This window comes from Oryzias latipes, chromosome 23, assembly GCF_002234675.1.
Source record: "Oryzias latipes chromosome 23, ASM223467v1".
Lineage (NCBI taxonomy): Eukaryota > Metazoa > Chordata > Actinopteri > Beloniformes > Adrianichthyidae > Oryzias > Oryzias latipes.
In genome coordinates, this window is record NC_019881.2 from 6,945,438 (window position 1) to 7,089,616 (window position 144,179).

Sequence of the window (144,179 nt, forward strand, 5' to 3'; positions counted from 1 at the left end):
TGGAGGTGACTGCGCAATCTACTGCCTTGCCGGAGCTGGCGACTCACGGCGGAGGAAGCCAGACGAATGCGGAGGATGGATGGAGAGTCACTGGAGTTCCCAAACACCGAACTATGGACGGAGCACACAAAGTTTAATTGCAGTAATTTGAATGAACACATAAAATATGATACATTATAAAGAAATATACTATAATTGTCTTGTTGTCAATTTGTATGTGAAAGGAATAAAATAATTGTAAGCGTTCCTGTGAAAAACATCAGCGCTTATTTTCAAACTTCATAAATTAGATAAACTCCAGAAAATGCTGATAAAATAGCCTGTTTTACAAAAAACGGATTAAATTAGCTAAACTTCTGAAACGTCTAAATTAGCTTCTGAAAGCTATAGCGAATTAATTTGAAAAAAAAAATCGTTAAAAACGTAAAAATGCTAGCAAAAACTGTGAATGCCTAATTAGCTAAACACACTTCAGAAACTCTAAAGTGGTCTGAGTATGAAACGTCTTAACCCTTGTGCTATCTTAGATGACCCCCCCCCACCCTTACATTGACGTGTTCTCCCTACCATGACAAAGGTGGAAAGATTCCACGTAATCCATGGACACCAGTGAAGATCACGAATCATTGAAGAGAAAAAAGGTTCAGAGCACTGTCTAGTGGGTCTATATGACCCAACTCCCAACGCTTTGCTTTTGAAAGTTGAAAAGAAGCTAATTGATAAAGAAACTTAAAGAATCTTAACATGACGGCTATATTTCTATTAACCTATAGTCTAATTACTTAACCCTTGTGCTATCCTAGGCACTTTAACGTTAGGAGTTGGGTCATCTAGACCCACTAGACAGTGCTCTGAACCTTTTTTCTTCAATGATTTGTTTTCTTCACTGGTGTCCATGGATTACATGAAATCTTTCCACCTTTGTCCACCTTTGTCATGGTAGGGAGAACACATCAATGTAAGAGTGGGGGGGTCATCTAAGATAGCACAAGGGTTAATTAGAACACCTGAGGTAGTAATATAAATGCTAAATTAGCTGGAAAAAAACTAGAAATTTGAGTTGGCTAAAAACTTGCAAAATTTAGCTTAATTTAGTCAAATTTACAATTCCTTCCGTTTTCTTTCATAATCTAAAATTTTAGATGAAATTTGTATTTTATTTTTTCTATGATTTGTTTGATTGGTTTTACTAATGCAGCATTGGGTTTATGTTATCTTTAAATCAAATTTTAAACAGTTTAGATTTTAAAAATACAAAAAATAAATCTTTTAGAAATATAAAACATAAAAAAAACACTTATTTTAGTAAGAGTAAGTAAATAAGTAAGAATATATTTAGGGACCTGTTTATTCCTGTGATAATTAACAAACAAAAAAACTAAATGTTATATGTTAAAATATCACAAAACCACATTTCTTTTAGTTAGGTGTAGTTTGACGACTCAAAAATTATTTTTTCCTACTATACAAACGTGAATATTCATTAGGTCAACTATGTTATTTAAAATATATATAAATAATGGATGTAAAAAATAGAAGAAAACAAACCTAAAGAAGCAGGTTTTCAACCCTTCTGGTCAGTTTTAATAAATGTAGAATTTTATACTTAAACCAGTTAGAAGCTTGACTTGATAATCAAAAACAGGTTTTCTTCTACATACCTTGACAATAAATAATAAAATGTGGATTCTTCGAGCAAATTAAAAGGTAATTTTTTTTTAAATTAACATAAACTAGGCAGTTTTAGTTTTCAAATCATTTGGAACATTTATTGTTTTTTGTTTTCATTTCTGGATTAGAAACACTAAACATAAACCGCAGTTTTCATTTCTTAAAAGTCCACAAAGAGAAACATGACAAGTTTTCATTTGGACTCCTTAAGATAAGGTTTCGGAATATAAAATGCACATTTCACAATTTTACAAATAGGGAGGTTGCAAGTGAGCACAAAAATCCCCAGAAACGTTCTAATTTTCCCGTTGCTACAGAAAAAAAAAAAATTCCGGCCTCAACAAATTTTCCCATTTTCCATTCCTAAAACCTTGGTAGTTACAACATCCATGATACAGTAAAAGAAGCCAGGGGGATGATGGGAAGAATCTGCACTTCCTGCTTTGTAATAATCCTCTCATGAGACTCATCAACTTACCAAAACAAAGCAAATGTTGTCTGTATCCATGACGGCTGAACCTGAGTTCATGAGCAGCACCAGGGTGGCACCATGGGATGAGAAAATAATCTAGAAACTGGGCTACATTCATCGACGACACAAGCAAACAAAACAAAGATGGATGCACATTCAACAAATGATGTCACTGAAAAATGGGAAACCGTGGGGAAACTTGCCCTCTATGAGTTATTTTTACTTCCATCAAATTTTGTTGTTTTTCTCCATTTCAATTCTGGGTTTTGAAGTTACCTGACAAACCACCCATCAACATACGTGTTTCAAACAGAAGACAAAAAAAAAGTGCAAAGAGAAGCACAAGATTTGGTTTCCTATACATCCATCCCTTCTGTAGCATCACCCGTTAGCTTATATGCTATATGTCTAAACACAACTTCATAATAAATGAATGCATTTTGTTTTTCACATTTACAAAACTGTCACAAGTCTTTTCATACATTACATGAATACAAATTCGGTCCATTAAAAAACAAAACCCATTGAAATCATTGCACGGTTAGCCGTCCTTCACCCTCATTACTGCATGTTTCAACATACAATCATTCGCTGCCACCACACACGCCTTTACTCCCAGCAGAATATTCCGGAGCCTCATGAAGATTATCAGGCATGCAACCTTTTTTCAATTTCTTTGTCCGTTTGATTAAAAATATAAAGGAATATTTTCCTTTGTCTAATCCTTTATTTCTAAGTCCAGCTTTGAAAAGTGATAAGGTAGAAAAACATTGTCTAATTTGGAGTATTTTTTATTTTAATTTTTTTTTTTTTTGCCATTGTTAGAAAACAGAACCATACAACAGAGTATTTGGGCCACCATAAAATACCACCAAAAATAATTACGTTTACGAGACTATAATCGTAAAATATGAGCATAAAGTTGTAATTTTACTAAAATAAAGTCGTAAAATCGTGACAAAAAAGTTGTAATTTTTAGAAAGCAAAGTTGTAACTTCAAAGGAAAAATACATTTAAAAATGTACGAGAATATACAATGTTATACAAAAAGAAAGTAGTAAAATTATGAGAAAACAGTACAAATTTGACAAAAACGAACTGAAACAAAATAAAAATGTATAATTATAACCTTATTTTTGTTCATTTTTATTCTTACTTTTACCCCATAATTTTATGACTTTATTCTCGTAATGTTTAGACTTTTTTCTCAAATGTTACCAAAATATTCTCATAAAGTTAAGAATTTTTTTCTCAATTTTACGACTTTATTCTTGTAACATTTTCACTTTTTTCTCATATTACAAAATTTCTATCTGAAAATCACATTTCTTTTGTAACTTTACGATTTTATCCTAGTAAATGTTTGATGTTTTTATTTTATGACTTTAGAGACCTTTATAACTTCATTCTTGTATAATATATATATATATATATATATATATATATATATATATATATATATATATATATGAATAATTTATTTATTTATGGTGGTGCTAATACATTGTAAGAAAAAAGAATTAAGCCTTCAAAAATTCTTTACTGATCAACAAAAATTTGTGCTTTATTTTTCTTTTTTGCAATATAAATCTCGATATTTCCACGATTTTCCTTAAAGCTACAAAATGTATATTTTAGCTTTCTAATGTCCAAAAATTTAAGTGAAACTTGATTTAAATCCACAACATTTGTAGTCCTTTTGTTTGATCAAATGGCTCGTAATGTAAACACTTTCACTCGCACTTTTTTGCATATCAAATCTTCATCCAAAATCTCTCCATTCCCACTAGTATCTCTTCAAACGAGAGAGAAATAGAAGAACTGAAGTTGATCTTGTTTTTCATTTTTTTTAGCCCCTTCTGGACCTGAACTTTTCTGGAAGCAGTTCAGATGGAATATTCAAAGCCACACTGTGGCAAAACAAAACGAAAAACGAGAAAGAGCAGCTGACCTGTCAGCTTGGTCCGAGTTCGCATGATGAAAAAGGAGGTATTTCTTTAAAACAGACAGTACCACATGAACGAGGCAAGAAGGAAGAGCTGAGCACAATGACGGAGGGGAACAAAAAGCATGGAAAAAACTTTTTTCCCCTTTTCTTTTTATAGTTTTTACAACTATGGAAGTTAAGGATGCAGCATTTTTCGTAAACAGGCCATCCGCAGCATCGCCTCTTGACCTGTTTGCTCTAACGAACTACAGGAGGGACAGGAAAGGTTTCTCCTGACTCATCGTTTCTGCTGAGTCTACAGGCTCTTGGGGTTCTTGAGCTGCGGCGCCTCTGCTCATCAGAGCTGACGGTTGCCGTACATCAAAGGGATGATGAAGACGGAGATGTCGTCTCCAGAGCCCAGACGCTCATTGGTGATCCTCCACCCCCGGTCTCTCAGAATCCCTCGCGCTCGCATCACCAGGTCCTGTGCCGCCATCGTGTACCTGGGCAACAGAAAACAAACATCGTGGAGTTTTCTTGTAAAGTGACTCCAGTGAATGATGGAGGGCATGTATGAAAGAATTTAAGATTCAAACTGAACCTCCCCAATTCCTTTTGGGGTCACGGGGTTGCTGGAGCCTATCCTAGTGACTGTTGGGCGAAGACGGGGTACACTCTGGACAGGATGCCAGTCAGTGATGCATTATAACAAACAGTGTTATTGCGCCCAAAAAAGAAAAGTTGAAGCCAACGCTTTGATCTATGGCGATGTGTAGCATGAAAATGAGTAGATCAAAGGGCGGCAGCTCTTTCGTGTTTGCTCCTCACTGAACACAACCCAGTAGGAGCCGCAAACTCTCACATCACTCCTTAAAAAAATACAGCTTTGTATTTATGTTATTGTCACTTGTATGACAATAAATATAATTAAACTTTTGTTTTTGTGCATGAATTAGAAAGGAAAATATAAAGAGAAAATAGTTTTTTTCTTTATATGAAATAGTTTTTTTTCATGGTATGACTTCCTTTTAGAATTAAGGACGTCTTGGTTGGGTCAGAATTCCTTCACTAATCATTAAATAGTGCTTTAGCCATTTTGTAAAGCCCTCCGCATCTTCATTTCCAAAATTGAGTGCCATAGAAATTTCCCAGAAGTCTCTGGGAAAAACCAGTGAAAAACCAATGGGCATTGATGCTCACTACATTGGCGAAGACAAACCATAATGCATTGCGCTAGAACAAATTTAGTGAAAAAATAAGGATTTTAATGTCTTTTCTTTCATAAACCATCCCATTTTTCCTCATCTGAACACAGTGGAATCATTAATAGTCTTCGTAAAATATTCGTATTTATCAGGTTGTTTCTTTGCGACATCGGTGACGTCATATTTGTGGGGGGAAATTAATGAGCATGGTGTCCAAATTGCTTTAGGAATCCAGGGCACTAGCTAGTCTTGAAATAGTTCTTTAGTAGTGAGGAAGTAGGGAGGGAATTCGGATATATATTTAACAATGAAATAAATCATATATATATATTGTGAAAAATTCAGTTATTTGATCATTTTCTAAATGTCTCCACATTAATTTCTTTATGATTTTTAATGTTAAAACATTTACATTTTCTCAGTATTTTAATTTATGTTATATTTTAATTGTTTTTATGTTTTGCTTTTTGTTTTGTGGTTTTGATTTTATGTATTTGTCTCGTATGTTCCTCTCTAGGCCTTCGTCTTTTCGCAATGAGTGGAAACCAACACCATCCAAAATTTAAGGCAGACAAATGTTTAAATATGAAATCTGTGGACGACTCCTGCTGAAGCGTGTGATTCAATGAAAAAAGGAAACAGCTGAGCGACCAATCTTATGTTTATTCACATTGATGTTTAATTATGCAAGTAAAACAAGAGGAAATAGGAGTCACGGTCAGGTCTGTACAATATGTTTTTATTTTCAAAAAACAGAGTACCTAATAAATTATCCTAAAGAGTACATTTCAACCCACTGAAAGATATTTTTAATAAAAAATAAATTAATGAAAATTCAGTCCACCGTGCTGCTGCTGGACATCCTGTTTCGGCCTGTCAACCACTTCCAGACTCCTGATCTCTCCTATTAAGCAAAAGCTGCTCTTCCTTGTAGGCTTGAAAATAAAAAGGTAAAAGGTTAAATGAGTTTGTCTTGGAAAAACATTTCAGTATTTACTTCTCTTTGGATCGTCAGTCACGTGTAACGTCTTCAGATCTGTGCCAACATACATCACATTTTGGGTTCTATTCCCAGAGTAGTTCATTCTTTATCTATCACTGTTATGATGCATTGTTTAAAAATGTATATATAAAGGCTAAACCCGATATGATATTTTGATACAACATATAAGGACCACCGAAATAACATTTTCGAACTTGTTATAAGTGAGAAGGGGCTGTTCTTAAAAGCATGTAATGCGGGGAAATGTCTTTTTTTTGTTGTCTAAAGTAGAACTGCTGTACTTTAAAAGCTTCACGTAGTATGTGTAAAACACCAAGTACTTACCGATACAGATTCATGATGTAAAGTTTAGTCCACCACTGCGTTGCCTTGCTGGAGACCTTGGCTAAAGCAGTTGGCGTTAGCATGGAGGGACTAGCCGGCAGACCGACATGTACCGTGGGCGTGGACAAAAACAAAAGAGCAAAAAATCGACTTCATTCGGTCCTGCCTCTTTTCCCCATATTTGGAACGTCCCAGTTAGGCGGAGTTACCTGCAGCCAATATGGCGGCGCCCGTGAGCTGACGATTTAGGCTTCAAGTAGAGGGTTGTAGAAGCAATGAGTTATATCGCTAGAAGAGACATCACATGTTAACTCATGGGAGCAGAGCACCGCCATCTTGGTGAGGTCAAGTCGCTGCTGCATCGCATGTGAACACATTTTTTGCAAATCCCAGTTCATTGTGCGGGTTTCAACTGCCAAAATCGGAGAAATGAGTCCACGAAGGAGGAAGGGAGAACATTTAACAGGTAAGTACTATTATTCTTTTCTTTTAATGCTGCATGGGCTTCATTAATTATGTTAATCATGTTGAGATGCATGATGCTGAAGGGCTTTTATCAACATGCTGCATGATGTACGTATAATTTGCTGTTGACATAAATGTAAACTTTGTTTTGTTAAACCCATATTCAGTATACTAGGACTAGAGTATAATTGTAATATACATTTTTGACTCAGTGACTGAACTTTTCTTGCAGGTTTCCAATGGATTCAGACTTAAGGTAAAAGTGGGCATTAGCAATAGAAAGAGCTAACCCAGATGGATCACTGTGGTTACCAACTAGCAATACACTCTGGCTATGTTCAAAAAATTTTGTGGAAACAGATTTTGATAGAGATTTTGTTCGCTTGAAACCGGGCACCATACCATCTGTGTTACACATATTGATCACTCACATGAATCAGTAGGGTAAATCTATGGTTTTTCTTTGTTTTTTTCTATCTATTGTGAACTTTTGGACTTATTGGTGATTTATTATTATTATTAGTATTATTATTATTTATTGACTTTATTTATTAATTATCATTCATTCATTCATTTTCTACCGTTTTATCCCTTTTGGGGTCACGGGGCTGCCGGAGCCTATCCCGGTGTGACAATTCCAGTTGCATAGGAAACATATTTGCTAGTTACTTTAGCATAAATCCTTTTAAATTTGATTCTGTCAGGTTAGGTTATATGGACAGTGTTTAAGTTCTAATGTATAGTTCTCCAATCTGATATTTCAAGTCTGATTCCCCCTAGATACGAATGAATACGCACCAATTCTTCCTCCCACCATCCAAAAACATGCTTCATAGGTTAATTGGCAACTCTAAATTGTCCATAGGTGTGAGAGTTAATGGGTGTGTGATTGTGAGCAGCCCCGTGACCCCGAAAGGGACTAAACAGAATACACAATGAATGAATGAATGAAATATATGACTATGGCAGAAACCCTCGACGGACGCAAGAAAACGCATGAATTACGTATATCACACATGTATCATGAAATACCTCAATTTCATAGGTGTACGTAGTGGCTGTGTGACAGTGGTGTAATGGGGGACAGTTATGAGGAATTCTCCCACCTGTGCAGGTCGTCAGGGTCGCAGTTGGCAAGAAAGGAGGTGACGGCTTCTGCTACTTCCTCATTGGATAAGACGTCCCAGAGGCCGTCGGTTCCCATCACCAGAACGTCGTCCGTGCCGTGCTCGTACTCCACCAGACTGTACACCTTCACCTGTTTGATCCAGGATAGGATTTATTCATTTTCTCCACTATTCTATTGATTTCTTACCTGATCCTATCAAAACCAATATGTGACATTTAAAAATTAAGCAGAAAAAACTCTTATTTTTTGGATAATTAAAAAGCAACAACAGCAGCAAAGGAATGCAGAGTCTGAACACTCGGAATTCCTGCAAATATTTTCTACAAACTCCCGAACCTTCTGTGAACCGAGTGAACCCGCTCCAAGTTCCTGAGGAAGAGAAATCTATACCGGCCTCTCCTTCACATGAAATGCAGTCGCGTATATTCATAAACGAATGAATTTTATGCAATCCTTACAGACAGCTCCCAGAGAAAACCCACGAGAAAGTGGAGACGTGAGAGGCAAAGAAGTCTTGGGATGAACTCGCCGTGAACCCCGACGATCATGAAATAAAGATCAGAGCGGGGAGCTCTGGGGAGGAAGCCTGGGAAACTATAAAACAAACTGGCCTATATCAGGAGATGAAAGCGCTTTGAAAGCAGGGCCCAGACTTCAGACAGGTGAGCGCCGGTTTCTCCTGCAGACGGAGAGGCAGCGCGGAAGCTGCTGCCGCGGATATTTGAAAGGAATGAAGGCGGGGTGACGGTTGGCTTTCATGTAGGACTCACAAACCAGAGAAGATGCCCTTTTTCGTGTACAGAAAGTAGATCTATACCTGCTAGACAAGCAGATCTTCTGCTTTTTAGATTCTGTAGGAGCGCATTTTCTTTACTGGTAGAGCGCTGTCGGGTTGACAGCACAGATGTTCTTACCTCAGGGCAACAGGAGAGGAAGGGCTTGATGTAAATGTTGGAGTCGTGAACTTTGAGGTCGTGGTCGCCGAGGCCACGCGTCACACCGATCGTGGCCAGAACTCGAGCCTGGAACACATTAATGATTGACTTTAAGGGTTTCCACCAGAGACCTTTACATTACAATAGTCACCTGAGACTGACACCGTTATGCTATGGCCATTGTACGATGGGGAGGCATAGGCAGAAGCTTCAAGGGTAGCTGCCACCGCCCGATTTAAAAAAAAAATCATTGGCATGGTCATGAATGCAGACGGCTCAACTCGGTCAGGTGAGGATGACGCCTTCATGAAATCGGGCGACAGCTGAGCTCTAGGAGTCGGATCGCTGGCCAGCAGAAGCTCTGATTGGATGGCATCCGTCCATATCAAGTGCCACCGCCTGCCCGCCATTCGTCAGCCCAGCTTGCCATTCTGCACCACTGGTCACTCGCAACTCAGATTTTGAGCTCACATTCAAATCTTTTCAATTTACAAATTTGTAAACCACACGCATACAAGAAAGGACAGTGTTCTGTCTTCTTCATATTATCCACCTATTCATCAAGACGCAGGTCTGGGGGTTGCTGGGGGGCTATCGCCGCCACGAGTTAGGTGCAGCATCAATGCCCTCTTCCCATTTAGGCGGCCAGGATCGCCAGACAGACGTCAGGTCATTTGCGGGCCCCCAGCCCAAGTCAACAGCCATCGCCGATAGCCCGCACTACTACTGTACATTTTCTAACAATTGGATGGCGGCAGTGGGACGGCAGCACAGGGGCAGGGGGGTGGCAGTCTGAAATTGGCCAATCAGATGGATGATTTTGGGGTCCTTGGAGACCCTCCTATCAGTCAATTATCACAGTGCTGCCTACCTGCAATGCGCCTGTCACTGGACTGCCACCGCGCGACCTCCAAATGGGCCCGGGTGTCAAAAATGCCGCTGTGCGACGCCCTGCCAGATTAGCTGAAAAACCTGGATTAAGGTCGCCACACTGTGGCATTTTGGGATATGTGACCATAGTTTTAGACATTTAGTATTCCATTCGATGCCATAAAGACTCACTCCTATCATGTTTTGATCTGTTTTCAAAGCCTTATCCACTGACTTTTAATTATGATGATGTCTATTTTAGCCAACATCTAAAAAATCGTGTTGTTTTCCAGGACACAGTTTCTGCACAGCGATATTGTTAACTAGAAATTCACCTCCCCATTTACTGAGAGCTCTCTATTTACACGCTTTCCCGCAAGCGTACAGCCCCTCACACCACCAACCTAACATTAGCAGTGGAACAAAAATGGCGAGCAATATCGGAGCTACTCAGCCGTACAGTTTTAAGCCAGAGGCCACGTCTTTTTTTTTTAAATAGCATTTTTTGGTCTGCTCCTGATTCACAACTATTTGAATAAAGAAATACTCAGAAATGCAACTATAAGCTCAATTTTCTTTATAGATGTCATCCATTATTAGAAAAAAATTATGTTAAAAACACCAAAAACACTATTTTCATTGGACTAAGAAAAAAGTGCCTCTGCAAAAAATAAAAATAAAAATCTCACTGTGATCACTAATGTCAGCTTTTATGTTGATACGCTGTAAGAAAACTCCCAGAAAGCATTGCCAGAGGCTTTCTTTTCTAAAATATATGATCATGGAACAGCATGTCTGATTGAAAGGGTTTTTAAACTTTAAAAGGTTTTGGGAATCTTTTTTTTTTTCCTTGTAGGATTTTTATGGAAGACCTTCATTTGTCACAGTACATAAATATGAGACCGTCAAAAGTGTACATTCTGTTGAAACGTGTCTCCGGTCTTTCATCTGAGAGAGTATTTTCTGTTTCTCTGAGAAGAAGCTGCTTTTGATCTGCCTCTTTGCATAAAGCTGCTTTAGAAATTGCAATTAAATTCTATGACCTGAATAAGCCAAAGAAAGCGTAACACCGATATAAAAAGATTCATATTTATGAAGCTGTGTTAACTGCTAAGGGTACTCAGATAAACATTTACTGCTAAATTAGCTAAGAAAAGACCAATTTAGAGCCTAAATAAAAGATATAGCGACTGCGTCCCGTGAAATAAACATTGTTTCTTTGTATTAAAGGATTTTCAGTTCTCCCTTTTGTTGCAAGTAAAAGTCAAAATGTATTTATTCATCTCTGTACTGAGGATCCATAACTTAGAGAGGCATTTATTTAACTTATGGCCAAAAACCATTTGCCCTTTCAGATCAACGCACTTCAAATTAAAAAGTGCACCATGATAACGACAAACAATATCTGCAGTTTGGCTCATACATATATGTATACTTTTGAAAAAAAATAAAATGGTTTTATTTTACAACAATCTTTCTTTTTTAACTCATATTAAAAAACAAGTCTTAAATAACTCATTTTATGCTCACTAAAATAGATTAAATAGCTGAAAAGACGCTAAAAGTGTCCCAAAACTGACAATGAAAATCTTCATTTAAAAATGTAGTAGTTGGTTTAATGGTTTAATTTGAGAAAAGGCCAATGGTTTTTGGGGGCTGCAGGTTTTCATCTTTGCAGAAAAATGGGAGAGAGATGCTACACATTCTTATGTAACAGGCAAACACAAAGACACACATTCATAGTTTCCACATCAGACAACCGGGTTTGAAACAGGTTATTTCTTTCCACTGCAGGTTTTTTTTATTGCTCTGAAAGTGGCTCATGCTTACCTTTTTCCCTTCACCGTATATGAGAGGAAACTTCAGATCTTCATCCTCTATGGTCTTGTACGCCCTGAAAGGAAAAGAAAAACAGAATTCCAATCTCTTGGCAAGGGAATACCATTGGAATAGTGTTTAGTTGCTGACTTTATGTCAAAGTGGTTTTGAGGACTCGATGGGAATGTCTTTACAGCGGCTTCAGCCGGGGCATGACTCTAGAGTGAGCTCTCAATGTGTACAGATATGTAGGAAGACATCCAGAGAGTTTATGAGGATCATGTTTAAGCATAAAGACAATAAGCATAAAATTGTTGACTTAGTTTGGGCTTATTTTCTGTCGGTCCTGGCTGAATCCAAACCGTATGTGTTCCCCTTGTTTATCACAGAGTCACGTTCTAAATATAACCAGTTGTATGTGAAATCTGCGAAGAAGTGATAGTTTTTTTTTTATTTCTTTTTGTTATTATAATAGATGTTTCTTGGGCTGGGTTGATTCATCGATCTGAATTTACATCATGCAGATCAAATCTTTTTTGTTGTTCTAAGAGTTAAAAAAGAAATCGGAAAATATTCATTTAATTACAAGGCACCCTCTGACTGGAACAATCTTCCTCCATCCATTCGCTCTTTAACCTCATTCTTTGCATTTAAAAATGCCTGTTTAGTACATCTCCAACACTCATGTAACTGTTTTTGATTTAATTTGATTTCTTTTCTGCTTTTTATTTATTATTTTTGTTTCCTTACCTCAAACTAATTGCTAGTAGGTGCATTAAATGTCAATGTTTGTGTGTGTGTGTGTGTGGGTGTGTGTGTGTGCCTGCTTGTTGTCTTGTAAATTTTAAGTTTTTCTTGACATATGTAAAGTTGGCTCAATGTATTAAGCTTGAATGAATTCAAGCTTAATACATCAATAATCAATCCATAAAAGTAAAGATCGATCTTTTATGCCTTTCCATGTCCGTTGACCAACTGCATAACGGCCGTAAAGCCTAATTAAGTTAGCTTGATGCCAACAAATAATGGAATTTCTCATAGAACGGCTAATGCTAACTCTTGGTTGACCCCAAACATAAACTGCTTTATGTACTCACAGGCAGGAATTTCCCAAACTATTTCAAGGAAAGATCTTTTAAAAGTAACCATTTGTGGTCGTTTGAAGCACAGTTTTTTGCTCAAATCTTCTGGAATGAAGTGTAACGCTGTAGCGAGAGCTCCACCTAGTGGCCAAACTGAAATGCAGGTTTCTTAATCTGCACATTTTTGATGGAGCTTCTCCTTTTTTACAATTTGACAGTATGTGAACTGTATCTGATTAATATGGATATCTTCAAAACATATATCATTATTACTTTATTTCTATACAAATATGTCTGAATGTGCGAACCACGTAAATTCAAAACCAAAAGGAATCAAGTAGATCCAAAGTATCGTGAATCTTAGGATCTGGTGAATCGAATCAAATCAATTCTGGAAATTATTGGTGATACCCAGTCTTAGATGTATTAAGGCTGTTAAACTCATTACTTCACACTTTCTACACTTCTCTCAGACAGACCTGAACATTTTCACACATTTCTCTCTTATTTTAAAGAGAAAAATGAAAAATCAGTCCAGGATTATCAAACGAAAGCAAAGATCGCAATTAAAGACCTATGTCAGTTTGTCAAGCAGAACGCAATCTGATGCAGCACAGAGATACACTGACAAGGCCAACAGCCAAATGCGCTGTAAAAAAACAAAAACCAAAAAAACAACAACTGCGAAACGGCGAGATTGCAAACGGTCTACCGCGAAAGAAAGAAGGGCCACTGTATAGTCTAAGAGTTGATGTTTTTGTTACATCCTAGTTGCATTACAAAGAGTGTGCAACAACAAAAAAACATGTGTGAATAACTTAAATGTGGGACCCAAGAAAATATTAAAAATACTTGACTGCGTGAATTTGTTTGCTGCCCCCCAGTGGACATCAAGCGTACTACATCACATGTACAGTCGTGACCAAAAGTTTTGAGAATTACATAAATATTGGTAAAGTCAAAGAGTTGCTGCTAAATTGTTTATAATAACGATTTGCTTATACTAATACCTGTGTCAGGCTCAAAACTTTTATTTTAACCCTCCAAGCTGGTGTGTAGTATGTTCTTTGACAGCCTACTTAATACTGTAACTCTTTAACTGAGAACATGGAGCGTTTCTCTCCATCAAAATTTGTTGGAATTAGATCATTTTCAGAAATGATTGAAAAGTTCCAGAGTGTGCGTTATTTGCTTTTACCAGTGACAGCTCCACTATTAAAGGGTTAAAGCATTTTTTTCAATATTTATTACGAAGAACAGCTAATTATCACTATAAATACCTGACTAAGAAAAGAAAGCTTTTTAGAGAAAATACAAGCAGAAAAGGCGCTTTAAAATCAAACGTATTATCGATTGATATTTAGTGTTTTTCTAAATCTTCTTTGTTTAACTTGCTTCAGTGCCTCGTCCTTCACAAACATCACCTAAATCTATTCCGTGTTGCAGAAAAATGAAAAGAAAAAAGCAAAGATTTTTGTGTGTGATTTACTTCACACACAAAAAAGGTTCAAGAATGGAGAAAAAAAAAAAAAAGAGCGAGACAGTTAAAAAAAATCTGGAAAGTGGAGCTTTGATGTCAGACTTGAAGGCTTCGCAGATGACGGTGAGGAGCCTAAACTAGCTAGATTAGACTTGGCATCAGCGACTTCAAACGGCTTCATATGGGACCAGGTTTTGACTCCGTCTGTCAGCCCGCGTTTCTACCGCTGCCTCAGAAGCGGGTCGTGAACTTTTTCTGACCCAAATATAACTTTTCCTTTGACAGTTAAAGCTAAAGAAGTCGAACAACAACTTATTTATGCTTATGGAGCTTAGCACTTGTTACAGCGAGGAGCCTGTTTTCTGCTCTGACAGCTGTTATTTTTTTTATTTTTTTTATCAGAAGGCCGTAAAAGTGTCACCAGTGCAGTTGAACCTGGAAATTTTCAAATTAAAAGTAAAGGTTTTTGCCCAACAGATAAGAAGTCATTCTAAAAAAAATACAGTTTTATTTTTAAAACAATAATCTGATTGAATTCAACTTTACCATTACTCACAGTGCAGCAAATGACTTTAGCACATTTTTTTTTATATTATTGTTTATTTTATTTTATATTATTTTCTCTGGTGTTTACTGCTATGGTAACGCACACATTTCCCACGTGTGGGATCAGAATTATTCTGATTCTGAATGGAAGCTTTCATCGACGCTTCCAGAGATTTCCAGAACCTTTGAGCAGTTCTAAAGATGAGGACGTACCAGCCGTTCATGGTGAAGTCTCTGTACAGCATCCTTTTGCCCACCTCCTTCCTCTGAACTCTGCGGGGGAATTCCAGGTGCGTGAACTCGTTCCCCAACAGGTGAGGCTGCATGTAACCCTGCAGGACGGACACACCAGCGCTCCACGTCAGAGAGGCGCCCATTTCCGTTTGCTGCATTGGAGTTTTGTTCATCGGAGCTTCTTTTTGGACTAGTCATGTGATTAATGACCTGTAATTAATTTCTCCAATTTATTTAAAATGAATAATTGCTGTAAGGAGTCTCATTTTGATAATTTTTCATTTAAATTAATTGACAGTGAAAATGTATTTAAAAGCTGGCTTTGTGACGTTTTCCTAATATGACAGACACGAGAACCAAACTTCCTTTAATTTAACAATCTAATAAAAATATAAAATTCTTATACAAATCTGATCTCATTCTAATTAGTCCCATAATACATGTTGACATGCCTTACTCCACAGTTACCCTCCGCTCCGATCAGGCCTCCATGTACCCCAATAATTTGGGGGTTAATGGCCGACGAAGTGTACATTATCAGAAATGAACGCACGCCGTGGAGGACGGTTGCCTCCGCAGCCATTAACCCGCTTACAAAAGAAATACATATTCAATCAGTTTTTAGTACTTTGTTCTTGGTATTTGTTCGGTATGGATTGCTTTTTTCTTTGACAAAAAGCGGACTATTTGTTGCGTGGAGCGGCCCCCGGATCTTGGTTAAATAAAGCATCAGTTCAGAGAGAAAGTTCATCTCTTAACGCTTGATTTTGTCCAAATGATGAAGCTAAAGGTTGTTTTAAAGAAGCCGGCGCAGTGATACGGAACATTTAAGCTATGTGACCAGAACTTCTTTTTTTAGGCGTGCATTAAACGTGTAAGGTATGTGAAAAAACACAACCGTGTCTAAGATGTCCTGCCTAAGATGTCAAGTTGAACCTTTGTTTTTTTCGTACTGAGAACAAGACAGTAGTTATAGATTAAACATGCAATTAGATAAATGTATAACGCGCTAATTTGTCTGTAATTAATTAATCACGATGAACTCGATGACCTGACCCCCCTGATTTTAGCAAAGAGCACAAACACAATAACTTTGAACCGCTTAAGCTTGTAGATGATGGAGCTATTACAAAGAGTAGAAAGTTACAAACAGTAAAATGATGAAAGATGATAAAACTGCACAAAAAACCCAAAAGTAACGATCACACTCGCGTTGAAACAGCCACTTCCAATGAATCGTCTATGTAAACTCACAATGGCGCGTTTTTTCATTTTGTTTTTAATGTAAAGGACTTTGTGTTATGCTTTCATAGAAAAAGTGATTTATAAATAAAGTTTGATTTGATTTGACGACTTTTTACTATAAAGGTCTACTGGAAATGGTTTCTTTGTGGTTTATTCAGGAACTACATGTGTAGTTTCTCTCTGAAACCAGCCTCTGGTGGTTGTTTGAGGAACTGCATGTTGAAGTGAAGCATAAAAGCTCTCCCAAAAAAAAAATATGTCTAAAGTTGGACTTTTTAACATGTATAGGAAATTATTACTTCCAGAGATCAACCCCTGCTGGTCATTTAAGGAAATGTACCATAAAATCCCTAAAAAAGTAGCTTCAAAGAGGAAATAAACTTTAAGTTACTTTAAAAATGCTAATTTTTTGACAGAAGTGACTTGCTGAACAATTATCTTAACTTGAGTCAAAAGGAAATTGTTTCTGTCTAAGACCAGCCTCTGGTGATCATTTAACCCTTGTGCTATCTTAGATGACCCCACCCTTACATTGACGTGTTCTCCCTACCATGACAAAGGTGGATAAAGGTGGAAAGATTTCATGTAGTCCATGGACACCAGTGAAGATCACAAATCATTGAAGAAAAAAGGTTCAGAGCACTGTCTAGTGGGTCTAGATGACCCAACTCCCAATGTTAAAGTGCCTAGGATAGCACAAGGGTTAAGGAACTGTATCATTAAAATGAAAAGTCAAAGCTCTCTGATTCAAAACATTAAAAACCTATAACATTTGTGTACAAACGTTTTTTTGTATAAGGTTGGACTTTTTAGCATAGAAATCAATAGGAAAATATTTTTATTTCTGAGACCCTGCTGGTCATTTGAGGAACTGCACCATGAATGTTGCCCTAAAAAGTAGCTTTAAATAAAGGAGATAAAACTACAAGGAACATTGAAATACTTGCTGAGTCATTGTTTGCAGTATGAACTGAAAAAAAAAAAATCACACCCACTTTCCGTTTACTCACGTTTTGTCAAAAAATAAATAAATACATAAAATAAAAGCTAAATCTAAGCGACAAGTTAAGCGTAGGAAATATAGATGTCTAACATTTTTAATAAATTAACTTTGCAAAGTATTTTGCCATTAAGATATTACATAGTAAATAGTATCAGGCAGTGGGGGTGGCTACTCAATTATTTTACATTGGAAGTTCAATCAAGATAAATAAATTAATAATAATAATGAAAATAATAATAATAATGATTATAGTACTTCATTGAATCAGTGCAAAGGACTTAAGACTTCTCACCAGGAACTGAAGTCGCCGTCGTTCTGATTCTGGCGTGAACTCTGTCGACACGGAAATGATCTCATTGCTTCTGATGATGATGGCTCTGCAGACATATGAAGACTCTTTAGAAAGCCTTAAATCAATACTTGCATTTGTTGTAATGTCCAATTTTCTAGCTCTGCATCACACCTGCTGTCCCCCGCGTTGGCGACGAAAAGCTTTCCCTGCAGGTAAACCACAGTGAGTGCTGTACATCCTCCGCTGATGTTATAGACCTGCTTCTCTCGCTCGATCTGGGCGTCCTGCAAAGAGACAACTCCGTTTATTCTAAATAAAAGTTGATGGAACCTTGAAACCAAGAAAAACATTAAACATATATTTTATTTTATAAAAATATTTCTCAGACCCCTATCTCGTTAGGATGACCCAAAGCTTCCTCAAAAACCCTGTTGTGTAGAACTTGGTGCATGTTTTCTGTCCTGCAGTTCATCATCATTCCACTAGGAGCAGTAAAAAAGGATTTTCTTGTCATTTCAAAATGGCTGCCTCCTTGAGACTTTTGGCGGGAAAAACCTTTAGTCGATTTTCAAAACTATTTGGAGAGAATAACTCATGTATTGTTATCATTTATGTAAATAACTATGTGCTGTATTGAAAACATGCAACATTTGTTGATAATTAATTCTTTATTTTACATTTAAGTCTTGTCAAAAATGTGTGGATCAAATTTGAAAGAGTGGGTAAAAAGGCTATTTTCCCCCCAAAACACTCATGTTAATATTGTTATATCTTATACTTACATTTCTATAATAATTTATGCTATGTTTTGCTCATAAACAAAATAATATTGTACATATTTTATGGGGATTTTATCAAGGGATTTAAAAAACTCTTCTGTCAATTTTTTGATGTGGAGGGCTTTAATTATGCATGAATAAAAAGAAAATTACATATTTAAATAAAAATAGGAATATGAATGACATTATTCTTAAATTCTTAAAAGTTATTTTTTATTTTTAACCTGTAAATTTTCTGCCATTTTTATTGTTTAACCTTTAATCCTTTTAAATGTTTGGGTTTACTCTGGTATTAGGGTCAAAATGACCCCTCCACCATATCTTCGGAAACAGTAGTATATTATAGTATTTCTGTAGCAAAAATGTATTTCTTGCATTGTGAAGGACTTTCTGCAAGTTATTTGTTTTTTATTGCAAAATACAGTTTATAGTCCTACTCCTGAATTATGCTTTTTCTTTTTGTCAGCAGAGGAATTTGTTGTTGTTTTTTTGCATTGCCCTCTGCTGCCCTCTAGTGGTAAAAACATATTCTTCCACTCTGGCTATTTTTTTTTTCAAGTCATAACCATCCTCTTTTTTTCAAATTTTTTTTTCTATTTAGCCAAAAAAAATTCTGATGCAGCATCCCAGAAATATTTTATCGTGGACCATTGCATAATATTGATTGATCCATTTCCTATTTTTTGACTAAGTTACTTTATATTAGACGCTTTCCACAATAAACTTTTCAGTCAGATGGTTAAAAATAAATAAATACAATTTAAAAAAAAGTAAGAATTGTTTCCAGAATTTACTAAAAGAAAACAAACTCTTTTAAAAGCTTTTCTTTATTCCGAAAACTTTCAAAACTATAGTAAATATTAACATTTAAGTATCTCAGTAAATCTTTACAAGGTCCTGGAAAATTTACGGTTTGTAAATTTTGTAGTGTAGGTAAATAAATCAAATAAAAACATCCAATTAAATTAAAAAAAGATTCTACCAAATTAAAGACTTACCATTTCTTTGAAGGCGTTCTCTATGGCTCCGACCACCAGGCTCTCGTGTTGGATCTTCTTCTCAGTGAAGAAGCGTGGGGGAGGTGGGGTATTGCACGGGGAGCTGGGGGCCCCTGCCGCCCCGCGCAGGGAGGCGGCCCGATTCAGCGACCTGTGCGGCCCCGGGGTGCTTCCCTGGAGGTACGGGTTACTGTCCGGCTCCTCCCCAATCACAGTCGGGGGCAGAGAGTGCAGGTCCCGCAGGATCTCTATGACGGCCTGCAGCTGGCAGGCGATGTGGTGCTGCAGCAGGCGGGAGGCCATGACCGCCACACCCGAGCCGGCGTGCCCGTCGAACAGAGCCCAGTAGTGAAAAATGAGGCCTTCACTGTCCTGCAGAAAAGCAGAAAATCATACTTGTTTTATTTGCAAGAGTCCACGTTTTTGGTCAGTTATTGAATTACTTCCTGCCAGATCTTTATTGGGATGTTAACAGATTCACCAAAAAATAAAAAAAATAAAAAAGAGGATCCAGAAATTCCGACATAAAGTCAGTAAAGACCAAACTGACCCGTTTGAAAACAGGTGAGAGAAAAAAATAGGGGGAGTTGAGAAAGGAGCAAACAGGAGACGTGTACAACAATCTGATGATGCATTAACATCCCTAACGTTCAGTTAAACCCTAATATTGTGTTCGGTTCACAATTGACCCATTTTCAAACGGGTCAATTTTGACCAGAACACAATATTAGGGTTAAAACATCTCAATTCTGGGGGCGCTATGGAGCAGGCAAAGGAGTAGGCAGCATAGAGGGCGAGATCTGCTAAAAACAAATTAAAGTCATTTTTCAGACACTTTATGCCAGAAAAAACACCAGAACTCTACTTGTCGTCATCTTAATCTCAAAGAATATTGTATATTGACGAGTTAAAACCGAAAAAAGGGCCAATAATCTTCGAAAATTCAAATACAAATACGCCAACTACGGGACCCAAAACATCGACCTGTGAGGGTTTACCACCCAAAGCTACCACATCACAACCTGGAGACCAAATGGACCCGTTGGTTCTGAAGGCCGAAATTCTCTCCTCCCTAAAAAAAGCAGACATTGCGGCAATGTTCAGGAAGGAACTAAAGGCCGCGCTCATAGAGGACTTTGAAGCCATCAAAACGGAGCTGTTAGCTCTGAAGACCGAGTTGGCCAGCAGCACCGCAGCAGTCCGCTCAGAGGTGGAAATGAGGAAAGCAACGATGACACACATGGAACACGCGCTTTCATCTCAGTCAGATGACAACCTGCGAGGGAAATGTCTGGACATGGAGGGGCGAATGAGGCGCTCCAACATCCGCATACTGAATGTCCCAGAGACCGGCAGCTCCAGCTCGCCGACAGCAGTGTCCAAACTTCTTAAAGAAGTCCAAGCGTGGTGCAGGCTCGTTCAGCCTTCGGCGAGGTGTGGCAGCTCCTCTCCGGATCACGCATAACGGGACTGAAAAGTGGGTCCCAAACTCAGAGGAAGACTTGGGTTATGTGAAAACCAAGATCCTACCCGGAACATCAAATGACTGACTGTTGGTCTGAGTAATAAGAGCTGGAGATAGAATGCGAATAGGGTTAAATTTGTTACAGACGCATTTCTCTCAGTTATTACTAGCAAACAGTTAAAAACTGTTCCCTCCGTTGTTGATCCTTTAACTGGAAAAATATTTCTCAAAAAGCTCTTTTATGTTCTCCCAGGGTCAGATTTGTGAACCAGTTGCAATCTGGGGTGGAAGTGATATGTTCTTATTAATACCTTACTCTTTTTTGAAATGGCATGAGGTACCTGATAATTAATAATTTAATAATATTGCAGATATCTGGCAGTAGGAGTTACATTGCCCTTTTTTAAGCACTTAGATGTGCAGTTATTTTTTTAGGGTTGTCACTGTGTTCTGATCAGTGAAGGTTTGGGTTTTATTGTACAATGTTTTTATATTGTATTTGTTGATGTTTTGGTTTTCAATTTAATTTTTTTTGATGGTCATCCTAATTTCCATTTGAGCATTTATATAAGTGACAGACCAATACCTCACTTTCCAATTAAATATCACCACAACTAAAGTAGATATCCTAAACAAACCAGCTGGGTGTGACGTAAATTTTATAAGTTGGAATGTAAAATCTTTGAACACCCCAGTCAAACGTAAAAAAGTAATGAACCATTTAAACAAATTAAAAGCAAGAATAGTTTTTCGTCGAGAGACTCATCTCCGAAACTCTGATCGCTTTCGGCTTAGGGGAGGATGGATTGGACAAGCATTTCACTCTAACTTTCACTCTAAATGTAGAGGTGTGGCTATTCTTATTAATAGAAACATCCTATTTGTAATGTCCAGAGTTGAAACTGACACCTCTGGGCGCTACTTGATTATCACAGGCAAACTATACAATACACCACCAGTTATCCTAGTTTATGTCTATGCACCACACTGGGACGACAGCTCTTTCTTCCTACATTTTTTTGCCAAAATCTCAAGCATGAACACTCATCACTAAATATTTGGAGGAGATATAAACTGTGTACTGTCACCTAGTTTAGATCGTAGTTCATCACGATCTGCATCCCTGTCCAGTTCAGCTCTTCAGTTACAACGCTTTCTTAATACAAATGCCGTTGTTGACACATGGCGATTCTTAAACCCACGGCTCCTCTCCCGGGTTAAAAAATGTGAATATCAAGCTGTAGTTATCTCAGATCATGGCCCTCTAATACTCACACTATGCATACCAGTCTCATGCAATAATTACCGCCCCTAGCGGCTTAATAATGCATTACTTTCCGATGAAAACTTTACTAAATTTATATCTTTGGAGATATCTTTCTTCTGGAAATATAACCAAACCCCTAGAATGTCTTTCTCTACAGTGTGGGAATCGATGAAAACATATCTTAGGGGACAAGTTATATCATACGTTAAACGAAAATATCACAGTTTTAGACCAGACAAATTAACCAATGAGATCCTTACACACGGCACTTGCAGTTAGCCCATCTGATGACATGTTCAAATTAAGATTGAATCTTCAAACAGAATTCAATTTGCTGTCAACCAGACATGTTGAAAACCCAATTCACAAGACACAAAGTAAAATCTATGAACATGGTGAAAAAAATCAGAAAACTTTTAGCCCAACCACTCCATCAAAAAAATGCTAGCAGATCTATTATTGAAATAAATGATCACTTGGGTGTTAAGCACAGAGATCATTTAGAAATAAATTTGTGCTTTAATAAGTACTATTCAACATTATATAGAACAGAATCTCACAGTGATAGAACTTTATTTGATACATATTTTAGGAAAATAAATTACCCCTTAATAGAAGATAAAATATCGTCAGAGCTGGACAAACCCTTCTCTGCCCAGGAGCTCATAGATGCAATTAAATCTCTGAAAAATGGGAAGAGCCCTGGACCTGATGGATTTTCAGTTGAATTTTTTAAAAACTTTGCAGACCAGGATGCTGTAGTATCGCGAGACCCAGCGAGACGAGTGTGGTGAGTCGACTTGGCGGCGCGTAAGCATTTGAACAAACATTTTCGATCTTGTTTCATTTTTCCGCCATATTAAAATATTTCCTGCTAACTAACATAACCTGTTAAGAGTATTAAGCTTCTGTCAGCCTGGAGGACCTGGAGAATTTCATTGACGAGTGTTTTAATACCTGCAACATGGTGAAACCCAGAACCGCCACCACCACCCCCTCCGCCAAGCGAGAACGGCCTGAGGACTCTCCCGGGGCTGTGTCCTCTCCAGGCAGCGGAGTGAGCGATATCCTGGATTCGATTGACAAAAAGCTCTCCAGCTTTGATTGCTGCCTCAATTTGCTGGAGATCCTCCATAGAGAATTTCAAGGTCTGCGGGAGTCTCTGGAATTCAGCCAGCAGCAGGTGCGGGAGCTCGCAGCGGAGAACCAGGCCCTCAGAGAGACCGTGAAGACCCTGAGCAATGACACCGCCCGTCTCTCCGAGGAGAACCGATCCATCAAGGAAACCCTCCTGGATCTTCAGTCGAGGAGCATGAGGGACAATCTAGTGGTCGCGGGGGTTCCAGAGGAGGCAGGAGAAGACCCTGAGGCCACCGTGAGATCCTTTTTAGAGGTCCACCTGAAGCTCCCCAAGGAGGAGGTGCAGAAGATCTCCTTCCACAGGGTTCACCGCCTCGGAGGAAGAAGGTCCGACCACCAGCGCCGGCGTCCTATTGTGGCTAAATTCGAACATTTCAAACAGAAGGAGTTGGTGAAGGGCCGCGGACGGGAACTGAGAGGCAAGCATTACAGCGTTAATGACCAGTTCCCAGCAGAAATCCTCCGTAGAAGGAAGATCCTGTTCCCGCTGAGGAGGAAGCATCTTGCTGCTGGTTCGAGAGCGATTGTGGCCGTTGACAAACTTTACGTGGACGGCAGGCTGTTCCGGGACCCGGAGATCACCCCCTGGCTGTGCTGAAGGCTTTCAGATCTGCGCTGAGAACATCTGCGCTGCCCAGAAGAAACCCGCTAAACTTACTTCAATGAATGGAAAACCGGATCATCAATAATCCACACCTCGATCTCAGGAAAACAGTTGTTGTTTTGTTGTTGTTTTCGTTTTCCCTTCTATCTTTTTTTTTCTTTCCTTTACTCTCCCCCCCCTCTCCCCCCTCATCATATGTAAATCACCTGGAAGCAACTCATCCTCGGTAAGTATTTATTTATGCACGGAACGGGCGCGCGCACACACAAGCGCACACAGGGGCGTGCACATGCGATCCCGCACACACACGCCGACATACTGCAATCACCTCACACAGGCTCTCATAGGACGCACGCGACACGCAGCTCACATAGCCAGAAAACGTTCACGCGCACAGCGCTTCTCAATGCGGGCACGCGCACACGGACTGGCACACAAGCACTACTTAGCTCTACACCTTTTCAGTCAGAGCAGTTATGAACAGTCTTAACATCGTTAGCTGGAATGTGCGTGGACTTGGCTCTGAGCCAAAGAGACTGAAAGTGTTAAATCACCTGGATGGTCTAAAAGCAGATATAGCTCTACTGCAAGGAGACCCATTTATCGAATTCTTTGAATCACCTTATGTGCTGCTTACAATTTCCAGTTATATACTCTGCCAGTTAGAACTCCAAACAACGAGGAGTTGCTGTTTTAATTAATAAAAATCTTAATTTTACTCATAAGGATACAGTTACTGACCCAGAAAGCAGATTTGTAATCATTAATATATCCATTCAGAATAAGGACTTTTGTATAGTGAGTATTTATGGTCCTAATGTTGACGACTCTTCCTTCTTTCACAGATTCTTCACCTCACTCTCAGTTCACTCTGACTCCACAATCATTATAGGAGGAGACTTCAACCTTGTTTTGGACCCTGAACTTGACAGACACAGCACAGCAGCAAATCAGCGTACATGGCGATCTGCAAGTATTCTAAAGCAGTACATGAATGATCTGGGTTTCTGCGACGCGTGGCGCTCATGTCACCCAAACACTAAAGGGTTCACCTTTTTTTCTCCAGTTCACCATTCACACTCCCGTTTAGACTATTTATTAATCAGTAACTCTCTTTTAAAAAATATTCAAAGCTCCAATATCCATCCAATTATTATCAGTGATCATGCACCAGTCTCTGTAAACATTTCTAGGGAAAAATCCACACCCTCTGGTACAACCTGGAGGTTTAATACGTCTCTGTTAAAGGACCAGGAATTTCTTGAATTCTTTAAAAAAGAGTGGGCAACCTTCTTAGACTTCAACAATACTCCAGACATCCCACCGTGCATTCTTTGGGAAACAGCAAAGGCAGTCATGAGAGGGAAAATCATTTCTTATTCAACGCACAAAAAACGCAAAGAGAAAGCAGATTTATTAGAATTAGAAAATAAAATCAAAACCCTGGAGACTGCTTATGCTGCTTCAGCACAGGAACGCATTCTGGGAGATCTGAAAAATTTAAAGCTGCAGTTAAATGACATCATTAATAAACGAACACAATTTCAAATACAAAGGCTACGACTTGAAAGATTTGAAAACTCTAATAAATCTGGCAAATTTCTGGCTAATCAGCTTAAAATTAACAGAGAAAAATCATCAATCACCTCTATTATGGACCAAACAGGAAATGTCCCTCATGACCCGGTCAAAATTAATAACGCATTTGAAAACTTTTATAAAAACTTGTACACACCGCAGATCAATCCGTCAGAGCAAAGTATTGACTCCTTTCTTAATAATGTAAACCTACCCAGGCTAAATGAGGATCAAATCACAAACTTAGATTCTCCGCTCTCGCTGTCTGAACTTCATGAAGCTCTGTTACTTATGCCCAATGGTAAAGCACCAGGGCCTGACGGCTTTCCTGCTGAGTTTTATAAAGAATTCTGGGAACAACTGGCACCAACATTTTATAAAACGGTCACATCTATTAATGAGAGCCAATCAATGCCACCTAACATGAACTCAGCCAACATAATTCTTCTTCTAAAACCAGACAAAGATCCCACTAGTCCTTCAAGCTATCGCCCTATTTCTTTAATCAATGCAGATGTAAAAATTATCTGCAAAGCACTAGCACAGAGAATAGAAATAATATTCTAATATAATATAGAAATAATCACTCCTCACATAATTCACTTCGACCAGACTGGATTCATCAAAGGCAGACACTCGGATGATAATGTCCGTAGACTAGTTAATATAATAGACTTTGCCACCATTGAAAACCAGGAAATGACGGTACTATCGCTGGATGCTGAAAAAGCCTTTGACAGAGTAAATTGGAAGTTCCTTATTGCTGCCCTCCATAAGTTTGGTTTTGGAAAAGCATTCATCAATTGGATCAAAATATTATATCACAACCCCAATGCATCAGTTAGAACTAATAAACAGACTTCAAACAGGTTTTTTCTTGGAAGAGGAACCAGACAGGGCTGCCCACTCTCTCCTTCTCTTTTTGCTATATTCATTGAGCCTTTAGCTGCAGCAATAAGACAGAATGAGAGCATTATAGGAATAAAAACCAAACACAGCCATCATAAAATTAGTCTTTATGCGGATGACATATTACTGTTTTTAAGGAATTTACATTCTGTAAATGAAACAGCAATGATCATAAATGAATTCTCCTCCATATCAGACTCTTCCATTAATTGGAATAAGTCTGTTTTATTACCACTCAACAGGAATATGGAACAAAGACTCACAATTCCAGTTAAAACAGGAAATATCAAATATCTGGGTATCTACTTTTCCCCCAAACTATCAGAACTGGTGCAGCTAAACCACACCCCATTACTGAAAAGCATACAGGACGATCTAACACGCTGGACCAACCTGCCTCTGTCCCTTATGGGCAAGGTAGCCACGGTTAAAATGAAAATCTTACCCAAGGTTAATTATCTCTTCTCAATGATTCCCACACAACCGCCATTAAAATGGTTCAAAACATTAGACTCATCCATATCAAGCTTTCTATGGAACAACATAACCTGCAAGAATTAGTCTAAAAACCTTAAAATCTGCAAAAAGCTGTGGAGGATTAGAATTACCTAACTTCCACAAATACTTTCTTGCAAATAGATTACAATATATCTTAAAATGGTTAAAAAATAATCCAGAAACCAACTCATGGTTAGACTTGGAACAGGCGTTATGTGGAAAGATCAACCTGTCACAGCTACCATTTATTAGTCAAACAGTTAAAAAACAGGATTGTTTCAAAAGTATTAATATAAATGCCACTTTAACAGCCTGGTGGGAATTTCTCAAAATATCAAAATCATCAATTCAACCGTGCAAAATGACACCCATCTGGAACAACCCGGACATCCTTATTAACAAAAAAATGATTCACTTCCCAGCTTGGCAAGCAGGGGGCATAAAACAACTAGAGCACGTAATTATTGATAGAAGATTCATAACTCCCCAGGAACTTCAAGACAAATATGGAATAAATAACTTCTTGGAATATCAGCAACTTAAATAAAGTATTACTAAAAAGTATAAATTTAAACAGCAAGCAGTGGCCCCCCTCCTATGGTTGCCGTATGGAGTGGGCCCCCCCTCTTTCGGTTTTATTTGCACCTTAGACACGTAGGGTCCTTGGTAGGGGGGGTGCTTGGACATCACTGCAAGCAAGCAGCAGATGTCCTCCTGGCACCCTACCCGCCAATTTTAACCGCACCTTAGACATTTAGGGCCCCTTGGTGTGGAGGGTGAGGGGACATCACTGTGAGTAATCAGGAGATGTCCCCTTAGTGCCCTACTCGCCAATTTTAACTGCACCCCCCTTAGTACACACACCCCTCCCCCTTCAATATATACATTCAAACATAAACACACACACATGCACACAAACACCCTCTCAAACACCCATACACGCACACACATTTTACAAGGAAGGTGGGACCTGGGTCCATCTGTCCCCTACCCCGTCCCTGGTGGGGGGTGCGGGCCTCTTGGCGATGGCGGCCGTGTCCCTTGGGTGCCGGCTCCCTGGGCCCGGCGGTGCTCTCTCCGCGCGGTGGGGGGGTTCATATTACACCTGAGCCGGGGGTGTTCGTGTCCCTGGGGGGTGGGTCCTGGTCCTTGCCCCTGGGCGCTGGGCCCCGCCAAACTTCCAACATGGCCGAGCCTGGTCGGGCCATATTTATAACATCCCTTATGGGCCGCCCTTTTTTTCCCCGGGGTTCCCCCCTCCTGGGCGGGGGCGGCGGGCCCCTGCCTTGCTCCTACCTGGACCAACCGTGGGCCGGGTGGGTGGCTGCCTGGAGTGCGGAGCGGGTCTCCCTTGGGGGGTCCTGGCTCGTACCTGGGGTCGGGGCGGGGGGATGCCCGGAACTCCTGGGTGGTGGTGGGGTGCTCGTCTGGGGCTGTGGGCGTCCCTCTCCGGTGGGGCCCTGCGTTGGGCTCTTCCGGCGCGGCGGGGGGCTGCTTTCCTGGCTGGGCTGGGGCGGCGCTCTCTTTCCCTCTGCGCCTCCCTGCTCTCTGGCTCTGGGGGCCTCGCGGCGGTCCTGCTGGCCCTGGCCTGGGTGGCGGTCTTGGTCGCCCGGGGGGCGGTTGTTCCCTGCCTGTTCCCGGTGGCGCTGGGGGAATTCCGGCTGCCGCTGCTGCTGCGGCGGGGGTATGGGTGTGGGGGTGGCTGGGCGCTCCTCCTCCTTCTTTTCACATTCCACCATCCATTTTAGAAGAACATAAACACTCACCTGAGCACAGGTGTTAGCTCACCTTTGCACTAATAGTTTGCATGATTGAATGAATGAAAGATTTCACACTAGTTGGTTTAAAGGCATAGGTATGCGTTCGTGAACACTATCTGTTTTGTGTGCATGTTGACATGTGGACATTTCTGCGGCTAGCAGGTGTGTTGATAATATTTGAGTGTGTGTGAACAGGCCCCGCCCTTTTTGTACTACATTTGAACCGTACCGTAACGATAAACAACCAGTAAACCTGTCTGCTCTATGCTGCTTCATGGTCTTACCCCCCTTCCCCTCCTATTATCACCCTCCTACCCCCCCCTTTCTCTAACGTCCCTCTCTCTTCTTCCCCTCTTTCCTTTTCCGTCCGGTCCAACACCAAAGATTTTCAAACATGATTGAAATTAATAAAGTTTGGCCTCAATTACAAAAGGGGTTTATTCAGACATACCTTTGGTTTGTCTGAAGATGAATAACCCCTCTTGTTAGAATAAAATATGTCCAACACAAGAGGCCCTCAGCTCTCATCTGTTTGCCTAGCTGTTGGACAGGACAAGTTAAAAAAAAAAAAAAAAAAAAAAAAAAAAAAAAAAAAAAAAAAAAAAAAAAGGAAGTTCCTTATTGCTGCCCTCCATAAGTTTGGTTTTGGAAAAGCATTCATCAATTGGATCAAAATATTATATCACAACCCCAATGCATCAGTTAGAACTAATAAACAGACTTCAAACAGGTTTTTTCTTGGAAGAGGAACCAGACAGGGCTGCCCACTCTCTCCTTCTCTTTTTGCTATATTCATTGAGCCTTTAGCTGCAGCAATAAGACAGAATGAGAGCATTATAGGAATAAAAACCAAACACAGCCATCATAAAATTAGTCTTTATGCGGATGACATATTACTGTTTTTAAGGAATTTACATTCTGTAAATGAAACAGCAATGATCATAAATGAATTCTCCTCCATATCAGACTATTCCATTAATTGGAATAAGTCTGTTTTATTACCACTCAACAGGAATATGGAACAAAGACTCACAATTCCAGTTAAAACAGGAAATATCAAATATCTGGGTATCTACTTTTCCCCCAAACTATCAGAACTGGTGCAGCTAAACCACACCCCATTACTGAAAAGCATACAGGACGATCTAACACGCTGGACCAACCTGCCTCTGTCCCTTATGGGCAAGGTAGCCACGGTTAAAATGAAAATCTTACCCAAGGTTAATTATCTCTTCTCAATGATTCCCACACAACCGCCATTAAAATGGTTCAAAACATTAGACTCATCCATATCAAGCTTTCTATGGAACAACATAACCTGCAAGAATTAGTCTAAAAACCTTAAAATCTGCAAAAAGCTGTGGAGGATTAGAATTACCTAACTTCCACAAATACTTTCTTGCAAATAGATTACAATATATCTTAAAATGGTTAAAAAATAATCCAGAAACCAACTCATGGTTAGACTTGGAACAGGCGTTATGTGGAAAGATCAACCTGTCACAGCTACCATTTATTAGTCAAACAGTTAAAAAACAGGATTGTTTCAAAAGTATTAATATAAATGCCACTTTAACAGCCTGGTGGGAATTTCTCAAAATATCAAAATCATCAATTCAACCGTGCAAAATGACACCCATCTGGAACAACCCGGACATCCTTATTAACAAAAAAATGATTCACTTCCCAGCTTGGCAAGCAGGGGGCATAAAACAACTAGAGCACGTAATTATTGATAGAAGATTCATAACTCCCCAGGAACTTCAAGACAAATATGGAATAAATAACTTCTTGGAATATCAGCAACTTAAATAAAGTATTACTAAAAAGTATAAATTTAAAGACGACGCTTTTAAGCTACCAGATGTAGTTACCACTCTGATTAATTTTTCAATGAATAGAACTCTCTCCAAAATATACAAACTTTTATGTAATTTAGATAACAATATTGCCCTTCCAACAAAAAAATGGGATGCAGATTTGAGCATCAGCACAGATGAAAGCTTCTGGTCAGAACTCTGTCTAAACACCTTTAAACTGACAAAAAGTCCAAATCTGCAGCTAATCCATCTCAAAACTCTTCACAGAATTTACTACACTGGACAGAGGATGTTCAAGATGGGTCTCAGTAACTCAGACATTTGCGAGCACTGTGATAATAATCTACCCGACAGCTACATGCACGCACTGTGGTTCTGCACTCCTGTCCAGGCTCTCTGGCAGCAGGTATGTGCCGATTTATCAGTCTGGCTTAAGGTTTCAATCACTGCCTCACCGTCACTTTGTGTGCTTGGTGACATGAGTGCCATCGATATAGAAGAAGGATTAGCATCTATCATTTTCATAACTCTTTGTATTGCCAAAAAAAACTATTTTAATAAATTGGAAAAACAAGAAAAATATAAACATAAGTCAACACAGAAATCTGCTGTTTGATCATATCAGCTTGGAAAAAATGTCAGCCCAAAGCTCAAGTAACTTTGAAAGAATTCAGTCTCTCTGGTCTCCTGTGGTTGACTCCATGACTTAGGGGGTGGGGGGCTTGGTCGTCGCTGCTCCTTGCCCTTCTGCCGTGGTTTGGGGTGGGGGTCGGGGCTTCCGGTGCCTGGCGGGGGCAGTGGGGGGCTCCGTTGGTCGGGTCCGGTGCCTGGGTGGGGCAGGCTGGGGCGCTGCGTGGTCCTCTGGGCTTGGGTGTGGGGGTGCGTGGTGGGGTGGTGGTCTGGCTTGGCTTGGGGGGGTGGTCCCTTTGCCTGTGCTGGGGGGGGTTGGCGGGGGGCCCTGCTCGGGGGGGGGGGGGGGGCAGCGGCGCCGGATGGGCTGCCCATCTGCACCTGGGGCTGGGATCGGCCCTTCCCTGGCTCTGGGACGGGACCCTGTGGGGGGGGCGTTCTGGGGGGGAGGGGGGGCCCATTATTGGTACGGGTCGGGGGGGGCTAACGGGTCGGGGGCCTCCGCTGAGGCAATCAGTGGTTGCCTCGGCCGGTTGGCCTCCTCGGTCCCGTCGAGGCCTGACCAGAGCTCCTCTAGGGCCGGCGTCTGGGGGTGGGGGCCTGGGCTTGCTCCGGGGGGGGGGACGCTTTCTGGCTCCTCTCTCTCTGTGTGGGGTGGGTGGTGCCGGGCCTGGGGTGTCTGCGCCTCCGGGGGTGGGGCCCCTGGGCTGGGTGGCCCTGGCCCCTTTGCTGGGGGGGGGCTGGGGGACGGCTGTTTGACCACCGGGGGACAGTCTACCAGCTGTCCCCAACTTACCCCCTTCCTCATATAACCTCATATTAGGGTGAGGGGGTGGGGGGTCTAGCCTGCGATGCGCCTTGGGGGGGGGGGGGCTACTTGGCAGTGGCCCCCCTCCTCTGGTTGCCGTATGGAGTGGGCCCCCCCTCTTTCGGTTTTATTTGCACCTTAGACATGTAGGGTCCTTGGTAGGGGGGGGTGCTTGGACATCACTGCAAGCAAGCAGCAGATGTCCTCCTGGCACCCTACCCGCCAATTTTAACCGCACCTTAGACATTTAGGGCCCCTTGGTGTGGAGGGTGAGGGGACATCACTGTGAGTAATCAGGAGATGTCCCCTTAGTGCCCTACTCGCCAATTTTAACTGCACCCCCCTTAGTACACACACCCCTCCCCCTTCAATATATACATTCAAACATAAACACACACACATGCACACAAACACCCTCTCAAACACCCATACACGCACACACATTTTACAAGGAAGGTGGGACCTGGGTCCATCTGTCCCCTACCCCTTCCCTGGTGGGTGGTGCGGGCCCCTTGGCGATGGCGGCCGTGTCCCTTGGGTGCCGGCTCCCTGGGCCCGGCGGTGCTCTCTCCGCACGGTGGGGTGGTTCATATTACACCTGAGCCGGGGGTGTTCGTGTCCCTGGGGGGTGGGTCCTGGTCCTTGCCCCTGGGCGCTGGGCCCCGCCAAACTTCCAACATGGCCGAGCCTGGTCGGGCCATATTTATAACACCCCTTGTGGGCCGCCCTTTTTTCCCCAGGGTTCCCCCCTCCTGGGCGGGGCAGCGGGCCCCTGCCTTGCTCCTACCTGGACCAACCGTGGGCCGGGTGGGTGGCTGCCTGGAGTGCGGAGCGGGTCTCCCTTGGGGGGTCCTGGCTCGTACCTGGGGTCGGTGCGGGGGGATGCCCGGAACTCCTGGGTGGTGGTGGGGTGCTCGTCTGGGGCTGTGGGCGTCCCTCTCCGGTGGGGCCCTGCGTTGGGCTCTTCCGGCGCGGCAGGGGGGCTGCTTTCCTGGCTGGGCTGGGGCGGCGCTCTCTTTCCCTCCGCGCCTCCCTGCTCTCTGGCTCTGGGGGCCTCGCGGCGGTCCTGCTGGCCCTGGCCTGGGTGGCGGTCTTGGTCGCCCGGGGGGCGGTTGTTCCCTGCCTGTTCCCGTATGGCGTTGGGGGAATTCCGGCTGCCGCTGCTGCTGCAGCGGGGGTCTGGGTGTGGGGGTGGCTGAGCGCTCCTCCTCCTTCTTTTCACATTCCACCATCCATTTTAGAAGAACATAAACACTCACTTGAGCACAGGTGTTAGCTCACCTTTGCACTAATAGTTTGCATGATTGAATGAATGAAAGATTTCACACTAGTTGGTTTAAAGGTATGCGTTCGTGAACACTATCTGTTTTGTGTACATGTTGACATGTGGACATTCTTGCAGCTAGCAGGTGTGTTGATAATATTTGAGTGTGTGTGAACAGGCCCCGCCCTTTTTGTACTACATTTGAACCGTACCATAATGATTAACAACCAGTAAACTTGTTGCTTTATGCTGCTTCATGGTCTTACCCCCCTTCCCCTCCTATTATCACCCTCCTACCCCCCCCCTCTCTCTAACGTCCCTCTCTCTTCTTCCCCTCTTTCCTTTTCCGTCCGGTCCAACACCAAAGATTTTCAAACATGATTGAAATTAATAAAGTTTGGCCTCAATTACAAAAGGGGTTTATTCAGACATACCTTTGGTTTGTCTGAAGATTAATAACCCCTCTTGTTAAAGTAAAATATGTCCAACACAAGAGGCCCTCAGCTCTCATCTGTTTGCCTAGCTGTTGGACAGGACAAGTTTAAAAAAAAACAAAAAAACAAAAAAAAAAAACTTTGCAGACCAGCTCTCCCCAATCTTACTTTTAGCTTTTGAGGAGTCAATTACTACAGGCTGCCTCCCCCTGACTATGCGACAAGCAGTCATCTCTCATATCCCCAAACAGAATAAAAACCCTCTCGAATGTGGCTCATATCGTCCTATTTCCCTTTTAAATGTGGACAACAACATTTTTTCAAAAATACTAGCAAGCCGCTTAGAACTGGCTTTGCCTTCGATAATAGCGGCTGATTAAACTGGTTTCATTAAAGGCCGCTAATCATTTTATAATATTAGGCCCCTATTCAATATTCTTTATGGTCCCACTTCACCCGATATTCAAGCAATATTGTTGTCTTTAGACGCCGAGAAAGCCTTTGATCGAGTGGAGTGGGACTATATGTTTTACACTCTAAAGCAATTCGGTTTTGGCGAAAAAATTATCTCTTGCATTAAAGTTTTGTACTCATCGCCTCTGGCAGCTATCTGCTCTAACGATAACCTCTCTCCTTACTTTCCCCTTCAATGCGGCACTCGACAAGGTTGTCCTTTATCCCCTCTTATATTTGCCATATTGATTGAGCCACCGGCTATAGCAATACGTCATGAAATCCACATAATAGGAATACAAAGATATGATACTGGGAATAAAGTATCCCTGTACGCAGACGACATGCTTTTATTCCTATCCAAACATTTAAAAAGCTTACCAGTCACTTTAAATCTTTTACATATCCTGATATTTGGTAAAATATCAGGATACAAAGTTAATTTTCACAAATGTGAAATTATGCCAGTGAATCCAGAAGCTAAAAGAATAAATTTGGACCTATTTCCATTTAAAGTCAGTCCACAAATATGTAAATACTTAGGTATTTGGATTACACAGTCATTTAAAGATATTTTGAAGGCTAACTACATCCCATTATTAACTCAGCTCAAGAAAGATCTGGAATGATGGTGTCTATTACCCTTTTCACTGGGAGGGAGAATTAACACAATCAAAATGAACGTGCTCCCAAAATTTATTTCAATTCATCCCTTTACATTTATCTAAATCCTTTTTTACAAATGTGGATAAACTAATATCAGGTTTTTTGTGGAATAAAGGAAAACCTAGAATAAGAAAAAATATCTTCAAGGTCAACAAGGTGGATTATCCCTTCCTAATTTTCAATATTACTACTGGGCTGCCAACATTAGAACCGTGTTATATTGGAAAAACTTACAATTTAACAAAAATACAAACCCAAAATGGTTATATATGGAGGGGGCTTCTTGTCCATAACTCTTTACAATCATTGCTTTGTTCAGAATGACTTTTTCTGAACCTATATCGCATTACACCTCAAATCCCATAGTTTTGAGGCAAGTATTTACCCTCAAAAGCCACTCAAAATGTCCACCCAACAAATAAAAATCATAGGTTTATACCTTCGACTACAGACAAAGCTTTTTGGGAATGGAGCAGACGAGGCATTGTTTCATTTGAGAATCTATTCATTGATGGTATATTTGCATCCTATGAGCAACTTGTAATTAAATACAATATTCCCTGTTCCCTTTTCTTTAGATACCTTCAACTTTGACGCTTTATTTCAACTTTATTCCCTCATTTCCCATCCTGCCCACCTGACTCACTTCTAGAATCCATCTTGAAACTTAAAATAAGCATCAGGGGAACAATTGGGAACAGTTACTACATGCTAAACACATACAATGCAAAACAAAAGCCACCTCTAATATCGCTAAAAAACCCAGTGGGAAGAGGACTTAGGCTTAAATCACTGAGAAGATATGGGAGAAAGCTCTAGACAGAATATACTCTTCCTCAATTTGCTCACATCACAGGATTACTCAATTTAAAATTGTACATGGACTCCATTGGTCTAAAGCAGATATTAATCCAGTTTGTGATCGATGTAAACAATCAATGGCCACCACTTCACATATGTTTTGGTCCTGTGTAAAATTAAGTTGCTTTTGGCAGTCAATATTTAAAGTATTTTCAGATGTTTTACAAAAGCCTATAAAAAATTCTGTAATTTCTGCAATATTTGGTGTAATCCCACAGGATCTTAATCTAAACCACAAAGCACAAAACATAATTATATTTGGGAATTTGATTGCTAGGAGACTTATTCTTCTCAAATGGAAGGATCAATTTCCTCCAACTTTAAAGATGTGGATAAATGATCTCTTACATTTTTTGGTTTTGGATAAAATTTGCTTCTCTGCTAGAGGTTGTACACAAGATTTTTATACCACTTGGAATCCCTTCTTAAATTATATGAAGAATTTAGATATCACTGCTGTTAAAACGTTTATTTTGGAAATGTGCAATTGAGAGGTAAATGTTCTTTTGAAAATGTATATTTTAAAAAATATTTGTAGTTTGAAAGAGTGGTGCAGTAAGGGGAGGGTGTGTGGGGATATGTAATCAGTTTTGTATACTTTGTCATACTTGAATCCTTGTACCGTCTGTTTAAATTTAAAATACCAATAAAAAGACTTGGTGTAAAAAAACCATCTCAATTCTTCCCTTTTTTCCCTCACCTAGTTTCAAATGGATCAGTTTTGACCTGGATATATATATATATATAAAAATGGACCAGTTTTCAAATGTGTCCATTTTTTAATGTGTACCTATAAATACAAATATAACACAGATTGTCGAATGCAAAGACACATTTAGTACAAATTTCAACTAAATTAATCAGATTCATGTTAAATTTCGAAGCTGTCTTTGATAAAATAAACTCCATCCACTGCTGCCTGCATGAAATATTCTTTGGGAATGATTTTCACTCTTCACAACCAAAAAAAACTTCTAAATCATCGAAATGGTAAAAGGTGTATACTTATATAGTGCTTTTTTCTCTTTTTTTTATCTTACTGTAAAGTCTAAGCTCTTTATAGTCACAGTCCCATCAATGCAGACACATTTAATCATTGATGGCGGCTCTGCTGCCAAACGCTGTCGCCAACCTATCACCACCAGAGGCAATGTGAGGTTCGATGACTTGCTCAGGGACACTTTAATACATGGTTTGGCAAGGTGGCATCTGAACCAACCACTCTATCTCTACACCATGGGATGTCTTTTCTAAGCAGCACAGGAGACGCATTTCCATGTTTCACCCTTTGAAATCAAAGACAGCCAAACTCACTGACTTCTGTTGTATTAGAAAGTGAAGCTAGGTTACTTTATAACATTGTTTTTTTTTTTTGTTAAAATCATATATAAAATGTTATTTTTCTTCATCCAATCCACAAATGTATTTTGAAGTGATTTCTTATGTTTGTCAGGCAGGAAAACAACTTTTTTTTGTTTGGTTCTTCCTTCTTTCTAACTTTGTTGAATTTGATTGACTAGTTAGTTGTTTTTAATGACCAAAGTTGTTTTTTTTTTTTTTGGGGGGGGGGGGGGGGGGGGGGGGTTAAACAGAAAACTAACAAACAAATCAACAACAAAACAAATGTTCAACTAAAAATGAAATCAAACTAAATCAAAAATGTAATCAGTGCTGTAATCTGACAGAAATATGAGGAGTATTTCTTCATAAGTAAATTTAGAATAACAATTGTATTAACAAATAATAAAATTCCAAAGTTGAATCCAAATGGAGCAACAACAAAGAAAAAGTTACTCAAAAAGATTTAAAAAAAAATCGAAGTCTAAAAATATTCCAAGGAGAGGACTACACTCGACTGTCACACTGACTCTATGTTAACGTCAGTTTTGTAAAACTATCTGACAGGGAGGGGGGAAAACATGATGACTAATGCTGCTGCCGTGGCAACGAGTCGTGACGTTGACGCCACTGGAAAGATGAGAAGAAACCGTCATGACTCATGTTGTCCTGCGGAGCGCGGGCGCCGCAGAGGTCAGGCCTCCGTTCACACTCAGCTTTATAGGAAAGCTGTGGGCGAGTCGGCTTCTATCTTTCATTTGACTTCACAAAGCAATAACGTGTAAAAAAAAAAAGTGTCGAGTTACACGGTGGTGTAGTGGTTAGCACTCTAGCTTCACTGATTCGAATCCCGGCTGGATTCTTTTTGTGTGTGGAGTTTGCATGTTCTCCTCATACAGGTGTGGATTTACTCCGGGCTTCCTCCCACAGTCCACAAACATGCAGGTTGAACCCTGCGTTTCACCTAACAGTGGCTGGGATAGGCTCCAGCAACCCAGGACCCCAAAAGGGGATTCAGAAGTACGGATGGATGGATGCTCTAAAGCAGAAATCACCAATCACTAACAAGGCTTAAGAATAGCATGGTGTAGGCCCTTTAAAATCTGTACGATGTGCCTACGTCTCACCTACTTTACTCTTGCGTGCTGTATAAGTGTTCTAATGACCTTTCACCTGCAACATATCTGTAGAAAAAATCTGCATGAACATTTCTACTCAATGACCTCATTAAATGGTCAACGATTTAGATATTTCCATTAGGTTAACTGCGTTTTTTTTGTAGAGATTTGCCCATTTTTCACCCATTACTCGCTTGTAAGGGCAGCTGTGACTAAAGTCTAACTAGTCTCTTAACTATAGAGTAATTTAGTTAATACTTTTTGAACCAAATAATGAGTTACTATAACTAATTATTTTTTAAAAGTAGCCTACCCAACCCTTCTTACCTCTCCCATCCTGCTGTGCTCCATCCGAAGCCCCAGGCCTTCTCCGTTGGGCAGAGAGTTCCTCCTCTTGGCGGTGGGGGTCTTGCTGGGGGTGGAGGGTGGACAGTAACTCATGGGTCTCCTCCTCGCCACAACCACCTCACAGCAGGCTTGGTCTTCGTTCAGTGCACTCTTCCCGGCATTGATCACCCTAAAGCATCAAAAAGGGTTGTTCGTGGGACTCTCAAATGAGCGAATAGACCATAAAGTCAGTAAGGCATGCACTGCTTTAGCCTTTTAGTTTTTTTGTTGATTTTATTTGTAACATATTTGTTGTCTTTGTGCTTTTATTGTCTATATTTCTGTACATGGCTTTGAATTGCATGAACCGGAATATATAACCAAAACTACCTACCCTTGAAAATCCCTTAGTTTATATTGGTTAATAATAGGAGAACAGAGCTGTGGTTTTTTTAGATAAGGTAATTGTCTGCTGTAAATGAGAACATGAGGGGTTTTAATTACAAAGAAGCTCTGGGATCTGAGACGAACCTCTGATCCACACCAATCCACTGGAGACATTCGAGTCAGAAATAATGTGTGAAATGGCAGAAAGGAGGAGGCTGTGGCGCTGAAACGCACCGACACATCGGTTTTACTTTACACTTAACACGATAAACAATATTCTACAAAAAGGCAGCTGGACTATGAATATTTTATTTTGGTCTACATATTTAGTAGCACTGAAATATTTCAAAAAGGAGGTTTTTTAACTGCTCTTATAATCATTATCACAAAGTTTTAACCCTTTCTCAGCATTTTATGTTTTTTATATAATTAATAATGTGTCTAACCCTTGCGCTGTCTTATGGGGTCAAAATGACCCCACCCTTACAATGACGTGTTCTCCCTACCATGACAAAGGTGGATAAAGGTGGAAATATTTCATGTAATCCATGGAGACCAGTGAAGATCACAAATCATTGAAGAAAAAATGTTCAGTGCACTGTTTAGTGGGTCTAGATGACCCCACAAGATAGCACAAGGGTTAAGTTTGACATGAACATCAGTGCTGTTCCTCAAACATTACAGGACGGTTAAAAGCCTGCTTAATGTACAATTTTTAATCACTCTTTGAGAAGTTTTTACTTTTTATTGTCTTTTTTTCTATTTTCAAACCATTTTTTGTGTGGTGTTTGTTATGGACCCTTTGGGCCAAGTAAGTCGTCCTAATAAAACACATATAAATCTCGGTGGGTTTACACAAGAGTTAAGATCAACGACCCACGAACATCAGTGCTGTTCCTCACAAGCTAACCTAAAATGAGGGTTAAAACCCTGTTTAATGTATAATTTGTATTTTTTAAAGAGTTTGACTTTTCATTCTGTTTTAACTGTTTTGGTTTTCATGACGTAAGCTGCAGACCCTTTCAGCCAGGGGGCGCCCACACTTTTTCGGCATGTAAGCGAGTCAAAAATACTATGTTTATGTACTAATAACTTAACACTACACAGTAAGAGCACACAGATACTTGTGAGGAGATAGTTCTATCTCTTGTATTAATATTATTTTGTAGTAATACAGAATTACAATAGATAAGGCATTTTATTATGAATACAAGCAGCGATGGTTTCGTGCTGTGAACTGTGTTATGGCGGCAGCGTGAAATTTCTACAGCGCTGAGCAAACAGTGCGTGCCTGCCTCTGGACAACACTGCTGCCTGAGTGGGCTCACATCCCTGGAGCAGGGAAACGCGGACACGGCAGCAGGCGCTGTGGCAGGAAGGCTGGGTCAGACATCTCAGACTCTTTAACCCCTGTGCTATCCAAGACACTTTAACATTGGGAGTTGGGTCATCTAGACCCACTAGACAGTGCTCTAAACCTTTTTTCTTCACTGATTTGTGATCTTCACTGGTGTCCATGGATTACATGAAATCTTTCCACCTTTATCCACCTTTGTCATGGTAGGGAGAACACGTCAATGTAAGGGTGGGGTCATTTTGACCCCACAAGATAACACAAGGGGTACTGGGCCTAAAAAAAAAACAGCTTGTATGGGCCATAGTGTAAATGGCTCCCCTGGAAACCCAGTGCGCAGGGAGATGAAAGAAAGATAGAAAAAAAGTGCGCTGAGTGTAGTTAAACACAGTGACGTATGACTCAGAGGATGTTCTATTGGCTGTTCTGCATGTCAATTAAGTAACTTATTACACAGTGTGGATGATGATTTGCTGACAGCTTTTTAAAAAAATATCTTTTTACATTTTTTTTATTTATTTATCTTTGATGACCCGTGATCTACCGTCACATCCTTCGAGGTAATAAGCACCCCTGCTTTAAGCCAAGTCACCCTTGAAAAGGAGATCTTGATGCCAGTGAATGCACACCGGGGAACATTTGACCCGCGAATGTCACTGCTGGTCCTCACAAGCGAACATTACAGGAAGATTATCAGCCTCTTTAAAGTAAGTTATTTTTGTAATTTTTGAATCGTTTTACTTTTTATAGTCTTTTTATCTATTATCAATTATTATCTATATTTTTTATTTATTACGTTTGTTGCGACGCCTTTGGAACAAGTCATCCTTGAAAAAGAGATTCTAAACTTAATGGGTTTATAATCTGGCTTAAAAATAAAACCAAAATAAGTGTACACTAGAGTTTAGATTAAACATGCCAATTTGACCCATGAACATCAGTGCAGCTCCTCACAAACTAACATTACAGGTGGTTAAAAGCTTGTTTTATGTATAAATGTATTTTTGCTCCTTGACACCCTTGGCGGTACCAAGTTGTTGCTCACAAACTAACATTAGAAGCATTAAAAGCCTGTTATGTACAATTTGTATTTTTTAAAATAGTTTTACTTCATATTTTCCTTCCCTATATGTCTAACTGTTATTGTAGTCACCCTTTGCTCAAAGTTGCCCTTGAAAACGAGATCCTGATCACAGTTAAAGAAAAATAAGTGTACTTTAAAAAAGTAAATCAACAATTATTATGTATTTTCGGGAATAACTGAAAGAAAACAAATCCAAGATTAAAGTCAGATTGCATTTTATGGACTTACTGAAAAAAGCACTGAGCTTTAATAGAAGCACTACGCATGCGTACTGTGCAGCTGTGACACAGATGGTCTTCTATGGAGCAGTAAGGAAAAACGCGGGGAGGGGGGGCAGTAAAGTTGCAGCATCTGAGGGCAAATCGATGCTTGTGGAAGCAGCTGCGTGACTTTGCGTCAGTCTGACGGTCAGCCAGACTCTAAACTGGGCGCAGTTGGTGCGTTAACTCCGTCGTTGCGCACGTGCAAGGTGCGTGAAAATCAGCTCGCGGCTCGGATAGAGTGGACGCAAGACGTCACACCAACTCAGGTGGACGACAGGTTTGTGCTGACTCAACAGCGCGTGCGCAGTTTAGATGACGACGAATAAATGAATGGAATCGCGGTTTCTCGATTGCACCGGGAGCCGCGGAGGTGCTTACTCAGCGTATCCGGTGGCCCACGGTAATCTCCTGGTCTCCTTCAGGATGAGGATGGGCCGCGCGACGTGGTCCGCGGAGCACTCGATCTCGTCCGTGGACAGTCCGAGGAAGTCCGGCCGCATGTAGGGGAATTTCAGCGGCATGTCCGCGCCGGCGTGGCCGCCGCCCCCCGCGGAGCCGCCCCCGGCCACGATGCCGCCCATGAAGCCGGCCACGGCGGTCTTGACCCGGCTCAGCATGTTGCCGCCGTTGGCGCGTCGTGGTGCGGCGTCCGCGGGCCGGTGCGCGCCGGCGCGGCTCCCTTTGCCCGGATGCCCCCCCACAACGGCCGCCGCTGATCCACTCGATGGAGAATCAGATGGAGGAGGTGAAGAAGGAGGAGAGCATCGGGTTACGCGGTGTGCAGAGCGGGAGGGCGGGCGGATGCGGCTGGAGGAGCAGGAGGAGGAGATCCTCCATGGGGAGTCATTGATGAGGAGCTCGTCACGCGGAAATACGCGCAGGATTAGCGGGTCACGTGACGCTAGAAAATAAACAAATAAATAAATGGATACGAGGGCAGGCTGCTGGATGACGCAGTTGCAACATTTATTTGATTCTATCCTTTTGTTTTGATATTCAAATCAAATATATAAAAGCCGCACTAAATCAGGCTGAAAGGCCTCGTGCTTAAGGCGGACTGACGGATCAGTTCATTCAGAGGCTGAGCAGCTTAGTGCGCTGGGCTGACGGTAAGTCAGGAAAAGCCCACCATGGATTCCCTCTGAGAAACCAAACCACAACCGAGCCTCTGTTTACTGTTTAAGTCTCAATGTAGACAAAGAAAATGAAGAAAAAGGAATCCACGAAATCCCACTGGTTGATTTAAAAAATATTTGTATGATGGAGCAGAATTTGGTCAAGTTCACCTTAATATTTTGTAATGTAACTCTGGTTATTAAGTACGGAGCCCGTTTCCTGACATTAAAAAAATAAAATATATCTCGTTCCCACAGATTAATATCTTATTCGCACGAAATACTATTCCATTCTCACAAGATACTATTGCATTCCCTCGAAATACTATTTCGTTCCCTCGAAATGATTAACTCGTGCAAACGCAACAATTAATTTGTTCAAACGCAATAATTATTCACGTCATGAGTCATTCATAAACACGGATATGCTCTCCGTCCGGCCGCAAAAGCCACTTTTAGCGGTAACTTCCGTGTCTCTGTCACCCACATTCATTCGTTCAAGAAAGGAAATAGAAAAACAAGAGTGATCAATTTATTATTGTCTCAATGAATATAAGAAAAATATAAGATTTATGATGCCTAAGCTTGGTGGTTTGCCATACGATTCACCGGACATAGCTCCGCCGCGGAGCTCTTTCCTTGTCATGCCGGCATTTGGGCAGCTGGCTGGCCAGTAGACTGACAGCCAGCTGATATTGTAGTTTAGGGGGGAATATAGGAATAATAATATTCTGGACTTGCCCTTTATTAACACACTCTTTAGCAGTGGCTTTACATTTGAAGGCTAGCGGGCTACATGCTACTAACTAGCCCAGGGGTCGGGAACCTATGGCTCGCGTGATGGTCACGTGTGGCTCACAGAAAAATCTTTAATTCTTTAATTATACTTTTTTTTTCCCATTAGACCAGTCCATCTCGGGTGCGATGCGATGCGCAGTGGTAGCGGTGCTTGGAGAAAAAAAATCTACAACGCATGTCAGTTTACTATGATCTATAATTTCACAGAGTTTACAACAGCCTGAAACTTGCGAACCGCCGTCCCTTCAACTGCGCGCTCCCGTCTCTGAGAAAGTGCCCACGGTTGCAGCGGGATGTGTGAGGAAGAAAGGGGGGGTTTGTGGGCGCGGGCTGCAAGGTGAATCCCACAGGGATTGTCAAAACTTAAAACACGCTGCTGTCACATACTGCAGCGTGTGAGTATATGTTTGGCTCCACGTCTGCATGTGAGCAGTCTTTCTCACATCTGAAGAACATTCAGACCAGCCTACAATCACGTTTAACAGATGGAAGTCTCAACGCCTGCATGAAGCTGAAACTCACCACGTATCAACCAGACTAGTCCCTCAGCAAAACCATGCAGCACCAGAAGAAATACTCATCATTTATTAGCAACAGCATAACAATGTTGTTCAAAAGAATCCACAGACTTATTGTACTTAAAAAGTGTTGAAATTACATCAAATGCACACATTCACTCGTATATTTAGTTTTAAACATATTGTTGTGGACTGAGTTGGACTGGGGGGCTGTTGTTGGGTCGCGTTCTAAATTTTGGAGTTCATTGAACGCATCAAGCAGAGCTGCTGATTGGCCCTCAGTTCTGTCGCTTAGCCTGTTGTTAGGTAGTTTGGACCAATGGGGTTCAGCCATGGGCCGAATAAGGAAATAGGAGAGCTGATGCGGCAGTGAGCGAATAAGGAGTTGGGTGAAGCGCCCTCGTCTCAGCGGGGGAGAGACTGAGGAGTTGCTGAATTAATTGTACGGTGTTGGTTACGGTCTGCAGTAACCAGAATAAAGAACCTTAAAAGAGGTTAAGTCTCCGTGCCTCAGTTTGGGAAAGGGACACAACATTATTGTATGGCTCTTTCGAAATTACATTTAAAAATATGTGGCGTTTATGGCTCTCTCGGCCAAAAAGGTTCCCGACCCCAGAACTAGCCGATCATTTCTCCTGTTATTCCCGTCATAGATTTACAGCAGATAACCTCACATTTCTGTCTGTGTGTGTCTCATTACATTGCATTGAAGACACAGAGGATGTTTAGAGATCAGATTTATTTATTTTAAAAAGCACAAAAGCACGGTAATCACGTTCATTCACATGATCCTGCACTCTCTGTCCATCTTGCTGCAAAAGCCGCTTTCTGCCGCTACTTCCGTGTCTCTGTGAGCATTCAATAGTGGTAAAATAAAAGCAAGAATGATCGATCTATTATTGTCTCGATGAAAATCAGAAAAATACCATAAGATAAACCTGGCTGCTTCACACATTTCATGCATCACCATGTCCCTGTAAGGTGTAACAACAAGACCAATGATTGGCTGATCGAAATGCGGTTGGGTAAGCGTGATGCATGATGGGACATTGGTCACAGCCATGTTTGTAATGCTAGGAGCTAAAAGCTACGTCCGGTAGGCGAAGTGTTATCTCAGTTTTGAGTTAATTGAGTGAATGCAGAATGATAATCTAATTTTTGGAGACATTGAACTTTCCTGTAATCATTGCAATGGCCAGAAAAACAATCTGGAAATATTCTAATACCGATGTAAAGATGCTCTATAATAGACAGGTTTCACTTTAACCTTTGTGCTATCTTGAGGGGTCCAGATGAACCCACTCCCAACGTTAATGTGCCTTGGAGGCATGTTAATGTTGGGAGTGGGGTCATCTGGACCCCACAAGATAGCACAAGGGTTAAGAATTAACATTGATATTTTTTCTCAGAGGTTTGTAGTCAGATGTACCTGTGCAAAAAGAGGGTATCCACTAGATGGAGCTATTGCACAAAGGTGGGATCAATGACCAACCGTGTTGCCAGATTGGGTGGTTTTGATTCTTAATTTTCATCCATCCATCTTCAGAACCCGCTGGATGCCTCTCTGGGGTTGCTGGAGCCTATCCCAGCTACCTTTGGGCGAAGGTCGGCAGCCTGTTGTACGACCACAAAACCACACACACATGCACACCAAGGATGAAGCATGTTTTCTGGACTGTAGGAGAAAAGCAGCATACCCAGAATAAATCCACACATGCACCAGGAGAACACTCAAACTCCACACAGAAGGAAAGCAGCCAGGACTCGAACCTTAAAGCTATGGATACTAACATTAAAAAATGACAAAAGCAACACTATAACTGAAAATTTTGCAGTTTGGACAAGCAGATAGATCTGAATGGGCCAGAGGAGGGAGTTTGTGCCCCGCCCAGAGTATTTTCGATGTCACAAATAAGATTTTTTTTTAATATTTGTCCTACATGAGAAAAATGGCACAAGAAGATTTAAAAAAAAAACAACAAAACAATTTTCCTCTGACTGGTCTAAGACCTTAAGGACCACGCAGAAACCAGAATTTTGATGACCAGAAAGTCTACAGTCCAACATATGACACATGAATTGATGCAGTGGATGACCTGTCTGGCATTCTGCAGGATGAGGGTGGAGCCGTCAACAAGCTGCTGGAGAAAAGTGGTGAAGATCTTCAGGGACAGACCCCACCCGGCCCACGCACTGATCCACTGTGTGGACTCAACAATGAACAACAATTCTATTCATATCACAATTTATGGCTGACGATAGGATTCATAGTCGATATTGCTTCAGTTTGAACGATCTGATGCACTAAGCTGAAATTAATCCAGGAAAGCTTTAAACCCAAATTCAAACATAACTGGCCTCAGACAGATCCGTCTCAATGCATCGTAGGAATTTAAAATTGACTGATCTTGTTCAGCGCACTGTCACGTTAACTTTGGGAATGATAGCACAAGGGATAAACTGTAGTCGACCAGTTGAGACAACACATGAAATAATGTAGAAGTTGTGGTACTGATTTGCAAAATTTTTTCAATTTGCTATTTATTATTTAATAAACTAAATGTCTGGCTATGATTAAAAGCAATTTTCTAACCTTTAAATTGTGTTTGGGTCAAATTTGACCCATTTTCAATAGTCAATAACATTTTGATCAAAACACAATAAAAGAGTTCAGTCATTGTTTTTCTTGTCAGTCATTGGCAAAACTTGTGTTTTTAACATGTACAAATGGCAAACTTGTGTTCCTGATACTTTTCCACCTTGCCCATCTTCCCCTTTGATTGTAGATGGAGTTACCATGGAGATCCCATATTTACGGTGGCCCTGAAGGCCAAAGCGCAGCAACAAATTACTCAACGCAATCACAAGTTAAAGATCAAAGCGACACTCAAAAAAGCACAAAAAAACAACTAGCATTTTAGAATTTAAAACAGAATTTCAGAAACCAAAACATAAAAAAAATATTTTTGATTTCTGGAATCTAAATAAAATGTTAAAATCTGAAACAAAATGAGCAATCATAGGAAAAGGTAGGTACTATGGATTGGAGGAGTTTTAGTTTGAAAAAGAGGGAAAGCACAAGGATGATTTAACCCAATTGTGGCAAATCCTGCGATTAAGCAATCACAGCATTTTTGCGCTGGGTGTGGCCAAGGAATTTAATAATATCATCCATCAAAAGATATCGCCATGCCAAAAACAACTTCCTTCTGAAAAAAGGTGAACAAACGTCGTCATCCAGTCAGTGATGTCCTTCATTACTTACATTTTACCATTTCTTATCGTGTTTTCAGCATTTTATTTTGATTTCTGGAATTTTCTTTTTTCCTAAATGTCCCCTTTTTGTTTTTATTCTTTCTTTCTTTCTTTGGATTTGTATGTGTGTGTGTTTTTTTTATTCCGTTTTAGTACCTGCAATTGTTTTGTTTTCTAAAATATAATGTTTTTTTTTATTTCTTGTTTTGTTTTTTTTTCCTTTTAACGCGTTTTTGCATTGAGTGATTTGTTGATGTGATTTGCCCTTCAGGGCCACCGTACACTTTCGCCAAAAAATATATTTTTTGCAGGAGCAAACAAGTTGAGGATTTACGGCAGTCCAAAGTGCGCTAGCGCAAACGTGTCACCGCAGTAAAGATCTACAACACTTTCCACTCATTCAAGCTAATTGATTGCTGATTAACTTCTCTGACTTTAACTTTTTTTTAGCTGTCGAAAAACAATGTCTCTATCTGGCAAAACAGCCAAGGAGGCTCTCTTGGGGAGAGGGAGACAGTTTTTTCCGGTAAATCATCCTCCAAAGTTTTTCCTTGAAACAGAGCAGGAAAATCAGTTTGGAAAAGAATGACAGCTCTTAACAAACAGACCGCCCCCTTAGAAAAACAACAGACTTCAGTCGACTTCTGCATCTCCAGTTCTGCAGCTAATTTTTTTTCTTTGCTTAGATGTCGTGGCTTTTTGCCTAACTCATCATGACTTCATTCTTTTCTCACCTCTCTGGAATGACTTAAATTGTTTTTCCCCCCTCGTGGGTAAGTACTATTGCAACGTTTCTACGTCTTTGAATGGAAGCAATCAGTTGTACCGGTTAGTGTTTATCAAGATGTGATCTGTTGTGTTGTTGCACAATGTGGCCTTTAGATGAGGCCCTGCTTCTTCCAGTAAAGAGCAGGTGAAGCTCTGTCAACACTTTTGACCTACATGAAGCTTGTGTGTATATAATCACTTGCATTTGTGTGTTTACTTTAGAGAAACATTGCAGCTGCTTTGCATGCACAAAAAGGATCTTCAGTGGGGAAATGTAATTTTACTGTGTAGATTTAGGGGGCAAGTTTTATTTTGGTAGGGGGAAAAAACAAGGAAAAAGAGTGTCAAAAAGTTGTTTTCTTGTTATTTCACGATAAAGTTACCGGTACATGTTTTTTATTTTATTTTGTATTCTTTTTCAAATGTGAAGTTGATTTTTGACCAACAGTGAAATATGACTTTACAAGTGTGACTCAACAGTATGTGTTTTATTTCAGTAGTAAACAACGCCATGAGGAAGTATGCACTATCTGTAAATGTAAGCTGTAGCTCCAGGGAGTAAAAATATGTTTAAAAAATCACTTGATCTCTTTATGACAGTGCCCTTCTGTCTCCTGCATTTTTCTTTTTTTTTCTGCCAGTAATTCCTCTTTTTTTGTTTAATTGCACAACCTTTCCCCATGGCTCTGAAGGAGCTATCAGGACTTAGATGTTCAGAGTAGAGTTTCAAAACATATCTGTGAAAGGATTTACCGGACAGGAAAAAGTACAGTCTTTTAAAAATAAAAGGTGTTTCACGAAATATATACGAGAGATAAATATGTACGGAGAAATGAAAACTTGTTGGGTATAGTCATTTCAACTTAAGCCCCGCCTTTTTTTTACACTCACTTTAAAACCATCCAACTAGCTATCAGCCTCTCTTTCGAGGCTCTTCTGGTGCTTTGACAACTGACCCAGCAGAGGGGAGATGGTGGGACACAGCAGCAGAGGAAGAAAACGTGTGTGGATGATGATGGTCCTGTGGATTTCTTTCCTGACTCTTCTCTGCTGTTGCTTTACTGAAGCAGAAAACACAGAGCTGGACAGGATTGAGAGGTGTCAAACAAAATGTTCTCAGGTAATTTTTTTTTTTAGCAACAATTTCACAAGAAAATTCTGCACGAACACATTTGAAAAAAGATGAGGATTCTGCTGCATGATGACATTGTCTTTTGTTAAGATTGTTACCTTCTTTTAGTGACAATTTCCCACATAAATCTGCACCAATGCATTCTAATTAAAAGATGATGATCCTACTATATGTTGATGATGGTGTTGTCTTATGTTAAGATTTGTATTTTAAGGGTGTTACCTATCAAACCAGTGTGATACCATTCCTCATGTGTCTGCTCCCTTTGATCTTTATGTAGTCGCACATGGATTTTGATTTGTTTGTTTGTTCCACTTCCATTTTTTTTGTAGAAAAAATCTTTTGTGGTTTTCTTTAAGCCCAAAAATACATCAACTAGCAAAGTAACAGTTATGAGTTAAAAATCAGTAGACTGGTCACCTTGATGGTGGCATCTTTTGCTGCGCTGATGTTAATTTATGATATATAGCCTCTTTTATACCTTTTTAGTCACTTCAGAACATTAAATATGCTCTTTATGCTGAGTTTTATTACTTTATGTCGTTTTCTATCAAAGGGGCTATAGGAACTCAATTTAGAACTTGAACTAGGTCTAGAGCAGGGGTTGTCAACTTTTACCACTCAAAGAGACATTTGGATCAGTTTTTTACAAAAAAATAAAACACAGTGAGCTGCAACACCCTTTGGCTTGCCAACCGTAGCCGTCAGCACAGGGAGCCGCTCCAGGGACGAGCAGTTCACCTGATTCCGACCCGCTCCTGGATCAGACCTGCTCACAAAAATACAACAGCTGGTGGACAGATGACCCAGAGAGGCTCTGCATGATGAGGCTTTTAATCACTCCTCATTCATCATGTACTGTCTTTGTAGAAGAACTCTCCATCCCATAACAGACTGCGTTTACAGCTGCAGACACACCCCTCTGCGTGTTCACGCTGCTCTCCTCCTTCTGCCCGCTCGCACATCCAGACGGTGCTATAGGCACCATGACAATCTGAGAACATGATAGTTATTTTACAGAACCACAGAGAGCCGCAGGTTGCCTACCCCTGGTCTAGAACTTGAGGAGCTAAGTCTAGAACTTGAGGAACTAAGTCTACAACTTCATGAGCCAAGTCTACAACTTCATGAGCCAAGTCTAAACCTTAAGGAGCTAAGTCTAGAATTTGATGAACTTAGTCTAGAACTTGATGAACTTAGTCTGGAACTTGATGAACTTAGTCTAGAACCTGAGGAGCTAAGTCTAGAACTTGATGAACTTAGTCTAGAACTTGATGAACTTAGTCTGGAACTTGATGAACTTAGTCTAGAACCTGAGGAGCTAAGTCTAAAACTTCATGAGCTTAGTCTAGAACTTCATGTGCTAGGTCTAGAACTTCATGAACTTAGTCAAGAACTTGAGGAGCTAAGTCTAAAACTTGATGAACTTACTCTAGAACCTGAGGAGCTAAGTCTAGAACTTCATTAGCAAAGTCTAGAACTTCATGAGCTTAGTCTAGAACTTGATGAACTTAGTTTAGAAGTTGATGAACTTAGTCTAGAACCTGAGGAGCTAAGTCTAGAACTTCATTAGCAAATTCTAGAACTTCATGAGGTTAGTTTAGAACCTGAGGAGCTAAGTCTAGAACTTCATTAGCAAAGTCTATAACTTCATGAACTTAGTCTAGAACTTTATGAGCTTAGTCTAGAACTTGATGAGCTAAGTCTACAGCTTCAAGCCACTGAGGTGTGGGATGCCAGATTGACAAGACGCTAGGTGGACTAAAATGTAATTTTCCTGTATGGCAAGCAAAAAGAATACATTTTTTGCACTCTGATCCAAGTTGCAGATAATTGTATTTACATTGTTGATATCCAATCTACTCTCAGTTATCCAGTACTTACTGCAACAGTGGTCAAAGACCTTTTGCCCTTTCGTCCGAGACACACCTGTTTATTTGTTTGCTTATATGTTTGTTATTTAGTAGGGGGTGTGACGATATGCTAAAATCTTAATTCGGTTCGATTCAGAATTTCATAGGGCTCGGTTCGGTACATTTTGGTTCGGTACTGCTGCGTAACAAATCTGCCTGATATGAACTGCTATTTTATGAACTCTTATTTTATTGTTATTTATTGTTTGAGTTTGCGTGTGTTTTGCTGCCAGACACCTGAATTTCTCCCTTGGAAGATAAATAAAGTTTTTATCTATCTATCTATCTGTCTGTCCTTTCGTCCATCCATCTAGTCGGTGATCTGCTTAGTAAAATAAGAAAAACTATTAGCTGCCAGGAACCAAAAACTTTGTATAATTACTGTAACACTGGCCTGAAAAAAAAAAATTTTTTTACTTGCACATTTTTTTCTTGTAGACCTGATTGTTACAGTCGGGTGATGCTGTTTTAAGTTTGTTAACAGATTAGATGTGTTACTGTGGCATACGCTATCTTTGTGTAACAATGTCAACACACAGCCTTCCACTTATCCATTTGTCTTTTCCCTTCGTGGATGCTCACAACAAAGTCAAAGTGTTCCCACACAGGAGAGCGTAAGGAGATGGGGGGGTCCTCATCTCTGGACTCGCATCTGCATTAGCCGTATGTTGTCATGCTTTCTGTCCGTCACCTAATAATGTCTCGGAGGAAACTCACGGCTAACATTAATTCTGCCTCGGTGCAAAGTTTATACAGTGGCGACCAGGGAGTTAGCCCCGCCTATAGCCACTAAGACTCATGGGAAATGTGAAATCTTGTGTGTTGAATCCTTAACCATGACTGAGAGAGCTATGAAGAGAAGTGAGGTTCATGTTGTTACGCTGTTTGTGTGTGTTCATAATAAATGAGTTTAAATGCCGGAAAGGAGATTGAGCAATCTATTTCTCTGTCTACTCTCTCTCTCTCTGAGACTGTTTGAGTGCGAGTGGAGCATGGGCAGGGCAGTCAACGCAGCTAGTTAATTAGCAGCTTGACACTTGTTTCCCCGTTAGAAGTGACAAAGCAGCTGGGTCGTTACAATGCATATGTGGGGAAAAAAAGAAAAAAACGTACCGAAACGGTGCAGAAGTGAACCGAACCGAAGCTGCCGAACCAAAACGGTTCGATTCAACTACGTGTATCAATATACCCCTATTATTTAGCTGTTGTAAGTAATGAAAATGAGGTAACGGAAATTTGCTCAACAATGTGGATGTTGTAAATCAGAAATGGCATGCAGATGACTTTTAATGACATTAGTAAGTTCCTTGTCATGTTTGCTTTAGCATTTTTTCCTTATTAGTCATTGTTCAGGGTGATTCTGGAGGTGTGAATCTGACAGCCAATGAGATTACCTAGAAGCTCTGTGGTTTCTTTTTGTCTTTTCTTGCCTTATTTTTATTATTATGGGTGTGATCTTCCTGTTATTGCAGGTTTTTTTTAAATAAAATTAGAACACCTGTACTTTGCATCTCTGTGAGGAAATAGTTTGCAATTTCACAAAATGTTTTCCTCTTCCTTAAAAAAAAAAGTTTAACTGAGCCCATTCAAACGTGTTACAGCATCATAACTATTTCAAACTAACTATACAAATCATCAAAACGCAGCACGGATGTTTTTATGTCCTGGTTGCATTCAAACTAGAGTAGCAATAAGGATGTAAAAAGCTCTGGTGTGGGAATCCCCAGTCTGGTTCGGGGAGCTACCTTTGTTCTCAATAAGAGTCACTTTGTTCTTCTTACTCTCACTTGTTCACAACAAGCTGTTTTGCTTGAGTGCATTTCATCTCTTTTCTTCCTGTAGGGGCTCAGCTGCAGGACGAAAGCAGATTGTGAGTATGGGTGCAGATCGCACACATGGGTTCTTATATTTTTACATCAAGTGAAAATCTGAAAGCATGTCAGGCCTGTAACATGGTGTGAAAAATTTTAATTGTGATAAAATTGAAACCAAAGGCCTTTTGACTAGGCAAACAGGATTAAACAAACATAATTTCTTTAACAAAAGCAGCACAAAAACATTGTGTCGTTTTTTTTTTTGGTTATAAGCTAAACAGGTTGTTGTAATGAGATCTATATGTTTTAAAACTTCTCCTGTCATGTGCAGATTGGTTTCCTCCTGCATGCCTGGAACACCTGGATCACCTGAACACTTCCGTGTTCCACAACGTCAGTGTTTCGCCGGTGATGACATGCGCGGGGAAGCAGAAGTGCAAGCTGAACCTTCGGGTCAAAGCAGTGTTAGAGCTATCGGGTGAGTTAAATGGATACACACAGAGGTGTAAAAAGTACTCAAAAATTTTACTCAAGTGAAAGTACAAGTACTTAGGGAAAATTTTACTCAATTAAAAGTAAAAGTATCTGGCTAGAATCTTACTTGAGTAAAAGTAAAAAAGTACTCCATTAAAATTGTACTTGAGTATTAAGGAAGTAAAAGTAAAAGCAAGAAAGAAAACTAGAGATTCTTGTTTAAGCTTTTAATCTCAAAAAACATTAAATGAAATGCATACAAGGTTTTATCCTGCTTTAGAACTGTTTGTATTTAATTATCAAACTATAAGACAGACAATCTAATGCCAGTACACGCTACTCAAAGTTGTAAAACCTCAGATTTAACTTCAGTAGAAGCTGATTCTCAAAATTGTTAGTGTCAAGCCTAGCTCTTTTGGGGCTGAAAAGCAATCCTGCAGTGCTGAAAAGCCTCTCACAGGCAGCCGATGCGGGAAGAGGTGTATTAGTCTTGATAGAGAGGCTGCAAATAGCAGGAAACGTGAGCAGAGACTCCCTGGTGTCTGAAACACAGGCCAGATATCCATCCAACTCTTTGCTGGCTTCATGTGTTGTCGGTTTCAAAGAAGCGAAAAAATCTTCATCATCAGATGAACTGTTGGCCAATTCCTTCTTGTGGTCCAAAGGCTCCAGATGCACTCTGATGTAGTCCATGCCTACAAGCACAGTGAGCAGACACAAAGAAAAGTTTGGTTGAGGGGCTTCTGACTGGGAACAAATTTTATGGATTTTGTCATTAACTACATTTACGTGCAGTCATCTACATCTAAAATCATGCAAATCCCTTATTTTAGCATAAAATCTAACTGCATTTCCAAACCACATATGATACATATGAGTTTGGTTTCAAGAAACACTGAGGGATAACTACAACCTGCTGCAAGAATACTTTACATCAATATTCATATTGAGATCACAGCCAAAGATGGGATATAACATTCCTAAAAAGTGCAAAAATAAATAAATAAAAGAATAATTTTGGTATGGCTCAAAGGTTGCCCAGATTAGAATTCGTCAAGTGTATGTTGCTTGCATTCATTTACCTCGTTTTATGATGGTTTCATCATTTGTCCAAGAGGTCCGAAATTTAGGGAGAAGGATGGCAGCTGCTATGATCTCAGGATCTTCAAACATATGCTTGAATCGTGTTTGGATTCCTTGTTGTAGGGCATCCACAAGTGGGTCACAGTACCTGAGAGAATGGTGGAGTCGCTGAAGTTTCAAGCTTAACTGATGGACACTAGGCAGCAGCCACCCCAGCTGTGTATTCGTTTCCGCTTGCAAGATGTCGAGTACTTTTGCAACTGGACGCATTGTGTTGGCCCACTCTGTCAAGAACAGCATTTCTGCTGGATTAAACCTACAGGAGAAATCAGCATAATCAAAGAGTATTAAACAAAAACAACCCACATTTGTTTACATCGATAGAGGGGAAAAACACTTACATTGGAACCTCAAGAGAGGTGCATATATTCCGAAGTGCGCCTTCTCCTGCTTCTTTGCAAATTTGAAGAATTCTGTCAACAGCCATAAAAGTTGAATTCCACCGCGTTTGGTTTGGCCTTAAAAGCTGAAGCCGGCTTTCTGATTCAACAGCTTCAGCTGCTAGAGCCGATCGGCTGCTTTTATTCCATAAAGCTTGGCATTTGCCAAAGACAGATCTGTAGAGTTTCTTGTAGTGTTCATTTGAGAGAGCTTTTTGGGCATCAACGCTTGAGACTAGGTTAAGTAAGTGACAGGCACACTTTTGATGTTTTGGTAGCTGGAATTCGAAGCCATCGTCTTGGTCCAGGACTCGTGAGGCATCTTGGAATTCCACACCATCACTTCCCTCACCACAGCCTTCAGAATCAGTGTCATCACTTTCACACCTTCTTGCCTCAGTCTCGATATCATTGTTTTCCACACCAAAAACTCTGAAAGCCTTCATAAAGTTGGAACCACTGTCTGTGGTTGTGCAAACAACCTTGTCACGTATTTCATACTCTGAGTGGATATCATTCATGGCACTGGCCAGTACCTCAAAAGTATGAGAGCCCATTAATCTTTTGCAGGCAAGTGCAGCGGAATGTCTTTCAAGACTTCCAGGGTTGATCCAGTGAGCAGTTACACCAATGAATGACTTTCTACGTGCAGTCCAACAATCCGTTGTGGTTGCAATCCATTCAACTTCACTCATGGCAGCAGTCACTTTCTGTTTCATGATCAGAGCAGCTTCAGCTATCTTGGAGCGTAAAGTAGGCCTTGTAATGACAGAAATGCCAGGCTGCAGTGTACTAATCAGCTCTTTAAATGATGGCAGATCAACAGTGCTGAAAGGATGAAGTCCTTGAATGATGTACCTTAATATAGCTTTGTTCACAGTGACTGGAGACACATGTTTGACTGGGAAAACTGAGTCAACTTTCAGTTGCTTACTGCTGGAAGCATGGGTGGAGGTCCCGATCTTTCTCTTCTGTGCTGTCAATTTAGAGTAGTTTTTGAGGTAATTTGGGTGCATTCTCTGTAAAAACAACAAATAAATATTTATATTGTATGCAATAAATGTAACAATTACACATACACTCTCTGATTACAGCATTAAAGGGTTAGTTCACCCAAAAATGAAAAGATGTCATTAATGACTCACCCTCATGTCGTTCCAAGCCCGTAACACCTCCGTTCATCTTCGGAACACAGTTTAAGATATTTTAGATTTAGTCCGAGAGCTTTCTGTCCCTCCACTGAAAATGTATGTACGGTATACTGTCCATGTCCAGAAAGGTAATAAAAACATCAAAGTAGTCCATGTGACATCAGTGGGTTAGGTAGAATTATTTGAAGCATCGAAAATACATTTTGGTCCAAAAATAACAAAACCTACGACTTTATTCAGCATTGTAGCGTCACTGCGAAGTCGTGAACGCGGATTGACAACAGACCCGGAAGAGAATACAATGCCGAATAAAGTCGTAGGTTTTGTTATTTTTGGACCAAAATGTATTCGATGCTTCAAAAAATTCTAACTAACCCACTGATGTCACATGGACTACTTTGATGTTTTTATTACCTTTCTGGACATGGACAGTATACCGTACATACATTCTCAATGGAGGCACAGAAAGCTCTCGGACTAAATCTAAAATATCTTAAACTGTGTTCTGAAGATGAACGGAGGTCTTACGGGCTTGGAACGACATGAGGGCGAGTCATTAATGACATTATTTTCATTTTTAGGTGAACTAACCCTTTAATAAAACTGACATTTGCAGCCAATTGCACACTTTATAATGTTAAATACTTGTTGATTTTAGAAATACAGTAGCATTTAGTGACAATCAAACATTAATTTTATTTCTGATTATATTGACAAAAACACAGGACTGTAAGGCTGACATGACAGGGTGAATTGATTTCATTACATTAGTTTTGATGGTAACACTTTTACAATAAGGTTCGTTAGTTAACTACATTAGTTAACATGAACTAATAATGAACTGCACGTATACATGTTAATTTCAACATTTACTAATACTTTATATCTTGTTAACATTAGTTAATGCACTGTGAACTAACATGAACAAACAATGAACATCTGTATTTCTATTAACTAACGTTAACAAAGATTAACAGATACAGTAACAAATGTATTGCTCATGGTTATTTAATGTTAGTTAATACATGAACTAATCAACCTCATTGTAAAGTGTTACCGTTTTGACAATACAACATGTTTGGAAAAAAATTTCTCGCTTGGTTTTCTTGTGTTTTGCATGAATTCAAACACAATGAGAGCACGGAATGATAATGATTATTCAAAGCTGCAATAGGCGCCAAATTTCCCGTGGACCTAACGTTACCAATTACAAATGCATTTTAGCATTTTATTACGTGAGCCTTATATTGTCAATCGCATGCATTAGTGAAAATAGGCCTACTACACATATAAAAGGCGCGCCATCAACGTCAAAACATGCACACCCAAAAAAAAAAAAAAAAAAAAAAAAAAAAAAAAAACTATCAGTAAAACAAAATACTTAATGTACTTACCTCAATATGCTTCCTTAGGTTTGATGGCGAACTTTTGAAGGCCGATATTTCTTTATTAAGCGGGAGACAGAGGACACATTTCATCTTGAATGAATCTTTATTTACACCACTTAAAGAAAAGAATTCGCGAAGATACGGCCACGGGTGCTCTTGATCCTGTGGCTGATTTTGGACTGTGCTGCTCGCAGCTGCTGATGAATCACATACTTCCTCCATTTTCTTCCACTGATTGACTGTTATAATTTCCCTAATTTCCAGGTCAAGGTGCTGTGCATTGTGGTAATAGATGTGACATGACGTCACTTCCAAAGGACCAATGAACATGTCTGACCAATTTCATATAATGTGAAAACGATTTTCATAGGCAGAATAAATAACATTTAAATTAAACTGGGCATCAGCGCAATTCAATTGGTTTGGTAATAGCAAGGGAAAATAGAATGAAGTGATCTCCAAAAAATAAGTACTTTTTGACTGTAAATAAAATTGTAAGGAGTAAAAAGTACTTTTTTTTCTAAAAAAATGTAATTAAGTAAAAGTAAAAGTATTGATTTTTAATTGTACTCAAGTAAAGTAAAAATCCCCAAAAATAATACTTAAGTACAGTAATCAAGTAAAATTACTCAAGTACTTTACACCTCTGGATACACAACAGTGCAGAGTTGTGCTCTGCTGGGAAACAGACTTAAAAAGTTCAATAGCCCACAGTAGACATTACACTGCTCATTTCGATGACTTTTTTAGGACTACAGAACACATTCCTAAACACTCATTGCTTGTTTTCAGTAAAGGATGGAGCCATGCTCTACTCAAGTTAGCCAAAAATGTATCGCACTGTGTGAGCGTTTAGATACGACTAAGCAATTAGATAATCTTTGACTCTTAAGTAACACATTTTCATTTTTTATTTTATTTAGTAATAACATTTATTTGCAGAAGTAGGGGATGAAACCATGCTCTACTCAAGTTAGGCAAAGTGTTTATCCTATGTACACACTGGGCATGTGTGGTGCCCAGTGTGTACGAAGCATATATACACACTGGTTACCACACATGTCCAGTGTGTGTACACAGCATGTCCGGCATTTGTGGTATGCTAAGTACAAACAGGGGATATGTGGTGGGTTCAAGAACATGCTAAGCATGGGATCTTGAGCATGCTTTTAGCATATGGTGTTCATATGCTAATCCTATATATGAAAGACTTGGTGTCATAAATTTCCATGTGGGTACAAACCACAATCATTAATTTCTCCTCCTTGTTTAATTTTCAAACAGTTGGAACTTCCATGTTTTATAAAGGACACTACCCATAATTCACTGCCAAATCCGAGTTCCTAAATGGTCAAAGTTCAACTGGTTTAACTGAAAGCGTGCGTTCAGTTGCAAACCTGTTTTGAACGTAGAACCCAAAAACGGACTTAGAAACTTGGGTAGTGATGTGTGAATGTGAGACTTTTGAAAGCGTAAGCCAGTAAAACAAATATGCGCACTTTTAGATAAACTCGGTGTGAAGATAACATTAGTGCACTGTTTGGCCGATTACAACCTAGGCTTTTATAGTTTGTTTGTTTTTATCCCACGTAAACATATTTAGTGTTTGTTTGTAGAAATAGGGTATGAGTAATGCTCTGTTAAAGTTAGCCTAAAAGTTAGCGTGCTATGTTGGTGCACACATGTACATGCTTCAAAGCAACCAAGTTTGTTTTCAGCTTTCTTAATTAACTAAGGTTTTTCTCTACCAAGTAAACACAGTCATTGTTTGTTTTCAGATGCTCAAGTCAAGTTAGCCAAAATGTTGGCGCACTTTTTGAGTGTTTATTAGCAACTAGTTATTTTACCCATGGCTTTCCTAAGGGACCTTTTTTGTTGTTCTGGTTAACACACCTAGTGTTTATTTTACAAATAGAACGGATAAAACCATGCTCTACTCAAGTTGGCCAAAAAGTTAGCGTGCTGTGTGGGATTTCAAGTGTACATGCTCAAAAGTGACCAGGTTATTTACTTACTGCTTTCCTCAATCTAGTCAACACATTAAGTAAAAAAAATTGCACAAGTAGGGGATAGAGCACACTAAGTGGGCGTTTAGATGCTACTACATATTTCATTAACCCTTGACTCTCTAAGCAAATCTAGTAAACACTTCCAGTAGTTGCTATACTCAAGTTAGCCAAAAAAGTCACACCCAGTTGATATGCACGTGCTTCGAATCAGCAAGTTTGTTTTCACCTTCCTGAAGGAACTTTAGTTATTTTTAGCCAAGTAAACAAATGGATGGATCCATGTTAGCTAGCCACTCCCTACTAAAATGAATAAAAAGATGTCACACTGTGTTGGCATTTGCATGTGCTCAAGCTAATAACGCTCAGTTTTCTGGAGTCATGTCCTATAAACCTGAAAATGTGGTTGCCATAACGACAGCAAAGGCTTAGGCCAGGCTAATTTTCCACAGTAGGTTTCTTTTAGATATTTCAGATATCTCCATAGGCACATTAGTTTGACAAAGGTAACAGCTTCACAAAAAACAAACAACAAACAGCTTAGCTAGAAATAACTTGTTTGTGCTGTTGACCTTCACACACACAACGACTTTTTTCAGTCGTGTTAAGCAAGATGCACTCAGGATTCTGTCAAAGAAATGCAAACAAGCTGGAAAGAGAAGAGAGCACTTAATACAGAAAGACTGTTTGAAGCTCACGTCCTTGCAAACCGTGGCCAAGAGGCATCATAATGAATCAAATTCCTGTCAAACCACCTTTTTAAAGGCAACACCCATTCATTACGCATCAACCTAACAGCCGAAACAGTGACAGTTTTTTAAGGTGGGACGTCTTATCTTCTCATTTCATCTTTGTAAAGCAAAACACTTGTGATAAGGTTTCTAGCAGTTATACTTTTTAAAAAAAAGTGCAATTCACTTTTTTATTTTGTTGTGGATAATAAATATAAACGGAACAACCTTTAATTAGTCTGCACTTTTTTATATTTAGCCACAATCTTTGAAGTGGTATGAAAAATTATATTCTATGTTTTTAAATTGTTCAATAAGACCGTGTTTATTTGCACGTTTACAAAAATTAGCAATTCAAGCATGGTGGAAGTCGCATTTAAATTTTTTACCAAGATCAGACTTCTGCCTATTATCTTGTACAAAAGTTTGGACACACCTTCCCATTCATTTGAATGGGAAGGTGTGTCCAAACTTTTTGTCTGCACAGTATATGTAATTTCCGGTTTCTGATTCTGCTTCCTTCCCTATGAAATCTGATGTGACCCAGACAAAAAAAAAAAGTGTTGCAGACATACATCATTATTTAACATCCGTTCAACAGCGGAGACATTCCTCACGTTCTTTGATAAAATAGAAAAATACGTACAAACATTTCTTTCTTTTTTTTTTTTTGTAGAGTTCATTCATGGTTTGTCCATTTGCACCGTCAGTGCGGGGATGATGAGAAACTGCCAGAAGATCGTCTTCACGAAGACATCAAGAACAAAACTGTCTGGACTGCTGGTACGAGACTGGGCAGATGATCTATAACATCCCAATAATCCAGGAATCCCAACTATGTGTTTAGTTTGTTTGTTGCGTCACTTCCAAATGAATTTTTCTTTTGAACATCTCGGTGTTTATTCTAGCCGCTGTGATTTCAATTTGCCTGGAAGGCTGGGAGGTGTTAGACACGGCTGCCACGCCAACACTGACACTTTGACTGTTCTGATTGCCTGTGTTTTTTTAATGTATTCCCTTCAGGTGAGAGTTGACAATGATTGCACTGAGATCTCTCCAAGCCAACAAGTGCAAGTAACGATAAAAACCATACCTGACTACTGTGGCACACAGTGGACCAGCAACTATCACCCTTTAGGTACTAGGGATACACTCTTGGTTTCTTCATTTATTTAAAAAAATACAAAAGCTTTATGCGGGTTTGCAATTGAATGTTAATTAAAACTAGCCAAGGTAAGTGAACAGTGCTTTGTAACTTATCAAGTGTTTTCTTAACCCTTGTGTTATCTTGTGGGGTCAAAGTGACCCCACCCTTACATTGACGTGTTACACCTACCATGACAAAGGTGGAGAGGATTTCATGTAATCTATGGACACCAGTGAAGATCATATATCATTGAAGAAAAAAGGTTCAGCGCACTTTCTTGTGGGGTCCAAATGACCCTACTCCCAATTTTAAGTGCCTTGGATACCACAAGGGTTAATAAGTATTGTCACATTAAAGGTTACATCATGTGGGTAACATTTTTAAAGAGAGATTTTACTTTTCCTCAGGATGCATGATGGAAGATTTGAGAAGAAACGTCCCAGAATGCATTAGTAAGTGCATGCTTTCGCATCAATATTTCGGAGTTTTGTTTTGCTTGTCTTGGAAGTCAATAATTCAACGCATAGGTTTCTGCGCGGTCTAAAGCTTTATCGAGGTATTGCAACCAAATAATTCTCCCATTACACCTATTCACTCCACTAGTTTTGTTTAAAAAAGATCCAATAGACGGGACTATGGCCCGTGGTATTTTAGCAATTTATTTTTCGGGGATTGTAAATAGAATAGAATATTGTAAATAGAATGCAAGCGCTTCAAGCATTAACATAGTTAGAATAATTAGCATTTTTTGACCATCTGGTTTTCTGAGATAGTCAATGATGCTAAACGCATTGTAGCACTTTTGGTAACATTAGCATAGTTAGCATGATTGGCATTTCTAGCTGTGTTTTTCTGAGATGAATAGTATTGCAACACTAGCTCATTTAGCAACATTGGCAGTTAGCATGATTAGCATTTTGAATTATGTGTTTTTCTGAGGTAGCTGACAATGCTGAACACAATGTTAGCACTTTTAGCAATATTACCATAGTTAGCATCGTTAGCGATATATTTTTAGGAGATCGTTGAGGATGCTGATCGCAATGCTAGCACATTTAGCAGCATTAGCATAGTTAGCAGGATTAGCATTTTTAGTTCTGTGTTTTTCTGAGGTAGTTGATGATGCTGAACACAATATTAGCATCTTTAATGATATATTTTCTCTAGCACTTTTAACATGGGCTAATCACATTTCGACCATCCTACCTTTGAACTACGGCGGCTCATAATGTATTTTATTTTGTTTTAGTCTCTTTAACTTTTCTATTGGTGCTTCTAAAGCATTATGTTTATCTCCACCATAAACTTTTATTAGGTCTCGTGAAGTGCGTATTGTGTTTTTTAAGACACCAGTGTTTCCAAAATATGTCCAAAAATAAACATACAATGTTTTTCTTCTTCAAAAATATAATTCAGAGAATAAAAAATAACTAGCTTGCTCTTTCTCCTGCAGCAAGATCTGAGATCAGAATGTAGAAAAAGGCTAACCTTTATATATCTAAGCTCTGTTTAATGTGAAAGGCTTGCATGCACAACCACACACTTGGAATGCACAATGCTCCCATTTTAGTAAATCTTGTTCAATTCTAGTCACAAAACTTTTTATTTTATATATTTATTCAATATAGGGACAGCACATATTAATCAACATTTCTGTCAATATGCCAGAGTTGGCCAAAGGGCTATTAACTGGAACATATTTTTAAACCCAAAAAATCTTGAACGTTTGAGGCCCCAACAGAACTGACCATTAAGATGGAAATCTATTGCATAACGTTCTGGTTGTGTGCCTCATCCTCTGATAGTTTTTTGTTTTTTTTCCAGCTGGTAGGCTGTCTTACAACACGAACCTGGAGAAGAACGAGCTGCAAATTAATGTGTCAGACATGCTTGAGGATCACACCTACCACCTCCGGCTGTGCCATAAGGATGATTACATTTGTGCTGGGACAGGAGACAGCACACAGGTCAGAACCTTCATTTAACAGGACTTTTTACTTGAATTTCCATCTCTTTAATGTCAGTGCATTCTCAGACACCAAACTAGGACAGTTCATTGGGTTTACACGTGTTCTGACTTTTAAAAAAACCTTAATAAAGGGTCTGGGCAGTTTGTTTTCCTTGGAGGTAATTTGGAGCCTGTTCTTAATCTTAGTGATCACGCTACAGCATGACATCAAAGGTCTGACCTTATAAAAAATAAACAGTAATTGCAAACTGGTGCAAACTGTTGTTTTCAAGTTTCCATTCAATAACAAAAAAAAGAAGTTAAAAACGTTTGAATTAGAATTTAAGATACTAAAATGAGCTAAAATCCAGTTTTTTTTCTGTGTTCTGTCAGTCTTTATTTGAAAAAGGAAAGTATGCCCCCTCCCAGAATTATTAATAATTTAAGTAAAGAAAACTTAACAATCACAAATAAAAAAACAATTTTTTTCATCTTCTGAAAGTGGATGTTTTTTTCTAATTTACGGCAACAAAAGAAAAGTAATCAACTGTCAATTTTTAAATTCATTTCTAAATGTCCGACAAGTGACAAGGTAAAAAAAAAAACAGCGTTACCCGAGTCCAGGTTGGTCACCATGGTTACAAGCTAAAAAACTTCGTTTTTTTTTCACAAATTCAGTAAACTGCATTTTTTTTGGTTTGTTTTTTGCAGACAAATAAAATGAAACAAACAAAATGATTTTTTTCTTTTAAATTCCTTTTTGAAAAATTGATAATCAAATAAACTAATAACATTTTAAACATTTTTGCATTTTTTCAAAGGAAACTTGAAATGCTAAAAAGCACACGTAACTTCCAGTTTGAATCGCATTTAAATAAAACAATAAAGTTCAATCAGGCCTGCCGGAAGAATACTGTAGCTAAATCCTTTAACTTTTTTGCCATTCTAATCACCTCCTTTTGGGTCACCCCTCTATCCCTCATGATGGGACAGCCTGCTCATAATTTGACAATATCTGTGCATCATTTCAAGATTAAACATAAATGAAATAAAAACAGAATAGTTGTTAGGAGAAGTAAATCTAACAGTATAGATTAAAATTGGGAATACAACTATGTGACATAAAATTGAATGAGGGCTTCTTTGCCAACGAACCCCCAAACTTTTCACTTTCACTTCCAAAAAAATAGTGTTTCTAACATGTTTCTCTGACATTTTTCATATTTTAAGAAGAATGGATTTCTGAGCCATTTTTGTTGCACTGGTGATGTTAGGTTGGGGATGTGAGGAGCTGTAAACTAGCAGGAGAGAGTGTAAACAGAGAACTTTCAGCAACAGGGAGGGAGAGGGAATTGTGCTCTGCACCAATGGTCTCGCCCACAACTCAGAGGCGAATTTCTAGTAAACTACTGCCGCTCTGTAGAAACTATGTCCTAGAAAATGACACAAGTACCAATACGTGCTCCTTAACCCTTGTGCTTTCTTAGATGACCCCACCCTTACATTGACGTGTTCTCCCTACCATGACAAAGGTGGATAAAGGTGGAAAGATTTCATGTAATCCATGGACACCAGTGAAGATCACAATTCATTGAAGAAAAATTGTTCAGAGCACTGTCTAGTGGGTCTAGATGACCCAAGTGCCAAGGATATCACAAGGGTTAAGCATTGCAAAAAAAACAAATGCAATAATTTTTAGCTGAAGACTTGAGCCCCATAAATTGTGTATTTAATGTTATTTTTTTTACATATACATATTTTTGATGATTTTTTTGGAACGGCTTTCCACTCTGCTGTTGTCATTTGCCACTCTTGCAAAATCTTTTGCCCCCATTCCCGCTAGGAGTGTGGAGAAAAATCGCTGTATCGCGATAATTCATTTGACGATACTTGCACCGATTTACAATGCTGACAAGATGATATTTATTTATTATTTATGACAGTCCTTCAGCGTCTGACTCTTGTTTTCCACTTAAACCTCCAACCGCTAGTTGGCAGCACCGCACACTGAGCCTCTTTAAGCATCCCTACACAGCACCAAAACAACAAGATCTAGTGAGAATCAGCTTTGTTGTTATGAGACATGTAATACTTAGTTTTTGTGTGGGTACCGATACGAAACTCTTTGCCATGTTGCTGCCAGGACCATATAAAAAAACACAGATTGTGGTGCTTTGTCGTGGGGTCCAGATTAGAACCAGTGACAACTGAGATGTATCGCGATACGATACATATAGCCAAACTCTTGCCAATACACATACCCCTACTTTCCGCCCCCCAAATAAAATGTTCTAGCTCCGCCCCTGCTGCCATATGAAAGCTTTTGTTTTGGTAACACATTTTCAGAGTCCGGGACCCGAGTCAAGTGTCTGTTTGACCACTAAATGAACTTTTAATGCACCCAGTGTGACTCAAAGTCAACTTTTAAGGAAGCAAAGAAGGAATTTTTGTTCCATTTTACCGCTGTCATGCACTAATAGATGTCTAAATTTATAGAGCTGATGAAAGAATGTGTTTAGGCCTCTAGAAAACCCCATAAATTAACTTTATTGTTGAGAAGAAAAAGGTGAAGAAATCTTAAAAGTCTTTATTTGTGCTGTAGATAGAGAAGGAACAACCCGTAAAGAGTGCCGTCCTCCGCTACACTCGACCTTTGCCCTGCCTTTGCATTGAGGTGACAATCTCCCAGATCCTCCAGGTTCATAATCTACTCTTTAAAAGTGAAGTAACCATCTCACACTCGTTGGTCACTCTCTGCAGGGTTGGTCGGCTGTGGTAGATGCACCCAGGGTGCGAGTGTGTCCTTTCCAAGACCGTAAGTTACAGGGGACGCATCTTTGTGAAGGGAAACTGATAAGACCGTGTAAGGATTGGTGCCTTCATCCAGGTTTGGAGGAACTGTGGTTGGGGATCACCTTTGACCCGCTGGAGGAAGCTCTGCTGTGGGAGCCTGCCTGCCCCGTGAACGCCGTGGCCGCACTGTGCGAAAAGAAGGTGGATGGGACCTGTGTTGATCTGCCGGAGGCCTCCCAGAATGTCAGCAGGGGAAAGGTATGTTGAAGGTCACGCAATTAGAATCCCAGTGGGCGTGGCATCACTTCTAGAGTACTGTGGCGGTTCACAAACCAGCTTGTCCGGTAGTTATCTCAGAGGTTAGTCATCTTTGCTACCTCCAGGCCAAAAACTGGTAAAGGTGAGATATCCAATTTTTATGTAAAGTCATGTCAAGAGTTTTGTTAAACGATTTTTAGATTCTCCCGGAGGCCAACAGCTTGATTTGTTTTTGACACATGGCTTTGTTGTTTGATTATGTTTTTCAGTTGAAATTCGCTAAAGTGGATCCACGCCCACAACTGTGCATGAAGGTAAGGGTTATTTTTTGGATCTCCTGCTACTGTAACTCTGTATTCTTGCGTGCGTCTGTATGTTGGACCACGTCCATCAAGCTTGGCTCAAGGGCACATTTGGGAGCTTTCTTTGCGGATTCTCCAGGTCAAAAAGTTTGAAACGAACACAAAAGGATGATAAAACTACAACTTTTTGGCATGTTTTTATATGGAGAATGTTGTATTTGTCCTAACCCCATAAAGTCCCACTCCAATCATCTTTTGCTCTATTTTTAAAGCCTTCCCAGTGGTCTTTTAGCAAGAATTCTGCTGTTTTTAGACAAAATCAAAGAACCTGTGTTGTTTTCCAGGACATAGTCTCTGCAAAGCGGCAGGACTTCATTAGAAATTCACCTCTGAGTTGACCATTGGCGTGGAGGAAAACCCCCCACCACCTCTTCCCATCACCCATATTTGGGAGATCTCTATTTCATGGTTTCCCACAAGCTTCCAGCCCCTCACAACCCTAACCTCACAACCCTAACATTACTGGTGCAACAAAAATGGCGAGCAGTATTGGAGTATCCAGCTGGTTGTAAATGTAAAGTACAGACCAAAAGTTTGGACAACCCTCATTCAAATAAATGGGATGGTGTCTCCAAACTTTTGGTCTGTACTGTACATATATACACATACATGTATGTATGTATATGTATGTATATATATATATATATATATATATATATATATATATATATATATATATACACACACACACATACATACTACCAAACATACACACTCACACAGATATATATATATATATATATATATATATATATATATATATTATTTTGAGTATAAAATACAATGGTTATGTTCTAAAAACTCAAGAAACGACATAGTAAGAGTACTGAATTCTTTGTGTGCCTCGTCGTGTGCATGAATATTATTTGTGTAGCAATACATAAATAGAATAGATAAGGCATTTTATGATGAAAACAGGAAGTAGGGACAACTGCATTTCATATAAATAGTGTTATGGGGGGACTAGAACATTTCTAAAGCGCTGCCGTGGCTGAGCTAACGGCGGCCCCTCTAGAAGCACGTGCTTCAGGACACTGTTGCCTTATTAGTGGGCTCGGATCCCCCGAGCGGGAACCACGGACCAAGCAGCAGCAGTCCACTTTGCATCGTGGAGGCGCGCCTGGGCTACTTGGGCCTCAATAAACACTTGTGTAGGCAGATGCGGTAGAGGCATTCCATTGGCAGAAAATGCATGTGCAGTGGTGCATGTATCAGAGGATATTTGATAGGCTGTTCTACATATCAACCAAGTCACGTACTTCTCAGTGGGGAAGATGATTAGTTCACAGATTTTGTAAAAATATAGTTGATTTTTTGGGGTTATTTATATTTAATGGCCCGTGACACGTCCACATGTCGACGTAATGAGCACTCCTCATATACATAGATCTGTTTGCCTCCAAGTGGATGCATCAGAATGGATAGAGGGAGAGCGTGTAAACAAAGAGCTGTCATCAACGGGAACGTAATTGGGGGCCGGCTTGCACTGCGCCACAACTCAGAGGTGAATTTCTATTTAAGTATTGCCGCAATGGAAAATTTATGTTGTAGAAAACGACACAGGTTGTTTAGATCTTTACTAAAAAACTGCATAATCATTATTAAATGGACCACAAAGAACTATTTTACACACAAAAAAAATAAATCAAAAAATGTTTAGAGTTGGTCTTTAACCCTTGTGCTATCTTAGATGACCACACCCTTACATTGACGTGTTCTCCCTACCATGACAAAGGTGGTTAAAGGTGGAAAGATTTCATGTAATTCATGGACACCAGTGAAGATCACAAACCATTGAAGAAAAAAGGTTCAGCGCACTGTCTAGTGGGTCTAGATGACCCAACTCCTAACGTTAAAGTGCCTAGGATAGCACAAGGGTTCCAAGGTTAAACAGAACATGCTGGTTATCAGTAAAAAACCGTTTCATTCTGTGGTCAAAGTTGTACAACCACACATAGAGGGAAAAGCCAACAGTTATTGTGAAACTGCTCTCAAAACTGAACCAAAAGTGGAACAAAAACCAGCCACTGGGAAAATGTGGCTTTTTCCCGATACTCTGTCCCCGAAAGTCTGGTGTATCTCCACCTTCTCAGCGGCTCTTTTGTTGTCTCCTCCATAAAGGCAATAAATCCTCATTGTTCCTGAGCCGTGCCGAGGACTTGGCAGGCAAGCCCAAACACGAGCCCTCATTATCAACTCTCCCCTTTAATTTCCTCTTAAAGCATGTCTTCTGATCTCTATTATTATGGCAATGCGTGTGGTTAAGACTTAAAATGACATAAAGTCTGGTGAAGTTGAAAATAAAATCACAATGAGCAGACATTAACAGGAACCCCTTTGGGTTTTTTTGCTTTGGATGGCTTCCCTGAAAACAATGCAGAAGTGGCATTGGGCGCTGCAGCCGCATTAAAGGCGCTCCTTTACCCTGATTGAAAAAAGTTATTTTTCTTTGACCAGTTCACCATCGGCTCTCAGTCCTGGGTTCGGTGCCCCTTCAGAGATGGGATCAAAGGTGACACATTTTTCCTTATTTCTTGTCCTTCTTATTACATAAAGTATCAGAATGAAACCTCATAAAATGAGTTATTTCTGTTTACCCCTCTCCAATTGCCTTTCATTGCCCAGCTTGGGACTTTGTCGTGACAAACAAACAAGGGCACCGGGATGTCCAGCTAGTGTCGCAGATACCCGCCACCTTTTCTGTGGGGTTCTGTGGGAGGTCTGCAAACTCCACATGCCAGGACAACGCACGCAGCTCTGTGCAAGTGGTGAGTGTGCGGTCATAAATTCCCCCCCCCCCGCCTGGTTTCTGGAGTGCTGCAGAATATTACCCTAGGTGGACTAACTCCAGAGAAGGTGGATGACTCACGCTCTGTTTACGCCATGATGCAACCAGGCTGCTTTTCAACTGAACATCCAAGTTGCTACAAGGTTAAAAAATATGCCTTTTTTATTTAGGAGAAAAAAAGGATCATAATTAAAAATAATTTTTTAAATTGCAGCTCAGAGACAAAACTTTGCCTGCAGATTCACTGAAAAGGAGCTAAAATTGCTGCCCAGAAGCATAAATTTAGTCTAATACAGGATATGCTGGTGCTTGCTACCTACCTTTTGTTAAATATTTTCTTTTATTTGCCAGAATTCAAACATGTACTCAATACATTTCTAACCTCAAGCTGCTCGTTGTTATCAGTGCAATGAAAGGCTTTCTTCATCCCACACATCCCGTCTACTTTCAGAGATTAGTCACAGGCATAGACTAACCCTTTTTTTTTCTTTCTTTCTTTCATGAAAGCTCAAGGCTAACAACCCAACACTGATTGGAAAAGCATGCAACTCTTGTCTTCAGGTATGTTTTTATAGAAGATGTCTCTTTTGGGAGAACCCATTCATCAAGCCAAGACTTTACTGTCTTTGTGCTTGTACAGGTGAAGAGGCAGGATGTGAAGTACGCCGCCAATGTCGTCCACTGTTTTGATTATTGCAGTAAGTATGAGATGTTGTTACAGCAAAGTGTCCTAAGAGGGACTTCTGCACTATAAGCCACACCTAAAAGCCAAAATTGTATTCCAAAAAAGGACTGTGAGCCCTATAATTCAGAGCGCAATAAATATGGATTCATTCTAGTTGTATTTAATGACGTGGAATGGATTTTGAGAGGTACATCCGCTCTGTCAACATTTTTTTTTACAATTCGGGAATAAGGTTGAGTGTTATCGTGAACATACCAGCATGGTTAATGTGTAGATGTGTCACACAATGGTTAAGTCCGAATTCCTTCTCTACTCACCATATAGTGCGTTCGCCATTTTGTAGTGCTGTTCAAATCTACAATTCCGAAATCGAGTGCCTTAGAAATTTCCCAGAACTCTCGGCGAAAAACCAGTGCTCACTAGATTGACAAATATAGACCAGTGCATTGGGTTTGAACAATTTTTGCAAAGCATATGTATTAAAATATAAAATATCAACGTTTTCATCTTCAAGAAGACAGTGAATTCATGATTGGTTGTCGCGAGTGAGATTTTCACTTTGTGAAGTCAATGGACTTTAAAAAAAGCATGGTGTCTGAATTGCTTTTAAAATAGCACTACATAGTCCCACACTATATAGTTTTTTAGTATTTAGGGAGTAGGGTGGGATTTCGGACACAGCTTTTGTCTTTTTTCTTTAACGTGTTACCAACAAGGTTGGGAGTTAGCGTAATCGCTGGAACGTTTGTTTTAATAGTATACGTGTTTTTTTTACGTCTTCCAAAAAACGTTGGGAGTTACAAGTATTGCGAATACGCTAATCCAGCTAACATATAGTGATGCTAGACTGTTTTTTTTTTTTTTTACGTGTTACCAACAAGGTTAGGAGTTATCATAGTCAGAGTAACGTCTGTTTTAGTGGAATCAGTCTGTTTTTTACGCTTTGAAAACAAGGTTAAGTGTTAAGAATATGCTAATGTGGCCAGCGTGTAGCTGTGTTGGACACTGTTTTTTACAAGTCACTAACAAGGTTGGAAGTTTGCATAGTCACAGTTGTTTGCACAGATATAAAACACATTACTAACATAATATGTTAATGGTGCAAAGACACTTTTCTTTGCCACGTAAACTACTGGAATTACTTTAATTGTGTAAATGGTTGAAGAGTTACAATGGTCAAAAGGAGGTAAACACTGGAGCTAAAGCCCAGTTGTTACAGGGTTAAAGATGTATGATTGTACAAAGAGACGTAGGGGTAGCCTAGCATCATTCCAGGAAAAGAAATAAAAAAATAACCAACAAGAGTAAATTCACTCTTTCCAATGTCTCTTTCAGTTCAGAGTCTGAAAAACACAAACACAACACAAACTTTTGTACTGAGATGTGGAGATGATGCAACGCCGTAAGCTAGGCTAACGTTATTGTAGAAAAAACAAATATGAACACCCCAAAACAAGTGAATCCTCTCTTTTTTTCCAATGTTTATTTTACAGGTCAAGAGTCTCGGGACTTGACCTGGATTGTTCTTCCAGCAGCGGTTTGCCTTACCGGGATCATAATTGTTAACCTGGTGCTGCATTTGCTGCTAACTGGTAGGAAATAGGCTTAATGCTGATGGAAATGAGCATTAAGCTAACAGTAAAAAACCTTCAAATTTTATTCAGTTTTGTAATAAAGTATTCAAAAGTAACTTCATTAAATACTTACCTACGTTGCTGTTGCACAGTGTTCTCTTGCTGCATTGGATGCTAACTTCGACTTTTATCTTTTAAATTTACGACTTTGAATCTGATTACTTTTTTTTCACTTGCTGCATTGCATGCTCACTTCAACTTTATCTCATAAATTTACGACTGTAAATCTCATAAATGTACGAGATAAACGTTGTAAATTTATTACTTTAAATCTTGTAATATTACTTTTTTTCTCAAAACAAATTTCTTTTTTTTTCACTTGTTGCATTGCATGCTCACTTCGACTTTTATCTCGTACGTTTGCGAGATAAATATCGTAAATTTACAATTTTAAATCTGATATATTTACTAGATAATAGTCGTGAAAATACGACTCTAAATCTCATAATATTACTTTTTTTAAACTTTTCTTTACTTTCGTTTTTTTTTCACTTGTTGCATTGCATGCTCACTTCGACTTTATCTCGTAAATTTACACGATTCATTCATTCATTCATTCATTCATCTTCCATTTGTCCCTTTTGGGGTCACGGGGCTGCCGGAGCCTATCCACTAGCCACTTATTGGCCAAGGCACGGGACACCCTGGACAGGTCGCCAGTCTGTCGCAGGGTCATTTACAAGATAAAAGTCGTAAATTTATATTACTTTGTACTTTATATTACTTCTTTTTTTGGTGGCCCTAAAACTCAGCCGTAAGAACCAATTTCCAAACTTTTTTTTTTTTTTTAAATTACAGTGTAACACACTGGTGGATGCTTTAGCTCTCATTTTTAAGGCTTTTTCTTCTCAGAAACTGCAACAATCTTAAACAGTGCTACAATAAATCCTTTACAATGTATTTGTAATAGCTTTGTAATTTGTACATTGTTTATTTTTGTTCCATCCATGTGTAGTTGACGTAGCTCATATGAATATCACAAACTACATAGAGGTTACTTAAAATTTTAATGACAGTTGCCTCATGCTATGACTTTAATTCCCTGTATTGATCCAGAACACACTGGTTGCTTTGACACATGTAAACAGACTTTTTTAGAACAGAGTCTGTTTTCAAACTGTGGCATCCTTGTTCACAGAGACACTATATTATATTCACCTGCTTTTCCATCTAAAATTCCAATGTCAAAGAAAACAATAGCAGTTAAGCTATAAATGTTGTTTTGCTTTCTACTTGTAACGTGTTTTAATTAGAGCCTGATATATCCTTGGCAGTTAAATAGAAACAGCAGATAATTAAGTCATGAATGAGATTCAAAAAGCAGATAAGTAAACATACTTCCTCTTTATATTTACGCTACTCTTTCCTGTGTATTTTAGTTTATCAAAGGAGGAAAAAGGAAAGAGAACGGAAGCAAACAGGTGGGATGGTCCCTAATTTCATCATTCTGTAAGATGCATGCTTCGAACAGATTCTTCCTGAAACATTAGCATATTCATAAAAAAACAAAAACAAACGTTTGTTTTGTCCTTGTGGCTCCAGATTCCAAGGTCAACTGCGTGGCCTCCACAATGCCAACTGTCAGGGGCAGCCTTTTCATAACGGACCCCCCTCAATGCAGAATCAACGAGAGAGCCAACTTGATTTCCAAGTAATCGCAGAATAAGGCTCCAGTCCAAAACATGGAAACATCATGAAAGGATGTTACACAATTACATAAGTTCTCTTTCAAGTTTTTTTTAAAAAAGTTGTTCAGACAAGCATTTCAGTTGTTAGAAGCCTTGCTGTAGATATGTTAGTATGGATGCTTGTTCGTAGTGTAGTTCACCAAAGAGCTATATAGACATGTATAAATATATATATAGTGGTCCCTCGCTATAACGCAGTTTACCTTTTTTATAATCTTGCTATTTTGTGGAGTTTTCTGTGTAATTTTTCTTTAAGGGAAGTGTGTTCTGCTGTCTGATTGGCTCGTCAATCAATCTCCTCCGTCCTGCGCCTCCTGTACAGAATACATTGAGTTAGACAAATTGAAATATATCTTCAATCGCAAGCAGATCTTTTTCGTTGTTTAACTTTCAACGGTTTTTTTTGTCTATAAAGGTTTCAACTTTGAAACGTAGAAAAGAGCGAAAATGAGGGACCACTGTATGTGTAATATTTTAGGAGGTGTGCGTCTGGCTGAAAGTTAGTTGTTTACCAATGTTTGTATTCATGTTGCAGCTAAATATGTATCATCTTTATTTAAAAGTTCTATTTTCAATAGTAAATGGAAAGTATTTTACCAAAAAGAGCTCTTGTTTCAAAATTGTGTTGTCAATAAAGTTTGTGTTGATTTTTCATTCCTGGACAAACCCCTGAACCTGAATACAATAAGCTGAGCAACCTGCTGAGCTGCCTCAAAAGCACAACAGTGGCCCGTTTCTTGCAACCCCATCATTTTGATCCTCCTCCTTTAACCTCAGTTACAGCGGCCCGTACAGGTGTGAACAACCTCTCTGCCAATGTCAGTGTGTGTGTAGGTAGGAAGCAGGGATGTTGAACTAATTTACATTTTTGCAATGCTCTGAATTCTGTGAATTATGCAAGGGAACCGTGAGTGCGGGTCATTAGCACGTGTTCCTTGTGTGCTGGCTGGCCGGCAAACAGACATCTACTGCGGTATGGGGAAGCAGTGAGCACGGGCCTCCTAAATCTTATATTTTTCTTATTTTCATTGAGACGATAATAAATAGATGCCCTAGTTTGATTCTTGTTTTTTCCCCCCCTTGAATTAATGTGGGTAACAGAGACACGGAAGCAGGGGCGGAATGCGACTTTTGCAGCAGGACGGAGTGTGTACCAGGGATGTGATTGGAGATGTGATTATCAATGCTTTTCTAGAGCTTTTTAAGATAAATAAATACATCCGATCTCTAAACATCCTCCGTGTCTTCCATGCATTGCAATGTGTCACGCTCCTGAGTGTGAAGATCTGGCAGGGGCTCCAAGCCAGCTTTTGTTTGAGACCATGTAACCACTGCACATATTTCAGGTTTAATTTGTGTGATCAGATCACGGAGAAATGGCAAATCTCTTCCCAAAATACAGTCTACAGACATATTGTCAATAACCCCCACCTGTAACAAAAATGCCTGCCCGTCAACAGCTATAGTAACCTCTGCTGTAGGAGACAATCTCTGATCCCCATGAACACGCTTAATGTTGGTTTTGTTTCTATAATCAATAACACCATTTGACAAACAACACTTCCTAACAGGTGACACAGAACTACCGCTGTCTAATAAAGCAGACACATGTTTTACATTACATAATTGAACAGGATAAAATGAGGATAAGTGCGAGGTACTTTGTCTAAATGAGCCATCATTACCGGGAACATAGCAGTAACCTGAAAGTTTGGGCTTTGTAATCCTTGTCCTATCTTAGATGACCCCACCCCTCTACATTGACGTGTTTTCCCTACCATGACAAAGGTGGATAAAGGTGGAAAGAGTTCATGTAATCCATGGACACCAGTGAAGATCACAAATCATTGAAGAAAAAAGGTTCAGCACACTGTCTGGTGCAGGGGTGTCAAACTCATTTTCACTGAGGGCCACATCAGCGTAGTGGTTGTCCTCAAGGGGCCAGATATAACTTATACATCTAAGTAAAAGTAATGAAAAATAAATGTAACTACTCCTTAATGTTAAATTACTCATTATTCATTTATCATAACTTTTTAAATTGATAATTACAGTTGCATGGAAAACATATGTTTGCTTGTTGCTCTAACATAAATCCTCCTAAATTTGATTCTGTCAGGTTAGGTTATATTGACAGTGTTTAATTCCTAATGTATAGTTGTCCAATCAGATATTTAAAGTCCAATTAGCCCTAGATATGAATAAATACACACCAATCTTTTATTTTAAGAAATTTAAAACTTTTATGCTCCCGCGGGCCACATAAAATGAAATGGAGGGCTACATTTGGCCCCCGGGCCTTGAGTTTGACACATGTGGTCTAGTGGGTCTAGATGACCCAACTCCTAATGTTAAAGCGCCTAGGATAGCACAAGGGTTAAGGGGAGAGTCAGAGGCCTTGTGACCAGGTTGCTGACAGTAGTAGCAGATAGGGTGTAAGAAAAAAATTGATTCAGCAATATATCGCAATAGTTCATTTGGCAATACTTGTATAGATTCAAAATGCTGCCAGGACGATATTTATTTAATTATTTCTGAGTGTCCTTTAGCGACTGACTCTTGTTGTCCACTTCGCCCTCCGACCGCTAGTTGGCAGCAGAGAACACGGAGCCTCTTTGAGCAGCTCTACTCTGCACAAAACAGGAAGACTGCAGCCAGAGGCAACTTGTTCTGTTGTTATGAGACATGAACTACTTAGTTTTTACTTGGAATGGATACCAGACAGAAACTCTGTGCCATGTTGCTGCCAGTAAGGTATAAAAACGTGGATTGCTGTGCTTTTTAGCGGCTCAGATAAATACGAGTGAAGCACGGCACGGGCTAATACGCTTAGCATCTGTCAAAATGCTATCGGCAAAGCGGGCCAAAGTTCTGCAGAACCTCCCAGATGATTAACAGTGATTAACAGTAGCCTGCTGCTCCACCCTTGTAGCCCATACATTCACAGATGTCCAATGCTTTTTGAACCTCTGAACTTCTAGCCAGCTGTCCTCATGTCCCCTATGTAACCGCTGTGAAGTCCTGGTCACCTGGGGCCGTCGGGCGTTGACATATTGTGTTGCATATTTTGCTGCCTCCAAGCCGGTGGTGGGTTCCTGCTCCTTAATCCACGTACGAACGTTGGGTGGAAACATCCTCAACAGCTGCTCAAGTACGATGACCTCCCAGATGTCCTCCACGCTGCACTGGTCTGGATTAATCCAACGTTGATACAAACCCTTTAGGCGCTGGTAGGTCTCAGTGGGCGTCTGTCCCTGATGTACAGCTGTGCTCCTGAAACGCTGGCGATAGGTCTTAGCAGAAATGTCAAATATGGCCAAGAGGGCTTGCTTTAGATCTGAATATAAGTCAGAAAGGCCCTCATCCATGGCAGAATAGGCCTCCAATACCTTCCCCGTCAGTAAAGGAACCCAAGGAGAGTCCTGTAGGAGAGGCAGCAACCTCCACATTGGAAAGAGATGGCAACCCCCTGCCAGCCTCCATTGCCGTCCGCAAACCTTGGAGGTCCTCAAGCAGCATCTCTTCTCTGCTTCTCTGGTCACAGATGAACTCCCACAGCAGTGCAACCATCTTCTGCTCTGAGGACACGGCCCGTGGTGGCTGGAAGGAAGGACCCTCATCATTATCGTCGGTTGCCCAGTCTTTACCTTCCACTTCAGGTTCAGCAGACTCTGGCTCCATCAAATATTTGGCTGCCTTGCTACTTGTCTTCTGGGTCACTATCCCACTTCTGACACCAAATGTCATGCTCAGGTTTGGAGTGCGACCAACAGATCCAAGGCAAAAACAATAAAAACCACTCCAGAGGTTTGTGTGAATGAAAACTGCTTGTGATTTTAGTTTTCACAGGAGAGACTTCAGCACAAGCTCTAAAACACAGACCCTCTCTGAACATCTAAAACCACATTGCACATGACATTTTATAGGACATGGCCCCTCCCCTGGGCCAGGTGGTTCCACTTTAACCTAATGATTTAATTTTGGTCAGGGCCTACAAAAGCTTACCAAACCCAGAGTTTGGTTCCTTTGACCCAGGAAGTGAAACTTAAAAAAGGTAAGCAAAACAGTCAGCAAAACATACTAACATATACATAAACTTACACCCAGAGGGTGTAAAACCCAGACAGATATGCAGATGCCTATTGGATACATTCCCATTAAGCACGAGGATAGGCTAAGAATTTCCCTGTTGATCTAAGCTGCCAAGGCATCAGTGACATCTCTATAATGCTGCACTGAAAAAATGAAACAAGATGCCTCAAGAATCTTCTTATCACTTCAGACAAGACAGAAAACCAAAAAACATAGCAGCTAGCAAGTGGAACAGCTGTGCCAGAGACTATATCAAGGATGTGAATCATTTCCGGCGCCACTGTACCTACTAAAGTCACCAGGGTAAAAATTAACTTGCAAATAAAGTCCAATTTTCTTGTTTGAGGTTTTGCATAATATTGACTGTAAAAGTCGTTGAATGATAGCGCAGCGCTCAAAAAGAAGAACAAAACCTTTAATCAATGTCAGCCAACGCAAAAGGCCAAGTTACTTATTTTTAGTGAAGTAATTTACATAGTTCATGGTTCAATAAGCAGGAGGTGTGTTGGGATGGCAGTAGCTTTATGTTTTGCTTTTGCCCTCATGGTCTTTTTGAGACACGATAGGAGTGCCATTTCCATTTAGCTAAATTTCCGGGAATTTAATCTAGATGCTAACTCACTTGAACCATTGTTTCCCTTAAAAAAACATATTTGTGGCTTGACGCGAAATGTTTTACTAACCAAATTGTTTATTAATTTGTATTTAGTTGTTACGTATGAGGCTCTTTAGTGAGTCATTACACAGCTTGTGGGAAGCTAGTAAGTACATCCTAGCATTATAGCATGATACTAGAAGCATTTTTTTTTAAGTTTACATAATCGTGCGGTAATTTAAATGTTGGAAAACATATTTAATTGGTTTTATTTGCTTGGTAAACCCTTGTGCTATCCTAGGCACTTTAACATTGGGAGTTGGGTCATCTAGACCCACTAGACAGTGCGCTGAACCTTTTTTCTTCAATGATTTGTGATCTTCACTGGTGTCCATGGATTACATGAAATCTTTCCACCTTTATCCACCTTTGTCGTGGTAGGAATAACACGTCAAAGTAAGGGTGTGGTCATCTAAGATAGCACAAGGGTTAAAGACCAACTCTAAACATTTTTTGATTTATTTAAAAAAAAAGAAAAAAAAAGAAAAAGACCAACAGAAATGTAGGACAAAAGTTTAATGTTCACATCAGTGCATAAAAAGAGGAAAACGTCTTCTGTGTTGCTGTCAGTTACTAACACTGAAACACACACCCTTTAACCCCTGTGCTATCCTATGGGGTCCAGATGACCCGATCCTTACATTGACGTGTTCTCCCTACCATGACAAAGGGGGATAAAGGCGGAGAGGATTTCATGTATTCCATTTACACCAGTGAAGATCCCATATCATTGAAGAAAAAAGGTTTAGCGCACTGTCTAGTGGGTCTAGATGACCCAACTCCCAATCTGTTTAAGTGCCTTGGATACTACAAGGGCTAGTGGTTGTTGCTATTTATCTAAAGAAGAAGATCACAAATTATGAAAAGTTCACAACAGGCACATGATGCCCATTCAAGAACACACTAAAAGCTCATTCTTGAACACGTGTTTAGCATATGGTTGTGAAGGAAATTGTTTTATTATTATCATTGTTTAAATGTATTTGTTTAAACGTGTCTTTAAATGTTAACTCAGATTGACCTTTTTACCTCTTCTGAAAACAGTTGTGTGTTTGTTCATCTGCTTCTCATCTCCCACCCAGGATGAGGGGTTTACGACACACTGTCCTGAGCTGATAAGGGATACTGTTTAAAGTTAGAATCCAACCAAATGGGTCATTATACGACACCCCCTAATGAACTTTTCCTCTTTGTCTTGAAAATGTTACCTCCTTCTTGTGTTCTTAATAAAAGGTGCACGAGGAGAGGCAGACCTTTGAGAAGAGAAACGTGGTGGACCTTTTCCAACACATTTGCTCCTCTCCCTCGTGCATGAGAAACTTGATTCTTGTTGTGGTTTGTTGTTTATAATTGTGTTTTTCTTTAATGTCTAGATGCATTTATCTGACATTCTTTGGTCCTTCGAGCCGGAAGACAACATATCTGCGTCCTTGGGGGAGGACCATGCCGATTGAAGTCTGTGCACAGCCCGTGAGACTAGGTCTCCGGAAGAAAGTCCGTCGTAGTGAATTCTACGCCGGCCAATCGCCTGGTCTGATCCCTGGGTCCGGATTGACGTTATTCGTTAACCAGTCAGACCACAACGACAAGGCAAGTACAGCGCTTTTTCAGGGGTTCAAGTCCCCGAAGTGGCCCAGAATTCTGAGGGACAGGTTCAAGTCCTGTTGCCTAAAACACGTGTGGGTTTGGAGTCCCGGAAAAGTCCAGAATTCTAAATAAAGGTGTAGGTTCGAGTCCTGCAGCCTAAAACGCGTAAGAGGGTTCAAGTCCCTAAAAGGCCTAGAATGACAACAAAAATAAAATAAAAAAAGTTTTTTTTTGGTGTGAATGTGTGTGCATGTGTGAAAGGAGTGAACTTGTTCGAAGCAGTGAGCAGCTGGAAACCTTGCGGTGTTAACACAAGGCTGCTTGTTGGAGTAGAACAAGATTTCATCTCATTAGGCTTTAGGTGAAAAGAACCCAGAGTCTAAAACGTGTTTTGCTCCTGGGAGGACCCTAAACGTGTGACCGGATCAGACAATAGGTCTGATCTAGAAGCTTGTTGCACGGGGAGTGAAATTCGGTCCTGAGAGAAATTCTCTGTTGGTTCTGATCACGCTCTGTGACTAACGTAATAAAACAAAAAAATTAAAACATGGGGGAATTCAAATAGAAAAGTTGAATTAACATGAGATTAAAAATATATGGAAAGAGGTTCATCCAGGTTCAACTACATTCTTGATAAAATGGGATAAAAACTAGGATTTTAAGGGGACTGTACTGAATTAGTTCAAAGGTTACAAATTAAAAACAAAAGAAAAAATACAAAAGAAACAAAAAAATAGTGAAGAACAAATTTGTGCAAAACTGTGCTTAAATGAAGCAACGAAAAATAAAGAATGGCATTCAGAAAAGTAAAACTAGAGAAGCATGTCTGATTGCTAAAAAAAGGAGGATAAATCAGTTGTGAGACTCAGACCCCTGCAACAGCTGGCTGCAGCAGGCTGCAGACCGAGCAGGAGCAGGATGAAAGGGGGGGAGAGCAGAAACCAGCTGATTTCTCACCTCCTCCCTACCAGGGGACAAATGCTCCTCTGTTGACGGGTTTTTACCCACCAGTGACTGATTTAAATAAACCAGAAAAAGAAAAAATAATGTTAGGAGGAAAAGGGAAAAAACTTGAATGGAGAAAAAACTATGGGTGTTGGTTTGGAAGAAGCTGGAGAGTCATCTGAACCCAATGATTGAAGTGTCCAATCCCAGAGCTGGAGAAGATGGCCAGAGGCCTACACTTCTTTTGTTTAGCACCTGGACATTAGAGGATGTTAGGAAGGCAGTGAGGGGAGTTATCTCTCACGGGCAAATGATGAAAGTTCAGAGAGCTTATCATCTGAATGGCATTAAATGTCAGAAAGCATGTATGACTGCTATGAAAGCAGACTGGGCAAAAGTAAAGGAATCCTATGAATGATGACAATCCACCCAGACCTTTTCCGCATAACAGTCTAAGAGTTAATTCAAAGTCTTACACCTTTAGGACAAAGAATTAGAGAAGCCTTTCCAATGAGACCTGATTATGGAAAGATTGGTCAAACTAAGCAAAAAGATGGAGAGTTAGTGTTTGATTTTAGAGTCAGATTTGAAGAAGTTTTAAAGCTAATAGTGGACTCAGAGATGATGATAATGATGATGATCCCTATAGACAGCAGCTGAAACAAGCTTTACTGCAAGCTATGAGACCAGAGATTGCAGACTAGATAAGGAAACTTTACGTTGATCTACCAACAGGAGCACTACAACAGTTTGTGAATTTTGCTGTTCATGCAGAAAAAGTGATGGTGAATAAAAAGAAATTTAGGAATCTAAGTGTAGATACATTTTGGCAGGAGGAAAGTAGTGATGTGTTTTTTGGAAGGAATGTGAACAGAGGAAGAAATCGTGGTCGTGGGAAAGGAAATTTTAGAGGAAGGTCTAGAGGAAGTAGCAACAGAGGGTCAGAGCAGGTTGATGAGGGATGTTGGATTTGTGGACAGAGAGATCATTGGCTGAGAGATTGTCCTGAAAGGAAGAAATCAGATTGACTAGATGGTAAGAGAAATGACAAGATAAAAGATGAATCAGAACCAGAAATTCAACCAATTAGTGATGAATTTTTAGATCTCACTGAAAGAGAAACAGTTTTTGTTGATGGGTCAGCAAAGAAAGATGAAACAGGCAGAAACAAAGTGGGTTTTGCTGTTGTAGCTCAAGACAAGGTTCTGAAGGTAGGACCCCTGTGTGGAAATTACTCAGCACAATCAGCAGAGTTGACAGCTTTAACTGAAGCATGCAAACTGTTTAAAGATAAGCCAGTTACAATCTACTGATAGCCAATATGCGTTTGCTACAGTGCATTGGTTTTGTCAACAGTGGAAGAACTGAGGGTTTAAAACATCAACAGGAAAACCAGTAACGCATGTAGACTTACTGAAAGAATTATTGACTGCTGTAATGTTACCATCTAAAGTGGCAATATGTAAATGTGAGGGACACACACAAAGAACAGATCATATTTCTAAAGGGAATGCCTTTGCAGATGCAACAGCAAAGCAAGCTGCAACAAAAGATGTAGAAAAATGCACAAATGAGGATGTGACTGCAGATGCAACCGCTGATGTTTTAAAAGAAATGCAACACAGCGCACTACAACAAGAAAAAGATTTGTGTTTCAAAAAGGGAGCAAAGTTAGAACAAGGTCTTTATATCAGCACAGAAGGAAAACCTATTTTACCAAAATCCATGTACAAATGGGTAGCAATTTTGAGTCATGGGCTTTGCCATGATTCAACAGGGGGGAGGATGAATTAGGATGAACTTATTAGAGAAATATTAAACAACTTATGGATTTATGCTCTATAAACTCTATAAAAAAAGTTTTTGTAAACAATGTGTTAAATGTATGCATCATAATCCCCAAGGCAATGTTAAATTTAAGAGAGGAAGATTTTCTGAACCACCTTTTCCTTTCCATACAATCCATATGGATTTTATTTAATTGAATAAAAGTAAAGGATTGAAATATTGTTTAGTGATTATTAATGCATTTTCCAAATGGGTTGAAATTTTTCCATGTGCAACACAAGATGCTATTACAGTAGCTAAAGCTATTTGTAAAAGAATAATCCCAACTTTTGGCATACCACAAGTGATAAGAAGTGATAATGGTACACATTTTGTAAATCAAGTGATAGACAAAATGGCTCAACATCTTTGTATTGATTTAAAGAGACATTGTAGTTATCACCCACAGAGTGCAGGATTAGTTGAGAGAACTAATGGCACTATCAAATCAAAGTTAAAGAAATGCATGGAAGAGACAAACAGACAGTGGCCTGACTGCATAGACTTAGTTCAGCTAAGCATGCGTATCACACGCACAGCAGGTCAACCTTTAACGCCTTTTGAAATGTTGTATGGACGTTCTTATAGGTTACCAGACCTTGATCCTACACAGCAACATTCTCCAGATGATGATGCAAATTTAGTGGATTATTTGAGAAAAATGTTTACCACTAAAGATGTGCAAAGGACAAATCAAGTGCCAGATTCCTTCTTATCTCCACAGGACACTTCACCAGTGCAGGTTGGTGACTGGGTGTTTGTGGAGGCCATAAAAAGGAAGTGTTGGTCCAGCCCACGGCGGGAAGGCCCATTCCAAGTCCTGCTGACTACACCAACAGCTGTAAAGATTGCTGAAAGGACGTCTTGGATCCACCTGTCACACTGCAAGAAAAAGCATCTGGGTGAGGCTAATTCCAACTGCTAGGTGGGGAAGTCTGACTACAAAGGGAGGCAGCCGTATAGAAGCTGCTTGTCTCAACGTCAGCGAAGCCGAGACATCCACCTAGTCTTAGGGAAGAAAGCACACCAGAACTCTTTTGCACTACACGGATCCTACACTGTTAGAGGACTTGAGGAGGTGATGTGCTAGTAACCTCTCCCTCCCGAAGATAGGTACATATCCACCATGGCGTGTCCAACTGGGCTAAGAGACAGTTTATTTTGTTTACTGTTCCTGCTATTCCTGACAGGAGCAACCACATGGATTTGGTTCTTTTGGAATCATTATCCACCTGCAAGAAGAACCACCAACAAGGAAAAAAACATTTCTCGATGGCTGAGTATTGATGAACATGATGTTTTGAATAGTCCAAAAATGAACATAACTCACCTGTATGTGACAAATTCTTGGTATAGGTATGTTATGTTACTGGCTAAGGAAAAGAATAGATCGGATTGCTATGTTTGTTCTGTAATTGAAGCTTCATCCCTACATCCTAATTTGCAGGCAAAGCAATTTTCTGAGTGGAAAAGCGACTGTGTTATTGAATATAGTACCAGAGGGTATATTAGTACTGGAGCTGTCACCACTTCAAATGGTACTCTTGTAAGACCGAGTTGCAAGAGTTTGTATCAGTTTAAAAAACTGAAATTGACAAAATCATTAGCTCCATATGCTTGTGTGGACCCAGGAACTGTGTTTCCACATTGCGTAACTAACAATGGCACAGAGTTTTTAGGAACTTTGCCGACAAAGATGTGTCATGAACTTCTTGTTCCCTTCACAGTCCAGATAATCAATGACAGAGTTTTCCATGGTTATGCTGTTCCCTGCCCCAGAGGACGTTGTGTTGAATCTAATCCAGATTTAATTCCAGGTAACAATGGTACTTATGTGGTTCATCAAATGTTTTGGTTATGTGGGCAGGCCCTCTACCTCAGTCTGCCTAGAGACTGGAGTGGGATTTGTGCTTCTGTAAAGGTCACAGGTCACACTTTCATAGTTTCTGCAGTCCATGAGCCTCACCTGCGCCAAAGACGTAACCTTATTGATGTCAAGCCACATGATTCCATTTGGGGATCAGATGTTCCTGAAGACCATAAACACTGGAATACTGGGGAAAAGGTAACTATGGCATTGTTTCCCTAGGTGGGAAATGCTAAAAACACTCTCAGAATTGAGACCATTGATTATAGATTAGGTTTATTTTTGAACGCTACAATCAAAGCATTTAAAGCCTATAATGAAGAAATGTCAAGCATGAGACTTATGGTTCTACAGAACAGATTGGTTTTGGACTTATTGGTTGCTCAGGAGGGAGGTGTTTGTAAAATGTTAAATGATACTTGTTGTACATTTATTCCTGACAACACAGATGAAGGTCACAGCATCACTGAAGCATTACATCAACTTGAAAAGGTTCAGCAGGCAATGCAGGATGACAGGAAACCCCAATCTTGGGATTTCTTCTCCTGGTTTGCTTTTGGTTCCTGGTAGCAACTTTTGTTAAAAATAGTGACACCTATTCTTATGGTACTGATCATATGTTGTGTGTTCACTATGTGCATTTTTCCTTGTATTCAATCTATGATTTCTAGAGCAGTGAATGGTTGAGTACAAAGTGTTCTTATGAGTCAAGAATACAACTTGTTATTAAAGGGAGACCAAGATGACTGTAATGATTTTGAAACTGAAATGACTTGAAAAAAAAAAAAAAGAACTTCTCATCTGAGTGTAAATTGAAAGTGTTGTGAAAATGAAGATGTCACAGAAAACTGAAAAGAGATGTGATATTGGATGTGAGATTTTAATATTTATCAATGATAAAAAGGAGGGAGTATGTGAAGGAAATTGTTTTATTATTATCATTGTTTAAATGTATTTGTTTAAACGTGTCTTTAAATGTTAACTCAGATTGACCTTTTTACCTCTTCTGAAAACAGTTGTGTGTTTGTTCATCTGCTTCTCATCTCCCACCCAGGATGAGGGGTTTACGACACACTGTCCTGAGCTGATAAGGGATACTGTTTGAAGTTAGAATCCAACCAAATGGGTCATTATACGACACCCCCTAATGAACTTTTCCTCTTTGTCTTGAAAATGTTACCTCCTTCTTGTGTTCTTAATAAAAGGTGCACGAGGAGAGGCAGACCTTTGAGAAGAGAAACGTGGTGGACCTTTTCCAACACATTTGCTCCTCTCCCTCGTGCATGAGAAACTTGATTCTTGTTGTGGTTTGTTGTTTATAATTGTGTTTTTCTTTAATGTCTAGATGCATTTATCTGACAATGGTGTTCACACTGGACTGTCGCTACCTGATACTAACGCATGTACCTACAGTTGGAAGAGCCTTTGTGCAAAATGCTGCAACGGTGCAAATTTAAAAGCTCTTTTCTGATATACGAAGGACTTTGTTACAAATTATTCCGACCGGTCCCAAAATGAAATGATTAATTGCTGCTCCATGATCACTTTTCAAAGGGTTGGCACTTTAGTGAACTAAAGGGGAGCCCATCCAGGTTACCATGGCGCCACGTTTGTGGCAGCTTATCTGGGCAGCTCTACCCTTTTGTGTTCCTTACTTTGCGTTTTTTAATATTGTCTTCCACTTTATTTGTGTTTTTTGTATTTTTCAACAACTAATACGAAGTTCTGCGACAAAGGACAGGAACATCATTACTTTTGCTTTTTGTTTTTTTTATTTTTTCTCAACTTTTTGAACCGGCCTCGGGGGATCCGTTAGGATGCAGCTCCATTGTTTACACTCGAGATCAGCTGTTAGCTCTTGGCCGAGCTGAGATTCTCCTCGCTGGAAAGCCAGATATTCCAGCTGAAATACGGAGGAAACTGCTGCCTCACTCTGAATCAAGTTAAGGAGAACAAAGGCCAGGAAGGCAACAGGCCCTGACAACATCACCTCCAGGCTCCTCAGGGAGTGTGCAGACCAGCTCTGTGAGGTGATGATGTTCATATTTAAAATGAGCCTCAGACTGGAGAAGGTACCAGTCCTCTGGAGGACTTCCTGCCTGGTTCCGGTTCCAAAGGTACCTGGTCCTATGGAACCGAACCACTTCAGACCTGTCGCCTTAACCTCCCACCTGATGAAGACTATGGAGAGGATCATCCTCAGCCATCTCCGCACCCAGGTGAGCTCAGTACTGGACCCACTGCAGTTTGCATATCGACCAGGCATCGGGGTGGATGACGCCATCATCTACCTGCAGCATCGGGCCCTGTCTCACCTGGAGGCCCCTGGGAGCACTGTGAGAGTCATGTTTTTTTATTTTATCCAGTGCTTTCAACACAATTTAGCCATCACTGCTGAGGAGGAAGCTGGAGGTTGCAGGTGTGGACCAACATCTGGTTGCTTGGACCATCAACTACTTCACAGACAGGCCACAGTTTGTGAGGCTGCGTGACTGTGTGTCTGATGTGGTGGTCTGCAGCACGGGGGCACCTCAAGTGACTGTGCTCTCCCCATTCCTGTTTACCCTGTACACATCGGACTTCACCTACGACTCCCACCACTGTCATCTGCAGAAGTCCTCAGATGCCATTGTGGGCTGTGCATCAGGGGGGGATGAGCAGGAGTACAGGGGGGTCGTCTCTGACTTTGTTGGCTGGTGTGAAGTTAACCACCTGCTGCTTAACACCAGCAAGACAAAGGAGCTGGTCCTGGACTTCAGGAGGTCCTCACCACCACAGTCACTGGTGAACATCCAGGGTTCAGACATTGAGGTCGTGGACATATTTAAATATCTGGGTGTTCACCTGAACAACAGACTGGACTGGTCCAACAACACGGATGCTCTGTACAGGAGGGGCCAGAGTCGCCTTCACCTGCTGAGGAGACTGAGGTCGTTCGGCGTGTGCAGACAGCTGCTGAGGACCTTTTACGACACTGTGGTGGCCTCAGTGGTCCTTTATGGAGTTGTGTGCTGGGCGGGGGGCAGTACAGGCAGAGATATGAGGAGGCTTAACAAACTGGTTAGGAAGGCCGGCTCTGTCCTGGGCTGCACACTTGAGTCCATCATGGATACCCCCTCCCACCCCCTGCACCAAACTGTAGAGGTGCTGACCAGCTCCTTCAGCACAAGACTGTTGCACCCACAGTGCAAGAAGGAGATCATTCCTCCCCACAGCCATCAGACTGTACAACACTGTGTTAAAGTGACACTCCACGGTCCCAGGATTTTTTTTTCATTCACTCATTTATTTATTTTTCTTTTGTTGTAGTTCTGGTTTTTCAATTTTCAGTTGTTTTTGTTTCTGAACAGTTGTTTGTTTTTGGTGTGAACTTCATTACTTATTTCTGTATTTGAAAAAAAAAAAACCTTTTACATGTGTTTTTACAGTTCAGTTGAACACATGTTTTGCAGACCACATGTTTTTTATACTTTTACAGCTGTATTTATTTAATATTTAATATTTATTTATTTATTTAATAAGAATCTCATTTTTGATAATAATTTTAATAATAATTTTTAATTATTTAATATGAATGTCATTTGTGATGTCCTTTTTTGATGTTATATTCTATAGATTATTTCTGAATGTCGTTTTTGCTGCCACAGAGAAATGAAATTTCCCCATTGTGGAATTAATAAAGTCATCTATCTATCTATCTATCTATCTATCTATCTATCTATCTATCTATCTATCTATCTATCTATCTATCTATCTATCTATCTATCTATCTATCTATCTATCTATCTATCTATCTATCTATCTATCTATCTATCTATCTATCTATCTATCTATCTATCTATCTATCTATCCATCTATCCATCTATCCATCTATCTATCACTAAATAATCAGAGTCCCTGATTGGTCAAGGTTTGAAATGGTTAAACTTGTAATGTGGGTTTTGTGTGTAGAGCCCAAAAACAGTCAAAGAAACGTGGGTAGCTACAAGATAGCTACAAGCCACCACCAGTGTGTGAATGTGTGAGTGAATGTGTGTGTGACTGGGTGAATGGGTCTGTGACTGTAAAGCGCTTTGTCCTTGTAGGAAGAAAGGCGCTATATAAGTATACGCCATTTACCATTTACAAGATCACGTGAAAGTTTCCACTACGCGTTTATACGCATCTACATCGACTTTTTAATGAAAGTGGTCATTTGAACACATGTTGGCGAGGGCGGTGTGAACGTACAGTACCTTCAATCACACCTGAGTATGAGTCGCACCCCCAGTGTTCTAATGCAAATTCCCCACTAATTTCAAACCCCAAAGCGGAACTTTTAATTTGTTGACGCATTTATGAGTTTCCCTCTAAAAACCTGCGCTCTGAGCACCAGCCTCTCCCAATCCCCAAAAACGAGTAGGATCTGACACCGGAACGTCAAAAAGTGAGGAACCGCCCTTTCCAGGAAGAGTTTGCGCTGCCAGCTAACACACACGTCCACTTTCTTCGTGGGGCTAGCGGTGATCGGTTAAACACTTTTATTTTTCATGCAAAATATGCACATCTACCTTTGCAAAAGTTTGGATGTTGTTGTTTTTCCTGGGTGAAATGCAGACGCTAGGTTGACGTAGTTATCAGGGACAGCTATGAATGGACATCATTTACTTGGATACACACGTCTTTGTTGGTTCTGAGAAGACTTTAGACTTGTTTATACCGTGTAGGCAAATGAGAATGCATAAAATTTGGCTTGGTAGAACAGAAGCATCTCTTTTTCAGTATAGGGACAGATGGTCTGCAGGCATACAACAGCTTGCAATCTACCATCAACACCATGCAGGAAATTGGTTCCCGTAAAATTTCAAATGGGTCAGTATTTTATTTAAGGCAGGCCGAAACATTTCCTTGTTTAAGACTTATTGAAACATGCAAGCAAGCTATTTTTACCCCACAGTTGAAAGCCACTCTTGTTCTACACGGAGAAGTTTAAGAGCTGCTTCCTCTAACCTGATTATTAAGAATTTAATTCAGTGTCTCGAGAAAACGTGACTCACCTTTTTTCCACCATTCATTTCTGTCACGTGAAGGAAGTAATCAGGGTGCTTTTTCATAGTGACTAAGATAAACAGAACTGAGGTCACAAGGGTTTGATTATCTTGATGCTTCTGAGAAGTCCAACATTTTCCTAAAACACAAATTAAAAGCATTTCCACGAGACAAAATGTGTCATACAGTCTAAGGCACATGTGTCAAACTCAAGGTTTGGGGGCCAAATGTGGCCCGCCATGTCATTTTATGTGGCCCACGAGAGCAGAAAAGTTGTTAATTTTTTAAAATATTCTTTTTTTGTAGTTGATGACATAATATTTATGTGTGTATGCAGACAAATTGTTGTCATCAAACCATCAGTTGGATGCAAGGCTGTGTGCAGCCTTTTTTTGTAAAATGTTACACTATAATATACGTTCTTTCTAGCTCAGTTTTATGTTATTTTTCTTTATTCACTTGGACAGCTTGATAATTAATAGAGTTATGTGGGATTTAATAAGTGGAAAAATTGAAGAGGATTTATGCTAAAGAAACAAGTACATATGTTTTCTATGCAACTTTAACTGTCACTTTAAAAAGTTAGACTAAATAAATGAGTCATTTAACATTAAGGAGTAGTTACATTTATTTTTTATAACATTTAGTTACATGTATAAGTTATATCTGGCCCTTTGAGGACAGCCACTATGCTGATGTGGCCCTCAGTGAAAATGAGTTTGACACCCCTGGTCTAAGGTGTTTAAAAAAAAAAAAGAAGTAAAATTTTATTGTTTTAGATCCAATCCAATCTATTTCTTCAAAGTACATTGTGAATTTCATCAAAAGTTGTCAATTAATTTGTAGAGGCAGCTGTCTCCTTCAGTTGAGGTAGACCCCTTCTCTGTTTCCAGTTAAAACCTTGGTCACATATTCCGAAATGTCACTACATGGCAACATTAATGCAAGTTTATGCATGTCAAATGCAAAGGCTGTTAACATGGGCCGGCTAACCGGCAATGACCAGACATCAATCTGGCAATCCTGGTCCTGCATTTGCATATGTTGCTGGACCGCTTGGACCTTCATTTCTTTTGTGCGCTGGGGCTTTGCCCTCTCAGGGTATCTTGGGAGGGATGTTATAAAAAAAAAGGATTATAGGGCGCAGTTTTAGTTATGGGTGCTTTTCCTGTATTTAACATGTACAAAAGGCGCACCGGGTTTTAAGGCATGGGCACGTTAAAACCGGTAAAGCATACATGCTAATGTGTGTTTTAAAAAAAGCAGTGGGAGCAAAACTGAGTTGGTTGTGTTATATTTTTAAAAATGTTTTCAGTCATCAATCCCCATCAAAAAATCCATCAAAGTCCTCATCTTCTGTATCTGAAATGAACAGCTGGGCTAAATTTCTATCAAACACACCGGGTTCCCTGGCATTTGCTCCGCCACCGTGGTCCTTGCCTGGATGGAAAGATGACGGCGTTTCACAAAACGAAAGCACCAAGACGGACTTCCTTGAAAATGTTCATTTCCTCTGCAAGCGTTACTGCCTTCAGTCGAATGGTGACGGTAGAGGCGCTTCTCCCAGCTGTTCTCTGATCGTTAATCCATCGCTCGAGTCGTTCTTCCAACTCAGACCTCCTCGCCTTGTTTCCGCTGCAACTCAGCTGCGTCTTCTTGACTTGTCGGAGATCGTTTTCCAGCTTCCTCCACTTGCGAACCATGGATTCATTAATCTTGAATTCTCTTGCATAGATGATAGCTTCCAGTCTAAACTTGGCTTCATAAGCGTGTTAGGCACCAGCAGCTAACCTTGAAGATTCTGCCAAAGCCTCCCCATTGCGCGGTGGCAGTTCGTGACCATAGCCTAAGTCAGAGCCGACCACCTGGCTTAACAATTTTGAACTATTTTAATAACATTAAATGCAAAATAACTATTTAGCACTGTACAGTCCAGTACATCAAATAAATTGACACAAAATTCACAAAATCTAATACCATTTGATAAAATCCACAAAAAAATGTAGCAATATAAATTTCTTAGAAATGTGATATAGTTTTCATTATGATATTTTGGATGATTTCATACGTTATCGTTCACAGCAACGTCAGTTTAAGATGCAAAAATATTGACATGAGTGGAAAAAAAGCATGTTATTTATCCACCGTCTCAAATGTGATCCACACATTCTTAACATGATGTAGCTGTATTATTAAGAATCAATTATCAGCAAATTTCTCATTCTTTCAAAACAGCAAGTACCAGTAGTCATTTTAAAAGGGAACAACAATAGTTTAGGTATTTTCAGCACAAAGTTTAGAAAATTAGCTAAATGTTTTCCTGCCAAAAGTATTTTTGCGATTTTATGGAAGCAGACATTTTCTGATGAGCAGGAAAAGCCCTTCTACTGCCTCTAGTGGATTGATAATGAAGTGCAGGACAGAAAACACAAACCAAGTTGTAAATAATGGGTTTTATAAGGAATGTTTGGATCATGCTAATGAGGTAATGTCTCAGAAATATGTGGATCAAATATTATACAATTGGTTACTGAACATTTTATTGCAATAGCATATTGTCATTTCCTCACAAAGAAAACAAATCGATGGCATGTTTTTTTCTGGTAGTCCTTCTTGATATTGAACTCTTTAAAAACAGCCATATCCTTGATTTAAGGAAAGGCGCCTGCGGCTTGGTGAAAATTTGAATGCGGGCCACATTTTGCCCAAGGCCCAGACTTTGGACATGCCTGAGTTCAGTACTGAACTCAGTACTGAAACTCACGGTTCTTGACCTTTAAATTAATCTAAACTTTTTAAAGCTCTCTCCTGCACAGGATTGGACGTGAGTCATGCATATAAATGGTCATGAAAGACTTCACTCACATTGTCAGTGACTGGTGATGTAGGACGCGAAATTCAGGAGACCAGGTTTATGGTGGAAATTTAAGACAAAACCATAAAACAAAGGGAGCAACAAAATGGGTGACAGAGCAGATGACATGAGATGAAAAAACCCAAAACTAAAACATACAGAGGATGATTAAATGTAATGAAGACAGTGGTAGATGATTGACCACTGTATTATTGACTCCTAATCTGGTTTGACTGACTCACCAGATTAAGTGTCAGTCACACGAGGAGGGAACCTGAAACCTGCTTTTAGGGTTTTCAGGGGGAAATACCCGAAACCAGAATGTGACAAGAAGACCCAAGGAAACAACAGTAGAAACAAAAAGGATAATCCTCACATTACTTCATCTGCAAAAGGGCAGATTAAAGATGCCCCAACACATGACAGTTAGGAGGAAGGGATTTGGAGGAGAGCTAGAACAAAAGAAAAACCAGATAACACTTCAGGTGCCTGCAGTCAAACAGAGAGGAAGGATGTCATGGAAAACTCCCTCCTTAGAAACAAAAGGAAGATAAGCAGCCCTCACAACTTTGCCCATGAATAGCAAACACTATTAAGGGAAAAGGAGACCCTCCTCAGGGACAAGTCACATGATTAAGGGGTAGGACTGACAACCATCGTCTGGGACAGGACATATGAAAGGGCACGGCCTTTGCAAGGATCAGGACATATAAAGAGGAGTGGCCCAGAAACCCTCCTCAAACAGGACACAGCGAGAAGAGCGGTCCTGGCAACTGTCCCCAGAGACATGACACATAAAGAGGAGGAGCCCCTGCAACCCTTCTCAGGCAGGACACATAAAGTGGAGCAGCCCCGGTGACCCCACCCATGGACACATGCAGAGGAGCGGCCCTGACAAGTCTCTGATGGGACACAGGAAGGGGAGCGACTCTCTTTAGAGGCAGAACATAGCTTGTCAAGTGTGGTTCTGGCCTTCCCCTTCAAGAACAGGTAGATACATGGATTTGTGTGACATGGCATCACTTGAAGAGAGCTGCAGGAAAACCTGCCATGGCGTGATATGGTGTGGACAATCTCCTGCTGGGTTTAGGTTGGTCAGGTCATTCTTTCAGGTGAAGGACCTAAAATGTCTGATAATATATTTCATTATGCGCACTAAAGAACATTATTTTTATAATATATTAGTTTTTTGTCTCAGCTCTTTTTCCTTCCTGGAAGTAAGACCACTTGATCTCCGAGGCACCGCCTTTTGCTCCTTGTGGGTGCCTCACATTTCATGACTTCAACCTAGAGCCGGCCTTCAACATCATGTCTGCATTTCGCCCATGAAAAATAAAAAAAAACCACAACAAAATTCAAACTCTTGAAAAGATGGATGTGCATGTTGTGGGGACTTACATAAGCGTTTAGCCGATCATTGCTAGCTCTGTGAAGAAAGTGTTTGTTAGCCTGGGGGCGGAGCTAGCAGTGCAGACTCTTACTGGAAGGGGCTGTTCTCACTATTCTAAATCAAAGTGTGAGAGAACCTGCTCACTTTGGTGGATTGGGAGGTTTTTAGAGGAATGCTCAGAGATGTGTTAATGGATCAAAATACTTCTTTAGGGTTGTTTAATGTGAAGACAGAACATTATTATACACTTCGATTTTTCATCATTTGGGTCCTTTGAATAAATTCAAACATGACAAAACCATAAAACAAAATGATAGATGGACAGATGACATGACCAGGATAACCTAAAAAACAGACACTTTAATATACTGAGGATTAACTGGAATAAAGACAGTTGCTGATACTTGACTATTATAGTAAAATGAAAAAATAATGCACTGTTTATTAGTTGCAAGTTTACTAGCAGTAAATTGTTTTTTTAATGAATGAATGATGATCAAAGAGCACTTTAAATTTCTTTGTACTATGACAAATAAAAGTATCTGTCAGTCTGTCCATCTACCCATCCATCTAAAACGTTCTCACAATTTGTCTGTCTCTGTTACAACTTGCACTCACAACCCAACCATACTGATTTTGGGATGCAGGAACAGATTCTTTGTTGCTTGATACAATGGGGTTAAATGTATTTTAAAAATACCATATTCATGTCTCATAAATATGTATATTCAATGCATCCTCAATCATCTGGATGAAGAACTACATGATAGACACACCACAGTTTGTAGGACCAAAGGGTTGTAAAGTCTGACTGGAAGATTAGTACAGGAGTACCACAGGGGGCTGTACCTGCACCCTTCTTTTTCCTCTGACTTTTGGTAGAAAGTCAAAAACCCTTCGATCAGCAGAGAGGTCATCTGATACTGATGTGATTAGGACAACAGAGTTGGTTGTGGCTTTTAGGAGGTGCATCAGACTGTCCAACCCTGTGTCCTGCATAGGAGAAGAACTGAAGGTACCTTGATGCTATTGGATGATTACCTGGATCGGAAAAACTGGATGGAAAATAAGAGGCAGATTGTCCAAAGAAGGACAAATGAAAAGCATTATGGGAAACCTTGAGCATTCTCTCCTACTCAACAACGCAGTGTCTTCAGTTGGTCCTGCTCACCTCCAATGACTTTCTGATAAATGCCAAGCAACTAAAACTTCTAATTTCAGAATTCTTAAACTAAATATACAACACAACGAACAGTAACAAGCCTCTACTGGTCACTTTCTGAAATAATCTGGCTCCAATTACTTTTGCTTTTTAACCAGGCTTCCACCTGGAAGTCAAAGGGTTGTCCCCTTTGAGATCAGACCTTCTTGTATTCACCGAGATGACCATATTTATGTAAAAATGTCTTACAAATTCGTTTTTTTTCTATGGGAAAGAAGCGATAGTAAACATTCTTATATCAGTTACATGTTGTAAAAGTACGTAAACAAAGCACCTCAGTGACTTTATCTCAGATCTTAGAGGTGGTGTGATGGTGCAGATATCGGTTTTCCATGCAGGTTTCTTCCTTTCTCTTCTTTTTTGAGTTTGGTGAGTCATTGGCGGGTCATTGTCTCGGTTATCTCGAGAGCCTGAAAGAGCTTCAAGCTTCAGCCGGTGGACTTTTTGTTCTTGGTTTCATGGTATGACGACATGGGCAGCCTTTTCTTTCTCTGTTGATTTGTGTTTTCAGCTGCAGCTGGAGATCCAGAGCACGTGAAAAAATACAGAGAAATTTGAATTTCAAGCATCAAGAAATTGAGATTTGGAATGTGACAGATTAGAGGAACATCATGTGTTAAATCCATGAACCAGCTCTGGGTTCAGTCACATCCAACTGCAGCTGCACTGCAGATTTTTAGCCTGCAGGCTTTTTTACATGGTTTATGATTGTCAGGAGGCGGGTTTGGTGGGTGTTTTCTCACTTCCGGTTTTGGGCTTTTATTTTGTTACTTCCTTTCAGGGCCCCTTTTGTTTCACTAGGTAACTTCACCAGTCATCACCGGCACCTGTCTGCTCACCTGTTTGTCATTCCCATTTGTGTATTTAAACCCTGGTCTGTTTGTTTCTTGTCACTGGGTCGTTCTGTAAGTTTGCTTCAGTCATTTCAAGTACCAAGTGTGATTAAACCTTGTTTGCTTTTGAAGCTCTTTCGCTGTCCTGCGTTTGTGTCCTGTCTCAACCGTGACAATGATAATGTAAATAGAAATTGCGTTGCCTGAGCTTGTAATGTTTTAATTGTGATAGTCCTCTTCAAACCTCTGAGCCTTCATTGTTTTGGCTTTGAAAGTAAAAGTCCAATTGACAGACTTTTGACATACTGACAAATCCACTTGAGCATGTGAAAATATGAACGCATTTGGCCCACGGGCTGGACTTTGGACATACCTGCCCTAATCCTATTTTATGTTTTTTTTTTAAATAAACATATAATTTGTTCTTTTTATTTAAAAAATCACAAACATACATGCACAAATTGGCAGCCCAGTAATAGTAGCAAAAATTGGGAAGACCTAGACCACCTTCCTGCTTTGGTTTAATCAAATGTTCGTTTTTTTTTTTTTTTAACTTGTCCTGTCCAACAGCTTGGCAGGCAGATGAGAGCTGAGGGCCTCTTGTGTTGGACATATTTTACTTTAACAAGAGGGGTTATTAATCTTCAGACAAACAAAAGGTGTGACTGAATAAACCCCTTTTGTAATTGAGGCCAAACTTTATTCATTTCAACCATGATTGAAAATCTTTGGTGTTGGACCGGACGGAAAAGGAAAGAAGGGAAGAAGAGGGAGGGATGTCGGGGGGGGTGATAGTGAGAGGGGGGGTAAGAACATGAAGCAGCATAGAGCAGACAGGTTTACTGGTTGTTTATCATTACGGTACGGTTCAAATGTCGTACAAAAAGGGCGGCGCCTGTTCACACACACTCAAATACTATCAACACACCTGCTAGCTGCAAAAAATGTTCACATGTCAACATGTACACAAAACAGATAGTGTTCACGAACGCATACCTATGCCTTTAAACCAACTAGTGTGAAATCTTTCATTCATTCAATCATGCAAACTATTAGTGCAAAGGTGAGCTAACACCTGTGCTCAGGTGAGTGTTTATGTTCTTCTAAAAGGGATGGTGGAATGTGAAAAGAAGGAGGAGGAGCGCCCAGCCACCCCCACACCCAGACCCCCGCCGCAGCGGCAGCCGGAATTCCCCCAACACCACACGGGAACAGGCAGGGAACAACCGTCCCCCGGGCAACCAAGACCGCCACCCAGGCCAGGGCCAGCAGGACCGCCGCGAGGCCCCCAGAGCCAGAGAGCAGGGAGGCGCGGAGGGAAAGAGAGCGCCGCCCCAGCCCAGGAAAAGCAGCCCCCCCGCCGCGCCGGAAGAGCCCAACGCAGGGCCCCACCGGAGAAGGACGCCCACAGCACCAGACGAGCACCCCACCACCACCCAGGAGTTCCAGGCATCCCCCCGCCCCAACCCCAGGTACGAGCCAGGACCCCCCAAGGGAGACCCGCTCCGCACTCCAGGCAGCCACCCACCCGGCCCACGGTTGGTCCAGGGAGGAGCAAGGCAGGGGCCCGCCGCCCCCGCCCAGGAGGGGGGAACCCCGGGGAAAAAAAGGGCGGCCCACAAGGGGTGTTATAAATATGGCCCGACCAGGCTCGGCCATGTTGGAAGTTTGGCGGGGCCCAGCGCTCAGGGGCAAGGACCAGGACCCACCCCCCAGGGACACGAACACCCCCGGCTCAGGTGTAATATGAACCCTCCCACCGTGCGGAGAGAGCACCGCCGGGCCCAGGGAGCCGGCACCCAAGGGACACGGCCGCTATCGCCAAGGGGCGATGTTCTTTATGTAAACGTGCCTTTTAACCGTTCTGTTGTATGTTTTTGGTCATGTTTAACGAGTTAACTATGGAGTCCCACAGGGCTCAGTTTTAGGACCCATCCAGTTTATGGTTTATATGCTACACCTAGGAAACATAAACAGGAAAATCAGCATTCATCTTCATTGTTATGCCGATGATACGCAGTTTTATTTATCTATGAAACCTGACTAGAATGACAATATAGAGAAACTGAATACCAGCATCAGAGACATCAAGACCTGGATGACAATTAATTACCTCCTCTTGAACCCAGAAAAATCTGAGGTCATTATACTAGGTCCTAAAAACCCCAGAGATGCTCTGTCTGCACAGATAGTCTCCCTGGATGGCATAAGTATAGCCCCTAATTCAAAATATAATGCAACCCAAAGCAAATATAAACTGTAAACTGTAATGAAGAGTGCCGAAACAATTGTGCAAAAACTCATCCCCCCTGGGAATGAGTCCGACCACCGTGGTGTCGTCTGCAAACTTGATGATGCAGTTGTTGTTGTGGGCTGGGCTGCAGTCATAGGTGTATAGGCAGTACAGCAGGGGGCTTAGCACACAGCCCTGTGGGGCGCAGAATGCTCAGTGTGTATGTGGAGGAGCGGTGGGTGCCAAGTCTCACAGTCTGTGTTCGGTTTGTGAGGAAGTTGTTAATCCAATTGCATGTGAGGGGTGGGAGGCCAAGAGTGAGCAGTTTATTGCAGAGTCTGTCCGGGATTATTGTGTTAAAAGCAGAACTGTAATCCACAAAGAGCATTCGGACGTAGCCCTGCTGCTGCTCCAGGTGGTTCAGCGCGGAATGGAGAACCACGGCTACGGAGTCCTCTGTGGATCTGTTCTTGCGGTATGCGAACTGGTGGGTGTCCAAGTCAGTGGGGAGGTGGTCTCTGATGTGCGGGAGCATCAGCCTTTCCAAGCACTTCATTATGACTGGCGTGAGGGCCACTGGGCGATAGTCATTGAGGCTGGTGGTAGGGGACGTCTTCGGCACAGGGATTATGGTTGCCGATTTCAGGGATTACTGCCTGGGCCAGGGAGAGGTTAAACATGTTGGTAAAGGTGGGGGCGAGCTGGAGGGCGCACGCCCTGAGCACTTTGCCCGGTACTCCGTCAGGGCTGACGTCACGCTCCTGTACAGTTAGTGGAGGTGTGCTGGGGCCGGTGGGGGTTGGGGGTGGGTCCGGGGTGGAGGGGTGGTGTTGGGTGGTTTCATGGTGAGCAAAGAAGCAGGTAAGCTCTTCTGCCCGTGTAGCATCTGGAGCTGCTGTGGACACATCACAGCCCCTGAAGTTGGTGATGTCTTGGATGCCTCGCCAAACTTCTCGCGGGTTATTGCTGGACCTGTGGGCCTCCATGCGCATCCTGTGGTCTGCCTTGGCTGCTTTTACTCCTCTTTTCAAGTCAGCTCGGGCAGCACTGTATAGTGCCATAGTGCACTGTATAAGACCCATCTAAGACCCGTTTTAAGCCTCCCATCTTAAGGAGGTTCTCACTCAAGATTTGATGGTTCATGGCTCCGCCCATCCACCTATCCACACGGTGACGTAGCAGAAAAACACCCCCAAACCATAATGCTTCCATCTCAATGCTTGGGGGTGGTGTTATTGGGGTCATAGGCATCTGTTCCCTTCCTCCAAACACGACGGGTTGAGTTGGTGCCAAAGAGCTCTCCCTGGTCTGTGTGAATCAGGACTCCAAATGGTTACTAGGGGTTCAAGTACTCATTTCCTGCACTGTAGGTTCACTTCCTTATAAATATTGTATTTCTTCTTTTGCAAACTGGAAAATTGAAAGAACAAAACTCAAATGATCTTGAAGTTACCAGGCAGCAATTAAAGATTAAAAGCGTGTGATTTACCCCATTTTAACGGACAATCGTTAAAAACTGATTTGATATGAAATTTTAGGGATTTTAAGAATAAATAACACTGATATCTGAGGAAAATTTCTTCACGCGGGCAAAAACATCAGAAGGTTTTGTAGGCACAATTCTTTGTTCGTTGAAAACTCCTCCACATTTTCTCTATAAGCAGCTTGATGAATGATGTTTTTCAAGGTCAGGAAAGGCGTCTCACTGAAGAAGAAAAGAAAAGCCGCGTTTTTCATTTTGAAGTTCACGACATCGCCCTGGTGGAACCCCACCTTCAAGAGATAAAAACATAATTTCAATCAACATAATCTGCAGGACAAAAAGGGAAAGGCTGAAAAAAGCTGATGCCATTGTTCCTGTTGTTAAACTAAATAGACACTGAGTTCTTCTATCTGAAAGGAGGAAGCTTGTTGGAACCTGCCACCATGAAAAGACACCAGACTATCATACAGTATAAAAACAAAACCAAAAAAAGCTGCAGAAAAGGTTTCAATGAATAGAATGCAATTATGAAATACAGATTTAATCTAAGGTTAAAAGGTGAAATCCACCACCCCCCAAAAAATAATTTATATTTTTTATACATTTTATTTATTTTACTTTAACTTTTTGTTTTTAAATCCATGTTTTTTTCTTTTGTTTTATATGAAAAAAGTTTCTAATGGTCTATGTTTTTTTTCTTGTTGCCTGTTTACATTATGTTTTGGCATTTTTTTACCAAAACATATAATTGATTTAAGTTTAGAAAATTGGTATTTAACAGACTTTTATTTGGAATAACCAAGAAAATTGTTTTTTTTTAAAAGATAGACAGATACTAGCCCTGCACCTCAGCTTAAATGGGAAATAAATCCAAATGTCAGGAATAAGGAGTAAATATAGCAGTCCGCTGTGACCTGACTGTGTGGGAAACACTGCCCCCTACAGGTTCCACACTTCTATTATCAAGAATGATGTACATAAAATGTTTATAGTAAGAAAATCTCTGCTTTGTTTCAATTTTGCACAAATCATCAAAGAAATTGATCATTTAAGGTCACTAATTTTGTCATCTTATGAAATGCTTCCCAGTTAAAACTGTTTCATGTTGTTTGCTGATTCTGTTGTTCTACTGGCACACGATGTTTTCCAGAAACTCCAATTCAAAAGTTTCTATCCATGTTGTGCAACAACAAAAAAAGAAATAAATCATTTTACATAAAATGAATAAAAAAACTAATATTTTTTATGGAATAAAATAAAATAAAAAATACAATTAATGATAATAAAATAACCTCAGATAATTACTTTAAAAGTTACTTTTATTTTTTACGGAGATAGAACAATTTGTTTTTAGACTTTTTCTTTAAAATATATCCAAAATTTAACTAAAATGTACAGAAATGTGTTCATATGATAAGGCTATAATTTGCAATATTTAGGACTTAATGTTAAAAAATAGTTCCAAGATATTCCCTAATAAGTTGTCATTTTGACAAATTTAATGTTTTATGCAGACCAACTATGGAGATCATACCATTAAGATTAAAGTTAAAAAATAAAGTAAAATAAATAATCTTTAAGCTAAATATAAAAATAAACATTTTGAAAAATCATTGGAAACAAGTTTTTCTGACAAAAGGAAACTGGAAACTAAAGTATTGGATCAAAATAAAACTTTGGTCACATTAAATTCATATGCTATATATGTGAATTTAAAGTGACCAAAGTCAATTATAGATTCAACATTATAGTTGACAACTTATACAGTGTTTTCAGTCTAAAATGCTATTTTTATTATGGCTGTGTATCAGTAAGAGTCTGGCGATACAATGCCTATCCCAAAATTGTACCTGAACACATTTTCTTTTTTAAGTGTATGACTTAGAAAAAACTTTACCTGAATATTAATTCAGTTTATTTAATCATCACAATGTGAAGCACTGCAACTGTATCTCATACATAAGTTGCTTTTGCCCAAGCAAATTCATAGTGCTTTTATTTTGGTAACTTCAAATATATTTGTTCTTAAAGGAAACAGTCAACATCGTCTGATTTTTACAAAAAAACATTTTTCAGTATAGGAGAAAACAAAATCAACTAGAAGGAAATGCATTTCCAGAGGGTTGAATGCTGTACTGCTGAATGAAAATAAAACTTAACGGGGAACAATAGGCAAAAACAATAAATAAATAAATAAATGATCAAAGTTGACCATAAAGTAACCCTTGTGCTATCCTTGGCACTTTAACATTGGGAGTTGGGTCATCTAGACCCACTAGACAGTGCTCTGAACCTTTTTTCTTCAATGATTTGTTTTCTTCACTGGTGTCCATGGATTACATGAAATCTTTCCACCTTTATCCACCTTTGTCATGGTAGGAATAACACGTCAATGTAAGGGTGGGGTCATCTAAGATAGCACAAGGGTCAAGTGAAAACAGCACAATAACAAAAAGATGTTATTGTGAAACTTGCCGGTATCGAACCAGCGAGCTTCTGCACCAAGGATTCCCTGTGTTTTTCAATGGAGGCAAAAATCCTGGAATATCTTGAAAACTTCAAGGATTTGAAGGACGAAAAGTCATAGCTGGATAAAGCTGAAAGAGCTGAACATTTGAATAGTTGAGTGGTTAAAATAGCGGAAAAACTGTAGAACAAGTGAAGCGGCAAAAAATGGCAGAAGATACCATCATGAAGACAGAAAGAGATACAGGAAAGCAATGGATTGAAGGCTTTAAATGTGCCTTAACCAACAAGGTTCTAAAAGTATGATTGAGTAAATAAAGTTCTGTTTATTTTCAACCCTGCAAAATGTATCCTCTCCAGGACTTCTAAACGGTTCAGGAGCCTGAAGGGTGCTCAAAAAATAAAGGGAAAAAAACTCCAAACAATTCTTTCCAGAAACAGCAAAGTGTGATGATGAGGCAACATGACAGGATGAAGGAGAGCACTTTAATGTCCTAAGATGCTTTAGTAACATGACAGACTGCACTGTTTTGGTTGGTACCCATCCCATACAGTGAACCCTGAGCAGTGCATGTCTCAAGACAACAAAACAAGCTGCTTCTCTGAGATCTGGTAGTAGTTTGGTGCAGAGCTGCTCAAAAAGGATCAATTAGCAGTCAGAGTAGAAAAAACTTTATGAGGAGGTCGCTTTGTTTTGTCTATTAGTATAATTTTTGTTGTAATACATAATTAGAACAGACAAGGCGTTTTATTATGAATACAAAAAGCAGCGACAATTGAGTTTCATGATCAGCTGTAAACCGTGTGTTGGTGTGTGTGTGTGTGTGTATTTATAATAATACCCAAAACTCGTAAGAAAAACAGAGAAGCACTTTGACAGTATGCTTTTCAAAATCAGTAAACGTGTACAAGATGCTCCAAACTATGAGGCGCACTGTCGTTTTTATGAAAAAAAAAAAAAAAAAAAAATATATATATATATATATATATATATATATTAATTAATAAATACACCGCCTCATAGTGCAGTAAACATCAGGTTATTGATTTTCATCCTGTACATTTGTTCAGGATGAAGTATAAATTCAAACTAAGTGACTTTGTTGTTTCATTTAAAGCTTCAAATCTTTCTAGAGAATAACATGCAGAGGAAATTTGGAAACACAGCATCAGGGGTGGGGTGGGGGTGGAGGTGGGGGGTTGCTTTAACAGTGGGTGCTGTTGTCGGCCCCTCCCACATCCTGCGTCGTCTTTTCTCATCCTCTGTAACACTGTCCTCACACTTCACCGCTTACAGTTGTTTTTCAGGAGTACGCCCCGTCACCTATTGCTACCCAGAGGTGAGCATGAACATTATAAACAAAAAGTTATAGATCGTGCAGAAAAGAAAAGAGAAGAACAAAGTCAAGCAACAATATTTTTTTTCTAGTTATTTAGCTTAATATGAGATCTAGGAAATGTTTTTTTTTAATCGCATCTTCAAACATTTTTGATGCCAGTATACAGTCACCCTGCTGAATTTAAACGAAAATCATAATTTAAAACATTACTACTGGCTAATGTTCTTATTAGGATAAGTGGTTAAAACTATTTTGATGCCTAAGGGGAATATAGTACTGAGTACATACTGTAAGAATTTTAAAAAAGACATTAATTTAGTATGAATTAGTGTTTTAATAACGTTTTTTTCTTCTTTATTAATAAATGAAAAACTTTTGTCAAGTTGTCTTTAAAAATCTTATTTTTTTACGTTTCACGTCAGTGACCACAAGGTGGCAGCATTCACCAGGGTTTAATCACAGAACCGGGGTCATTCAGCAACAGTTGAACAGCTTTTATGCTGTGGTGGTAAAAAGAGCCATTTTCCCTGAGATAAAGTAGGAAAGTCGGATAGGAATTTTATTATTATTGAATGAAATTTATGACGCTAACAAAGAAGCAAAAAGTAGGAATAAATAAGTAAAATCTACATAACAAATGTTTAAGCAACAACACACAGGAAGTGATGGACCTCAGTGTTTGTCTCATGTTATTTTTGACACACTTTAAAGCATAGCTACAATATTTACTTATTTTTGTCAATTGAAATCTAATTTCTAAATGGCAGTAGGAATTATGAAAAAAATACAACAATCAGTTTTACTAATTGATTGTATGCCTAAAACAGCAGGGGTCATTCGGGGTCACCGAATTTCAGATCCTGACATAACCTTTCATCTGTGCTCCTGAAATCTTTTTGGTTGCAGACCTTTTTGAATACATTGTGAGGAAGAGGAGTTTGCGTGTCCTCTTCGTGTATTTGTGGGTTTTCTTTGGGCTTCTTCTGGGTGTCTCTAAATTGTCCCTAGGTGTGTGTGGTGTGTGTGTGTGTGCGGTCCTTCAACTGACGGGTAACCTGGTTAGGGTGAACCCAGCCTTCACCTAACATTAGCTGGGATAGGCTCCAGCAACCCCAAAAGGGATTCAGCAGCTTCTGACGAACCCTGTGTCGCCTGTGAACACACACAATCTTTAAATCACGATAACTTTTCAACTTTTTACGCAACAACAGGGGCGTGGTGATTCATTTTAACAACAATTCGATATTTGGGGTTTGTGATTCACTTTTGAATTTGGCTCATTTTCAAATGATCCGATATTTCTTAAGAGATAATGAAGTGTAAATGATTAATTGTGTTCAAACAACAAGACCTTGTGACAAATCCATTCACATTTGAGACCCGCTGTTGATTTTCCACAATCAAAATAATCCATCATAGAACATTCTAGCACACTGTCTGGTCACATGCTTTAGCTAAAGTGTTTCCACACATTGGACTGCAATGATGGACTGACCAGTGTGTTGTCCACTGTCATGTCACATGGTCATTTTTACGTTAAAGTACAACAAATTTCAATCCAAATGGTATTTTCCAATATCAAATTAATTAGTGATTTCTCTCATCTTAAAACAAATTTTCAATGGTGTCGATCAATTCGATTCAATTGAGCCTCAGACAGATCAATCTGGTTTGATCCTAGGAATTAAAATGGATTCATGGATATTAATGTGAATCCATCAGATGTGCAGATACAGCACTTAAACACTTCACTACTGTAAAGTGTTGCATATCAGCACAAAGCTACTTTTCTCACCTTCAGAACGTCAACATTGGAGCTAAAGTTCTGGTGTTGAACATGCATCTGATTCTTTTTTGATCTATCATGAAAGTCTTCCCACTGGTCTATTTATTATGATTATTAGTCAAAATCGTATATCCTGTGTTGTTTTCTAGGACATAGTTTCTGCAGAGCGACAGTGGTTCGTTAGAAAGTTGTGGGTGGGACTGTTGGTGCAGAGCGACCCCACCCACCCTTTCCCGCCTCTTTCTTGAGAGCTCGGAGCGGGACGCTTGTCAAAACTAGGATCTTTTTTTCAAGCTGCATTTTTTCATCTACTCCTGATTCCCAACGATGTGAAGGAAGAAGTTCTTAGAAATGCTATTTTAATCGTAATTTTCTTCAAAAATGTGTTTTTCTGATAAATGCATCATCAGAAAAATGCCACAAGGACATGTTAAAAACACCAAAAACACTATTTATTTACAGAGAGCGGGTTTAAAAAGTACAATTGATTTTTTAAAGCACAAAAAGTTTTTCAAAAGAGACAAAATTCTCATTTAAGTTCTTCAGAATTTTTTGTTTTTGCTTTTAGTTTCTCAGTTTTCTGATCTGACATTTTTTCTTTTTTCTTCTCGGCACAAATTCGGTTGGCGACTTCTATTAATCAAAAGTTCAAGTAATGTTCAAATTATTCATTATCTGTAAATCCAGTAAATCTGATTTACTTTACAAACCAGCTACAATCCAAGCAAAGAGTGAAACTTAAAAAATTAGAGACCAGTAACCTTCTATCCTGACTCTCCCACAGGTATGAACGGCAAACGGTAGATAGAAACCTTTTTGGCGTGCAGCTGATGACATCATCACCACCAGCTCAGAGTAAACAGGCGTAGCTCATTTCAGGCAAGAAAACAGATTATGTGATGATGGGCTTTTACTAGAAATGCAAATACTAAGATGTTGTCAACAAGAAGTCGCATTCAAGACACACGATTTTTGAATGGTCCAATGGAAAGTGTGATGCTGGGCTTTCAGAATAAAAGTTTTAAACATTTTTTTATTGTTGCTGTCTGTGTTCACATGAAAATTGAATTTCTGGTGCCATATCCTTAGTTTTGAGGTATTGTTGTGATAATTTAGCTTTTATAAACGCTTCAATACACAGAGTATTATGTATAAACATACAGTGGGGCAAGAAAGTATTTAGTCAGCCACCAATTGTGCAAGTTCACCCATTTAAAAAGATGAGCGAGGTCTGTAATTTTCCTCAGAGGTGTACCTAAACTATGGGAAATAAAATGAGAACATTGTCTGATTTTTAAAGAATTTAATTGTAAATTATGGTGGAAAATAAGTATTTAGTTATCTACAAACAAGCCAGATTTCTGGCTCTCACAGACCTGTAACTTCTTCAGTAAGAGGATCCTCTGTCCTCCACGTGTTACCTGTATTAATGGCACCTGTTTGAACTGGTTATCTATTGAAAAGACCCATGTTCACAACCTCAAATAGTCACTCCCCGCAAAATCTCACCCTGTGGGGTCAAAATGATCATACGAACAGTGAGTAAAAATCCCAGAACCACACAGGGGACCTAGTGAATGACCTACAGAGAGCCAGGACCAAAGTAACAAAGGCTACCATCAGTATAAACTACAGTGCCAGGGACATACCTCCCTGTTAAAGTTACATGTGAGCCCGTCTAAAGTTTGCTAGAGAGCATTTGGATGATCCATAAGAGGATTGGGAGAATGTCCTATGGGTCAGATGAAACCAAAATAGAACTTTTGGTAAGAACTGTACTGGTTGTGTTTGGAGGAGAAAGAATACTGAGTTGCATCCAAAGAACACCATACCCAATGGAAAGCATGGGGGTGGAATTCTCATGGTTTGGGGCTGTTTTCAACAAAGGGACCAGGAAGACTGATCTGTGTAAAGGAAATAATGAATGAGGCTGTGTATTGTCAGATTTTGAGTGAAAACCTCCTTCAATCAGCAGGGGCATTGAAGATAAATGTGGCTGAGTCTTTCATCATGACAACAATCCCAAACACACTGTCCGGGTAACATGGAGTGGCTTCATAAGAAGCATTCCAAGGTCCTGGTGTGGCCTAGCCAGACTCCAGATCTCAACCCCATAGAAAATCTTTGGAGGGAGTTGAAAGTCTGTCTTTCCCAGCGACAGCCCCAAAACATCACTGTTCTAGAGGAGATCTGTATGGAGGAATGGGCCAAAATACCAGCAACAGTTTGTGAAAATCTTGTGAAGAGTCACAGAAAACAATTGACTGCTGCCATTGACACAAGTGATGTGGTCCATGCGCTCCATCTCTTCCCTATGAATGAGGGGAGGGGTATGTACCACCGTCTTGGACCTTCTGAAGTCCACAATAACCTCCTTGATCTTGGAGGTGTTCAGGACAAGGTTGTCATCGGTACACCATCCTGTTAGGTGCTGGATCTCCTCTCCGTAGTGAGTCTCGTCGTTGTTCGATAAGAGGCCTACTACAGTGTTGTCATCTGCAAACGTTACAACCACGTTTGTGAGATGGATAGCAGAGCAGTCATGGGTGGACAGAGTGAAAAGGGCCAGGTTGAGGACACACCCTTGTGGTGTTCCTGTACTCAGGATCAGGATGGATGTTTTATGTGGATGATGTTGAGTCCCCGATTCTCACCACTTGAGGCCTGTTGGTGAGAAAGTCCCTGACCCAGAAGTACAGAGAGACAGGCTGTGAAGTCCAGGTTGTGAAGTTTCTTGTCCGGGATCACAGTGTTAACGGCTGAACTGAAGTCTACAAACAACATCCTGACAGAGGTGTTACTATGCTCCAGGTGGAACGGGGCCACATGTAGGGCTAGTGAGACTGCATCTTCTGTTAATTGGTTCTCCCTGTAGGAAAACTGATGACTGTCCATAGTAGCAGGGATGATGTCCTGGATTTGGCTCAGGAAAATCCTCTCAAAGCACTTCATGTGCACCGGTGTCAGAGCGACAGGGCGGTAATCACCGAGGCAAGAGACAGATGATTTTTTTGAGCACAGGTACAATGATGGAGGGCTTGAGGCACACAGGAACTGGGGCAAGCTGCAGGGACCGGTTGAAGATGTCCAGAAAAACTCCCGCCAGTTGATGTGCACATAACTTCAGAAAACGACCTGACACCTTATCTGGTCCTGCGGCTTGCCTGGTGTTAATCTTCCTTAGGGTGGAGTTAATTTGATGTAGCTGCCGGGAGAAAGACTGTTCTTCCAGCTGTAAAAGATGACCAGTGTCTCTGCTGCCAGGCACGTCAATGCCGGCAAAGAAGGTGTTTAAAACCCTTGTGCTATCTTGTGGGGCCCAGATGACTCCACTCCCAACATTAACGTTAATGATTTGTGATCTTCACTGGTGTCCATGGATTACATGAAATCTTTCCACCTTTATCCACCTTTGTATGGTAGGAATAACACGTCAATGTAAGGGTGGGGTCATCTGGACCCCACAAGATAGCACAAGGGTTAAGGTGTCAGGTAGAGTGGGGTTGTACAGCTTGTTCATGTCCCATGTTTGTAAAGAGAAGAGCAAAAGTGCTGCTTTTCCGTTGGACTTTCGCTTGGATCTTCTGGTACCTAAAGTGTAACGGGGTCACGCATACCGTGTTGATCAGGTGTTTGGCAAAACCGTGCAGTGACAGCTTTTGCAGTCTTACTTCCAAACTGAAGGTCATGGGTCAACAGAATCCTCGCCGTCTGCTGTAGATGAGAGAAGAGGCCGGGTCAAGGAGCATCTTAAATAAAACACAAGTGCGTCTTGGAGTGCCCATCGAGACGACTATTGTTGTGAATTTGGGCTATACAAATAAAATTGAATTGAATTGAATTGCCCCTGAGCATGTTGAAATTTGAACGTATGGTTGTCATGTTTGAGTCATGCTTAGTATCGTTATTGACAAAGATTCAAAGATTGAGAAATCATCAATGCAAACTTTTGTAAGCATTAGAAACAGCAGCTCAGCTAAAGGAACTGCTGATTTAACATCAATGACAATAATTAAACTGCTTTCTTTTTGTGCCCTCCCACTTTGCTGTTTCCCTTTGCCACCTTTTTAAAGTCTTCTGCCCCCCCCCAGAAAGATGTAACTAATTCTTAAAATAATAAAAGAATCTGCCAATAGGGTAAGAAAAATGGACCAACCATGAAGTATTATTTCGGGAAAAACAATTAGAGTCTAAGAATCTAGTCACTGAAATATTTTATTACCTAAGAATATTTTGCTATTAAAAAAACTTTAGTATGATTTTTTTTTTCCTAAACAGAAAAAAACAAGGGTTGCTTACTTTCTTAAGATTCTGCGTTTGCAGTGTAGCTTCGCTTCTGGAAGGTTTGTTTTAACGAGATATTTGGTTGGTAGAGGATCTGAAACAGAAAGGGATTCTGGTTGATCTCTTTGTCGTAGCAACACCAAAAGAAGCTGTTTGTGTGTTGCAGAATAACTTTGATCTAATAATTATCGAGTCTGGTTGTTTGTCTGGACACTCCCATCTGCAATTTTGAAGTTTTATTTATCACACAACTCATCTGTTATACGGAGGATTTGTGAGGTTTAGACTTTATGGATCTAAATGCATTTAAAGCTTAATTTTCTTTTATACATGTACTCCATCATGAGAAAAATGTCACAAGAACTTGTTAAAAACCCCATTTTCATCAGAGTGGGTCTTTAATAAAAAGTTACTGCGAAGTTAGTTTGTTAGCGTGTTTTTCTTAATTTCGCAGATTTATCAATTCCTACATCATCAGAACTAATGCCATAAAAATCGGAGTCCCCGTTTTTCGTGCAGCACAGTTTCACAGAAGTTTGGGAAGCAACTGGAAGTTGCATTACAACGAAAATAGTTGTCCATCTTAAATCAATTATTCAATTCCAAGGTTTTCAGATGATTGCTTTTTCCAAAAACCCTTTTCCAATCCATTTTCTTAACCCGCTATGTCCCTTTCGGGGTCACTGGGGTTGCCGGAGCATGTCCCAGACACTGCTTGGCAAGGCCGGGGTGCACCCCGGACAGGTCGCCTGTCTGTTGCAGGGCCACACACTCACACATGCACAACTAGGGACACCTAGAGTAACCAATGAACCTATGAAGCATGTTTTTATACTGTGGAAGGAAGCTGAAGCGCCCGGAGAAAACCCGTGCATTCACAGGGAGAACATACAAACTCCACACAGAAAGGTCCCAGCTGGGATTTGAACCAACCAAGACTTTTCGCTAGCCCCTGTGCAGCCACATTCCATGAACAATGATTATATTTGTGATAACTCCCAGTTTATCCGATTTTTGTTGAGGCGTAAACAGAAAAGTAAAGTTATAGGGAAAGGAACTTCTGTTTTGGTAGAAACAGTTTGTCATGGAATTTCTACCTAAAACCTCTAAAAAGTTTTGCCAGAGAAGGAGTATTTTTGAACAGAGTTTCTATTAACATCAACTCACAGGATCAAGCCTTTTGTCGTTCATTTCTGCCTCCTAATCCCTGCGTGATGAAAGAATTGAAAACAGCGGAGCACGCAGACAACAGACAGGGATGAGCTAATCCTCGTGGTGTAAAAATTCCAGACATTCCCGTGTGGTGTTGGCGGAGGCGGGAGGATGAACCAGAGAGCACAGCCTGAGCAAACAGTTTTTACCTTTTTTTTTTTTTGGGAGTTTGGAAGCCTTCATATTGGCGCGGCAGGTAGATACACACGGCGAGATAAAAACCCGCCCAACATGGAAACGGAGCTGGGAAAGTGGGGTAAAGGTGAAAGGTTCAAGAGTCAGAATAGGACGGATGGGTGGGGGGGGATGGTGAACGGCTGCCATTGTTCGTCAGCACCAGACGCCGGAGGGTCACTGGCGTGTTGTGGAGTGATATGAAGTGAACGTGACCCATAACGGCGATCTGTGTGCTGTCTTTGTGCACTTTTGCAGATCAGATCTGCAATCTTTGGGGTTCCCATTGCTCAGGGGTCAAGCTGAATGCTGTTTATGGCTTTAAAGAGAGGCTCTTTCACTTAAAGATTACTTTATGAAGACGTGCTTTGTCCCAGTCTCACCATGGGGTCACCATGGAGGCGGTTTGAACTGGAGCCAGGTCGGTTCACAGAGTAACCCCTAGATGGCTTTGTTACATAGGCAGGTCAGTCCTTGCATACACAAAGTTGTAAAAAAAACAACAACACATACATAGAAAGGTATGTTCATAGTATCTGAGTGTGTGATAAACATCTATGCCTAAAAGCCATTATAACAAACCTCAAACAACTTTGTTTGTCCTCCCGACCCCTCCTGAGTATTTCTTTAATCATCCTCCAACTACTTTATCGCCTTTATTTCCTTTTCTTGCAGTTACCTACCGCATCAATATGCTACCATCCCTCTGTCTTCTCACGTCCATCTGGTCCAAAAGGAAATGTATGCAACCATAATAACAATAAAGTTTAACATCAAATACAGAAGGGATTTATACAAATATACTCCTTCTGTATCTAAGACTACATATCACCCTATTGGAACAGTAATATGTGTCCAACACAGGAGGCTTTCAGCTCTTATTATCTAAAAAAGGGAAAAAAATGGACACCCATCTCATCACTCATAGGAAGAATTCTTAACGGTAAGGCAGGCACCACATATTTTTATTATTGAGGCACTTGATTGGTCAGTTTAACTTTAATAACTTGCACTACATAAATAAAATATTATAAAGACATTTGGTTTACTCATGTTCTACTACCGTTAAAAAATGGTATCAGAGCAAGAATGGTTATTCAGATAAATCGAATGACTGAATAAATCAGTTAATTTCTCAACAGTTGTCTGGGATGTCGGCTACTTGAAACCAGCGGCTACTTCCTGTTTGGAACGCCGAGGGGTGGATCACTCAGTCCAGTTTTCATATACTGCCAATGAATTCAACTTAATGTTACGAGGTATTGTCATAAAGGTTGACTTATTTGTTGTGTTGAACTCTCTGTAAAGACTGATTATTGATGATAAAAGAGGCAAACATGAAGAACAACAAAGTTTACTAGAAAACTTCCCATCAATCCCTCTGACAAAGTTGGCTTCACTAGGCATTCTGGGCAGTGTAGTCATCAGACATTAAGCTAAAATGTCCCCTATAATTCGCTGCCTTTTGTTGTTTTTGTCTGAAAAGGTTCTGTGTTTTTAACCTTAGAACAATCAATATCTGCTTATAAAGTGCTGGTTAAAGAACCTTGTTCCTTTTTTGGCTTTGGGACCCCGTATATTGGGCAGATGGACAGATCTAGAGGGGGTACAGCGGAGATTTAGAAAAACTGAAAGGCTAAAGTCAGTTTGGAAGAAGAGGAGGAGACACTTGTGGGGAAGAAAGGAGGAAAACTGATCAGACCAAGACGGGGACAACAAATTCATCAAGGAAACTTCTTGGGGGGGCACCAGGTCTTCCTGATGAGCAACGTCTCTCCCATTTACAGAGGCTTCTCTGTTTCTCCATGAGTCACCATCAAAAAAGGCCCCCGAGGTGCTCCGGCCTCCGCCGTCGACCAAGTACCCAGAAAAAATATGGCAAGCCTGAGTCATCAATAAAAAGCAACAACAGACGAGCGCACAAATGCGTGTGTGTGTGTGTTTACGTCGGGGGAGGATAATAGGAAACAGAGAGAGGAGGAGCACAGGCTTTAGTGGGGGGGATAATGGTGCTGAGTAGCACGGTGCTATGATCTCATGGCGCTCACAGCTGGCAGACAAGACCTTTTCCACTAAACTTTCTATCTCTGTCACCCCTCTGCCCTCTCTCCAAATCCCTCTTTTTGCTGTGGATTCTTCCCTGTTTTCCAGAGGTGTAAGCACGGTGGCACCGTCTCTTACTTTTCACCACCACATTCAACCAGAAGCATGAAGCTTACATCACGCCGTCATAAACTGCCTTAAAGGTCGCCCCTCTCATTTAAATTAGGGACAAAACTGCAGTTACAGCAAAAACAATAAGGCTGTGTCCGAATATAGTCAGAGTTTTGTTGGTTATAAATAAGACATTTAAACTGGGAACTAACTAGTTGTTGTCTATTTGAAGTGATAAAATGTCTCAGACAAACTTATCTTAAGTTGTGTCATTCTAGTATTAAATAAAGAGGATTATGGTCTTTAAAAAAGTTCAGAATTTGTGGCAGAAATGTTCATATGTACCTATTTCACTTTGTTTAGCAACATAAGCTTATTTTAAGTTTAGAGTTTATTTTAAGGCTGCATGATATGGAGAAAAGTCGCAATTTGCGATATTAGTGATCAATATTTCGATACATGAACAAACAGCGAAACAACTAAATACATCAATTCCATTTCACGTCGACAGTTTAATTAAATTCAACATAACTTTAATGATTCTCCAAATGACCCTCATTTACACAGGAGGCGAACATCTAACATTAAAGGAGTCCGTCTGATTGGTCAAATACGTAAAGGAATTTATCTGATTCGTTAAATATTTCAATCTACCATAGGATTGTTTCAGCGTACTTTAGGTAACCATTTATTATAATTTTCGCCGACGTTTGCGATATGCATATTGCACAGCTTGATATCCTGATAACGTTTATGTGTTGTTTTATTGTGCAGGTATAGCTCATTTCAACATTTAATTTTGTCGTAAAAGGGCAAAACATCACAACTTTTTTAAAGGAAATCTTATGAAGACAAATTCTACAAGTTTCACTGGCAGATTTATGCTTATAGGAAGTGAAAAAACATCTGGGATTTTTTATTTTTTAACTTATTTTTATAAGAGCAATTTTCAAAAAAAGAAAAAAGAAAAAGGAGGGAAGCCCAGACTACTAATCTCAGTGAACTCTGTTGCCTTTGTCCACTTTTTTGACCTCTGACCTGACACACGCCAAGCCTGCCATAAACCCCACCCCCTCCCCTTTAAATCTTTGTTTCAATTCCCACATATTCCACCCTGAAGATGCCTTCAAGCAGCACCGCATGGAACTGGATATTTCCTGGAAATTTGATCAAAACTGCAATCACTTTATCCAAAAAAACAAATTACTTTGACTCGGCAGAAGGAAGGAGGAATTCAGTGTTACTGCCAGGATAGGAGGTCCATCTGTCATCGCACAACCTGCTACCCCCGCCCCTGGCGTGTCACGGAGGTCAGCCAGGAGCCCGTCCGCCAGCTGTGGCGACCTCACGCCTCCGTTGGCAGGTCGCTCCGAACGGCAGCGCCACAAAGGCAGAGCGAGCAGTTGGACACAATGAGCTCACACAGCACAAACATTGTTGGACGACCACAAAAGATCCGACAATGACTTCAACATCTTCAGGCAACAGGCATTAAACAGATGAAAGAAAGAAAAAAGTCATATCACTTTAAAAAACACTAATTCTAAACTCCTTTAAGTCAACGTTACTTATAAATATTCACATGAGAAATATAACGTTTTTGAAGTCTGAAGGGAACTTGTGCAAATAAAGTTTTAGTGTGCAAAGTTTGCACATAAAATACACAACCTTGAAAGACAAAAACTCTTTGAGTTTGTTGCTTCGGTTTTGCTTTCGTTAGTATCAATGTGAAACTAAAAACATTTGTTTTACTTTTTTATATTTAGCAGACGGTAGAGTGAGTTAGTGTAGTCATGTAAGGGTTTTCTCTCCATACTGAGTTTTTGAGCAAAAATGTCGGCCTCACTACATAAAAAATAAATTAAAAAAAACTCACCTAGAACCTTTTGATCAGGAATTTTGGGCATAATTTCCCACAATATAGGGGAAACTATTTGAGGGATTTCACACAAATGCCGCCAGCTTAAGTCTCCAACCATAACTGAAGCTTTGTTGACCTTTGACCTAGGGAAGAGGCTGCCATCTTAAAAAAATTAATAAATTGGACAGGCCCAGCCCTTTAGACGTGTATTTCATCGAACCTCACTGTAATGAGTATAACCATCCAGAAACTTGATGCTTTATGCTGCTTCATGGTTTTACCCCCCCCCCCCCCTCTATAATAACCCTCCTATCCCCCCCTCTCTAATATCCCTCTCTCTTCTTTCCTCCTTTCCTTTTGCGTCCGGTCAAACACAAAAGATTCTCAAATATGATTAAAATGAATTAAGTTGGGTATCTTTTACAAAAGGGGTTTATTCAGACATACCTCTGGTTTGTCAGAAGATTCATAACCTCTGTTGTTAAAACAAAATATGTCCAATACAAGAGGCCTTCAGCTCTCATCTGTTTGCCCAGCTGTTGGACAGAACAAGTAAAAAAAACACTTTTACTAACACTTTCCCCCATCTCTCCAAACCCCTCCAAGTAGTTGGACAGATGGATGCCAGACTCCAGATCCTTTAACCCTTGTTCTATCTTGTGGGGTCAAAATATCCCCACCCTTACATTGACGTGTTCTCCCTACCATGACACAGGTGGATAAAGGTGGAGAGGATTTCATGTAATCCATGGACACCAGTGAAGATCACAAATCATTGAAGAAAAAAGGTTCAGAGCACTGTCTAGTGGGTCTAGATGACCCAACTCCCAATGTTAAAGTGCCTAGGATAGCACAAGGGTAAAGGAAATGGGTAATGTCTTATTTATGCTACCAATATTATTACACAGCAGCAGCGTCCTCTTCAGATATTAGTAAAAAACAATGGCAACATGAATTAGGTGGAGAGGATTTAAGTAGACATAAGTAGACTTAAATCTACTTATGTTTACTTCAAGTACACTTATACTATATATTGTAAACTTTAAAAATTCCTATATATCCTGAAGAAGAATTTGGTTACTTTACTTCCTACTCGTACAGTATTCTATAGTATACTTGCTATAGTTATATTACAACAAACTTAATAAAATAAACCTCAAGTGTACCTTTTGCTTAGAGGTGGCGATCCAATTCAATTAGCAAATTAGGATTAATGACTTACAGATCAAACCACGATTTTCACGATTGAATATATTTGAATGTGAATGGTAGCTATATTCAAATGTCTTTTTACTATTTAGGAACATTTAAATCTTGTTTTTAGTCCCCATTACAGGAGATCAAAATCAACAAAACATAACACATAAAAACTTTTTAGGAAAAAAAGACACTTGATTACTGTAAACAATTTCCATCCAAAAGTTTGGATTCACTGAAAACACTTTATAGTTTTACTTTGAAAAGGAGATTCTTCACCAACGCTTTACTTTGAAAATGTTTGCACTTCCAGTAACAGTAGCGACTATGTTTACTGGGAGTTTAGTTGATATAGCTTAAAAAATCCAGCATTATTCTGCATTTTAGATTGATAATCACATCGTCTGAAGTGTGTTTTGATCTCAAATCAAATTATGGCACTTGAATTTTTCAGACCAGATTGTGAATCTTCAGTTTTTGGACACTCGCTACAGTTGTAACGTAATGTTATCTTTCTTTAAGTGATGTTTTTTTTTTTTTAACATGAAATGAGACAAAATAAATGAGACTTGGAGTTTTTGCAGTGACTAGTGCGACTAAATGTAGCATCAAACTTGTGTTTTTGATGGGATTTCTTCAACTCTCTGCCAATTAAAAAAAAAAAAGTTTGCATGTTTTCTTTTATTCGGCTTTTGCTGTTTGATGTCATCAAAATATCTTTTTTCCTTTTTGTTTGATTTTAAGCTAATCTGAAGGTCAGGCTTGAAAAATTAGCCAATAAATACATAGATAATTGTAAAAAAAAATTTAATCAAGGGGGAAATTTCATACAAAAGTGGTATGTCGGGAAGGGGGGGGGTTACAAATGTCAACCCTCACCCCCACCATGCACTAAGCAGCAAGAGGGGGGGTCAAAAGCTGGTGGGTGGATGTGTGCCAGGCCTTTCCTGCAGTTCAGTGAGATTCCCGCTTGTGGGGCGGAGCTTGGTGATCAGCGATGTGCTCGTGTGCGCGCCTGGCAGAGGAACTGGCGTGGCTTCAGAGGGATCTGCCAACCCCCCCCCCCACCGTGAACAATGCCATTCGTTAGGAGGTTCAGGCTCATCGCTGCACCGCTCTCATGAAAGAAAAACCCCCAGGATGCCATGAAAGAAAGATGAGTCTGTGATGCGCGAAAGAGGAGAGGGAAAAAGCTAAAGAACGAACAAACCATCGACATGGGAAAACAAAACATAAAAGTAAAAAAAAGATTTTTGAATAAAAAAGGAAAAATGGATGTAAATTTAAAAAAAAAACTAGGAATAAGGAAAAAGGAAGAACATTAACACCATTGACCGTATATGAAAACTGGACTGAGTGACCCCTCCCTCATTGTGTTTCAAACAGGAAGTACCCGCTGGTTCCAAGGAGCCAAACTCCCATAGACTTCTATAAATAAACAGCTATTACCATGTCATTCTATTTGTCCCAATCACCATTCCTGTTCTGATCCATTTTGTTTTTTAACATTCTTTTTTCTCTCTCATATTTTTTCCGTAGGTCACGTTATTCAGGTTATAGACTGACCAATCAGATGCCTCAAAAGGAGTCGGTCGTATCATGTCAATCGAACAAAACGTTTGCCTTTTAATTGCGCTTTCAAGTGGTTGCCATAGAAACGTTGAGTCAGACTGACTCAGACCAATCACTGCGTACCAACGTCGCCTGGCTCCAACATGGCGGCGTCCGTATCACAAAAAGATGGCAAATGAACTCATTTTATTTTATTGGAGTTCATTTTTTACGGATGATGTTACACACTGGGCCAAATTTTTTTAATTTGGTTTGATTTATGCATTCATACAGTAACTAATCAAACTTAGGATAAATAGGCATATTAATAAATATTGCTTGAAAGGGAGTGGAAGGAAGCGAACTTATGTAATCCCACCCCGTTATACTATAACCATTTTATTACATGATTTATCAATATCCGGTTCCTAGGTTTTATCAGACAGAATTAAGAATCGTAAAGTATAAATAAAGCACATGACAAAGATGAATTACTTAATTATTATGTAAAATTAACTATTTCAGAAATCAACATTGCAAATTCAAATCAGTTATCTAGAATATATGCAGATTATGTTACTTATAAAAGTCATTCATATGATTAAAATATAATACTATATCAGTAAAATACGCAACACTGTTTCAGAGATTTTCATAGCAAAAGTTAAAAACGTGCAAAATTATGTTACATTAGGAAAGATTTTTGAATCAATGTATCAATTTTTGGAGCAAGTGAAGTAATATCATTAACCTCGATCAATTTAACCATTTTCAATAATTGATTAATCATTTGTTTTACAATTTTTTTGTATTTTTTATGTTTTTATTTTTACTTTTTTTATTGGGCACCCCTGCTTTAAACCAACAACATGGCTGCTCTCACCAAAGTTTTCTGCTCCTTCTTTTTTTTTTATATTCCTGCTGACACAGACATCACACCTGGAACCTTTCTCCACCCGTTCCAAACTGCGTCCTCTTTACCTCTTTCCTCCAACTCTCCATTCTGTTGACCTCGATGCTAAGTTCACAACGGGCTGACGACGCTTTCAATGAAAAATGGATGGAAATGCATATAAATGCGGGTATCAGGCTCCTGCATTCAAAACTACCACGTCCTTGCAGATCGACGCTTTTTTTAAAAGTCGTGTTTTTGGGCTCTACCCACAAATGCGTGGCCATTGAGCGTGCATCAAAAGTTAAACCAGTTTAACTTTGACCGATCAAGAAATCGGATCTGGTAGTGACGCTTGGGTAGCGTCCTTTACAAAAAACAGGCGTGCCAAACGGTTGAAAATTGATCACTAAGGGAACGTTAATTGTTGCAGTTCCACCAAGCCTCTTCCAAATGTGAGCATACGCGCTAGTAGTGGCTAGCGAGAGTCTAGTGCTAACACTATATGCCAAGAACCCACGTTTACACCATTCTTGAACGCGCCACACGCCTGTTGTGAAAAAACCATAAATATTTCAAATCATTCTTCACCTGTAACCTCATTGTTCCACTCATTTACACACAGATCTTCTGTCCTGCTGTGGCTGACCTTCGTTCTTCTCCTTTCTTGAGCGAACCTCCTATCTAGTTCTTCCTCCACCTGCTCTCTTATCCCTTGTGCTGTCTTATGGGGTCCTGATGACTCCACCCTTACATTGACGTGTTCTCCCTACCATGACAAAGGTGGATAAAGGTGAATAGGATTTCATGTAATCCATGGACACCAGTGAAGATCACAAATTATTGAAGAAAAAAGGTTCAGCGCACTTTCTTGTGGGGTCTAGATGACCCCAAAAGATAGCACAAGGGTTACACTTGTTTTTTTTCTTATTTTCTGCTCACAATGTCATGGGAAAAAAAAGAAAAATCGTTCAGCATCTCACTCTATACAGAGGCTACGCCATAAAGGCAGATGACCCCACTGACCCCGGTGTTGCATTGGACTCTAAAGCCGTGTGGAGGAACAGCGTAGGCTCCGCTTAAGGGAAGCCCATTTCAGAGCTTTCCAGCATCGTCTGTCATCACCTCGGCACATCCATATGGATTCCAAGCCGGTGTCCTTTCAAATTTAAAGCCCCTCTGGGAGTTCAGCAGTACTGTAATAATGACACAAACATCCCCCAACCTCACACTCTACCCCACCCAAAAAATAAAAAAAACCTCATTGCCGTCGTCAACTTCTGTTAGCCCTTGGACGATAACCCTTATTCATTTTGATCGTACATTTCATCCTTTAAACATTCCTGATCTAGAGTAGGAAGAAGTTCCTTCTGTTTAGAGAACCTGGTAGAATTTGCTCTGAGGGAGGGGTGGGTGTCTGCCACAGCCCCCTAGAGGGGCAACTTCTAATGCCAGAGCACCGACGAGACTGCTGGTCCTTCCGTTTCTGCAGAGGGAGACACGAACAGGAGAGTTTTATTTAAATATGAAAAAAATTTGTTTTCTTTCCGTCTGCTCCTGATTCACTGCAATTTGGAGACAGAAATTCTCCGAAATGCAATTTTTGAGCTTCATTTCCTTTTATATGTGTCCTCCATTATCAGAGAAACTCCACAAAAACACGGTAAAGAACCCCATTTTCATTGGTGGATCTGCTTTAAAGCCATCCAGGCTGATTGAGGTTCTTCACAAATATCTTTATACATGCAAATGCTTTGGATTATTGGCACTACTTTTAACATCAGTTACTAAACATACAAAAAAAACAAGAGATTTTCTTTTCTTAAACCACAAACGGCTTTTAAAAAGTTCATCTGTGTAACTTTGAATCCAAACCTCACAACTTTCCTTCAGCCTGGGGTTTTCGCAGCTTCTGAGCCGCAGTTCATTTACAAAGGAGCTTTGAGGAGAACTCAAAATGTTTGCAGGGTTTTATTTCAGCCAGATAGCCTCACTCTGTCTCTTACCATTTGAACTTCAAGACATCTTCTGAAATTAGTTAATCCCTTTTGTGGTCACATGGTTGCTGGAGCCTTTCCTATGTATTTTTGATTTGAAATGGTTTATTCCAAGACATCAAATAAGAATAATGCACAGAACCATACTATCAGCAGTTATACATTCATACAAAGATGTATCAAACTTAGGATAATTAGACATTAAATTAAAGATTGCTTGAAAGGGAGTGGAAGGAAGCAAATTTATATAATCCCACCCCTGTTCTACTGTACCATTTTCATTACATGATTTATCATTATCCGGTTCCTAACGTCTGTCAGAATTAATGTGAGGTATTGATGCTTGGGGTACACCCTGAACAGGTCGCTAGTCCGTCACACAATCACACATAAACATCAGGACAGTTTTTGGAATCATCAGTTAACCTTAGAAGAATGTTTTTGGGATTCTGGGAGGAAGAAAGCCCGAGCATGCAGGAGGAGAACACGCAAACTCACACGTGTGATTTGAACCATGGAGGAAGAGTGAAAATCCCCCCTGCAGACCGAGATTTCATCTTTTTCCATACATTTAATTCAAACAAAAAAATTAGAAAGCTATTGCAGATGTTGTGCATTTGCATCAATTACTGGTTTAAGATCTAGGAGTGAAATGTTTAGTTTAATGGTTCCCTGGACAATTGCAGGAAAAAAAAAAGAGTTAAAAACACATCTTCAAACCTGATTTTATATGACTGCTGCATAAAATCTTAATCTGAAAATCATAAATCTTGGTTAAATTAGAGTTAAAAGTCCTGTCAGATTTACAAGGATTTTACTCATGAGCAGTCTTGTTAATGGTTTAAGTAACCAATTGAACAACATTTCTCTTTGGGGCAATTTGAATTTTTTGAACATTTTCTCAGTTATTGCAAACTAAAAAAATGTAGCCAGTTATTAAACTCCTCTTTAAAATTCGTTTAAATGCAAGATTTTGTGTCATTTTAAGTTAAACACATGTTCAAACTTTTTTTTTCCCCACTAAAAACTGCTTTACTCTCGTCATCAGTTGTTATTTAGACGACTTTTCACTTCTACCAGAGTTATGAGATTTGACATTGAAGTCAGAGACGTTTTGGCACTCCAGAAAAATATTCACAGAGGAGCAAAATGTCTGACAGACAAAAAGAGAAAGTAGAGCATGACAACAACTCAAAAAATATTTAGTCATGTTAGGTTTGTTCTCCAAATCAGGTGGAAACAGAATCCTACGCCTGCGGGATTCCTTTTAGAAATCTAAAACATTCATGTGAAACCTGAAAAACACAACCCAGTTTGAAATAATAAAAGTTAAATATTATATAGAATATACTTGTAAACTACACCTCAGTCATGCTGAATTTGAAGAAAAAAAAGTTACAGATTTAAAACTGAGAAAAACCCTCTACTGCCCCCTATAGTTGAAGATTAGAATTGTTCTTGTCCCCCTATGACAATTACAGTTTCCACAACTGACAGTCTTTATTCTCAAAAGTTGATCTTTAGCGATAACGAACTACATGTTCTTTTTAAGTTGAATGAACTCAAAAAAAATGATTTATTTTCACCAAACGAAATAATTAAGTTAGATCAATGTAAAAAAGTTAATCTTTCCAACTACATCCCAAATACTCTTTTTTAGAGTGAGGGAAGTCTCACATGTCCCAGGAATGGGTGGACCATGGACCGAGATTCCTGGCTGTGGCTCTGAACTGATTTGATGCTAGCACGCGCAGATTGTTGAATTCACTTGCACAGCAAATAAAATGAAATGCAAGAAAGAAAGTCACTATTTGCACGTAATTTTCCAAATATGTGCGGCCAGTGCTGAACTTTTTTCTTGGCCACAGGGACCCAGAGGAAGGGTAAATTTTAGGATTACGGGTTAGGGTGTGTTTTTACACCGTGGCAGAGGCTACCAGTTTTAATGTTAAGGCAATGGTACAGACGTGATCTGAGGTTCTGAGGTGCGATTTGAGCAACTAGCATGGTGCCAAGGTCTGGCAGCTGCCCCATTAGAGCGGTGAACTCTGGCAAGGTCACCGCTGTTACAAGGACAGGCAGACGACTGGATCCAAATGCAGCAGGTTTATTAGCCCAGCTAAAAGTCCATAAAGCTAAATCAGGGTCAGGCCGGCAGGGGTCAATAACGGGCATAAGATCATCAGAGGAGAGACGGGATGGTCAAAATACAGGGGAGAGTCGGGCAGGCGGCAGGTAACAGTCAGAAACAGGGTCAGGAGACAGAAGATCACGTCCAGATATAACGCTAACCGTTTAGGGACTCAACTTTGTGCACGTGACGTTTTCAGCGACAGCGGGTAGAACACACATCCAATATGGTGGATTGATCCGGTAGTTCTCCTTAACTTCCATTCATTTTAGCAACCTGCTGTAACCTCTTGGGAGCAGCGGGGTTTCCTGAGCCCGTCCCTACTAATGTTGGGTGAAGACACCTTAGACAGTCTGTCGCAGGGCGCATGGGGCTGAAGTCAACGCGATCACTGTGTCACCTCCCGGGAGGCGAGCTGGTGACCAGACAGACACCCGCTGCAGGATGGGGAGCCAGCCTGGTCCTGTCATTTTTCTTATTTTCCGTGAGACAATAAGAAAAAAGGTCTCCTAATTTTATTCTAGTTTTAAATGCTAAATGTCTTAATGATGTATTCTTTGCAATACAGTCACTAAGCATTAAAAATGTGTGTATCAAATTTGAGACAGTGGGTAAATCAGGTGCTTTTATTTTCCTAAACACTGACAGTATTTTTAAATCCTAAACTTACATTGTTGTTTGTGAAAAACTTAGCAAAACACTCAAATGTGCCATAATTGCTACTAAAAATTTGTTTTTTTTGTGTGTGGATTCCATCAAATGGTTAACAAACCATCTTAATTTTAAAAAAATCAGAATTTTTCGTCAATTCTTTGATGTAGTGGACTTTACGGGGTTAAACGCTGCTGTTAAACTGGAGTTATTTTTCAGGGGGGGCACTTTGCACGTCCAGCTGCTCTGAACATGCACTTGCACTCACACCTTTCTAGCTGATCCACACTTCATCCAGATGTCAGTCACGGCCCTCGACAAGCCGCCGCCTCCTTCAGCTGCTGGAACAATGCGTCACAAACAACACAAAGAGCCAGACACTTGTCACCACCAAGGATCCCGTCTGCGCCTCCTGGGTGCCCCACCCTACCTTAACCCACCCCCATCCCCTCTTTCTCTGTCTTCCTTCAATCAGCATTTTGTCGGCAGTTGTCCTTTTTAAAAAAAAACAAAACAAAAGAAAAAACATTTTCAATATGCTTCCATTCAGACTGGGTGAGTCACCTTTGCCGCCGCACATGCCCCAACCATGTGCGACTTATCATTTGGATGGCGTATCCTCTGCTTTTTCACTGAAGCGTTCAGAGCCACGTGGGCAAGGCCTCCTGTGCGAACCGATGGGTAGTGCGTGTGCACGCGCACAAACGAACACACGTGTGCGTTCTTTTTTTCTTTTCTTCAAAACAGCCATCCTGAGGACCCCCAGAAAAAAAAAAAAAAAGGCGGGAGATGTCGATCTGAAGGGTGGATCCTTGTTGGTGGTGGGGGAGGAGGAGCGCAGTCAGGAGTCAGAGCAGATGGCAGACTCCACTGCACAACCCCCCCCCCCCACACACACACACTCACACCCACCTTCTCCTATCTACATCTCCTCCCCAGAGACGCCTCAGCAGGTTATGGAGTAAGGGCAATTAACAGCAGTGTAAGGGTGGTGTGTGTGTGTGTATGGGGGGGTACCCTTACATCCGCCTATTACGGGGCTGACGCACCCACCTTTCACCTTATGATGCTTGACATCTGTCCGTCAAAAGTCTCCATTTCTACATAAAATTAAAACCTTTCCATATTTTTTCACATGTGGCGAGCTTGGGCAGTGATGCACATGTGCCCCCTCCCCCCCCGCCCCCCACCCCCACCAATAATAAGAGCAACAGCTTTTTCACAGAAGCACAGAAAGAGGCCTTTAACCAGTTTCTGCATTCTGAGGTTTTTCCTGGAAAGAAGTGCATAATTTCCAAGCGTCCATAATAATCCCGTAATCCCTGCAATCAGCGCCATCTTTACCCCTCCCCCTGCTTTCACCCCCTCCCCCCCTTCTCTCCCCCTCCCCGCCCAGTGGCACGGCCTGTCATGTCCAGCCCATGATTAGAATAATAAGACTAATTAAATCCATATTGCTGTTGCTGTCTCTCGAGCACGCCGGCGTGTTCGGGCAGGAGCGCGCCCCGGCTCTGCCGCGCGGCACTGGAGCCCGGCTCCAGACGTGACAGTGGGTTACTGTGGAAAAAAAAAGCCCTTTTAAAACATAAACAGGCCATTACAAACGCTCAGCTGTTTTGAATGGAAGCTCTTTGGGCTTCACAAACAGACAGCATGTATAGACTTTCCATTTAAGGCTGCGTCCAAGAGTGAGACTCTTAAAAGGCCAAGAGAGGGAACAGTCACACTGTGTATAAACACGGGGAGAGAAAAGGGCTGTAAAAGGAGGGAGAATTGCAATATTGTGTGTCAGCACAGGGACACGGATTGGTTGGAGAGCTGAGGGAATATAATAGCTTACTGTATAAACATGGGAAAGAAAAAATCCTGCAGAGATAAACGCTGAAAAACAGGGCCCCAGTGTCCCACCCCTACGTGAAAATACAAGGGCTCAGGGGATTTTCAAATGATCCTGTACAGACCGCAATAGAGGAACATTAACATTTCTTTTAGATTCAAGTGTTTTGTATCAAATAACCACAACTATTCACGCAGACTGTAATCTGTATAGTTGTGAGGAAGAAAAAGACGTCATAGTGCCCTCGGGAAAGACACAAATCCCCAAACTGACCTAAATCTGCTAATATATGATGGTATCGGCCAAGCATCGTAGAGTCAAGCTCTTGTTAATGAGCAATTCATAGTATCAGAGCATATACGCATGACTGTTCTCTCATAAGGGGGTTGAACTGTACGGTGGGCTTTCGGATTGACCGGCCCCATGGAGGCTACCTGGGACGTTGTGAAAAAGAAACCTACCATTGTCATGCGTGTGGTGATTGCATTGACTCTTATAAGAGAAGTGGATTGAGTGATTCCTCCCCCCTCCGTGTTCCAAACTGGCTTTTTGGAACCAGTGGGTGCTTCCTAACTCCCATAGAGTTCTATTGAATAAACAGCTATCACTCAGTCATTCTATTTGCCAGAAGAACATTTCTTTCTCTGCAACCTTTTTTTAATTGTGTTCTTGCTAATACTAATATTTTTCGTGATATTTTATAAATTGACCAATCAGATGCCTCAACAAAACTAGGCGGTATGTCGTCAAACGTGCAAAACATTTGATTGACAGATTTCGTGCGTTGGCAAGAGTGGTTGACTCAGACCAATCACTGCTTATGGACGTTGCCTGGTTCAACACGATAGTGTCCGTATCGCAAAAAAATGGTAACTAAGCTGGAAGTAAAACATTTCTCACTCTGTCCAATTCTATTATACAGTCAATTGGTAGGTGTATCATGAATTACTCATGTGGCTAACGCGAGTTGCACTCACTTACATTGTATGCTTTAACGGTGATGCTGTTGCACAGTGCCCTAACACCACACTCCAGTCTTTAGTAAGGTGCGAGTACCTGCCCCGTACTTACCCTGCTCAAGGTTCCACTTAAGCCCCGTACACACCGGGACGAATATTCGCCAGGTGTTATTCGCCAGCATTTTTCGCCACGTTTTTTGTGTTCACACTCAGGCGATTTTCGCTGAAGATGAGCCGAGCGAACATGCAATTTCATTCCCTGACATTAGATGGCGCTTAATGTAAAACAGAAATACTCCTGTACACAAGGTGGTGCTCCGCAACTTTACGCTTCTTAAAGTCGCTTTTCACTCAGAAGAAGAGAGCAAGTATTTACACGCTTGTCAGAATCAAACAAAGAAAACATGAATATTTCCAGCACCAGTTGCTCCAACTGGTGCTTGATATGGTGGTTCGGGGATATTTTAGAATGTCCGTCATTATTTCTTCGCGGCAGTGTAGACGCTACTTGGCGTCTATCTTCTTCGCTGGTAAATGTGCTCAGAAAGGCAGTTTTGTGTTTGAGCGCCCCCAAATTGTTTTTTACTGTAACTTCAGAAGCTCCAGACACGTGTGCAAAAGCACCATTCTCCTTGGTCGTATAGTTTTCGACGCGGCGCGTCAAACCAAAAAAACGAACCCGAGGCGTCTTTTAAAAAGTGACGCTTTGACGCGTGGTGTTTTTTCGCGTCGGTGTGCACACTCACATTAGTGCCCTTTGTTTAGTCATGAGGCGTTAAACGTCGCCGAATATCGCGGGCGAAATTCGTCCCGGTGTGAACAGGCCTTTAGAATACAACTCAGACAGTACATTATATTGAAAGAACTCTTCTAAAAAATGTTATTTTTCCTTTTTTGCCTTTGGTAAGACAATCAAATGACTCTGAAATGACTCTCCATCAATCTTCTGTTAGATTGTTGATGATACATCAGCTGATGGAGACCTTAGAAACCGTAGCATGAAATGCAAATCTTTTGTTTTACAGCCAAGTTACAGAGAACTCTTTCTACTCAGGAAAAAGTTAGCTTTTTTTTCCTTCTTTTCTGCTCCTTGTTCTTTGTTTTGGAGAGTTTACATTTTCTATTAATCACGTGGTACCAACAGGGGTAACTCAGGGGATCCCCTGCCTGATATAAGACACACACAGAACACACTGACAGGCACGTACGTACCAATAGTGGAGTTCTGTCAGTGTGGCAGACTGTCTGTCTCCTTGTCGATCCAGCGGTGACTGTAACTAGGTGTAATGGCCAGCCTGTGGTCTGTAACTCTATGGGCCTATTCACAAGCAAGCCATTCCAACACTTACACGCTCCACCTTCACCCCCACTTTTACCACACGCACGCAGACATTACACACATGTACGCACTTAATGTTTGCAGTGGTGGGTTTGGACTGTGTTGCTAATTGAAACATATTTCTCTTTCCCTCCAAAAGAGTACAGGGCATCCCTACTTTTCCATAGCTCTGTGTCCTTCCACTTTGGCTTGAGGCCAAAAGCATTACCATTCAAATCTTAGGGGTGCTGCACCCACATCCTTAGCAAAGTTATTTGGGGTGGACAACCCTTTGGGACACGCACTGGTACTAATTTGCTGCTCCGTAAATGGATGGAGCCATTAAATGTATCAGATTTTTTTTTTTGTCTTGGAAGTCAATATTTATGTACTGCTGACATGTATTTCAATCTAAAAAATAGCTATAGAACATTAGAAAACACTTGGCTATACTATAAAAAATGTTGCATAACACAAGTCACAAAAATGAATAAATCAAATCAAATCAAGCCACAAAGACATATCATTTTCTGGGTTTAAAGTAGCTTCCTTATGGCACCCTTCTCCTATACCTCTTCAGATCAATTTTTTTCTTTTGTGCATCCAAGTCCCTTCTTGGTGACTGTCAAAGACAACATCAAAATAATTGCACTTGATCACCGGGGGCCTGTTTCAGAAAGGAGGTTCAACCAACTCTGAGGTTGAACTTGAACTCCGAGTTGGTCAATCGGGAGATTAACAACTCTGAGTTTTCTGTTTCAGAGAAGCTGATCCGAGTTAGATCAATCAACTCTGAGTGGACTGATTCGGAGGTGAGCGTGAGCACCGCGACTATAAGAAGCCATTATCAATGGAGCGCAGATATCACGAGTCACCATGGCAACCGTGAAAAAAAGAGGTCTGCGTATTTTTCGCCAGCTGAACTTGACGTGCTGCTGCAGAGTTACAGTGAATATGAGCACATATTCCGGAAGAAAAGCAACACCGCTGCATCTGCAAAACAGAGACAGTTAGCGTGGGAAAACATAGCTGCTCAAGTTAATGCCTAAGTTTGCATTTAAATCATTGTCATAAAATATTGACTGTAATAATTTTTTAAATAGCGTACGGTGTGAAATAAAAAATGGGGATATTTAGGAGTACTTTTGAAGTGTTATTCCTGGTGTAAATGCATGAAATGCTGCATAGTGTACAGAACCAATCTGGGGAAAAATGCCTTTAACGTCGGTAATGTTTAAAGGACTTTCTTGTTAACATTCCCCTCTTGCAAACGTTGGTCATTTTAATATTAATACATGCAATTGTGTTTTTCAAAGTGAACTTTTGTCTACTGTTGAACCTTTCGCTGCGCGAAGACTTCTCCTTTCTTTTCTCTCGTCTTTCCGACCGTGGTCAAAAGCGCAGGGGAGATTTCCTTCAGGGCCGAAGGGAATTCTCCTTCGGGGTTCACTTCCCGTTCGAAACCCTCAACCTCCAGAGCGGATTAAGAATGACTCCAAAACAGTTATTCTGGGAATGACACCTTCTCTTTATTTAATTAAGTGCTCCGTCCTCCGAACACACGATATATTCCCCGCACACACCTCTGCTCCGTGCTCACCCCCCCCCCCCCATCTGCACCTGCAATCGCCCCTCCCCTTCTCTCTCGTGGCTCGCACCCCGCTCAGCACACACACGCTGCAACACTACCCTTGTATTGATCAAGTGGTATAGGTTTATATGGGATTAAGAAAGTAAGCAGTGCTAGCAAATTGTGTTTCCAAAAAGTAATTGTTACATTAATCTAATTCAATGTCCCTGATTTCATTTTCATGTAGATGCAATCCTGCAGGAATTAAAAGAACATGGCAGCAGCTAAAAGTGAAAAAAAAAATCGAGTCTTCTCAAAATCCTCGTAAATGTAATTCTCTATGAATTAATGCAGCCTCCTCGTCTATTGGGTCCTCCAAAAAAGAACAAGCCATTCTTGTCACTTAGACCGTCTCTGTGTGACGGACATTTGGGCAATGAAGGTTAAAGCGAAAAATACCGCTTCGTCTTTAAAAAGGGGAGGGGACCAGCAGAAACTTTGAGTTTGGAGAATAAAACCTGCTCCCGACCAGGTTAGGTTCACAGCATAAGTAACCATGGACACTGACTCCGAGTAAAAGTTACCTCTCTTTCAGAAACGGGTTTGACTTACTCTATTTACTCTGGTTTAACAAACCTCCCATTCTGAAACGGAAAACCCAGGGTTTCCCTGATTTCAGGGTTAATGCACTCAGAGTTTACACTTAACCTCCTTTCTGAAACAGGCCCCGGGTCTTGAGTGACTCGGTGTACAAACGTTGGTCATAAGTATAAAACAAGTCCTAAAATATTGGTCACAGGTCCAAAACATCAACAAATCTCAAGCTTTTGATCAGAAGCCCAACCCGCTCCCTAAGTTTTCTGTCGCAAGATCAAGTCAAGTTTTCAAATCCAAGTAAGGTCTAATGGTTGTATATGGTAAACAGCGCACTTATATAGTACTTTACAACCCCAGTCCCATTCAACCATGGGTACATTCACACACTGATATCGGCTCCGCTGCCGAACACAGGCACCAGCCTATAACCGCCAGGACCAATGTGAAGTTGGTTGTCTTGCCCAAGGACACTTCATCACAACCAAACCTTTATCTTGACTTTGCTACATAGCTAGTCAACTCTACTTTAATCTCATTACATCCAACAAAAACATACATTTAACAGCTGATATATTTTCAATGATCTTCATTTTGTTTTCTCGACTCGTCACTAATTTGCTAAAAATACGAGATGCACATTTAGGTTAGTATCCCTTGTGCTATCCAAAGCACTTTAACATTGGGAGTTGGGTCATCTAGACCCACGAGACAGTGCGCTGAACCTTTTTTCTTCAATGATTTGTGATCTTCACTGGTGTCAATGGATTCCATGAAATCTTTCCACCTTTATCCACCTTTGTCATGGTAGGGAGAACACGTCGATGTAAAGGTGGGGTCATCTAAGATAGCACAAGGGTTAAAGTGGCTGCTAGCTATATCAGAACTACCATTAGCTGGATCCGATTTCCCGTCAGCCTACTGCTGTTTTCATTGTATTTTTCAGAAGTATTTTGTTTTGTTTTCCATCTTAAGTGTACCGTGGTTGACTTCTTCCATCTTGAATACAGACACAAGACATTGGTGAAGCATTAGGCGTTGCCTCAGATGTAATCCATTGTTTATGTACTTTATGTCACAACAGCTTTGCCACACTATGCCATAACTTGAGTGGGATTGAATGACATGATGTAACGCTACAGCTGAAGTAAATGGAAGCACCTTGACAGTCATATTATCGTGCTTTACTTCAGAGCAAGAATGGAAAGGTAATTAGATAAATAGATGGGTGTGTCGCTTTGAATGACATGATGTAATAAACTGACATCAAATGCAGTTGAATTGGACTTTTGATGTCAGCAGGCTTTTTGTTCTGTTTAAACACATACACCGAAGAAAATGATGTTTTAACATGTTCTTCTGGGATTTTCTTATCATGGAGGACATATTGAAAGAGCATTTTTTCGAAATCAAAAGCCGGATTTTAAAATTTGATAGAACAAGAGCAGATGCAGGGAGTGTTTGGGTAATCCACCTTATGAGAGAAAGACATAACATGGAATCTGGTAGGAGTACGCTAAAATCACAATTCGGTTCGATTCAGAATTTCATAGGCCTTGGTCCGGTACATTTCGGTTTGGTACGGCTTTTTAACAAATCTGCCTGATATGAATTGCTATTTAATAAACTATTTTTTTATTGTTATTTATTCTATATCTATCTATCTATCCATCTATCTATCCATCTATCCATCTATCCATCTATCCATCTATCCATCTATCTTCTGTATTTTTTGGTACAAAAAAGGCAGAAAAAAATTACTTGCAAAATGCATTTATTGGTTTTACATAACAATAAGTAAAATTGTTGGGGATGAGGGAAGCACCCAGGCGCAGAGAAGAGGAGGCAGGAAGTTGCAGGGGAACAGGAGCTTCAATAACTAACAAAAACTACAACCCAAAATCACTGCTGAGCAGGTTAGAAAACTCGAAACTCGAAATATTAAGCAAACTTGAAAGACTCGGAATACTAGGCACACTGGAAACAGTGGAACATTAAGATATGGAGCAGCACAGAAGGAAGGGAAAGACAAGACATAAATACACACAGACAAGCAAGACACAGGTGAACACAATCAGGACAGATGGGGACCAAAGTTAAACTCGAAACCAAGATACAAAAACAGGAACCTTTCAAAATAATAAGTGAACTCAAAATACAAAAGCAAAGAAACTAAAACCGTGACTTGCACATTTTTTTCTTGTTACAGTCGGGTGATGCCGTTTTAAGTTCATTAACAGATAAGATGTGTTACTGTGGCATACGCTATCTTTGTGTAACAATGTCAACACACAGCATTCCACTTATCCATTTGTCTTTTCCCTTCATGGATGGCTCACAACAAAGGCAAAGTGTTCCCACACAGGGGAGCGTAAGGAGATGGGGGGGGGGGGGGGTGTCCTCATCTGGCCTCGCGTCTGCATTAGCCATATGTTGACATGCTTACTGTCTGTACTGAAATCTTGTGTGTTGAATTCTTCACCATAACCTAGAGAGCTGTGAAGAGAAGTGAGGTTCATGTTGTTACGCTGTTCGTGTGTGTTCATAATAAATGAGTTTTAATGCTGGAAAGGAGATTGAGCAATCAGCTTGTCCGCCTACCTTTCCCTCTCAGAGATTGTTTGAGGAGTATGGGACGAGAACAGCTAATGCAACTAGTTCATTAGCACCTCGGCCCCCCTTTCCGAGTGGCTGGGTCGTTACAATGAGAAAACGTACCGAAGCGGTACAGAAGTGACCCGAACCGAAACTGCCGTACCAAAACGGTTCAGTTCAGCTACGTGTATCGTTACACCCCTAGAATCTGGACAAAAACATGCTCTAGTTTTGACTGAAAAATGATACATATATTTTAAAACAGAACATTTTTGAGTTTTTATTTCAAAACTGTGGTTTTTGTTTTCATTTTAGAACCATTTGCACCATTTGATGTAACTTGTGTAAAACGCAAACTTAGAGAAAGGCTGCAATCACGTGGTGTTTGAATGACCATAAAAACAACAAATATTACATCACTATCCAACAGCACATGGAGGCACCTACTACTGAATTTATTTGCAGTGCTCCATCTATGGGAAGACTCTAGAATTACAGGGAAAATAGAACATAAATAAGGATTATCAATATAACTGATTCCAGATCGGCGGGCCAGAGTACCGGTAAGAAATTTAGCAAACATTTTGAACATTATCAGTAAACTATTAGTTTACCAGTTTAGTGGGTCTGCTCTGCTGCTGCGTGGCGTTCACTTGTTGCACTGTATGCTCACTTGGACTTTAAATCTTCTAATTTTACTTTTTTTTTTTTTGATGGCCCTTTTACTCCGCTGAATAGCTTCAATTTTTTGGTTGCACAGCTAATGTCAGGTAGGGCTTGTGATTGTGCTACAAGATATAGCGGGATAGCATGTAAACAGAGAGCTGTCAGCAATGGGGAAGGAAAGGCGCGACAACTCAGAGGCAAATTTGTCATGAACTACTGTCGCTCTGCAGAAACTATGTCCTAGAAAATGACACAGGTCTTTTGATTATAGCTAAAAGTGGCATAATCATAATTAATCATCATGAAAATGCTGGGAACGTTTTTGGAATAGATCAAAATATGATTGGAGTGGGACTTTAACAAAATTTGCCTTGTTGAGGCACCTTACGGAACCAAAAATAACTTCAAACTGAACTAAAAAGTGCTAAGATTAAAAGTAATGGACACATTGTTAATACGAACTTTTACTGTCTTGGGTTCTATTTCAAAAATATAAAAAAAAGTCACATGTACACATGTGACATCACATTTTAGACCCTCGCCTACCATTACTTCAGGTGCATTCACACTGGACACATTTGGCTCTCTCAAAGTAAACCAGACTTTGTTTCTCTCGATAATCTGGAACAAATCTCTAGTCTGAATTCAGAATTCTCTTACAAACAATGCCATAACACCACAACTATGAGAAACACCGACTCATTGAAAAGTGGTTGGATGAATGCAGTCTCTTAAAAGCAGCTTTTAATGTGATGCACATTCCTACTCACACTGTTTTCCTGACTATCCAGATGTCATACACACTTATCAGAGTCCCTTCTTAGATGTCTACTTGTCAGTAACCGCCCTGCAGGATGCCCCTGCAAAGTGTTGCCCCTGACGTTTTGATACAGGCGTTTAAAATTTGGCAGGGACATTTTTGAATGAAGGATCGGAAAACACAGGACTTCCTTAATTTCTGTCTCTAGTTGCTTTGCCCCGCCCTTGAAAGTCCTAACCAATGAGTGATGAGGTTTTCATTTAAGTGGTTTGGTTTACAAGCTTTGGTTTAAACCAGGAAAGGCCGCTTGACGGCAGTCTGAATACAGATAAAAACGTTCAGGACCAAACTGAGCGGACCCGGTCCGGTACACAGAGGCTTTTTCCAGTCTGAATACACCCTTTGACTTGATACCAAATAAGGATTGTAGATATTTTGTCCTCCCCAGTGACCACCACCCACCGTCTCTTTTGACAGCTGCACTCCTCTAACCGATGTTGAAGGACCTGTGTCAACCACAGCGCCCCACAAGTTCCATTCTAAATAGATTTAAATGGATGAAGGGGAAGGCCAAGCAAATGAAATGCTATTAAAAGGTTTCTGGAGGTCACCCTAGCAACATCTGTCTTTCAGCTCACCTTGCATCATGTCAAGTGGACATGATGGGATTTGATGGAGAAGGTGTGAGTGGACGATCGTTCTTGAAGTGCCTATTGGGGGGAGGTGGAGGTGAAATAAACTCTTCTTTTTTTTCTCCTTTTTCTTTCCCGTGAGACCAAACGTATTTTGAGGAAGCATGAAAATCAGCTGAAGGCGAAGATGTCCTTGTGGGTATAAGGTCACCTTGTGTAAACATTCACGCACAAAAAAAAGTGCTGTTGAAGGAAAAGTGAGAAGGACTTTGTTCTGTTTACAAACCACCATTTATTGATTCAAGTCCTTTATGATTGATGCAGTTTCTGTCAGTGGCATTGGAGAAAGTCAAGAGTCTAGTATTAGATGACAGGTTTTTCTATCAGAATAAAAGCTGTTTTACTGCTTAACATTTAATGAAAGGCCAGAGTAGGGAACTTTCAGGAGACAAAAGTGGACAAACCTGTGTAGAAAAACAGCAGCTTCAGGCCAGGCTGGCATCAGTTTTCAGTGACATTAGTTTACGGTTCATTGAAAAAGATCTTTCAACAATAGAACTAACCTGTGTGTCAGCAACAGGAAACAAATGGAAATTTCCCTTAAATCTGAGAAGGGTGCAGATATAAATGATCCTTTTTACATTTAGGCCAAATGTGCTGAGGAAAAAGATGCATTTTGTGTGTCACAGCTTTGCATTACCAACCATTCATCCATTCACTGATCCATATTTATGTGGATAACTACATTTGTAAATGTTTATACTCTAATTTGAGAATAATAAATTGCTAAATTTGGATCTTTTCATACTTGGATCGGTTCACTTTAACCACAACTTGATTCAAACTTTAATTTTTTTGTTCAAGCTTTTGTTTTGGTTTCATATATGATTTGTATTACAAAACAACAAGACTAAAAATGTTACAAAATCCTGTTTTTAATTTGCAAAAAAGCAACTAACAATTGCTAAGCCTGGTGTAATGAAATAAAACATCCTTCTTAAATTTAACACAACACGCGTTTGACCCTTGCAATGTCAACATATTGTTATGCAGTTGGGATGCATTTACTTTTTTCCACGATTTGGTTTTATGGTGTAACATACGGTTTGGTTTTGTACCAAGAACTGTGCTTTTTGCACCGTAGGGTGCACTGGATTATAAGGCGTACCGTCAATGAATGGTCTAAATTTGAATTTATGTCATATATAAGGAGCAACAAACTGCACATTAAGCGAAATAAAAGAGTCAGAGATAATTCTGTCAGTCAGTCAGACTTTAAAAAACTGCATTTGCAGGCGGCCATGGTGCAGCCGTAGGGCGGTCGACCCATGATCGTAAGATTGCAGGTTCGATTCCCGCCTTACACGCCCATGAGTCGAAGTGTCCTTGGGCAAGACACTGAACCCCACCTTGCCTCTGGTGGTAGGCGGGCGCCTGTGTTTGGCAGCGGAGCCGCCACCGTGTCTGAATGTGTGAGTGAATGGGTCTGTGACTGTAAAGCGCTTTGTCCTTGTAAGAAGAAAGGCGCTTTATAAGTATAGGCCATTTACCATTTACCTTTAGAACTTGTCCGTAACATGCTACACGTTAGCCGATAACTATAATCCCAAGCTTGTTTGCAACACGTCAAAAAACAGACTGATACCGCTAAAACAAACATTACCATGACAATGCTAACTCCCAAACCTTTTATCCATCCATTTTTTTAACCTGTTACATCTCTTTTGGGGTCACAGGGTTGGTGGAGCCTACACCAGCTACTTTACATATTTATTTCAGTGCACATTTATGGCCATTCTGTAAATGGGCCAGTGTTAGCTGCAAAGTTTTCAACTTTCAAGGTGTCAGTTTGGGAACAAAAAAAATCCCACTAAAAATTCTCCTAAACCTCAGAGGTTTTCAAGATTCTCGCCTCTTCGGACTTTAGTCAAATTTGTCATGGTATTCCTGCTTCCTGCGCTTGTTGTTACCTGGCAGCTGTTCACTGAAGAGATAGATCAAAGGGAAGTTAATGGTTCAGGTGTCTTCACTCACTTAGGCCCCTTTCATTCTTAACAATACCCAGAGGGAGTTGCATGTAATGAATGTACAGTACACTCAGTGTCTGCACTGCACCTTTCTCTAACGTATAAAAGGAGCCATCTGTAGTCTTTTTCTTAGTCGGGGATAAGCCAAATCCAATCCAGCCTTCTCAGGATTGATCTGTGGTTGGGCCAGTATCCTCATAAATCCTATTAGGAGTGGGTGACTTCTTCAGATTTACCCAGGAGGACTGCAGGCAGATAATGTAGGGATTTTGGACCAAGGGCACATGGGAGTTTCACTGCCAAGGATGCTTAGCCGTTTTTTGTGTTTTTTTGACAATCTAAAAGATAAAGTGTTTGACATCTGAAGGTCTGTGGCTCCATAATGGAAGACTATTTATCTCATTAACCATTAACTGTATATGGGAACTGGACAGAGTGTGAAGTCCCACCCATAGAAAATGACTTAGTTCTGGCTCCAACAAAATTAAGTAAATTCAGTCCCCATTTGTTTCCTAATATGGATGCCGACATGTTGGATCCAGAAATAATCAATCCCCAATGATTGGTCCAAATCGGTCTGAGTCAATGTTTCTATAGCAACCAGTTTTGCCAATCAGGAGTGAACTTGTTTGAAGGCGACACCCCTTCCACTTGAAAGCGGGCTACACAAAATTGGTCAAGCAAACATTTTGAATGTTTGACGTGAGACCACATACGTTTATTGAGGCATCTGGTGAGTTTATAACTTAACTAGAGAAAAAATATGAAACAAAATATTATATTTTAGAATGACTATATGACAAGTAGAATGAGTAGAATGAGTAACAGCTGTTTATTACTCAATGGAAGTCTATGGGAATTTTTTGGCTTCTTGGAGCCAGTGGGTACTTCCTATGTGGAACGCCATGGGGGAGGGGTCTTTCGGTCTAATTTTCATATACACTCAATGTCTTTTACACCAGACCTTTAGATCCAGTTCTGACACTCTTTCGACTACCATAACTCTTCAACTGTTTGCGCAATTAACTGAATTCCAGTGGATTCTGAAGTGGAGAAAAGCAGCTTTGAGCCGATGTATCGCTACAAAGCCGATATGAAAAGCCACTTTTCTCCTAATCATAATCAGTTCATTCACGTTGGGAATGGCGGTGATCAAACATGGAAGGCTCTCGCAGCAAAACATAAAAGGGAAAAAGCCTTTCTAACGAAGGAAGGCTAGCTAATGTAAAATGCATTAAAATTCCACCCAAAAATAACGCTTACCTTTTAGATAGATAGCAATGCATCTACCCCACCCTAAAAAAAACACTCACTATGGCATTACAATTCATTTGAATAACAAGCACAACATCATGTATGTCTGCAATATCACTGACAGCGTTCCATTACATCAAGACATTTACATACAAGAACATAAAGGGGCCACCCAAGAGCCAACAAATAAAATAAGTAAGGGATAATGCCTGATGAGGTGTGCAATGAATAAAATTGAACTGAATTCAACACGGTGGCACAGTGTTTAGCACCCTTGCCTCACAGCAAGAAGGCCCCCGGTTAAAGTCCATGGGGGCGTTTGCATGCATGGGTTTTCTCCGGGGACTTCGGCTTCCTCCCACCGTCTCAAAACATGCTTCATAGGTTATTTGGTTTCTCTGAATTGTCCCTAGGTGTGAGTGTGCATGAGTCTGTGATTTGCGGCCCTGTGACAGACTGGCCCCTGCCTTCGCCCACAAGTGGCCGGGATAGGCTCCGGCAGCCCCGTGACCCAGAAAGGGACAAAGGAGTTTAAAAGATGAATGAATGAATGTGAAATTACACTTAAATTCTGTTATATAAATGGGGTTAGGGGGAAACGTTCTAGTGCTCATCAGTATCTCTCAGATTAGAACCTTAGAAAATGACACTCCCGGATGATCCGCCCTTAACAGTGCAGTGTGAAGGAAAATCAAAGAAAAGAGAGACGTATTAAAAGATGTTTTAGGCATTTTTTTCAATCAAAGCAACAAATATGTTGTTGTGTAGACACCATTCGTGTTTCTGCGTCCAACATAATACCAATATTTGGTAAAGTTTTGTGTCAATAAAAGTATTAAGGTTTTGAAATGAATCAAATACTGTTTCTTGAGCTTCACTCCAAATATGGAATGAAAAACTATTCCAGTGTTGTGATCTGTGAGGAGTGTTCTCAAGGGAAACGAGAGCGGTGAACATATCAAGAGGCGCCGACTTCTACAGCTGTGTGTGAAGCACCTTGTTTTGTAGGAAGGACAGGCTTGGTCGGGGGTTTGTGTGTGTGTGTGTGTGTGGCGCTCGAACACACGCACGTGCATGCTTGTTATTGTTTTGATCCGGCCCTGCCGTCACCTGACTCCTCTGGTGCGCTCGTGAAGTTTCTGTCACATGTTGTTCCTTACATAAACTCTCCCTCCTATTCTATTTTTCCTCTCCTTTTTACGCACACACACACACACTCATAGGTTTGCACCTCAGCTGCTGACTGAGAGAGGTGAAAGAGGCTGAGAAGACCATAATAGTGGAATTAACAACAAATAATTCCAACTAAACACAGGGAGGCAGTTCTGAGAACAGATTCGTCTAGAGAAATATTTACACCAGAGTTGCCCAACACATGAAAAAAAACTATTGAAGTCTTCCAGGGTCATTCCAGCCTGTTTCATAACAAGATGATCTTTTAATTAGTTTTATACTCTTTTTGCACTTTTAATGCTATTTCAGCTGTTGTGATATGACAGCACCTGCTAATGTTTCTTCTGATGTTCTGATAGCCTTTAACTAAAATAAAAGCAGAAACTTTGGTTAAAAGTGGCAAGTCTGCACAGATTTCACTAAATATAAAAGGAATAATTGACATATTTGATCATTTTTAACAATAAATCAAACAAGTTTTTGTGTAAATAACTAAAAAATAAGATTTTTGTGTCAATAAGGATCATGATAAAAATACACAATTGTGCAAGTTCTCCCACGTAACCCTTGTGCTATCTTAGATGACCCCACCCTTACATTGACGTGTTCTCCCTACCATGACAAAGGTGGATAAAGGTGGAAAGATTTCATGTAATCCATGGACACCAGTGAAGATCACAAATCAATGAAGAAAAAAAGGTTCAGAGCACTGTCTAGTGGGTCTAGATCAGTGTTTTTCAACCAGTGTGCCGCGGCACACCAGTGTGCCGTGGGAGATGGTCAAGTGCGCTGTGGAGAAATTGCCCTCATTAACTGATCTAAAAACATTTTGCATCTCCAGGAAATCAGCTCTTTGTTCATCTAAACAGGCCCTGATAAAACACTGAGGAGGTAGGAATATAAAAGATCTTAAAATTACTTTTTCTTTGTGTTTATTTAATTCTATTAAAGACATTTTGATAAGAATCATGGTACCGCGATTTAGCTGCAGCTATAACTGTGTAAGGAAAAGTCCCGCCCCTTTAACTGTCTCCGCCAATCATTCTTGAAGGCTTAATCACATGTCATCAGTCTGACCAATCAGAAGTGGTTAAAGTCTTCACTTCTTTGTTCTTAATTCTGCTGATAAAGTTCTAACAAAAATACCAGCTAGAGCTCGTCTTTAGCTGGTGGTTCATCTCTTAGAAAAAACAGACAACCGCAACTTCCTGCTTTTTCTGCCACAATTATCACACATCCACGTGAGATTGCGGGGGGGGGGGGGGGGGGGGGGGGTTGGCTGTCGATCAATACAGACCATGAATTTCTGTTTTTTTTTTTTTGGATGCTGGTGTGCCGCGGGATTTTTTTCAGGGTTAAAGTGTGCCCTGGCTCAAAAAAGGTTGAAAAACACTGGTCTAGATGACCCAACTCCCAATGTTAAAGTGCCTAGGATAGCACAAAATGACTAACTTAGGTTAAAATGATGAGAGAGGCCTGGAATTTTCATCATAGGTAAAACTGAACTATGAGAGAAAAAATTAAAAAAAGAAATACAGAAAATCCCATTGTCTGATTTTTTAAGAATTTATTTGTAAATTATAGGGAAAAATTAGTATTTGGTTATCTACACACAAACAAGCAAGATATTTGGCTCTAACAGACCAGTAAATTCTTCTGTAGAAGGATCCTCTGTCCTCTACTTGTATTAACGGCACCTGTTTGAACTGGTTATCTAAATAAAAGACACCTGTTCACAACCTCAAACAGTCAGAATCCAAACTCCACTATGATCAAGACCAAAGAGCTGTCTAAGGACACCAGAAACCAAATTGTTGACCTGGTAAGTAATCAACTGTGGGATCAATGATTAGGAAAAGGAAGACATGCAAGACCACTGATAATCTCCCTCCATCTGGGGCTACCTGCAGGATCTCACCCCTGGGGGGTCAAAATGATCATAAGAACAGTCAGTAAAAATCCCAGAACCACACAGGGAGACCTAGTGAATGACCTGAAGAGAGCTAGGACAAAAGTAACAAAGGCTACCATCACTAAGACACTACACCGCCAGTGACTCAAATCCTGCAGTGCCAGACGTGTCCCCTGCTAAAGCCAGTACATGTGCAGGCCTATCTAAAGTTTGCTAGAGAGGATACACAAAGTACCGAGTTGAAATTTTGTTATTGACCAAACATTTATTTTCCACCATAAATTTGAAAAGAATTTTTGTAAAAATCCGACAATGTGACTTTCTGGATATTTTTTTCTCATTTTGTCTCTCATAGTTGAGGTAGACCTTTGATGAAAATTACAGGCCTCTCATCGTTTTTAAGCAGTGGATGCAGTTATTATATTTTGTTTCTGAAAAAAAAGAAGTTTTTTTAGATGTAGGTTTGACTGGTCAGCGAAACCCAGAATGAAACTGGTACAAATCTGCTTCTATTACGCTGTAAGAGGATAACCGTGTGTTAGGGTTATGTAATTATCATTTGCTTACATGCTATTATCACCATGATATGATTGTATAAGTTCTATCTTTCAGTAAGAAAACAATGACCTGAAAAGTTCTGATTATACAAGAATATGATGTTCCTGTACTGCTTGACCCAATGACCTACTTTTATGTTATCAACCCCGGCCACCAATAAAACCAGACTGGATACACTGGGAAGGCAGAACTCCTCTGGGACAGTTCGCGCTGTAACAGACCGATTCTCCTTCTGCAGAAGTCTAGCAAAAGTTCTCATCTCCTGACTTTTTCCTCTTTATTAAGGAAAAAGTCAGAACCCTGACACCAGGTATGGACTTCTTGCACCAGCTATTTCTCATCTAGGATTATCATCTAGGATCATGCTGCACATCTAGCAAAAACACACCTGTTTTTGCTACTGATGTTTCTCCGCCAGGTCATAGTAATTTGTTAATGTGTTCAGTGGTTATGTCATGTCCAAGTGAAGTGAAGTCACATACTTCCACTCTGATCATATACTGTTTCGCCAGTATGCCATTCTTTGCCAGTTCATTGCTCTGTGCCTTTTCTTTCATCCTAACTTCAGTTTGTCGTAATCATTTGTTATCTAAGTTTCTTCCCAGCTGTGGTGTAGAAGTAGAGCGGTTGACCTCTGTTCCAGAATCTGTTCCAGTCAGGTAGGGGGGGGCTATTGAGCATGAAGGACCCACAATGCAGAGACGGGAGGCACACGGTTCCAGAGCAAGGAGTTTATTCTCAAACAAAAGGCACTGCTAAGCAGGGAAGCAAAACAAAAAGTCACTGTGGGCTAACCAGGTAAACAGGGCAGAAGATGGACATGGACATGACAGCCAGGGAAGAGAGACGGTATGGACCAGCACAAGAGGAAGGCAGAGACAAGACTTATATACAGACAGGACTGACAAGACACAGGTGACAACGATCAGGAGAGATTGGAACCAGGGAAGTAAAACTCAAAAACATGACATGCAGGAAACCTTCAAAATAAAGCAGGAAACAGAACTCAAATCATGACAGTGACATAACGGAAGCAAAACTATTGCAAAGGAACCCAAACCATGACAGTTTCCATTTTGTGTTGAAGTGCCCTTGGGCAGGACACTGAATCCCACATTGGTTCTAGTGGTTACAGGTTGGCGCTAGTGGTATGTACACACTGGCCTCAGTAACGCATGTTCAAGTGACCACTTTGTAAATGCACAGATATACAAGCTTCAGTCTTCTGCGTTCAAAAAGCTCTAAAGAATATGAAACAATTGAACGTGCATTGAAAGTGAAACCAGATTAACTTTGACCAATCAGAGACTCAGATTTGGTGGTGATGTATGGGTAGCTACCCATTTAAAAATTAGACATGAAGGAGAAATTTATAGTTGCGGTTTGTGCCCGACTGGAATTATGTATTACCAAGTCTTTAATATATTGGAATAGAGTTTGATCAAGGCTATTCCTACTGTGAGTGCATGCCCTAGTATGTACCGTATGCTATAAGCTATGTCAAATGCCCAGTGTATGTAGCATTAGGCAGCAGGACCGCATGCAAGTGCAAGTGGGACAGTGACTGTAAAGCACTTTGGACCTTAAAGCAAGGTAGAAAATCGGTATATAAGGCAGGGGCAACCAGTTACCAATGCTTGCCCCTGAGTCCAAGTTATGTCTAATGAATCAACCATTATCGAAAAGTGGTGCCTTCTGGAGAACTTCTTTCGGACTACAACTACCCTCTCATTCTGTGAACATACTGCCTCATCAGCAGCAGCCTCTCTTTATCACAACATATGTGTCCACAGAGGACTTTTAACACCATCATTGGCAAACAAATCTGTCAATCAAACTCATCAGCAAAACAGTCGTGCTCACTTTCAGCCAATTGAATGGCCTCTTGGACTTTCTCTAAGCTTTCACACAGGTGACAAAAAAAAAGCCCCGCCCATCGTTGATTTTGTACCGGTTGGTCGTTAGTGTGTTAGCTTCAGCATGGCTCCTGTAGGTTTATTGCCTTCAGTCTTCAAAAATTACTGGCTTGTGCAACCTTCCAGTGGACTTCAAAGCAAGGCAATAGTGGTTGAATGCAGTTGTGACATTGAATCCAGAGAACTGTGTCCTGGTGATGGGATTTGCAATGAATGTTTCACTCAGGACAGTTTGCTAAAACTTTATCCTTATTAGCTATGATGCTAGAGTCATCCAACACTGGTCCCTCCCTATATGTTTTGTTTTGTTTTTGAAAATTTGTCTGAATTAAATTATTATATTTCTTTTGCAGAAAGAGTTTTGTATGTTTAGTCTGTTTTAATGTTATAACGTTATTTTTACTAGCTTTATGCTTTGTGGTTGTTTGTGGTAAAAACCGTCCTCACTTTAGATGAAGTGCTACAAAACAATTAATAAACTGTTAACAAAGTTAATTAACACATTTGTTAAGCTTATAAGCATTTTAGTAATATGGACTTTGAAGACAATGGTCTGACTTTAGATGTTAATGAATCTCATTAACACTTTCAGGTATTTGGAAGACATCTATAATGCTAATAAATATCTTACTAGCATCTGACACATTAATAAAGCCTATTAATTTGTTAAGTTAGTTAATCAAACTTATTAAGCTTATGAACACTTGGGCTTGTTGAGACATCTATAATGCTAATAAATGTCTTACTAGAACCCCAAACAATAATAATACTTCTTAATTTGTTAACAAAGGTTGTTAATAAATCTTAGTAAGCTTATTAACACTGGCACATTTGTAAGGCATCTATAATGCCAATAAATGTATTATTAGCATCTTAAAAACACCCTAACAATATTGTTTGTAGATGTATTAACTAAGTAATTCAATAAACCTTATAAGACTTATTGTACTAATAAATGTCTTACTAACAACCTAAAAATTCTATTATAATGCTTGTTAATGTGTTAACAAAGTGTTATCCACACTTTCTGTTTGGTTATTTCTGATGATTGTTATGTTGTGTCTGCTCAGCTCACTATAGCTTCTTAACCAGAGTTTTAAATGGCCAGGAGTCTGCTGAAAAAAATGCATCACAGTGTGCATCATACCAACGTAAGCTAAAGGAAACCAGGTTTTGATTCCCAGGGGGCGCAATGATCTTCATCCAGTGTGGGTTCTTGGACTCTCTGCCAAACCACCTGTGTGAATCAGAGAAAGCTGATTTGCCGTGGAAACCCCTAAATGGAGAAGCAGAACGGT

General features: G+C 40.2%; 3 protein-coding genes and 1 long non-coding RNA gene across 8 annotated transcripts; 1 reads left to right on the plus strand and 3 right to left on the minus strand.

The window, feature by feature from the left end:
* Positions 1–3,681: 3,681 nt before the first annotated feature.
* LOC101161933 (protein phosphatase 1H) lies at positions 3,682–42,846 on the minus strand. Its single transcript, XM_023952281.1, has 10 exons — positions 41,888–42,846; positions 38,422–38,611; positions 19,482–19,853; positions 17,876–17,988; positions 17,705–17,789; positions 15,144–15,262; positions 11,835–11,898; positions 9,114–9,221; positions 8,177–8,328; positions 3,682–4,576 (listed from the first exon to the last, which is right to left on the minus strand). The coding sequence occupies exons 1-10, from the start codon at positions 42,124–42,126 to the stop codon at positions 4,429–4,431; spliced, it is 1,590 nt and encodes a 529-aa protein (XP_023808049.1). The 5' UTR covers positions 42,127–42,846; the 3' UTR covers positions 3,682–4,428.
* On the minus strand, positions 5,720–7,458 carry LOC111946919. Its single transcript, XR_002872728.1, has 2 exons — positions 6,606–7,458; positions 5,720–6,213 (listed from the first exon to the last, which is right to left on the minus strand). It is a non-coding gene; the product is annotated as an uncharacterized LOC111946919 (long non-coding RNA).
* il17rel (interleukin 17 receptor E like) lies at positions 41,669–74,632 on the plus strand. 3 transcript variants are annotated; one of them, XM_023952280.1, is made up of 18 exons: positions 41,669–41,786; positions 52,851–52,878; positions 53,154–53,300; positions 60,772–60,878; positions 61,119–61,233; positions 61,650–61,694; positions 63,067–63,209; positions 65,793–65,864; positions 65,951–66,005; positions 66,078–66,241; positions 66,511–66,555; positions 69,061–69,115; positions 69,229–69,371; positions 69,899–69,952; positions 70,032–70,089; positions 71,570–71,668; positions 73,090–73,131; positions 73,253–74,632. In XM_023952280.1, the coding sequence occupies exons 3-18, from the start codon at positions 53,234–53,236 to the stop codon at positions 73,363–73,365; spliced, it is 1,377 nt and encodes a 458-aa protein (XP_023808048.1). In that variant the 5' UTR covers positions 41,669–41,786; positions 52,851–52,878; positions 53,154–53,233; the 3' UTR covers positions 73,366–74,632. The 3 variants fall into 3 exon arrangements, with proteins under 3 accessions (XP_023808048.1, XP_020569981.1, XP_011489248.2); XM_020714322.2 differs by lacking the exon at positions 41,669–41,786 and adding an exon at positions 47,453–47,968; XM_011490946.3 differs by lacking the exon at positions 41,669–41,786 and adding an exon at positions 47,985–49,083.
* Positions 53,509–58,025, minus strand: LOC111946918. Of its 3 annotated transcripts, none has more exons than XM_023952279.1 (4): positions 57,365–58,025; positions 54,781–55,838; positions 54,528–54,695; positions 53,509–53,991 (listed from the first exon to the last, which is right to left on the minus strand). In XM_023952279.1, the coding sequence occupies exons 1-4, from the start codon at positions 57,686–57,688 to the stop codon at positions 53,922–53,924; spliced, it is 1,620 nt and encodes a 539-aa protein (XP_023808047.1). In that variant the 5' UTR covers positions 57,689–58,025; the 3' UTR covers positions 53,509–53,921. The 3 variants fall into 3 exon arrangements, with proteins under 3 accessions (XP_023808047.1, XP_023808045.1, XP_023808046.1); XM_023952277.1 differs by having other exon boundaries at positions 54,379–54,695; positions 57,365–58,019; XM_023952278.1 differs by lacking the exon at positions 57,365–58,025 and having other exon boundaries at positions 54,379–54,695; positions 54,781–56,021.
* Positions 74,633–144,179: the final 69,547 nt, after the last annotated feature.

Excerpts from the sequence above, each read along its gene's own strand:
- LOC101161933 (XM_023952281.1), bottom strand. The coding sequence starts at position 42,126 with ATGCTGAGCCGGGTCAAGACCGCCGTGGCCGGCTTCATGGGCGGCATC. Across the intron at positions 9,222-11,834 it reads TATACGGTGAAGGGAAAAAG|GCTCGAGTTCTGGCCACGAT; the intron begins GTAAGCATGAGC and ends AATGTGTTCCAG. Across the intron at positions 4,577-8,176 it reads GACCCTGACGACCTGCACAG|GTACACGATGGCGGCACAGG; the intron begins GTGGGAGAATTC and ends TCTGTTGCCCAG.
- il17rel (XM_011490946.3), top strand. The coding sequence starts at position 48,934 with ATGGTGGGACACAGCAGCAGAGGAAGAAAACGTGTGTGGATGATGATG. Across the intron at positions 69,116-69,228 it reads CTTCAGAGATGGGATCAAAG|CTTGGGACTTTGTCGTGACA; the intron begins GTGACACATTTT and ends TTCATTGCCCAG. Across the intron at positions 69,372-69,898 it reads CACGCAGCTCTGTGCAAGTG|CTCAAGGCTAACAACCCAAC; the intron begins GTGAGTGTGCGG and ends CTTTCATGAAAG.
- LOC111946918 (XM_023952277.1), bottom strand. The coding sequence starts at position 57,688 with ATGTTCATTGGTCCTTTGGAAGTGACGTCATGTCACATCTATTACCAC. Across the intron at positions 54,696-54,780 it reads ACCTCTCTTGAGGTTCCAAT|GTTTAATCCAGCAGAAATGC; the intron begins GTAAGTGTTTTT and ends TTTCTCCTGTAG. Across the intron at positions 53,992-54,378 it reads TGAAACCATCATAAAACGAG|GCATGGACTACATCAGAGTG; the intron begins GTAAATGAATGC and ends CTGTGCTTGTAG.